Source organism: Pygocentrus nattereri, chromosome 21, assembly GCF_015220715.1.
Source record: "Pygocentrus nattereri isolate fPygNat1 chromosome 21, fPygNat1.pri, whole genome shotgun sequence".
NCBI classification, from domain to species: domain Eukaryota; kingdom Metazoa; phylum Chordata; class Actinopteri; order Characiformes; family Serrasalmidae; genus Pygocentrus; species Pygocentrus nattereri.
The window spans coordinates 21,230,062-21,374,240 of NC_051231.1; the positions used below are offsets into that span (position 1 = coordinate 21,230,062).

At 40.2% G+C, this 144,179-nt stretch overlaps 2 protein-coding genes across 8 annotated transcripts; both read left to right on the forward strand.

Annotated features, from left to right (window-relative positions):
- Positions 1–5,572: 5,572 nt before the first annotated feature.
- On the forward strand, positions 5,573–104,225 carry atp2b4 (ATPase plasma membrane Ca2+ transporting 4). Of its 6 annotated transcripts, XM_037532320.1 has the most exons (22): positions 5,573–6,469; positions 36,222–36,698; positions 52,365–52,562; positions 54,200–54,457; positions 56,159–56,284; positions 56,911–57,036; positions 58,715–58,750; positions 62,959–63,135; positions 64,165–64,379; positions 67,159–67,401; positions 68,079–68,323; positions 68,569–68,800; positions 72,030–72,209; positions 72,537–72,624; positions 75,997–76,103; positions 77,453–77,644; positions 78,082–78,295; positions 81,603–81,814; positions 82,424–82,531; positions 85,180–85,362; positions 89,006–89,122; positions 100,267–104,225. In XM_037532320.1, the coding sequence occupies exons 2-22, from the start codon at positions 36,503–36,505 to the stop codon at positions 100,537–100,539; spliced, it is 3,726 nt and encodes a 1,241-aa protein (XP_037388217.1). In that variant the 5' UTR covers positions 5,573–6,469; positions 36,222–36,502; the 3' UTR covers positions 100,540–104,225. The 6 variants fall into 6 exon arrangements, with proteins under 6 accessions (XP_037388217.1, XP_017550203.1, XP_017550204.1 ...); XM_017694714.2 differs by lacking the exon at positions 89,006–89,122 and having other exon boundaries at positions 5,574–6,469; positions 100,267–100,539; XM_037532319.1 differs by lacking the exon at positions 58,715–58,750 and having other exon boundaries at positions 5,575–6,469; positions 89,006–89,207; positions 100,267–100,405.
- A 3,464-nt stretch (positions 104,226–107,689) lies between these two features.
- mdm4 (MDM4 regulator of p53) lies at positions 107,690–119,735 on the forward strand. 2 transcript variants are annotated; one of them, XM_017694717.2, is made up of 11 exons: positions 107,690–107,850; positions 109,066–109,150; positions 109,256–109,330; positions 109,708–109,841; positions 109,957–110,006; positions 113,172–113,236; positions 114,624–114,729; positions 116,228–116,388; positions 116,606–116,794; positions 116,904–116,981; positions 117,331–119,735. In XM_017694717.2, the coding sequence occupies exons 2-11, from the start codon at positions 109,076–109,078 to the stop codon at positions 117,892–117,894; spliced, it is 1,497 nt and encodes a 498-aa protein (XP_017550206.1). In that variant the 5' UTR covers positions 107,690–107,850; positions 109,066–109,075; the 3' UTR covers positions 117,895–119,735. The 2 variants fall into 2 exon arrangements, with proteins under 2 accessions (XP_017550206.1, XP_017550207.1); XM_017694718.2 differs by having other exon boundaries at positions 107,691–107,850; positions 116,621–116,794.
- Positions 119,736–144,179: the final 24,444 nt, after the last annotated feature.

Genomic DNA, 144,179 nt, shown 5'->3' on the forward strand with positions numbered 1-144,179 from the left:
ATTTGAAAATAAAGGGTTCTAAATGTTTCTTGGCTTGAGATGCAGTTGTAGAAACACCTTTAATTTGTATAGAACTTTTAAGAAGTTCTTCATACGTGCACACCTCATTTACCCAAATAGTTTTCTAAAGAATCACCCACTATAAGGTTCTTTAGGGACCCAAATGTGGTTCTTCTATGGCTTTGCTCCAAAGAACCATTTTTGGCCCCTGAAAAAAATCAACCACAAAGGTGTAGTTTTAGGCATAAAGGCATCATATCTGGGTCTTTGGGGAGTCATCCAGATGATGTTTTTACTTTGCTGCATTAAAATTTGAAGGAAAAACTGTCTTTCCCCGGCAGGACCATGTGCCTCCTTATCCCCCAGACCCGCCTGCTGTTCTGGGACCCCCACAAGTTGCTGGGATTGTAATAAACATAAACTGAGACTTCTGCATCCATATTTACAACATTTAGCTTGCTGCTCTGCAGCTCTTTTTTATCCATTTATGGTTCTTTTCTTCTTTGAAAATGAGCCATTAGAGTGTTGTAGAGCCGAGAGCAGAAGTTCAAGCATGCTGTTTATTTGGTGGATCTTGTTTATGAGTCTGGAATATGAAAATAAAGATCATTAACATTTGTTTTGATGTTTACTTAAGTGTCCCATGAGTGTTTGTTTAAAGATAAATAGATGATGCATTCAATGAGTTATTTTCCCCTCTCTAAAAAGTAAAATTAACTGTCAAACTTAAATATAAATCTTATATTAGGTATAAATATACACCTAGAGAATTACAATATTTTAAACCAAGTTTGGTTAAAGATACATAGCAAATGCATTTAATGAGGTAGTCTCCCCCTGGAAAATACTACAATAAAATTGCCAACATACAATTACCTCTCAAAATCTGGAGAATATGAGTGTAGAAGACCTAGAGAATGATCATATCACTATAATGCAACACACAACAAATTTAACTTCTTCAGGAATTCATTCGCCCATGGTAACTTTACTAACCAAGGCTGAAATGTAGTTCCTAAGCCATGTATTTAGCGGTGACCGTAAATCTTAAGGACATTGGTCACTGTCCTACTCAGCTTTCATGAACGTCACGTATGCACTATGCCTTTAGCGTAACACAAATCTTTGTCCTCCTCCAAAATACGAGAGGTTGAGGGTAGGAGAAAGAACAGTGTGTCTTCTTGGCTGCTGGCAACATTCTCTAAGCTACTGCCTGCTAGTGCTGCCACAACACTACTTGTATCAAATGTAAATACACCATTCCATTTTCCGATCCCTGAGTGATAGGAGACCTGCAGGAGGCTAAGAATACATTCTACCTCTCCTTTGGGACATGCCTCCCCAGGCTTCAAACAGGGATTTTACTCTCTTGTGAGACTACATGGGGTCTTCTTTTTTTAACCTCTCTCTGTTTATATAATCAGGAGGTTATGGCAGACAATCAAATTTAGAAAATCTAGTGAAAAGATCCACTATCCAATAAACAGTCTTGCAATGTTAGACTGCCTCCAGACTGAACCTCAAACTTTGTACACAGCTCAGATGGTACCTTGATAAACTCTTTAGTGTGCCAAACTCTCGGGAGGCACATCCCAAGGAACATTATATTTCCAAACTCTGAAATATCATCAAGGTATAAAAACCATTTATATTTTGCAATACAGCTTTTCAGGGCTGCACTGTAATGAGAACACTCAGCCATAGCCAGCAACTAGACTTCAGGAGAAATGAACGTCTTAATAGGCCTGCTTTAGTGAGTCTGAGAACAACCAAAACAATTGGTTCTGATGTCGTCGATGATGTGCACATTGTTCTGGCTCTAGAGGTCAGTTTTGGGCTATGACTAAATGCTACATCAGATTTGGGGTCATGCTCTTTTGTGGACTGGATGCTTGCATTAGCCATTTGCTGTTTCTCACATAGCCTTACAGTGATGAATCCCACTTTTCTTTGTGCTACAACAAACCAGTACACGAATGCCTGTTCTGTTCAACTTAAGCAAGGGGCCACTGCATAGTTGGTCTTCTTCTTCTTTCGGCTGCTCCCTTTAGGGGTCGCCACAGCGGATCATCTGCCTCCATCTTGCCCTATCCATCGCCTCCTTTACTTAAACCTTCTCTGAGGTCTACCTCTTCTCCTTCTGCCCGGCAGCTCCATCTCCAACATTCTTTGACCAATATATCCACTATTCCTCATCAACACATGTGACACCCTGGCACCCGTCTCCACCCACTCCATCCTGCCTGCACCCTCTTCTTCACCTCTTTTCTACACTGTCCATTGCTCTGGATGGTTGACCCAAGATATTTGAAGTCATCCACCTTTACGACCTCTACTCCTTGCATCTTCACCTTTCCACCTGCCTCTCATTCACACACATGTATTCCGTCTTGTCTATACTGACCTTCATTCCTCTCCTCTCCAGTGCAAACCTCCACCTCTCCAGATTCTCTTCCACCTGCTCTCTACTCTCACCACAGTTTACAATGTCATCTGCAAACATCATGGTTCATGGAGCCTCCTGCCTGACCTCATCTGTCAACCTTTCCATCACCATTGCAAAAAGGAAGGGGCTAAAAGCTGATCCCTGATGTAACCCTACCTTCACCTTGAAACCATTTGTCACTCCAACTGCACACCTCACCACTGTCTCACTATCCTCATACATGTCCTGCACCACCCTAACATACTTTTCAGCTACACCTGACTTCCTCATACAGTACCACAGTTCCTCTCTTGGCACCCTATCATATGTCTTCTCTAGATCCACAAAGACACAATGTAGCTCCTTCTGACCTTCTGTGTACTTCTCTACCAACACTCTCAATGCAAAAATTGCATCTGTGGTACTCTTTCTGGGCATGAAACCAAACTGCCTTAGCCTTGCTTCAACAATTCTTTCCCATACCTTCATGGTGTGGCTCATCAACTTTATACCTCTGTAGTTACTGCAGCTCTGCACATCACCCTTGTTCTTAAAAATGGGGACCAGTACACTGCTTCTCCACTCATCAGGCATCCTCTCACTCTCCAGGATTTTGTTAAAGAACCTGGTTAAAAAGTCCACTGCCTTCTCTCCTAAACATCTCCATACCTCCACAGGTATGTCATCTGGACCAACTGCCTTTCCATTCTTCATCCTCTTTAAAGCTGCCCTCACTTCCACCTTACTAATTCTCTGCACTTCCTGATCCACTATCTCTCCCCCCGTTGTCCTCCTCTCTCTCTCATTTTCCTCATTCATTAGTTCTTCAAAGTACTCCTTCCATCTACTCAACACTCTCTGTTCACTCACCAATACATTTCCCTCTCTATCCTTTATCAGCCTAACCTGCTGTACATCCTTTCCAGCTCTATCTCTCTGTTTAGCCAAACGATACAAGTCCTTTACTCCTTCTTTACTGTCCAGCCTCTCATACAGCTCATCATAGGCCTGAGCCTTTGCCACCATTCTTTTCGCTATGCGACTAGCCTCACAGTAATCCTGCCTACTTCCTTCATCTCTCTGGTTATCCTACTTTTTCTTAGCTGCCTTCTTCTTCTGAATACTCTCCTGGACTTCCTCATTCCACCACCAACATTCGTTGTCTTCTTTCCTCTGACCAGACGAAACACCCAAGACATTTTTGCCAGTTTCTCTCACCACCGTAGCTGTAGTTTCCCAGTCCTCAGGTAGCTCCTCACTGCCCCCAAGGGCCTGTTGCAATTTTTCCCTGAACTGCAATCATCCTCCTCCTTCAGCTTCCACCATCTAATATTTGGCTCTGTCTTCACTCTCTTCCTCTTCTTTGTTTCTAATCTCATTCTACAGACAACCACCCTATGCTGCCTTGCTACACTTTCCACTGGTACCACTTTACAATCTCCAATCTCCTTTAGGTGACATCTCCTGCTAAGGATATAATCCACCTGTGTGCACCTCCCTCCCCTATGTCGCCCTGTGTTCTTCCCTCTTCTGAAAATACGTGTTCACCACAGCCATTTCCATTCTCTTTGCAAAATCTACAACCATCTGACCTTCTGCATTTCTTTCTTTCATACCATACATACCCAGCACCTCTTCATCCCCTCTGTTCCCTTCACCAACATGTCCATTGAAGTCTGGACCAATCACTAATCTCTCCTCTCTAGGGACACCATCTACCACTTCATCCATCTTACTCCAAAATTCCTCTTTCTCCTCTAACTGACAACGAACCTGTGGTGCATATGAACTGACCACATTCAAAATTACACCATCAACCTCCAACTTCAGGCTCATGATCCTGTCTGACACTCTCTTTACATCCAGAACACTTTTCACAAGCTGTTCCTTTAGGATTATCCCTACTCCATTTCTCTTCCTCTCTACACCATGATAGAACAGTTTGAATCCACCTCCAATGTTCCTGGCCTTGCTTCCTTTCCATCTGGTCTCCTGGACACACAGAATATCTACCTTCCTTCTCTCCATCATGTCTGCAAGCTCTCTGCCTTTACCAGTCATTGTCCCTATGAGTCCCTACTCTAACCTCCACACTCCTGCCTTTCCTTCTCTCTCGCTGCCTTCTAATCCAACCTTCCTCCTCTCCTCTTTGATGGTCTTCGACCTACAGTAGTCCAATTTCCACAGGCACCCTGCTGGTCAACAGCACCGGAGGCGGTCGTTGTTAACTCGGGCCTTGACCGATCCGGTATGGCAATCATATTTGTGATCCGCATGATAGTTTTGGCACAAGTTTTACGCCGGATGCCCTTCCTGACGCAACCCTCACCATTTATCCAGGCTTGGGACCGGCACCAGAAGTACACAAAGTACACGCCTAATGACTAGGTTTTCCACTGCATAGTTGGTGATTCTTAAAAAAACTATGCTTACTAAGGAAACAGGTCTGGGCAAACCTGCTTGAGGTCTGAATCAATAATGTTGGACACACCGTCTAGTGTTTGAGCATTTCTTCCAGGCATGGCGTCTCAGTACTGTAACTAAGATCATTCTTAGACTGTCTCTAGAACTACATACTACACCTACTCTATGTACCAGCATGTGACACAGGATTTAAGAGTACATGCTTTTGGGCGCAGTCTTAATTCTGTAGCCTATTATTCACCACTAAAGACAGTCTACAGACAAACCCTCTTCACTGAGGAGGAGTGGCCCACTTATTGCTTCGTGCATCAGATTTAGTCCACTTTTTTTATCAGCGGTATGGTGTCGCCTGATCGAGGGCAGTCTGAACAACAGAAACTAGAGCAGGACGCGCCTAGTCTTTCTAATTCTACTTTGTTTAATGCGGCGTGAATCTGGGCGCGCATTTGCACATCAGGCTGATGAGCAGCCCTCCTGTTGCTCTCATAACTCGAGTTTCCCTTATGGTTCACCTACAACGAGGAGAGCCAGCCGCGGGTGGGGTAGATCATATCGCCCTCAGAGCAGAAACGCTGACTCTGGATCAGCTTCTCCCAGCTCCCGATCAGCATTAGCAGGCTTAGCGCCCTGATCTTCGACCAGCCCACTGCTCAGTTTCCACCCCAAGGCCCGGGCGAAGTCCCTCCCTCTCCGCGGTAAACTCCCACCCTGCCCTCGCTCGCTTCCCTGCCGCTTGTCATCTCCCCTCTTTCGATTTCCAGGCACGGCGCGGTGTCGTTTTGTTTTTTCCCCCAGTGGCGTAGCGTGGCGAGGCGAGGCGAGGCGGCTGCGTTTTCCTTCCCGCACGACTTTTTCTTTTTTCGTTAGGGAGGAGAAAAGAAGGAGCCCACCCACCACAAAAAACAACCCCAGAGTACACTCAGCCGTACCTTCGAACCGAAACGGAGCCATACTCTCCATCTATCGTTATCTCTCCCGCGGTTTGGTCTCCTCTTCGCCTGAGAAGAGAGAGAGAGAGAGGGAGAGAAAGGAAGGAAGGAAAAGAGAGGCTGGATTTGTTTCGAAGAGGCGCCTCCTATAGCCACTTACTTACTTCTCTTCTCGCGCGCGCTGCCCTTATATAAGACATTTTCCCTTTCGCGTCCTGCCTCGTGGACTCCGAGCTTGAGCTTATGAGGCTAAAAACGCCCAGTTGGGTGCAGTTTGGCGGCGGACTGGCGCTAACCGAACTTACTTTCCCCAGGGCTAACTGACCGAGCGCCATTCTGTCAGCGGTCTCCATAAGAAAAAGTGTGTGTCTGTTAAACCGTGTGGCCAGAAACGTCCGTATCGAGCTGTTGTGAGTTTTGTTTCTGGAGTTGAGGTGTTTGTTTTCTCTTCTGAGAAAAAAGATCGACTTGTTTATTCTCCTCACGCCACCGTGTCGAAGGAGGGACGTTCCTTGGTTTAGACACTCGAAGGAAAGGACCGTTTTTTTCCACACTGAAGACTCAGGAGACTGGACGTACTTTCATGCAGTGAAGAAGGAGGAGGAGGAGAAGAAGGAAGGTCCCGGGAGTTGCACGTTTCTCTGCGGTTCTCAATGCCCCCTTCTCCCTGACAGGAAGGCCATCAGAAAAGGTTAGTTCATTTTTTTTGTTTTCTTGCCTCGTCCACGCGGCTGCCTCATTTCCACAGGTGTGTGCGTTGCTAGACCGTTTTCTGTAAAACAGTTTACTGGTTTCCAAAATACAGGCTGCTAGAATGTATTACAAACACTTGTTAGTCCACATTTTAAGCCGTTAAGCCTGTTTCGAACACATTTTGTTGCCTTTTTAACGAGCTACATTCACGAGTCCAGTGAAGATAATTTGTGTGTATGCGGAAGTACCAGGGAAGCCTTCTGCTTCCACAGTATCGCAAATTTGCTCTTAATGGACACCCAGCGATCCTCACGCTTTTCCACCACGCTTAAAAATACTACATCGCCTCAGGCATGCTGCATTCATGCGTGGAGGACGGTATCAAGCGGCAGCACTCTAACGTGAACTGAAGGCTTTATTAACTGGTGTTTATTAATGGGAACGTTAAATATATGAAATCACTGCCAGTTTCCACATCGCTTTTGATGAACTCCGTGTTTCAGAATGACTGAGCAGATCCAGAAAATGGAACTGTTCGGTTGTATTTTTCACACCTATGCTAACGCGCTCCTCTGTCTGAATAAAGAGGCTGCGCTTTATTCATAAGGTGAGCATGTGACGTCACTCGTGGGTAATCATCTCTCCTGCATGGACTGCACTGAAGGGGGGGAAACCCTGCAATTTGTTGCTTTCTGAGATGAATTCCCAGGACTTCTGATGAGGGTTACACCTGCAGTGTCCCAGTTTTGGAAGAGAGGTCTAACATGAACTCCGCGAACACTGCGAATCTGGTGATCTTGCAAAAAATCCTAACTTAAAAATGCCTTCATTGTACCAAAGCGTCTGATTTTGCGATGCACCTTTTCAACACTGTGCTGCGACGAGGACACTTCACTATAACCAGCATTCCAAAACAACTAGAATGTAAGGCAAAGGAAAATCTTAATAGACTTTGTGTACTAAACACCCTGGGTGGGTGGGGGGTTGTTGTTGGGGCTCCCAAAGATAGTGTTCTTCAGAATTGTGGGAAGTGACGGTGATGGAAAAAACCTATAATAATAATAAATCTCTCTAATAACCCACAAAATGTTTTTAGATTGCCCAAACTTTGCAAATGCTTTGATGTAGTCACCTTTTAGTTTCTTAGAATTTAAGACATTGTTATTACAATTGTCATTTGTAATCGTCAATTACAGTTGTACTATGCATAAGCTTTGTAGGTTCTTGGGACTGGATGCTTTTATGGTATTTGCTGTCCTTCATATAAGGTTATGTTGGATCATATTATTTGTAATTAAGAGTTTTTTTTTGTTGAATCTGTGTATGCATGCATGTTGTTTTGAGTCTCCTGTTTGTAAGCTGTTGGCTCGGCACAGTTTGAACACAGGTCACGTTACATTTGCTTTACAGACCCAAACACATCACCTTAGTACAAGGCCAGAGTTGTGGAGGCGGTGCAGGGATGAATTGCAGGATTTGTTTTCTGCATGTCCTGGCAGTTAGTTTGTTTATCATTAGGCACTCACAAAGCCTGCTTGTTTGCGACCCTATTTGCCTACTTTTAAAAAACATTTTAATTTGTTGTCTTGCATGTAGAGGAGTTGGAAATAATGTACTTATTTTAAGTTGACACATTTGTTGAATTATGTGTGCACAAACGGCACCAAAGGTTCATATTTTTCATGTTGCTGCTTGTCCCAGACACCAGTTACAGTGTCTTGGTCTGTACTGAGCAATTAACAGAAGCAGCAAGTCTTTTTACATGGTCTAGTGGAAGAGAGCAGGAAGCAAGCTATATTTGTACCACAAAATGAATGCATATAGCTTGACGGAATTAACAACACACATCTTATTCCAATGCATTGTGTTTGTAGGGTTTTTATCACTTTATGGGTTCTCCTTCTCGGTTATCCATTACAGGTAGTAAGTCCAGCTCCAGTGATGGTTAAGACCTGTAAACCATTGCATGTTTTTAAGCTGCTGATTTAGAAATTCATTTTCTCATTATCCTGCGACCCTGAGGGAGAAGCGGCTTGGAGAATGAATGAATGAATTTTCTCATTGGAACAATCACATTCAAGAAAAGTACCAAGACTCCTGCCTTCTATTACACATGCCCTTGTATGTTGTAAGCATTTATGTTCAGTGGGACACATGTTGCTAAACTGGGAGCGTGGATCTTTTGAAACTTAAATAATTGGGAACTTTTTACACCACTCTGTGCGTGTGCAAGCTTGCCTATTTCACTTCCTTTGTAGGAAAAAAAAATGCTGTTGCAGTAAATTACTCCATTCGGGCCCAGTCATCGGAAAGATGGATGGAAAGACTTGCAGCATGCCAACTGTGACATAAATAGTAAATACTGATTTTGTTTTTCAGTGAGAAATATTAAAAGTAATGAGTTATTTGGCTACTACTACTACCTTTATTATACATGCAATTCTACTCATAAAATTACTTTTGTACTATAAGCGCAAACAAATATTAATTTAGTGTTCTGATGTTATTTTCTGTAAATATTGTGTGTCATGTGTCTACATTTGACATTCATTTAGATGGTTTTCAGTCAAACAGGATTAGTAAATTTGCAGCAAAAGTACACTTATTTCTCTCTTGAGTGTGATTTGCTTGAAGTGTAATGATTACAAGACAGCCTATGTGTGTTGAATGCTCTCACCATGGTTTGATGAAAGTTATCATTTGAGTTGATCCTTAACATCCATTAATTATTATAGAACTGAAACCAGTTTGGTGATTTAAAGCAAATGTCTAGTTCTGCTTATTTTGCATTATGTAGGAGTGCATTGTCACTACTCCATCCATCCATCCATTTTCTAAGCCGCTTCTCCGTCAGGGTCACGGGGTTGCTGGAGCCTATCCCAGCAGTCTTCGGGCGGAAGGCAGGATACACCCTGGACAGGTCGCCAGTCCATCGCAGGGCAGACAGACAGACACTCACACATTCACACATTCACACCCAGGGGTAATGTAGCATGTCCAATTGGCCTGACTGCATGTCTTTGGACTGTGGGAGGAAACCGGAGAACCCGGAGGAAACCCACGCAGACACGGGGAGAACATGCAAACTCCACACAGAGAGGACCCAGGTCACCCGGCCGGGAAATCGAACCCAGGCCCTCCTTGCTGTGAGGCGACAGCGCTACCCACCACGCCACCGTGCCGCCCGCATTGTAACTACTGAAACAGTTAAATAAGTGGACAACTACAATGACCTTATCAAAAATACTCCTCCATAACTGTATTTATCATGCTTTAGACACCATTTGTCATTTGTTCAGTCTGCAGTGAACTGTATCTTCATTATAAGTCTTATTATTTTGAAAAGTTTGTACATTTTTATTAATGTAAATTGGTTTGATGGTGCTCAACCCTGATCAAACACATGTGATCCAGGTAACGAAAGCTTACGAGGCCGTCAGGTTATTAGGCAGGTGTGTTGCATCTAAGCTTACCAGGGTGGTAGCACCAGGATTGGGCGCCCATGATGTAGAAAAGATATTTCAAAATGTCTCAATTATTTTCCTACTGTGAAATTACTCAAAATGGCCCAAAGTAGGGTTTACCTTTGTATCATAAAACAAGGAATTGGTGTGTGTAATGTTACAGATCAGCCAAAGCTTGCTGATAGTGTAGCTGCCTATGTTACAGGGGTAAATGATTTGGTGAGTTGAAAAAAAACCCCACTATGAATTAATATATATATATATATATATATATATATATATATATATATATATATATATATATATATATATATATATATATATATATATATATAATGTTTGTGTGTGTATTTACACACACACACATACAAAGTACTAGGGGGTTGTGCATAGTACATCAAGAAATTATTGGTCAGTGCTGCAAACTCCAGCAGACTGACGCAGTTTATTGTTAAGCTATCAAGCCATGTTTACTTGGCTAGCATCTGTTAGCTCTAATTAAGAGAGAGGGTTAGGCTGGCTTGTGTTTCCTCCCCACAAAAAAGAGATAGGGCCGGGGCAACACTAGCCTTGAGCTCTCTCCCTGTGTCCATAAATGAGGAGAGTTCTGTCTCTATAATCAGACTGTTGCACTCAATATGATCAGATGCTTATTGAGGCTAGATCAGCAAGAGTGGGTATTTCGTGCACTATGCAGTGAGGTGACACTGTTTAATAGAGCAGGTCTGAGACCTGTTTAGATGTCAGATAAGGAAAAGTGAAAAAAATAAGTTGGAATATTTACATTCATTCTGTTACTTGTATGTCTAGCCTGTGAAGGGAGAGTCTTGGTTCCTCTCTTGTTTTATCCTCATGCTTATGAATATTAAAAAATAAATTTATGTCTGGATTAATTTCTGAATATATATTGCTTAAATTTAGACTCTATCCAGTGCAACACTCTATACATAAAGGATGCAATTCACTGAACTAATAACATATCTATATGTGAAATGTCATGCGCCAGTCCTTTGCTGTGCCACCAGATGTATTGCTCATATTTTGTCACCTCTGCCCTTTTGTGCCCTCCAGTTTGCCATTAGTGAGAATATTAACACCTCTAAAGAGACCAACAGTTGTTCCCAAGTCAAGAAAAGCTGTGTAATGATTAATGAGTTCAGGTGATTCTCGGCCTGTGTTCCTGTCTGTTCTCTAACAGCGCAGTTTGTGTGCTTATGCTAATTGAGCTAGTGTGTTGCTGTGCCTGCCAGTCCACACATCATGATGGGCTGGGAGTGACCTGCCCTGGGGTTTAGCTAAAGGCAAACAGTGTATTTGTAAATAAATATGGAAATTAGCCACTTTCTGTTAGAGCTGGTCTGTCGTGGCATGTGTTTGAATGGTCGGGGGAGCCTGGGGATTGAGGGGGTATCTGCTCCACTGTTAAGAACAGAAGAGACAGTAGGCTGCTGACTGAGATGAAGAGGAGGGCCTGCCTGTAACAGATGCTTCCACTCGCTGGGCTGGAAAAGCAAACATGCTTTATGTTTGACCCTTGCTGTCACAGTGATCTTCAGCACTTGCGTAGTTTTAGGTGGGGGCAAGATGTGTGGCCTTTTCATACTATAGTCTTTCATTTAAGCATGGTGTGAGCAAGTGCCCAATGAAGCTTGCTCTATGCTCTCCCTTGAACTCATTCTCCTCCCTCACACTTTCATTTTGGACAGTACAGGCAGTCAGTAAAAGCAGGGCTTTGCATGAATTTAGAATTTTAGAATGCAGTGGAATTGTATGTGTGTCCCCGTGTGAATATACATATGTGAGAGCATTAGTGGGTGTATATGTGGGTTTCTTTGGAGGACAAGCTTTGACTATGAATGTAATCTGAGCACACCACATTGGCTTTCATAGAGGGGGTACAAAGGATGGGGGTGTGGAGAGAGACATTGCATGGTGCTGAACAGTACAAACCAGCCAGGGAGTCTGTAGGGAAGGACCCAGAAAGCTGACATGGTTAAAACAAATGCTCATGCACTTGCTCATTATCTTTATAAACTGGGTTTTCCTACTGTTCTGGGACAAGCTTTGCAGCCCTTCTTCCAGTGGTCAAGACACAGACCTAAGCAAGTGAAGCTGGTGGTAGACCAGCACAGAAGGGCATCCTCTTGCCAGAGCTGTTCCTGAGCTTTGTTTGAGTGATTGTGCCGCTCGTCAGGCCCACGCAGTGAAGGCGGTTACATAACAATCACTGATGTCTCCCAGCGCTCCTGCAAGAGTCAATCGACAGGTCTAACAGGCTGCCTCCAGTACTGGCCTTGTCCTATGGGGGCTTCAGTGGGCGGAGGTGTCAATAATCTGTGGGGAGGTGGAAAAGAAGGAGATGGAAAAATACAAGGCTTTGTAGATTAAATCCTCAATGGGGAGGCTGAACGGTTTTGCTTGTCATATTGAATAGAACCACTTTCCCTCACATATCAATTTGTGGATCATTCTTGAGGATGAGAGCCAAGAGAGATACGGATGGAGGCAAGGAATATAGCACAAAGAGCCCTTCAGCTCTCTACGGAAAGCGCTTACTGGACGCTTACTTGGAGATGGCTTAGTCTCCACTGGATCCATCGTCTTACCATCATACAGTGGTCAGGCAGGCTTAAGAGCATGACCAGTCAAGCGCTGACTCAGGTTGAGAAGACAGGGCGGGGTGAGTAGGAGCAAGTGGTTGGGGAACTTAAAGTGTAGAAATGACTTTGACAAGTGCTGGCGCCCTCTCAGTGTCCTGCACCAGTTTTCAGCACAACTGTATTAGCCATCGAGGATAACTGGAGTTAATTGGGGGGGGCGGGGGGTGGATGACACCTCACACGCACCCACAAATCTAATCTGAAGTGTGGTGGAAGGGAGGTGAAAGAGCTTAGTTTTGGAAACAGTTCAAACTTTTCCAGCTACTAAATGGAAAGCTGTCTGATGCCGCATTGAAAGTAAAAAAAATGCTTTTACTGAAGGAGTGCATTTGTTATTGAAAAAAATGAGAAGGCTCCTAGCTGTGACAGGTGGCCATTGTTGTCTGAGACAATGGCCATCTGAGGCCACCAGCCATGTGAAGCCCCTGGAATGTAACTGCAAATCGATTTACTTGGTGTATCCATAGTAATGAGAATTTCAAACAGGATGGCAGCAATGCATCTGAAAAAAATTAATGAAGTGGCCACAAAAATATCAATGCCGTCTTGTATAGTCTCAGACCATGTGTCTGGATGCAGGAAAGAATCTGTGTGTTTTTACTGCTGCTTGTCATCCCACACCATTAATGTGTTGTTAAGCTGTGTCTGCTGGCACCATGCAGGAGTCAGAAATTGCTTCATGGTGTCCGTCAGTCATAGATATTGGTGTTGGTGCAACACTACAATAATCTATTTTACAGTAATTGTACAATTGTTTGTAAATGGGGCCAAAATTTCTATTGAAAAGTTAAATAATAAAAATCCCTCAAATATACCCAGAATTGTGTTGCCCTGTTGTGGTGGCTGTAGTGCAATCTATACACAGTCTAATGGCCTAATCAAGCCACCTGAGCCTCTTCTTACATCCACACTATTTATCTTTCTTTCTTTGTCTCTCTTTCTCTCTCCCCCCCTCATTCTCTCCCTCTCACACATGGATCAGCCTGCTACATATTCATCTCTCTTGAGAGGATCAGACCCACAGACAGCGTGCCGCTTGATTTAGCTGGAGTCAGCAGACTGTGATAAGCAGCAGTTCAAAAGCTACGCAAGTTCTTCAAGGGCAATAGAAACTTCACCACCAGTGCAATCCTGTCTAACATCGTGGTGGCTGGTATTAGGGACACACAATTACAATGAAGCAGAAGAAGCCTTTGGTCGGTTAATTATAGCCAAGATTTCAACCAGGCAGTTCTTGGAGAGAGGAGCTCTTTCAGTGACAGCTGTGATGTGATCAAAGTAAGCTGACAAATGAGGACTCTAAAGAATCCTTGTTGTTTCAAGAAAAAACTCCTCCAACATGGACTGCATTTGCCTCAGTATAAGATGGAGTTCACTTGCGGTGCCAAAGACTTGTGATGAGCAATTCCTTGAAAATTAGCTCAGCTTCTTCTGCTAACTGGTGATGCATCTGTCTAGGTGTTCTCTGTCCAGAGTTATTCTTTAAGCTGAGGGATAAAAGCTGGCAGGTGCTGGTTTGAGGGGCTGATAAAGAGACAGGACTGATGAGGAAGACAGAGGGTTAGAGTTAAAAGGATTAGTCTCTCTGTGTGAAAGACCCATTAGACTGATACTGTCAGCCTCCTAATTAAAAATCCTATCAAATAGGGTGTTAGCTTTCAATTACAGCTAATTGAGTGCCTTTCGAATAAACAATTTCAAGGTTGGTTACAATACATGACAGTTGCTTTTGACTTGGGGAGTTCTGATGATTTTGAAATGACCTGGCCTTAGCATGTAAATTAAACTGTAGCAATTTTCAGTGATCCCGTCTAGCCGGACTGTGCAGTTAAGCATAAATCACATACTTGTGAATGTACAACTTGAATAAATGTTTTTGTCTTAGCTTAAAATAACAATAGTAAACAACAGCAAATGAACTCAGTCAGCGCTAGCAACATAGGCAAAAATATGCAAGTTATCAGGTATGTTAATAATAAGAGCGCTGTTGCTGGTGCCTTTTGTGTGCTTTTGTAATTACACTGGAAAACCTAACTGTATATATTAATTTAACTTAAAAATTGAAAAGTTAACACAACTGCACATCTTAATGATAGTTGACGCCACTTAAATACTACAGAAGTTGGAGTAACTTAATCTGAAAAAGTCAAATTAACTCAAAAATGAATTGGTAAGATAGTAACTCAGTTATTTTGAGTAAAAGCTTTTTAAGTCATATTTTCAGTTAGGGTAACTTATTTAAATATATTATATTCACTATGTTTATTTAAGTTGACTTGCACACAAATACAAACAGGCCAGGAAATTTGAAAGATTTTTGAAAATATAATGTGGCTGGATTCTTTTTTTAAGGAAGACATTTTTTTAATTTTAAATGAATTGGACTCTTCATGCATCTTGTAAATTTGATTTTAAACGTTCAAATGAGATCTTTGAGTTGAATCAACGTATTGAAATTTAGATTTCTCAGCTTTACTTGATACATTTTTGGTCAGTGCAACCTTCTTGAGTGAAAACCTCATCATTCCTATTGGCTCTTGGTGCCATGTATTTGCGTATTGGGCATGTCTTTCTGTGTACCCTACTGTCTGTGTGTACTCATTCTCTCCAGCCTACCTTCCCTTGGGTGTGTACTTGTTTTGAATGTCATGTTCAACAATATTGATTGAAAATCAGTGTTGAGAGACCAGAGCTACTGAGATCCCGGGATGTGGTTCCGTGGTGGATATGTACTACAGAGACTACATTCAAACTTTGGGCTAAACTGTCAGCTTTTGGCAAGGTGGTCCAGAGTAATATTAAGCCAGATAAGGCTTTGTTAACAGTTTGTACAGTTTACTCAATTTTCTTAAATGCTTAAAGGATTTTTAAGTGTTTGACTCATTTGCCGTAGCAGAGATGTTCTATGGAAATAACTAGCTGTGATCCTGTGGAGTAGACGATATGTCATGACCGTCTTGTGGCTATGCAAAAAATAATATTTGGCACAATATCTGTTTTTTATTCAGTTGAGAGTAATACTGCTAAATTTGATATCCTATGATGGCATATATTGTGTTCTAACTCTTTATCTCCTCATTTCATTGTACAAATAATGGGCAAATCAAAATTTATTAGATTTGTCAAACACAGGATTCAGAAATCATTTCTGACTCTGCTTCACTTCTCATTGTTGTTTATCTTCCACATTATAGTGGATTTTACCAAAAGAACTTGTTCAGCATTGACAATTGAATTTTGGTGGGTGAGAAGGTAAAATGTAGACACAAAAATTAAGTGGTTTAGTGCATTCATGCCCAAGTGTCTGTAGAGCTGAGCTGACATGTAGAAAGTGCAGATGGGGAAGAAATGGAAATCAGAGAGGTGGCTTCATAGTTAATGCTTTAAGTGCATTTTGCTTAACTTTCTGAACTTCTGCTCACAGCTGGTTAACAGTACCTCATGATGCTGGTGACTGACTTAACGTTTTCCATCCATCCATCCATCCATCCATCCATCCATTTTCTAAGCCGCTTCTCCGTCAGGGTCGCGGGTGGATGCTGGAGCCTATCCCAGCAGTCTTCGGGCGGAAGGCAGGATACACCCTGGACAGGTCGCCAGTCCATCGCAGGGCAACTTAACGTTTTCCTCAAGTCAATTTTCTTAATGTTTTCCTATGCCCACCATTGGTTGGCTGTAGTTGTTTGTGTCTCGGATGTGCCTGGCACAGACACAGTGCTAATTTAGCTGCCGGGCAAAGTGCCAAGTGGGGAACTCTTGGGTGCGATGACTCCCCATGAGGCCCTGAGCAGAAGGGTTGGGGTGGGTTCTGTACCCCATGGATGCTCATCAGCTGCTTGTGTCTCTTTCACCTCAGTGGGCCGAGACGCCTGCCTGCATTGTGATTGCCTCCATAAAGCAGTGGCCCAGCTCCTCAACAGATCTAGGGCCTCAACAGATCCGCTAAACGATAAATATGCCTCTAAAATATGGCCGTGCACTCAGATAAATTGGGCTCAGCTCAGTGTTCTCTAGAGTTGTTATGACATCTGATCGAAAACATATGAGCCAGACTTTAGATCGCGCACATCCCATTATTCATGAGCGGTGGAAAGACAGCGAGGCTGGTCTTTTAGCTCTCTGCCAGCGCAATGCATTTTCCTTTCGGCACACAGAGGAGGGAAGGGCTTGTTTGGGTACTGGAGAAGGGTGTGGTGCTTACACATTGTTCCTGAGTGGCAGCCCTCATGGAAGACATTTTCACCACAGTGTTACAAACACTTAGGATGTTATTTTTCCACCTTCCTGCAGCGACTTAAAATTGCTCTGCAGCCAACTTTAGTTGTGTTTCACAGCCAGCACAGACTTTTTCATGATTCAAACATTTGCTCATTATGTCTAAATAGTAAAAAAGGGGAATCAAAGATGTCACATATAAACTTAGTTGTTCATGTCTAATTTATGTGTTGGTCTTGTCGTTTTAACACCAGTATCTTATTGACTCAAGCAGAGGAGCTTGTTTGTTTTGTGTGTTGCAGCCTGCTTTGTAAAAATAACTTGTTGCCTGTTATGATCACATCAAACTTTCCTCACCCTGATTTGGGGAAGTTTCTCAAAGAGCATGTCCTCGTCAGCCATGTTATTTTCAATATCACAACCCTCTAAATACAAGAGGTTGATTAAAGTTTGACAGATGAGGTAAACTTGAACAGGCTGAAAATGTATATTGCACACACTGGCCTCAGTCGCCTGTGCTTTCCCCTTAAGCCATTGCAGACAAGAGCCCCCAGTCAGGCAGAGAGGCTGTAGGCAAGACGGCAACATGTGAGCAAGGCTCAGTGCCAGAACATAGTGCAAGAAGGACTCTTTGTTGGAGCCTCCCTCTCTATTTTTTCCATTGCTGAGTTAGGGCCAGCTGCAAATGTGGTTTTGCATGTGACATAACGCGGCACGGTAGATCAAGCCACGATACGCCTAATGCTGGAGAAGAATAGTGTTGTTGAGTCTTGCGAGTCAACTCAGGGTCTTTACGAGAAATTCCATTAGCCTGGTTAAAAAAGACCCATTATACTTGCCAAATGCTTCACATTCACAGAGCTTGCTTAAGTGGGCAAGCTCATTCTCACCACATCTTCAAGCATCTTGTGACACTCGAAAGGGGAGAAAATATTTCAGCAAGAGTCACCTGAGTCTTTGTCAAATGTTTCCTTTTAGGATTCTCAGCCTTGCCTTCTTTTCCACAAAAGTTTATTCTCACAGTTTATTCTTTTGTAGCGTAATAAAATGTTTCAAAGCTGTACTTGAGTTGAGTTTTCTCTGGGGTGATTGGCTAACATTGGGTGGAGCAGTCTGTAGGAGCAGCTATGAGACAGTTCATTTGCTGTTCCCTCATGAGATCCTTGGACAGATGGAAGCACATGAGCTGGAAAAACAGCTGGTTGTTCACTGGACAAGCCCAAGGTCTTTGGTCACCTCTTGTGACTTACCCTTAGTATTAATGAAACCAGAGAGGCCTTATGGAGGTCAGAAGGGTTTAACTCTTGACCCCATCACAGACGCCACTGCTGTCCATGTGTCCCCAGCTGAGCAGAAGCCTGCTCTTGTCAAACGGAGCCATGACCTGCTGTGACAGATATTGTGAAGCCTTCCATTTGCCAAATTATTTCTTTGCCATTTCCTGTAAAGCTGGAAGATTCTCAATTTTAAATGGATAGTTTGACAAATCTTACAGTAATGTAGATTTTTCAGGTCACAAAATGAAGGAACTACACAATGAGTCATATTAATTTACTGCTTGCTTTACCCTTTACAAGTTGTGTGTGCTCAGTTAATTCCTGGCAATAATCCATAGTTGGCATTCTTAGACAGGATGGAGTGTTAAATGTGCTATATAGGACCTTGTTAATTTGTGTATATTGGTCTCTCCTTCACAAATGTTTGCTAGATGTTTTGCTCCCTGGCAGAGATTTTCTGTCTATGACTTTTGTTGAGAGAGGATCTCACGCCTCCTTTACTGTGCTACTTTGCTGTATACAGCAGAGAGATTAAATAGAGCCCCTCTATTAGACTGGTCTAGTTAGAAGGAATAAAGAATCAATGGATGTGTGTCTTTGTATGCACTCTTGAAAACCACCCAGCTATTCTACTTTTGGTGACATTTTGTTTGAAAAGCCACTATTGCAGACTAATAATCTGTTCTATAAAAGGCAAGTCAGTGCACCAGCTGCCCCTCTGCTAAAGGCAGAAACCTAGAGATGCCTGTATGTTTGGACTGTCTGCTTCCCCCTCCAACCGCTCTCAAGGAGACTCATGATAAGGAAAGATGACATTTATGAAAGTTATCAGGGCACCATCCATTGGTGCTCAGGGTAACAGCAATTCTGATAAGGCAGGCAAAGCAAGACTTAAAAGGGACAGAGAAGCAGATAAATAAGAAATAGAAGACCAGCTGAAGGCATGAGCACGCAAGGCCTGCTTTAGTTTATTGGCAGTATTGTTGATATGAGCTGAGGCTCCGTTGATTCTTCCAAGGAATCCAGGCAGAGTAGCTTTATGTTCATACATGTTGGCGCTCGTGGCCGTATATTCATGGGTTGCAATGTGCCCAGACCTGATGACGAATGGGTGCGTTGTGCAGCGGCAACACGAAAGAAATGGGCCCTCTGTCCTGGTTTGTCTTTGGCGCAAACCCCAATTGCCAAAGTTTCATCATGTCTAACGAGAGAGGAAACTGCTGAGGTGTCACAAATTGAGTGTTTTAGTTTTCGAAAAACCTAGTGGTTGTAGATGATTACTTGAGTGTGTTGGTTCACTACCTCACGTGCAGCTCTTGCATTCTCAGCTTTTTTCTTTAAATATATTTAATTCAGTGTGTTCTCAGAGCCTTTGGAGCCTTGTTTTTAAAATATTAAAAATATGTTGTAGAGCTGAAGGAATACCTTGGATATAATCTGCAAAATTCAAATGGAGCTATAGATGAGAAAATAGATGTTCAAAACTATAACATTTTATTTGTCAGTGGTCACCAAGCTCTTATGACAACCTAAAAGAGTGATTTTAAGAATAACTGCAGATATGCCACAATTGATATACATTTTTCCACTCACAGTCATCTAGTTCTGTTGTCTATATTTTGCATGTCTAATGACTTTTTTATAGTTTATTTCATAGTCTCAGTATTCTTATAAAGTGTTTGCAGCAACTCTTAAACCATTGTGCTTGTCTTGTTGATTTGCTGATACTGTTTAATAGTGAAGTTCATTTGAGAGTCTGTTTTGCATATGTATCACTCTCATTTATGATTGAGGTGTTGCTGCTTCATTTAAAGACATGACTGGATTTCTGGAGCTTATTCATTGTCTCAGCATACACCTTACCTACCTGTGTTACCTTTACAAGAACAAAAGCTCTTATTTTACAGTATGAATGTTTATTGTACCCAGTGCATATTGCACATGAAGAGACTAGTACTGCACATTGCTTTTTCTTTGTTCAAGGTCATTTTCCTTTTCCTGTTGTCAGCTTTCAGATTTTACATGTGTCAATATTGATAGCAGCACTCCAAGACACACAAGCTTGGTTGTGACGAGCAGACTTCCTGGGCATCGCTTCAGAGTGAGGATAAAACTCTGGTCCATATTTTGAGGTCTTTGGTAAACACAGACGACAGTGCAGACGTAGACCACGCCTCATGACCGCACTTTGCCTGCTGTAATCAGAGCACCCAGGTCTCCGCTGCTCGTTAACACACCGTGCTAATTGAAAATGCTGGACGCAGATGCTGCCCGCACATCAAAGTACTCCCATCAAAGCTCTCGGAGGCAGCACACAGGTGAGCAGGGAGCATTACTGGGACGTTTCGTAAAGTGAAAGACACTAAGTGGAACTAGGTCATGCAGTACATTTTTGGCCTGTTTGTCAAAGCATTGGGGTCTGGCAGTGGCTGCTGTGGCGAAAACTTCATGATGGCACCCGTTGGATTTAGCCTTTTTGTTGGAGCAGTGGTTCTCCTGCTTATGTTGTAATAAAGCAGTGGTGGCATTGATTTGCTGGTGTTTGTGCTGATCATACAGCCACCTCTGCGCTCACTGTGTCAAAATGATGGTTTCAATTCTATTCTTGTCACACAGTAAAGATTCGGTCAGATGCCTATTATCTTGGCTGTTTTATGCTCAAGTTGTGTGTCTGTACGTGTGTGTGTGTGTGTGTGTGTGATGGTGGCTTTCTTCAGTGGCATTTCATTTAAAGGCTCAGGTCCCTCTTGACCCCAGTTCGCTGTGAATGTCACTCAGTGTATGTTGATTGGTTTTGTTTAATGACACTGGAGTTCTCCCAGGCAGATTGGCAGTCAATTTCCAGTAACAAGGACGCAACGAGCATGTTCACTCTCCACGTAAAGGTCTTTGGAGTGACGAGTTTAATTTAATAACAGAAAAAAAAACTCTGAAGATGGGAGAACAGATTTGTGTTTTTTCTCCTTCTCAGGGTTAGGTGGTTCCTGAAGAGAAATTAATGGGTCGTGCAAATGTAAAAAAAGCTGAGAGAAGAAAAACACTTAAGAAAAAATGCTAGAAATGGTACATGGATCACCTTATTTCTTCATGGGTTCAAGGGCATAATTAAACATTCACACCTCAGATTACAGGCTTTATAGATCTTGAATTCAATAAAACAGGATTTTCTATAAAATTGAAGGGCAAAGTGTTACATTTCAGTAATCACAAAACAACACTGCTTACAAAGTATCTCAGATGCATATTTAATTTTTATTTATTTATTTTTTTTAATGAATACCTCACTTGTGCTCAAAAATATATGTGACTGTTCCATTAAGTGCTTGCTGGCCCAAAGTATAGAGTTAAAACCAACATTTTTAGGGATAAAACTGGTCTGTTTGTGTTTAGTTTTTCTGTTGTAGATACAGCATTTCTTGCAGGGGAGCTTTTGAGCTGGATAAAAGGATTACATAATACCAGTAATCTAGATGGTAGACATTTTACATCCTTAAGCATATTTACAACTGCCTACTGTAAACTACAGTTCAGATTTCCTTGTGTAATAATTAAGCATGAAGATAACTACACCTTTATCAGACAGGACATTTGCCAGACTTGGATCTGAAAGTCAGTTTAAGTTCATTTTCATGTGATAACTTGGTTTTTATGCTTAGGTCCTCAATTGCATGTCATACTTTAACAAATACTCTACGTTTGTTTGATTATACTGATTAAGATCTTAAAAAGGTTTTTTCAGAGCAGTGTGGCACCTCCAAAGATATCTGTTTTATTTATGGGTAAAAGCCAATACTGAATCTATACCACGATGCTTCTTTATGTTGGGATTATATGGAGTGCTCAGACTGCAATAGTGATAGATCTAGATGTGTTTAGTTCCTCACTAAGCTCTTTCTCTTATCTGCCCATGTGTTCTTATTACTTAAGCTCAAGTGAATCTAGTACAACATGTGTTTTATACATGAAATCCAAAGAAACATACCCAGCACCTGAACAACAAATCCATGTTCTGAGCAGCAACCTGGTAAATGTCTGCTCTTTTAACCCCCTTTTAGTTCTTCTCATTAAGCCAGGAAATTTCTGTTCTTGTCTTTTTGTTTTGGTCTTTCCCTTTTCCTGGAGTCTGTCCTCTCATTTAGTGGCTGTCGTCATGTTGCTAAAAAACTTTCAGCGCACACTGCTTTTTGGGCATGGCTCGATAGAACCAGACACAAAGAGGAACGTTTAATTCTCTCTGCCTGGGGAGGCGCAGGGGGACGAGCCAGTGTCAGTGAGGGAGGAGGGATGGAAATGGGGGAAAAAAGGAACAAGGAACTGAAGACTTAGCCAGAACAAGCCGATCAGGGAGTGGAAAGTTTTCTAGTGCCTTTTTTGCTTCCTTTTTTCCTTCAGTCGGGCCGTACTTTTCCTAACTGTGTCACGACAGCATAAAAGAAAATGGCAGAGTAGTGTACTAGGCACGGAGGTGGGTAATGAATAGTTTTGGAATGGTATTCCTCTCTCTCCGCCTCTCTTTGGCAGTGTTTGAGTGCGAACTGGCACACACAAATGGAATGCTTGGAATTCGGTTCACACGTGACTGCTCAGTGGCTATGCTGGGTGGGACTGTTTTTCTAAACACATGCACACCAGAGTCTCTAGACCTTTTAGACCTGCAGAGTGGCATTACGGTCTATAAGAAGAGCAGCATACCAAAGCAATGTAATGTATAATTATTTAATATCATTAGTCACTTGAAGTGGACCTGTAATGCTGTTATCATGGCCGAAGCATTGTTCTTACTGTGTTCTAGCTGAAAGAAGTCCAGGCAATGTGTCTTTGAGTTGATCCAAAATACAGCAGATTTGGTAACTGACTGTCAGTTTGGAGAGAATTAGTGGACTTGGAACACAGGGATTAAAAGACATGCTGTGCTAGTGGCTCTAAAACCTTAGAAAAAAGTAAACCCGAAGAAGGTGTAGTGCCCATTCAGTTCTGCTGCACCACAAAATTCACCAAAACACACACAAACATGCACACAAATGAAGTCCTTTAATCCTAGACATACTGACAAATATGCCCGCTCAGAGCAGAACAAACAAAAACCCTGGTTTTTACATACATACATAGACCCACAGACAGTATGGTGATAAGTTAACCAAGGGGGCACCACCAGTATGGAGAGGGGGCACCACCGGTAGGGAGAGGGAGTAGTGAGTCATGCTATAATTAACCCGGCACAGTCATTAATGCAGGGATCCCCTCCCAGTACATCCTCCAACACTTTATTAATAGCCCATTGCCGGCCTCTGGACAACCCTCACTTCTCCCTAACTAAACAACAGTCGAGGATTTTGGCTTCCCATTTTGCATTGCTCAGCTTTTAGGTAGAATTTGCTCTCTTCCACCAGTCCAGGTCCTGCTAACCTCTGTTCTCTACCATTATAAAGATAACCACAGTGATGAGCTCAGATCGCAACACCTTCCTTTCCCCGCCTTTTGAGTCTCAAATTGATATAGAATCAACCTTAGATGGCTCTTTTTGTCTGTGGTTGAAATCTAAACCCTCAGTGTTATGGTCTGGAAAAGAGCTAAATTATTATTGACTAGGTGCCTGTTGGACTGCTTGATTTCACAGTTGGGTTGAGAGGTGATTTTTATTTTTATTTTTTTATTCCAAAGCTTGCATTAAGAAAAAGACTGTGAGACCACTATGGGATGTAACAAGTTGCCATATGATTTCACAGTGCAGCACTCACAGTGTGCTTTGTTGAAAACAGACATTCTATTATTCATGCCATCTAATGCACTTACATTACATTGTTTTGAAGTTGTAGATGATCAGCACCAATTAACAACTCACTTCAGCACAGTTCTTGACTTCCAACTTGAATATTGTTAGTAAGTGCAGCAACCTGATTGTAGTCATCATATTTCTTCATGAATATATCGAATTTTGAAAATTCATGGGCTGAGTGTAACCTAAACCTGAACTTTGTGACATTGTTACAGTGAAAACTACTGTATCACATTTTGAAGAGACTTTAAAAAATGGTTTATAACAAAGTGCAGACTCTCATAAGCAGTGCTTAGGAAAGGCTGAGAAATGTCTGTCTGCCTATTGGAGCTTAGTCTGCCTTCACACCCTTTCTCTCTACTTGTCACTACATGTCAGGCCAACAAATGGAACCAACGATGCATTGCACCAGACTTCTATCTGCTTTAGTGGCTGAAATATTTATCACAGTGCATGTGACTGATGCAGATGTGGTGGTGTAGGTACTGTGTCCACTGTTCAGTGGCTTGTTTGATGCAGCTGCAGCCCAAAGCTCAGGGGTAAACACTTGGGTCAGATGGGGGCCCTTGCTAACTCCTCTGTATGTTATGACAATGGAGCTACTTATGTTTGTTATACTATGGCAAGTCTAGTTCCTCCCTAGCCAAGTCAATGTTTGATTAGTGGCTTGTAAACCATGTGCATTTTGGTACACTGTCTTATCAATTAATTGCTGAAAGCTTTTGAGAAGTCCTGTTACTAGGACAAGTAGGAATCCTTGTTAGCTTTGACAATTGACCTGCATTTTCATTTTGACTGATTGATACCAGGTACAATAGTTACAGATTATTCTTTGAGACCCTAGCAATTACTGGAATAACTCTCTCTCTCTCTCGCCAAGATTTCTCTGTTGTTCCTATGATCAGCGATGATGCGACTATCATTATCATCTTCCCTACGGCCCATTGCATTGATTAATTAGCGGGGAGATAAAAATAATTCAAATAGATTTAGATTTAAGTTGATGGTCGATGAGCCAAGCCTAGCTCAAGAGTGAGAGCACGATGCTCTTGTGTAGCCTTGTGCTACAAGGAATGGGAAAAATGCTTTTATACAGGCTCTTCTATTGAGATATTGCCTGAAGGAACAGTTGATGAATCTGTGTTAAAAGGGGATAAAGGGGGATGTGGCTCCCCAACTGGAATGGCTTGGGAGTTAAGAGGGGATGTTGAATAGATTAATTTCCTTTTATTAATTGATATGAACTGAAGTTCGGGGACAGGCAGCCTTCATAAAGAGGATAGTAAGCCTGTGCAATCCAGAGATAAGAAGGGTCCCTCAGTGCTTGACTTGGCTTTTAAATTGTATTTGGCTTTAAATTTGGCCTTGAGGTTTTATATCCTTCCTCCTTAATCTGTATGCATAGGGAAAAGAGGTGTCATATGGGGACTAACTTTAGCATCTAGCTTTTCTTATCAGTGAGACCCATCTCTCCAGTGGTTTGATGGGTCTTTATGTATCAAAGTGATGGTTTCAACTAAACTGTTTTGATAGATGTTGAATGCTAGCTGAAGAGTGTCTGGTCTGGATTTCTGTTACCCTCTGTCACATTCAGTAACTATGCTTTGGGTGACTCAGAAACAATGATCCTGATTCCAGAATGAATGTATTTACAATTGTAGATCATGAGTCCACTCATCATGGTTAGAGATGCTACCATGCTCTCATGGTATCAAGTTCTCTTGATAATGCTACAACATAGCCCAGGATCTCCTTGCTTATACATGCTTATACCTCCTTGGATATCTTGCAATTGCCGCTACACAGTCTGTCCACATTTCTTCACATATCTCCACATTTCTACAAGCCTTGTGCCACAGTCTGTAGGTCCATCTGACTATCACTGCTCTTTCTGTTGAAATGGAGTGCTGACCTTAGTGTGCCTTCTGTCAGACACACAAACATTCTGCAGCTTCCCCAGAGGCCCTGTCCTGTCATTCAGTCCTGTTTGTTCCTTCTGCAGCCTGGAACTCCTGAGAGACCCTGCTGTTCAGTTTCTTTTATGACTATGCTTCCATCAGAAAAATGGTCAAGCAGCATCACGATTGCCATCTTCTTTGTGAGTATTAACCAAACAAGTGCACCACTGTTGTTTCTTAGTCAAAGACTAATTTGTTGGCTCTTGAGATCCTGGCATTAAGAATTGCTTTCTCCTAAGCATGCAAATGACATTGCTTTCTCCTAAGCTCTTTTCTCTCGCTATACAGGACAACTCTTCATCCACAAAGAGGAATAAAGATTCTCAAGGCTCAGTGCTACTAAAACGACATGCACCCCTGTTATGACTAGCTTTATTCTTGTTATACTGTTTTGACCATACTAAGCAGAGGAGGAGAGTCATAGGAGAGAGAACACTAGGTTGCCTGTTAAGTAATGTCAGCTGTCTATAATTATTCCCTCCCTGACACGCTTTCCCCAGCTGGACTCACTCCACACCAATGTGCCTTCCTCTTCCATCTCAAATAAGCTAGCATCGAGCCGCTAGCTTGGAGAACATGCGTGGGATCTGCAGCTGCTGCATGGTTCTTCAATCATTGTGAATCAATTTGGCACAGTAAAGATTTGTATTGCTAAGTTACTGAAAGACGGAGGAGAGATAATCACTTCAACCATTTAACATCTAAGGTGTTCTTAAAGGAATCAGCAAAAACTGTAATTGGCACAATTCTCATTACAGTAGGAATGTTAAATGGCAGAACTTGGCTTTATTAGTTTTGCTATTGGACTATATGGCTGATGTGGCTACCAAATAATGCCATGTATCCATCACATCATCCATAATGACATGTATCCAATCATAATTGAATGATTGAATCATCACAGACTTACCTCAGACTGTGCTGAGTTGTTTAGTAATCACAAATGGATTTGCTAAGGTGGTTTCTGACACTATATGACAGAGGTTGCCAACTACTTGCCCAAGAACTCGTACCAGACTGTAGATTGTTTGTTATTGGGCCACAACAATGTGGCAACGAGCAGATGGGAGTCTACTAGCAGAAGCCCACTATTTTCTTTGAACTATTATTAATATAATTAATGTAATTGGATTTGTTTGTTTTAGGCTTAATTATACATAGCGTCATTGTAAGGCCTTGTGGATGTGTTTAATTTGCAATTGGATGCTTTCATGTTAATGGTTAGTGTAAGTAAAGAAATCAAAAATAAAGACAACATTAAAAAACTTTATTTGGTCTGCAAACCTGGAAAAGACGCATGGAAAACAAAAACCAAGATAAAAAAAATCGAAAATGTGGCAATTCAGATTCATCACTATGGGAGGTACTAATGCGCCAAAACCATTGTGGAGTGAAGCTAGTTAATGAGTCCATGAACTCATCACCATTTAGAAACAAAACATTTTTCAACAATGGCCAAACATAGGATAATCATGTGTGTCATGGCACCATCTACACCCCAGTTGGCCCTGCCTTTCTGTCATAGCCATTTTGTGCTGCAGTGCTATTGGAAGTATTGTGTGCCTCTGCTGCTCTTGACATGCTGTTATCCATAAAAATGGACATACGTACTGACAGATTCAGACCTCCAGATGCTATTTTTAACAATGTTATATATCTTTGAGATTATTTAACTGCTTAGTGTGGTTTGAGGTGAACATGTGATGATTTAAACATACAATTACACATTAGCTACATTAGGATCATAGCTCCGGTGCAAAGCTGTTGGAAATGGAAGCATTGGTTGAAAGTGGAGATGTGCTGGTTGCCATGTTTGCCCTGTGCTTCCTTGGACCAATGCCTTGGGGCTGTTCTTCACCTTTTGATTTAGGTTTTTTCCCCCTTTTGTTACCACAATGTGATGACGTTTGGGTTAGTGGTGGCTCTTTTTTCATCTGCCTTTTTACAAAGTTGTTTAAAGCCTGGTTTAAAGTAGAGGAAGGATCATGTCAAGGCAACAAATTCAGATGTTGTTTTCTATATGAAGAAAAATATAATGGTAATGAAGGTCAGGACACACTTGGCCTTGCTGCTCTTTTTTCTTTTTTGGCTTTGGTTCTTACTCCCACTTGGTGTATTCATTTCTTTTTTTCTCACTAAGCTTGTCAGTCTCTCTTTTTCACCCTCCTGATCCCCCCTCCACACTTCCCTCTGCCAAGGCCATAATATTCATGCTCTCTTTTTTCCTCATCTGCCTCCTTTCCTCTATTATGCCTCAGTTCTTTCCTCTTCCTCTCTTTTTCCATCCCCCTCCTCTTGCCTGCACTAGGGGATTTCCTTTTTCTCTCTGGTCATGTGACTGCAGGGTGTGGTCTTGTGCAGCTCTGAATGATTCAGTAGTCCAGTGGCAGAAGTAGTGAAGAACAGTGCATACTCCTATACACACACAGACATATACACAAATATCCACTGCAGCTAATATCTGATAAAGATAAAGAAGTTCATTGTTCTGGTAACATGATACAAAAATGTAGTAAATTCAACCTATATAGGATGCACAGAGGCATACAGGAGGGTTCCTATTTGGTATGGGTAAACAGCTGTGCTCCAATTGCCCAGTTAAATGTCTTTTCTGTTCAGCATGCAGCTGTTTTCAAAATCAAGTCAATTTAAGTTGCTCATGAGATGTGGTTCACTGTGGTCACTTGTTGTGAGTTTAAACAAATCTAATAACGGAAGCAGTAGGGAAAGCTCTATTTCTCCAGTTCAGCATCCCATCTGTGTGCCCTCACACAGATGAAGTGAGTCCAGCTTCAGCATTCAAATACCTCCTGGCTCACTGCAGTGTGACTTGGCTGAATTAGATATTACACAATTGGTGAGTGCTTCACTATGAAGAAGTTTCTTTAGTGTGTATGTGTATATATGGTGTGTATATATGTGTTCTCGCAGGTGGGTTTGGTGCAGGGAGAGCTGCTGAGTTGAGGGCTCTGCATTCTGCCGATTTAGTATGCAAGGCAGGTGTGGCTGCAGTCAGAGAGAGGCTGGGCGCAGGCCGCTGCCTACACATACTCCACACACACAGTCCCCATCCTGTTACATGCCTCCAGTTTCTATCCCTCTCTCTCTCTCTCTCTCTCTCTCTCTCTCTCTCTCTCTCTCTCTCTCTCTCTTATACTCTCTTTCTTTCTCTCTCTCTTCCCTTTTCTGACCCTCTCTCTGTCACTTTCTTCTCCTGTCTTCCTTTCTCTTCTTTTCTTTGTCTCTTTAATCATAGTATCTCCTCTCTCTTCTTTTAGCTTCCTTAATCTCATGTCTGCCACCCTTCTGCAAAAGCTTCCAGGACTCACCTGCTTTGATCTAAACCAACTACCTTATTCATTCAAATGTTCTCTCTCTCATGCTCCCTTTCTTTGTCTATCACTTTTTTGTTCTTGCACGTTCGTTTTCTCTCTCCCTCTCCCACCTTTTTCTTTCTCCCATCATCATACAGTGTCTCCTCTCGTCCCCTAGCAGCATCGGTTCTTTGCTTTACTTCAGGTCTGCCACCCTTCTGCATCGGCTTCCAGGACTCTTTGATCTACATCCTTCACCTTATTCTTTCAGATTTGTGCACTTTCTGTCTGTTTGACTCTCTCTCTCTCTCTCTCTCTCTCTCTCTCTCTCTCTCTCTCTCTCTCTCTCTCTCTCTCTCTCTCTCTCTCTCTCTCTCTCTCTCGCTCGCTCGCTCGCTCGCTCGCTCGCTCGCTCGCTCGCTCGCTCATCTCTCATATTTTTTAAAGATTTGTGCATGTTTGTCATCCAGCTTGCCTGCTCTCTTGATTCGTTTTCCATCCCCCATCTGACGCCTGAGCAAATGATGAATGAAAGCCAGAGACGAGGTGCCGTGGCCAGCAGAAGCCTGGGTGAGATGGATGGCCTTTAAGGGCTGACTATGAAGGGGCTGGGGACTGCTAGTTAGACGCTATCGACCTGCCTCTTCACTGCTGAGCTCCCCTGCACCACGATCACTGATGTGCAAGCTCCAGAGGCTTAAAAAAATCAAATACATTTATATACTCAGCGTCTGTTGATTTTCTACATTCAAAAGGATCCCTGAAACAAAATTTCCATAGATTTCAGGCCGGCTTTTTGAATGAGAAACAATACAGGGCAGCCAATCAGAACAGAGGTTATTTACATGCATCAATCTCAGAGACACAGTTAAAAACGTCTAATGTTTAACATTCTAAGGGGAAATAAAAAAATGCTCTGCCATCAGTATACCAGAAGGGTTTGTTTGCTTGCTGTTAGTCTTGCCTGCCACAGGGAACAATTACCGGTCTTGTCTATGTTACTTCTAAGGATGTTAAGCTTCGAATACATGGTAAAGCTTAAAAATTCTCTGTGTCTTTCCTGACCTCCATGCCTCGCCTGGCCTGAACCATATTTGACTTGGGCCTTTCAGGACTGATTCAATAACTGTCCCCATCCAGTGCGCCAACATTAATTATTGGAAGTGCATTGGCCTGTTTGATTGTCCACCTGACTCCTTCTCCTTGTCTCTGATGACTTAGCCCAGGCATTTCCCTCTGCAAAAAGGAGAGGTTTTACAGAAAACTCATCACAATCTTCCTACTTGACTCTGAAAGGGGGCAAGCTGGCCGTCTAATTCCATCCCATCACTAATGAAAGAGATAAAAGTTACTTTGTCATTTCAGTCGCTGTATGAAGCTGCTGCTTTTTTCAAGTTTCAGGGGATGCAAACATGCTTGATTTAGAGATTTAGACATCTAGACATCGGGGAAGACAATTGAAAGCAGCATCATAATTGTTGCATGCCGACTTGCCGTCTGCATGGTGTTGACTACACCGGCGGGTATTTAAATATTTTCCCCTTTTTAGCAGCGCACTGTTTCAGGTTGAAACTTTTAAAGTTGCAGAGATGCGATGTAGACAGATGAGTCATCCTTTTAAAAAAAGTAGAGAGAGAGAGAGAGAGAGAGAGAGAGAATGAATAAGAGCGGGCGGGAGCAGAGGGGTCCTGCTTTTGCGCAGCCCTGGTGCTGTGGAGGCGGATACGGAGCCTTAAGGCCCACGCTGGCACTGCCATCGCAGGACTGCAGAGGAAACAGATGGGCTCATGATTTACATCTGCTGCCTACGAGCTCCAGCTCATACTCTTTAATCTAAGAGCAGTGCCTCCTTCTTTCTCTCTCTCTTACTTCTTCCTGCTCCTTCTCTCAATCTCTCTGTCTCCCATCTCTCATTCTACCCCCTCATTTTTGTTGTCTGTCTCTTCTTCTCTGTCTGAATTCTTTGTTTCTTTCTTTCTCTAAAATATTATAATAGAAGAATAAATATTCTGTAATGTTAGAAAGGCTATGTATGGTCTGTTATTGTTCAGTTACAATCAACTCTTAATTGTTTGATCTTTTTAAAAATCTCTGCTTAACTGATTAATAGTCAATGTAAGTGATAGATTAGTCATTTATTAATATTAATATTATCTTTAGCGACAACCTTACCATCATTACAGCAATTTACAAGCAATGTTTTTTGCTTTTACTTAACAAATTAATTTTAGGCCAGGTCTCTTTTGCAACTGGCCCAGCTGACAGTTGAGCACACTTGCTCTTGTGTCCTAATCACTCATTTTACAGTCTGTTGTCAGGTTCTGCCGAGGGTCTGGAGATCTCATGGCAGCATGCATATGTATTAAAAGCAGTACGTGGGCAGCGCAAGCGCAACAACCCCCCCTGCCCTCGATACACCAGCTTCGCTGCCGGCTCAGTTTGATGTCAGCTTCTCTGTGTGGGCTTTCCAGCCTTGCTTAATGCATTATTGGTGCCAAAAGTTCACCAACAAAGGTGCAATTCATCTGCCAGATTTTTCCCTTCTCCCTTCACCACTTTGTTCATGTCGCAATAATTGCCTTGTAAGTGCTTTGTTAATTGACAATGCCAGTGCTAACTAGAAGCACCGATTCAATTTAAAAAAGCAGTGCAGTTTGAGAGAGGCACAAATGACTATGTAAGTGTTCATCTAGACATGTCTAAAAAGTTTGCATAGAACAGTTTTTGAAGATACTTTGGCTCGTTGAACTTTTGTGCACAATTTTTTTTGTCTGAAAAAGTGTGTCTAGGCCTGTGTTGTATTCACTAGTGTCTAGGTGACACTTGTATTCCGGATAATTAAGCTTAATTCTGTTCCATCAGGTTTCATAACAGCCAGATGCTTTGCACATTTTTTGCAGTCAGTAAATGAAAGCAGTCTATGTATACATACATACATACATACATACATACATACATACACACACACATATATATCTGTTGCCTTTTAACTGCAAACATCTGCTCACTAACTCCACATCACAATATTGTATTTTATATATATATATATATATATATATATATATATATATATATATATATATATATATATATATATATATATATATATATATATACACACATGCATTAGACATACAGCCCGGGCTTAAATACTAAGCTAACTAATCAGGAGAAAATCATGAACAGGTGAGTAACACCAATATTTGGGAGAGTGAAAGCGCTGATGGGCTGAGGGTGAAGGGTCAGGAGTCACATGACTCCGCTGAGGAGTCTGGGTAATGGAGTCTGACTCCGGGAACAACAGCGAGGGAAATAGTTCAGCATCGGGATACACACACACACACACACACACAAATGACTGCGGGTGATCCAAAGGACAAGAAGTACACTTCCTAGAATGCTCTGGGACCTTGTGGGCAAAGCTCTGGTTTGGTAGGCTGCTGGTATCGAAATGCTTCCAAAAAGCTCGACAAAACTTTTTATAGTCTTTCATAATCTTTTTTTTTTCTTCTTCTTCTTCAATAATCATTTCTTTATTCATCCAAAAGGAATTGGTACATGTACTTGAGATGGTATCCTTCTTCTTCTTCTTCTCCTTCTTCTGCTTATTATTATTATTATTATTATTATTATTATTATTATTATTAATAATAATAATAATAATAATAATAATAATAATAATAATAATATAGCCTTGTATTATATCATAGAAATGGTTTGGACATTAAGTCACAGCAAGATGCCACTGCAGACTGCCAGGCTGAATCACTCCCCTATTGCACTGTATGATTCTCCTCAATGTATTAAATCCAGTAAATCTAAAACATTCTGTACTCATGAAATAAAAACTGGTGCAAGTTTCCTTCAACATTTCTGCATATGCATGAATTCCTTTATAATCTCTAAATGTGTTTGATCAAAGCCCTTTTTTGTCCTGACTGCACAGAGTTCCTCTCATATAGCAGATTTTCAAGATCATTGCTATTGCTGGTAATTCTCTGCTCTCAGTTTCTTGCAGTGGCATAATCCCTATATATTTGCCCTTTGGTCATTTGGCCCTGGTTTGTCTCTATCCATTAAGCTACCCTAAGAGAATAACATTATATAAATTTGTTCCACAAACCTCATGCTCTGCCATTAAATTTTGCTTTTCAGTAAAAAGAATCTGAAGAATTTAGTAGAAGCATTTCAGGCAGTGTCATAATGAAAACACCTGGCCCATCACTACAGACATTCATAAAAAGGAGTACACAGGTGGTTTCACCAAAACCTTTCTGTGAGTCCCACTAATTTCTGTGTGCTTCAGATGGGCTCTTCCTTTGCCTCTGGCGGCTGGTGACATTTGGTATGGTCGAAGCTGTTTTATTTGAAAACACTGTAAGAGCATGCTCATCTGGCATTTCCGCCCTCCGACATTTACACACATCTGTTACATTAGACTAATGTGCAAGTTAAACTCAATCAGATATCCTCTGGCCTACCCACAATGATGGGATACACACGCGCTGAGGACACATCTTACTGTGGCATGCACCCGCCCCCGGGCCCCGACGGCCATGAGAGCCGGGAAGAAGGTGGAGGATGGCAGGGAGAGAGCCGCGAGTGTGGAGGGGGAGCACAAAGCCCGAGACTCCCCCAACGAATGCGATTCTGAGAGTGACGGCGAGAGGAAGAGGACGCTGGTGCAGGCAACGAGCGAGTCCTGAGCTCTGTCGCCTGGGCCCCGCCCCTGGTTACACAGCAAGGCCGCTTCACTACATCTCACGTTTGACCTGGGCGGCCGAGCTGCAAGCTGGGGGTGGTAACGAGGAGGCGGAGCGACGAGCTCTTGTTCCCTCTGCGTTGCCCTTAATGAGAGCCAGCTGATGCTGATCTGGCTGGAAAGCTCTAGTGAAGGACTGAAAAGTCTAGTTAGTGTAAGCCATTGCAAAGTGGCCAGCTTATCATAGCATTGGTTTTTGTGGTGTAATAGTTGTAGTGAAATAAAGGTGGTTTGTAGTGAAATAAAGTAATGGCTGCTGCAATTCTGAATCCTGCCTCCAGTGTCCTCCTTGAGACCGGGGTAGCACATCCTGTGCTACACTTACCTTTTCTGATGACCCACAATGTTGCTTTTATTGATTATTTTGTTTGATGAAAACCTGTTGAACTTTTACTATGGCTCCTCTCCTGGTCTTGACTTAGAACAGTGGAGTGTACTGATGTATTGACACGTCTGTATCGTCAAAACTGCAGGCTTTTTTTGGTCATAGCACTAAAGGCTGAGCAGGTTACTATGAACACAGGACACCATCATAATTACAATAACAAGCATGATAACATGTTATAACACATGTCAGAAACTTTTTCTGTGAAGAGATCTGATGGAAAAAGTTTTACAAATTTAACAAGCAGGTGAGGGGGTTGTGGTCAAGCATGGTCGCTGGTCTAAATCATCTACCAAGCTAAGAAACTAGGGCAAAAGTTCTAAACAGTGCTCACAGCAAAAAGGTAAATAACAAAGTTATTTTATAAATAACAACCTGTTGCAAAGTGTTAGAAACCTCATAAACAAGTCTGTTTGAGATTACTTAAAACTTGATGTGGTTTGAGAAGTGTTTTGATGATTTAGGCAAGATGTTTGCACATTGCTAATTGGTGATATATGGTAGGTAGTTACATAAGACCCAGAGCAGCAGTGCAAAACAAAAGGAAGCAAACTTGGAGACCTAAAATGTCTTAGCTGATGGGCTTTATGCGGGGCAAGGTAAAAGTTGTGTACTTACTTATTTATATACATTTATTAATTAATTGCTGAACTGTTGCTTTAAGGCATAGTGAGAGGACTGTTTTTCCTACAATTCTGATGTGCTAGGTGTCCATCTCCTACTGCAGGCTTGCTGCGGAAACTGGTATGGAGAATCCGGTCACTATGTGTTGATCAGTAGCCTCCAGCGGGTCAGTCACTTTAGAGTCTAATCAATTGAGTTCTTACAGAGAGAGGACCTTATTATGATGAGAATATAAATGTCCTCATATATTAGCCCAGCGACTGTCAGGAAGCGGTTAAATCAGCGTGATTTACAAGCAAGCCCGGAGTTAGGGCTGCAGTAGCGCAAAGACACGAGCTGCGGTCAGTAATCAAATCTGGGTTAAAACTCACCTCAGGGCTTTGCACCAACAGCCAACACATAGACACACTGTAAATGACTCTGGATGTGTGTGTTGGGGTTTGAAAGAGAGAGCTTGTCTATAGAATGGGAATAGTGCAGTGGAATCCCAACCTAGTATTTCATTTTGGATCAGTGCAAGCATACATCAAAGTGTGACCTCCATTTTGAACGTTTGAAGTGTTTAAGGAAACCCGTTGGAGCTGGACCCCATGACTATCTCACATTAGCACAGAGCACTTATCTCCAATACTGATGGACCTCATAGTGCCAGCTTAATCTGAGACCAGAAACCCCTCTTTGTCTCTTTCTCACACACATTTGCAATATCTCTGTCTCTCTGAATGTCACCATCTCTCCCCCTCTGTCTCCGGCCCGCTCTCTGTCTTAGTCTTGCTTTCATTCTTTCTTTTACTCACACACTCAGAAACATGCACACAAACATGCAGAGAGAACTGGGGTGAATGGCACCGAAACAGCAAAGCAAATGTCTCCCCTCTCTGTGTGCCAAAATTGGGGATTCCACAGGGGTGCATCATTTATGTATGACCAGTACAGAAAAAGAAACTGGGCTTTCTTCCCCCAAGTGAATCCTATGAAATGTGCAAGTGCTTCTCTCTTATGGGTTCTCTAGCATCTATCCCTGTTCTATTGCAGATGGAATATTTATTCCTTTTTATAGAAGGAAGAGACTTGAAGATGTTAAAACATTCTAGGTTTTTATTTCATAATGGATTTCGTCTTTGTATGCGGTTCCCCCAACACAAGATACAGAAAAAATACAGTGGTTACTCACTATGTGTCTAGAAGGTGTCAGCATTTCCTTTTAAATTACTTACATATGTTTCATTACAATGTTTAGTATTAGGCAGTGAGAGTCATGTTGAATTGCTTCACAGTCTAAAGTGTTTTTCCCCAAATATGCTCTCTGTTGCAGTTGCTGTGAGCTGAAGAAAGCCTGGGCTTCAAAGACGTGGTAACATGCTCACCCAACCCAGCTTTTTTCATCAGAGGTCTTTCCCCTAATGGTCCTCTTCAACTTCCTGCAAGAAGACAGCAGAACTCTTCATTCATTTCTGCAGAACCTGAAATCCGTTGAACCTGTTAGAAATCTACTATCCATCAAAAGTATCCCTCTTCTGTGAAGTTAAATTTTGCGACAGGCCCACCCACAAAGTGTCAGAAGGAGTGGACTGAACCACAGCCAGGCATACGAAAATGGCCAACAACACTGCTGACCATCTGCCGGGGAACTCTGTGGCCGAAGGCAACCATGATGGGGACTTTGGCTGCACAGTGATGGATCTTCGGGAGTTGATGGAGCTTAGGAGTGCAGAGGCGGTCGGCAAGATTAGAGACGTCCATGGAGATGTGCAGGGAATCTGCCGCAGGCTGAAAACCTCCCCCATTGAAGGTAAGACTAACAGACAGAAACACACACACCTACACTCATAACTCATTGGATGTAGTGCCTCTACACCAGTGGTTTCCAGTCCCTGTAGTTGACAACATAGATTTGACAATATGCCTGTCATTAGTTTAGGGATGTAATGTCAGTTAGCATGGCTGACACATGCCCCCAAAAACTCCAGTTAAGCATGTAAATGTGTAGAGTGTGGAGAACACATTACATGTGGTAAATTTTTATTTATGGGGATAATGCTGTACATGTCGAAAGTGTAGCAAGTTGTCCCCAAACATTCCTGTTAAGAGAGCAAGTCTGGCCCTGCAAGACTACTGTCTAGGATCTAGGATAGATAGATCTATCTAGGATAGATCTCCAACAGTGTTAGAAGACTGTGGTCAAATGTCATAGTAGCTAAAGATGCTCCTAGAGGTGATACAATAGACAGAAATGTCTTTCACTTCCTCCACTCCAGGGTCCAAAGTCATTCTAGTGATTGAGCTGGCTTTCTTAATCACCACAGTTTTTTGGTGGTTTAGTATGTTTAGTGTTTTTCTTTCTAACATACACAATCCAGTTAATTAGCTAATTAACAAGCTCTTCCTCAATTGAAGTGGGTCAATTAGAGTGAGAACAAGACAATAATCTTGTAAAGGGTACTCCAGGACCAGGGTTGGGAGCCACCACTCTACATATATGCATTTCCTCACATGTCTGAACACATACACCAACATAAATACTTACCCTCACTCCTTGACAAGCTGTGGTAGAGGTCTCCTGTCTCAAGGCTCCAGGCAGATGAAAACCCGAGTAGGGAGTGAACATCAGCTAATGGGCTAAACTGATGGAAAAGTCCAATTATAGAGCTCAGTGACTTATTCTAGTGGCATTTGATGACATGATGATTTTGCATGTAGTGTGGGTTCTAGCTGCTCTTTGCTGGAAATACTTAAGTTCAAGAGGTTGATTACAGACGATGTAGTTTTTCTTGTAATGCAGAAACCTCTAGGCATTTTTTTGTCAGTATCTCCAAAGCCTCCCAAAGCTAAAACATGCCCCCTGTGGCAACATCTGAAGAAGGTGAGCACGCAAACCTTCCATCTGTAACGGATATTCTCCGGAAATGCTAGAATATTTCTGAACTGTTCCAGTATTTAAATTTGAGACCATTACCACTAGCAACAGGATTAATGAATTCCAATGCTCCTTTCAGAATTCTGTACAAATGATTAAAAAAGCTTTGTTGTCAGCTTGAAATTAGTGCCAGCTTTAAGAGCTTCGTTTTAATCTTAAATCAGCAATATCAGTATACTATATTGTTATATGGCAAGGTTTCAGTGACAAACCTTATTTTCAGAAGCACTGTGATTCCATGATTCCCTGAACACTTCCTCGGAATTCAGTACCATCAGTAATTTGCCTTTGCAAATTCATTTATTACTTCAGCTGCAGCATCATTTAGCTCCTGTCTCTGTAACCAGTTGAGCAGGGTATGCTTCGCTTTTAAGGAACTACTTTGTTTTGCAAGGAAAACAGCACTACTTCTCTCTACTTTAACATATGGCCCCACTAGTCCTTTCCAGCATTTAAATTTGTTCCACACCATTCTCCTAATTACTTCATAGATCATTGCTTGGTTCCATTTAGTAATCAAGGGACAGCTGTACTGATGCTCCCCACACAAGAAATTACTCATTTTAATGAAAGGAGCGTAATTATGTTTTCTCTTTCACCCTTAAACAGGGGTGTGGGCGGAAAAAGCAATGTTCAAGCCAAATTAGATAAGCGGTGTTTAGATGCTCAACAGGGTACTGGAGAAACTTGGGATCTTTGGAGGGGTTTGAGCTATTTTGTATGCGAGTGATATTCTGAAACAAATTGGTGAAATGGGCCCACATTTTTTCACAAATTAAAAAAATCACCATAGAGAATTTTTTTGAAACATCATAAATTGTCTGTACCCAAATGACGTTCCCTTTTCCAGTGTTGCACACTGAAATATTGCACTGGGGGAAAAATCATTAGAAATGGTAGTAGCGCTTCATTTGCTTGACTGGTTGCTGTTTCCATTGCAGTCTTGGCTGGTGAAGAACAGTCAATCATTATTAGTCTTGTAGAGTGCAAATTTGTTCTTCTAATCTAAACCACACATTACAACATAATGTAGACCTACAAATATACTTGAATGCATAAAAGTTTGCTATTGAAGAACCATTTGCGCAAGTCTTAATGATTCCCACTTCGATTTGTTATTATTGTTGCTTCTGTCAGACTTTCAGTACAGGATTCATGGTAGCGTTGGGTAGTGTCTAGTAGGTTGTTTGTTGTTGTACGTTTCTAAAAAAAAAAAAAAAGAATGGTTTAGTAACTGAAGCTATTCCTTCAGATCAGCGAATACTAAAGCCAACGCTGGAGCTAGTCAGAGTAGAAATAAATAGAAATAAAAAATCCCAAACTTTTTCATGTTCAGGATTGAAACAAAAACATCACCCTCAAGGTGATCATGCAGTATATGTTTCGCAGCGACTCTCTTAACCTCATAATTCGGACTCATTTACTGCCTCCGCCACCCTCACTACAGTTTCTCTCTTTTGCTTGAGGAAGGATGCTGAAACATTTCCATGATTTTGGTTGGCTGAGACATGTAATAATCATAATTTTGGAATTTGGGGGGGGGGGGGGGGGGGGGATGCTGTCCACTAAATTATACATTTCCAAAATTTCCCAAAGAAATGTAATAAGTTCACTTACCTTGTTCCTACATTTAATGTCCATTTTATAAAGTCCAATCACTATATAGGTGCATTGTGCATTTTGTAATTACAGATTGCAGTTCATCTGGGTTAATTTGTTAGTTCTCCCTTTAACCCTGTTCATTAATGGTCAGGATCCCCACAGGATCGTCACTGAGCAGATAATATTTGGGTGGTGGATCGTTCTCAGTAATGTAGTGACACTGACATGTTAGTGTGAATTATACATAAGTGAGTCACACAGAGCAGTGTTACTGGAGTTTTTAAACAATTCAGAGTAACTGCTGGACTGAGAACAACCCACTGTCCAGAAATATCGGCTGGCCACTGATGAAGGACTACAGAGCATAAACTGTACAGCAACTGTGCAGCACAAAATGTGCAGCTGTCATCTTTTAGTTTGTCTACATGGTGAAGCAACAAGAGTGCTTATTATAGCAGACAGTAAGGGGACAGGGTGTTTAGTGGACAGCAACCATATCTACCAGACACTAACATGCCACTACTGTGCCATTTTCGATTCTGAAAATTATCCACTGCCCAAATTATACTTACTCTGTGAGGGTCTTGTCGAAGGTGTATTGTGTGTTTGGGAGTCCAGGGGACATTAGATTAGTCACGTTCCTGGGGAGAAGTCAAGAAGGATGATTTCATTAATTTGTCTTATTCTGAACTATAGACCAGTATATGAATTGAAAATACAAATGAGCTTAAATGAATGAAGAAAAAAATATGTATATTTAAAAACATTTATAGCCACAACAGTGCTAATTACACACTATTTGCACTCTTGATCACGTTATGCTCTACTTCAGAAGCCGCAGGTGCAGGTTGAATTTTCTCAGTTGCTAACCAGAACAATTGTGTCCATGGACCTGCATTTATTTGCTGTAATAGCTAAGCTTCATAATGTATTCACTTGCAAAATTTGCAAGGATTTATGCTGATGAAAGTGGCCAAATGTTTGGCAATTGATGCACTCATGAGAAGGCCTGAGAAATGCTTCGTGAGTTTTGCATCTAAAACAGGTGGTGCTTAAAAATAGAGATTAGTGGTGATTTATGAGCCGTCATTAAGGCTGCCATGAGTAGCAAAAAGCAATTTGCTTGCAATTGCAAAAGCCATTTTTATTAAGGAGGGGGAAAAGGCCATTTTGAGTCCAATAGAGACAGTTTTGTCCAGTTTATAGTCCTTCCTTGATATCCCATTTACCATTTGCATATGTGTCTAAGTTACTGTGTAATTTAGCAGGGTGTCATTGGAAAAACGTGTGAATGTTGACATTGGCATACCCACAGAAAAGTATAGTTCATTCGTTTTTGTTTGCCTGAAGGAAGTTACTACAGCACCCAAATTGTATCAGTATTTTAGTCTATTTCCTCATGTATAACTTCATAAAGTTTACTAGGCAGTCCATTACCACAGATATTTATTTGGTATCAGGTTGCCTCGTCTAGCAGAAAACAGAAATGGGTTGTGAGAAGCAAGAAGCCATGTTTTGGGCTTTCATTTCATTCCCCTACTCAGCTAGCAGGCCTAATCAAGACGGATTGAGCGCAGATTGAGTGAGGGAGGAAGCAAATGCAGATGGACGGAACTTCTAATGCATTATCCTTCCTTTACTGTAACATGGCCCCCCGGGCCTAGAGAGATGGTGATTGTGGAAGGAAGCAGTGTAGATGGTGTCTCCCTTGGGTCGAGCTGCTCAATAATGTCCTTCAGCTTTAATTACAGTGAGGACAATGTGAGGTGTGGTTAAGCTGGAGTGAATGGACATCAGGCCGTACAAGTGACTGTGCAGAATTTTGCTCTTTAACCACTGCTGAAAAAATATCTGACACCAATTAGATACGCATTGAAAACAACTTTTCCCTGAACTTTACTTTAAAAAAGGAAGGTTCGAAATTGATCTAAAATTATGTAGTATGAAAAGATCCATACTATTTTGTTTTAGCAGAGGCTTCACCAGGGCAGTTTTAAAAGTATCTGGAAAAGCACCTGTTGAAATAGAACTGTTTGCAATAGTTAAAACATCATTTTGAACAAGATGAAAAACAGGGTCATGATCACATTTGGAGAAACTTAATTTGTTTATAGCAGTTGTAAGCTTCTGATAACAAAGAAACATATCATTACAGATGTAATCGCTTATCAGGTGTTGCCAAATACATCAAAGGAAACCTGTGTATAATACTGTTTCTGATCGTTTACTTCATGTACATAGTAGTTTGTGGGCCAACTTGTTTTACAGTTTATACAAACTGAAATTTTGATAGATTGTGTCCTTGATTTTAGACTTTCTGGAAAGCAATCAACTAATGATGGTTGATTTTTTTTTTTTGGTCAAAAAATTTTCATCCATAACGTGTGTGTGTGTGTGTGTGTGTGTGTGTGTGTGTGTATGTATATATGAATCAGCAGGTATGTACATGACAATTATTGGATATTTGCATTGGTCCATATAGCAATCAATACCAAGTGAAGGCATTATGGACAGTTTCATTCAGAATTTGCAAAAAATATACTACAAACCCTGCAAACAAAAAAGTAGTGACAGTATCTGAAATAGAAACAGAAAGCAATTATTATGAATATAACCTGTAATTTAATAAAAAAATGATACTAAGACAAGATATTTAATGTTTTCTTACTTTCTTAATGATTTAATCTTATCACCATCATTGTTCTTTGTTCTCATAAGCCCATTCTGAAGTTGATGCATGCAACATGTATCTGAAAAAGTGAAAAAGCAATTTGAGACTAGGACACTGTTAAATGATCAGAAAACGTTTTTGAAGAGGTGATGTAATCATGCATGGCTATAAAAGGAGCATCCAGGAAAGTTTAAGACCTTTATGTGAATGAGTGGGTCACTTACCACTTTACCAAAAATGCATCAGTAAATAGTTTTACTTTTCCACAACGTGCATAAAAAGCAAGGCCAGAAACAACAACAGAATGCTCCTAACTTTCAGTCTTTCAGACAGCACTGCATTAAACACCGGCGTGCTTCTGTGATTGATATCACTGCGGGAGCTCGGAAACCACTGTCAATCAACATGCTGCTTCCACAAATACAAGTTGTGTTTACTATTCATTTATTATTAATATTAATGATGCACACATGATTATAAATTATCTGGCAGTGTGTGATATAAGAACACCTGTAACCACCTCATAATAACTGAATTTTATATTACACCAAGTCACAAAATATCCATGCAGTAAATGGAAAAATTTTTGACCCTAATGCTGTTTGCATGGACCTCTGTGTGTATTGATGATGAAAGCACCAAATTCTGTTTAAACTGAGTAGCTGATGACTTATTTTCTTATCTAGAACTAGGCTGGTCAGCTAGCTAATGGGCTGAAACACAGCATAAATGCTAAACAACTTAATCATTACTATAACAGGCTTGAATTAGTACTTGAAGAAGTACTTCCGATGTGACTATAAAACAACAATATAAAAGTCTTCAGATCTGCCTTATGCAGCATAAAACCCAGTCTAAGTCTCAAATGGCTCTGTGCTTTATAAATACTGTGTTGGGGAAGTTTTGAAATTAGAGCTTCGACAACCAAGTAGTGCACTGTTTGTCAGTGTGGATGTGGCTGAATACCAAATGACCATTTTTAAGCTATTGCATGCATTGTTGGGGTGCAGTAGCCAGTATTTAAAGTCCTATGTAGTACATGATGTAGGGAGCAAAGAGTCATTTGAGATTCAGCCCTAGTGTGGGAAGAGGGGTGCCATTAGCTTAGTGGTATATAAGACTCGCAGTGGTAATTTGGTGACCAAAAATTACTTCTAAACAGTGCTATGTTGTGATATGTGTAATATTTTATGACAAAATGTTAATGAAGCAACTGCAATGTACAGTGATGGGCAACTGTCCTGTAACTGTCTTGTAGTAAGAATATGGCTGAATATCGTCACTGTCCAAAGAAAAACATGCATCTCCATTTTTGTTCATTTTAATTGTTGCATGTATATATATATATATATATATATATATATATATATATATATATATATATATATATATATATATATATATAAAATATACATACATATACACACACACACACAAAACAGATTTCAGGAACAGAAATCTTCCTTGTTTAAGCCCTGTGCACAGCAGAATCCATATATCAACAATGTCCAGAAACGCAGCCTTCTCTGGGCTAAAGTTAATCTAAAATGAAGTAATGCACAATGAAAATGTGTGCTTTGGTCTGATACATCCTCCTTTCAGATTGTTTTTGGAAATAATGGACATTGTGTTCTCTGGGCTAAAGAAGTAAACCCAGATTGTTACCAGCATAAAGTTCAAAAGCCAGTCTCTGTCATGGTATAAGAGGGTATATCATTAATGCTGAGACATGTGCTGCCTTTGTGTAAAAGTGCTGTCTTTTTGCTATACACTAGTTGTTGATGTTTACAGACTAATTGATCTAAGTCTGTCTTTTATGATACATGAAGTTGAATAGGGTTATACAAAAACTGACATCAGCCATGATATATCCCAAAAGTGTGTAGTGTTGTAATTTGTTGCAGTATCAAAACATATTGTCATGTTTGCCACTCATAACCAGTAATGAAAGCCACTTCATGGCGTGTATTATGGCTGTGGTCTGTGTGTGTGTGTGACCTGGTGAAGGTTAAGATGAACATTAATCCCTTAAGATGGTTTTAAGCAGATTGCTTTATGGAGCCTCTGTAGGGGGTCCAGAAAGGTCAAGACATACCAAGCTTGAAGATGTCATGAGGATCAGTACTCCTGTGGTATCTGTGTGGGGTGTGTTTGTGTGTGGGTGTTTCATAATCAGATCTCAGTATTACGTAAAAATCTTCTGTTACCTGAACTTATTTCGCCAGGTCACTTAGATTTCTGATTGTAGGTGTCTTTTTTTAGCTAATGACCCACATTTGGCTAGAAATACTTTTCTTTTTGTTTACCTGCATTTTCCCCCTGTGGTTTGTCCTTGTAGCTTAACAGGCAGTTACCACCTGAGATAAAACGTTAGCTAACATATTCCTATAAAAAGCACACCTTCAGCTGTTTCTATTCTAAGACATTGTAGCATACAGAGTGGTCCATATCCTTTTTTCATCTCATCATTGCTCAGGCAGGGCAGCCATATTTAGAAAGCTCAAATATTATTAACAGCCATTAGGAGCTTTAATGCTGGGCGTTTCTGTAGTCATTGTGAGCTGAATGGAAAAATACAGTGATCATACTTGTAGCATTGTGGTGTAGCACTGAAGATAATGAAATGTTTAAGCCGAATGAATATTTTATATTATTTTTATATTTGCATTGCTATTGTTTAGTTTAAGTGAATAAAAGTGGAAATTTCCATTTTCAACATGTTATTTGTTCTGAAATCACAAAACACTGTTATCCATCACTAAGTCTGTCTTTTGTAAACACTTAAAACATGAACAACAAATCACATATTACATGTATTTAATTAAAACATGAGCACACATGGCACTTTTTAATTAAAATCAAGCCAGTACTGCTTTGCTGATTATATATGCAGTTTAATAAACTGGAAATTAGCGGCATTCTGAGTGAAGTAGCGGAGTGTTTTTTTTTCATCCGAACAGTGATTCCTTTTGGTGTGTCATGTTGACAAATGGACACTCATTGAGTATGAAATTGTTTGTGATGGCAAGTGCCCCCCCGTTCATGTGTGCTTGCATGCTCACATCATTTCAGTGACAAGTCAGTCATATAATAATATGAATGACTAATTAGAGCGAAACACAGGGCATGCAGAGACATGCACATTGTAACCTGCTTCAAGGGAGTTAGTTCCATCACATGAACACTATTGGTGAACCAGGAGCTCTGTTTGTACATTACAGATTGGTTAGTAAAGATATTTGGGATTCATTGTGCTCAGAATTAATTTGCTGACATCATGGTTTAGAGGAAGTGCAGAGATGTGCACATGTATCTGAACAACACAACCTTTTGTCAAGACTATGTCTCATTCCCGTAACCTAAGTTGCACCAAATATACTCATTGTAGGTGTACAAAATAACAGGTTGTTTGATGAAATTACTTTTCAGGAAGAGTGATGATGTGATGGTAAGATGCATACGCTGTGTGGAGGCGCACACATTCTCACACTCATAAACATGTACACACATGCGCATTCACAAACACACATTCGCTTGGAGAGAGAGTGCACTGGCTGCATGCCAAAAAGCCACAGCCCTTATGCTGTCCATGTGTTCAAGAACTCTCATTGCTCTAAATGATAGAAGTTGGTCCTTCAGTGAGAAATGGGGCTTATATGAAGTAGAGTAGAAGCCCTGACTATTCCACACAATGGTTAGAGCCATTAACTATGAACATAGTTATTTGCTGGTGTGGTAAAATTGTTAGCATAACAGCAAAGCTGTTATTGATGCAGGTGGGTGCCACTGTGGAGAAGCTTCACACCCTTCAGAAGTACTGAATCCAATGTAGCACTCATCCTCGATTCTGACTCATGCATGTCGCAGGACAAAGAACGTGTGAAAGTGAGCTTGGGTATACTGCAGTCTTCTCTCCTCCCCTTGTCTCTCTCTCTCCTTTTTGAATTATTTCTGTCCCACGTCTTAAATGCAGCCTGTTGTGTTTGGCCGCCATCCCAGCCTCTGTGACCGCTGCAGCCCCTATTAACAGTCCTCCTCCATCGCCATCACAGCCGTCTCCCTTCAGAAAAATACACACACACAAACACATACAGCCTTCGCCATCGGTCACCTTGACACCATCCCCCTTCACAGCCGCGCCCCTCAACTGAGAGGTGACTGAAATGGTCAGATTTCATTAGTGTTAGGAGTACAAACACTTTAATAATATTTTGGTTTGGTTACACTATTTGATTTTCAGTTGTTATCAGTCATATTCTAAAAAAGATGGTTAATCAAATAATATGTAAGCCTTATTTGGCTAATTTTCCGATTTAGCCACATAGCGGTGTTGAATAGTTTTCTACAGTGTCTGCTGATGATTGTATTAATCTGGAAAGTCTTATCTATTAAATGCTGCAGCTATCAAATTATTATCAAGTTATTAGTTCGTTTTGATAAATGAGGGAGTGGCCATGTTTTCAATTGTAAATGAGCCTCTATGCTAGCTGAAGCATATTTTTAAGCTGCTCAAAAAAGAACACATTCTAAAGTCAGACATAATGCAGAGGCTGAGTATTCTGCTATCAAGCTTACAAACCAGAGCAGTTGGAAACTTACTTGAGTTGCACCTGGAGTTAAGACAGATATTGTCACTTCAAATTAGAGCGATGAAACAGAATAGTCTCTTCATATCCCTATATGTCTGACTATCACTGAGTCTGGTGTGTTTCACTGACATGCAAAAATGTTAACCACAGATTCCTCTTTTTTATTTTTTTTTTGGTTCAAAATATTGAAAATCCAGTGTACTATTTTGAGTCCTTGGTATCTAGCTAGCATGTAGTTTGGTGGAAAAAAAGAAAGTTGGTTACACGTTGTACTTGCAATAGTGGAGAAAATGGTGCAGGGAAGCGAATGATTTCACAAAACAGATTAAACTAATTTTATTTGAATGGCTTAAGACTTTTCCAATATTTTAAAATGAATATTGTTGAATAAATGCAGAAGTAAACGTTGATCATGACTGTTCACATGACAGCGATAATATCATCAAATAACCCAATCCTACGGAGATATATCATGTGGTTTAGTATGGGACTGCAGTTTCCACTTGCTGCTCTGCTGCTTTATCTGCCTTCTCTGCATGTCTGCTTTCCACCCCTCCTTGTTACATGTACCTCGAAATAGGAGCTAGAGCAAGATGCAGAATATCTGATTTATGTGACTGGCATTTCTCCTCCATATGGCTTTGGCTGTGTTTGACAAGGAAGGATGGAGTGCCTGCTGAATGTTGAAGCATGGCATGCCTCAGTCATTTTTACTGGAAGAAATCTGGTGGCTTCTATGATGCTGACCAGGAGCCCGCTAGGAATGCAGCGCTGTGGCTCGTTCTTTCAGATGGAGAGTGCTCTGGTGACGGAGCCTTCAAAAACAACGCCTGGGCTCAGATGAAGAGCTCGAGGAGGAGCTGCAGGGCTCCTTTGTCATTGAAATGCTGCTTTCGACTCTGCTATTCCTCCGGGAGGCCGTGGATGTTTTCGTCTTAATTCCCAATCTCGTAAAAGTGCCTGCACACATACAAATCACTCTGCTGCAGCTAGTCACCACTGCCCAGACTACTAATGGTAAAAGAGGGAGAGTGAGATACTTCTGACCTTTTGCCCCTCTAGATAGCTTAGAGAAGCTTGGAAAAATAAAGGTTGCTCGCTTACTGGGGACCTGTATGGTGTTACTGAAGAGAGCTGCCACGGGAAACCTCTGGTCAAACTGTTTGCCAGCTTCAAAAGTCTTGGTTTAGCATTAGTGATGGATAAACAAGCTGAACTCAACACTGAATTCACCTGGAACCCTGATGCGTCTCCATATCGAGCCCTGAATTAATGAAGTGAGAACGATCGACATGAAGAGAGGCAAGAAGGGAGAGAAGGTGATGGAGAATGAGGCAAGGGCATTGTTTATCCTGGGAGGAATAATTTGAGTAAGCCCATTTTTGCTGCCTTAAGAATATAAAATCCCATACCACTCCTTACTTCTTTTTTTTACCTTCATGTTTTGTCTCTGCACTGTCAGTTCCTTCCGAGGGGCATTAATTGTAACTTCCTTTCCCTGCATTGACACACATAGTTACATATACATTTACAAATACATTAAATGGTTTGGATATCTGCATGAAAATGTGGTCTTATCTTGGCGTTAGACATAATAATACGTAAAGATTTTTTTAAAGATGACTCATCTAAATGGGATTAAGCTCTCTGTTGTGGTTGTTGTTTATTACTTGTGTGTTTCTGGATCATTTAGATGTGACCCAGCCTGTTTTGTGAAAAAAAAAAAAAATAAAATACGGAATTTAGCGCCTTAATTATGGGTAGTTTTCCAAGCACCAAAGCAGCTCAACACCATTATAGACTCCGCCACCATCGTGCTTCACTGCTAGAATGAGGCTTTGGAGTTGCTGTGGTTTGTGTTCTCAAACTTTTGCCTTGCATGTCCCCAGAATGTCGTTTCTGTGTTGGTGTGGAACATTTCAGGTGTTTTTTTGCAATGTTTTCAGAGAGCAGTGTTTACCTCTGTAAAAATACCACACGAGTACTACTCTTGTTCAGTACTTTTCTTTTGATAGACTCATGAACACAGATGTTACCAAGTGTAAGAGATGCCTTCAGATCTGTCACCCTCAGGTTCTTTGTCACTTGTTTGAAAATTCTACATCATAACTTTGCATTGAGGGCGGCACGGTGGTGTGGTGGGTAGCGCTGTCGCCTCACAGCGAGGAGGGCCTGGGTTTGATTCCCTGGCCGGGTGACCGGGGTCCTCTCTGTGTGGGGTTTGCATGTTCTCCCCATGTCTGCGTGGGTTTCCTCCCACAGTCCAAAGACATGCAGTCAGGCCAATTGGACATGCTACATTGCCCCTAGGTGTGACTGACTGTCTGTGTCTGTCTGTCTGCCCTGCGATGGACTGGCGACCTGTCCAGGGTGTATCCTGCCTTCCGGCCGAAGACTGCTGGGATAGGCTCCAGCACCCCCCCCGCAACCCTGAGGGAGAAGCTGCTTAGAAAATGGATGGAACTTTGCATTGATGTTTTTCGGATGCCTTAGGGAGATGTGATGCCAAATTTCTTCCGTTTGTAAACTTTCTACCTGACCATGGATTCATGGAGACCCCAATTTAAATTTTGTTACTGTTTCTAATCTTAAGAGCTTCAGCAACATTTTTTGGTGGTATTTAAATCTCATCAATGTCTCATTAAGATTGATGTTGAGATTGTTGTAATAATGCTGTAAGATTCCTTTTTTTAACTTCATAACTTTTATGTAGTAAAGTGCCTTATTCCATTTGCACATAATTTTACTTCTTTCAAGAAATAATGCAGAAAATTTGTTTAAATTGGTCAAATCCACAACTGAACTGCAATTGATTGTTATTTTCTTCTTTTGAAAAGAATCCTAGAGGCCCCCATACTTTCTCTACCGCTGATTTTGTGTCAGTGGTTATGGCAGTGTGAAATGTGTGTTGTTAAGTAAGACGGCCTTTATTTAATATTATGACTTTAAAAGAAGTTCACATCACATTTTGTTGACGATACAGAAATTCATATAATTTCAGAAGCTTCAAATTTTGCTCATGAATTGTCTTATGTCCCACGTCTGACCCCATTTTCTTTGCAAGGAGAGAAAAAATTATTGACCCATATGACTTTCATTAATAAGATATTACTGTTATTTATTTTATAGAAGCTTTATCCCTAAACGCTCTTTCAACAATAGGAATGAAAGGAGGGCCAGTAAGAACTTGGCAGCTGCACCTTTTTACTTTTTAGCCTTACCATTTTCTTTCACTTGCATTTCACACCATATGAGAGAGAGATTGTGAAGAGAGACCTTGAGGATTGGTGGCAGGATCACAGAGTTTTAACACAATCCCAGCCAGCAGAGGTCATAGTTAATTATTATGGGGGCTATGAAAGGAAGCATTTGGGATGTTATAAGCATATACATAAATAGTGTCTCTCTCTCTCTCTCTCTCTCTCTCTCTCTCTCTCTCTCTCTCTCTCTCTCTCTCTCTCTCTCTCTCTCTCTCTCTCACACTCACACACACACACACACACACACACACACACACACACACACACTTCTTTGTGTCCAGCTGGCACATTTATGGAGTGGAATTGATATGGCGATTTTTGCGGAGAGCATCTGTGCGAAAAGCCTAGTCTTCTCACACATGTACGTGTACAGCTCTGTGCACACACTAACGCACACATCCATTACGCATCATTCAGAGTCTGCCATGCATCAAAAGGAAATAATATGTCTAAACAGATCAACAAAGCTTTGTGTCACTACAATTCCCATTGCTTTCAGGGTTCATACAGTCATGGGAATCCTGGAAAAGTCATGAAATATAGAAATGAGTTTTTCCAGGACTGGAAGTGCTGGAAAATCATGGATATTTGTGGACTTTTCCCCTATGTCAGTAATCATCACATTTGAAGCACTGAAGAGTTTAGATTGCAAAAAGCACCAAGACCTGAGAATAATGTATGTTCACATGGATTAGTTTTACTAACATGTTGATGCTCAGCTTGCGAAGGTGTAACATTCAGGATGTGTGTGCTTTGGTAGATCTTTTGACATTCGAACACCGGAGAAGATGAAGCAACAAACCAGATATAAGAGGAAAAACATGCCACCGCTTCTCATTTGAGCTAAATGTAATGAAACGGAGAACGATATCCACTGAGTGATGATGTGCGTACATGCACAATGCACAACTCTTTACAGTTGAAACCGATGGATGTGTTTGTGCTAAATCATAGTATTTTCAAACTTATCACACTGTGTCCTGCTTTTAGGTGATATTAAAGTATAACATTCAAAAATTAACTCATGCTTCCTGAGTTAAATGGTCCTTGTCTGTCAAATATATTGCTACAAATATCTCTAAAACAGGAAATGGTATATCAGTACCACAGTATACGTGTATAAATAATATATCACCCAGCATTATACTAAATGTCTGACATTGAATTTTCATTTTATGTCATGTATAAGTCCTGGAATTCTACATTAAAAATAAATTTTTAAAAAAGTTCTACACCACCTTTAAACTCTCTAAGCCCAATCACTGTTCTTTTGCCAGTTTAAGTTGGGAGTATATTACAACCTAAAAGAGGTTTCAAGACAAAACAATATCTTTTTGGCAAAAATGAAGAGGTAATTTGAGCTTGTACAGAGTGGTGCACTGCATAGGTCATTCTGAGACCTTTTTGGACTGCAATTTTTCCCCAACATGAAGATGTATGCTGTAGTCTTAACAGCATGATTGGTGGTAGTTTGATTTTGTATAGTTCTTTTGGTTGTTTGAAGTAAAGTGCCCGTTTAAAATGTCACTCAGTATGCTAAGGCTTATGTGCTTCAAATGCTGCTCACTCCTGCTATTGATTAATTGCATTGGAGCTCTCAAACCATACAGGCAGTGACCAGTATAATCCACCTTAACTGTGGAACTATTTCACAGTTTCTTATTACTAAATGTGTGTTATGATTAAATGGACAAAGCCCTAGTGATTTGTCCCAAATCTGTCCAACTACCTCGACGTCTTCTATCAGCAAAGGCTGTCAGGCTGTCTGATTATGAAACGAAATACAGCTTGAGCTACCGATAAGGATACACCCAAGTCGTGGACTGTCTCATTGTTATATGTGCCCTGTGGAACAGGTTGTGAAAGGGTTGGGCTCAACTTGAGGAAATTGCAAATTGAGGCTAGAATATTCTAAACACAAGGGACTGGGCTGTTGTTTAAACACTGCGTTTCCTTTAAGATAGTATTGAATGATTTTCCATTTGTGCAAAATGGTTCACTCGCTGGGCCGGGCTTAGGTTCCAAGATTGAGATACATGGTTTTCAATGGAGAATCCTCATTAAATTCATTTTCAGATACTTGCAGAAAAATACGTTTACATATAAAACATAAGCAAGTTTATTACCTATTTTTTATAATTTTTAAAATGATCTCATAATTTTGGATTTCTTTAAATAGCCCCATTGCTTTAATAGCATATTCACAAATGTGATGTTTGAGCAAACCACCTGACAATCCTTCTCAGATGTGTGACTGACTGAAGTCTTGTTTACGCAAAACTTAAGACTTTTTTGAGAGAAAATGATTCTGTTGTTGGTCTTGGCCAAGTGTTTCATTCTTTATCAAGGCTTTTATGGTTATGGGTTATATTTAGAATTGTTTTGCACTCACAGCATTCTGTTTACTGTGAAACTCTAGGGCTGTCTGGAAATCCGGCAGACTTGGAAAAGCGCCACACAGCATTCGGGAAGAACTTCATTCCTCCTAAGAAGCCCAAGACCTTCCTGCAGCTGGTGTGGGAGGCGCTGCAGGATGTCACCCTCATCATCTTGGAGATAGCAGCCATCATCTCACTGGGCCTGTCTTTCTACCACCCACAAGGAAATGACAGTAATGGTGAGGCAACCCAGAACCTTCTGGGCATGTTTTACATGTGCTAATGGTTAGTTTTAAAGTTCTACAATTATTATTATTTTTTTTTCCAAAAGTAGTGGTTTGTAGAGTTGGGCGATGTCTATGTAACTGCTATATAATGTTGTCTACAGCAAAACATCACAGTGGACGATGACATGGGCAGGGGGTGTTAACGTTAGTCTTACAAAGGTACTATTAATACTCAACACTCTTTAAAATACATATTCATCTGTTTAGATCTTTGGGTAAGTAATAAATAATAAATATAGTTTTGTACATTATAGCAGAGACACTGGAATTATGCCATTTTCAATTATGAATGACATTTTTTTCAACACAAACCTGTGAATGCGGCATTAAAGCAGGCAGAACATGTGAGTGCTGTGGAGTGAGAAAAGTATCTTTTCAGAAAGTCGGCGTGTCAGTGTTGTCTCTCACTCTGAAATGGCTATAGTATCACTCCATCCCGTGAATCAGTCAGTCCTTTTTTCCCACACTGACTACCTCTGTGTGACATGAGTGATGCAGCAGTGATGCTACAGCTCACACACAATGCCTATTCATACATAGTGTCTGTGCTGTGGAGTTGTTCAACAGATCTACATACTGGAAATTCTCACCAATCACAACAAAGTTTTCACAATATTACAAAGAGTCATGGGGGGGTCATCATGATGCCAGTCAATGGACGGCCCCAACCCCCTATGGTGTGCATCCTTGGGTTTGTGAATGGCTATATACAAATTTAACTTATTATTATTCTGTGTAAAAGTCACCTATGCAAATTGTTATTGTTATAAATTGTAAATGTCTTTTTGTTTGTAAAAACACTAAATAACATCACAAGATCACATTGGAAGAACACAAGTTTGGTTCTTGACTTCGCCTCGCCATAATGCCAGAGGAAATCACAGAAAAAAGATTGACTAGACAAACAAGATACTAAGTAACTATAAATCATGTCTGGCTGCCATCAGAAGTTTGAAAATGGTTAAACAGATATAGCATACATAACATCATTACTTTTGTATGAGTGTTTGTGTATGTATTCTAATATTAATGCTTAAGACTTTTGCATATTACTGTATTTGCATCAATGAAAACGTTCCCTGAAAAAGTCACAGACTGTGAGAGTCTGTAGAACTGGAAATGCCAGTAGTCTTATTCATATATTTTTTTTTGTTTTTTGTAACAAAAAAATATTTGTCTCAACAATGATTTGGAATCTCTTCAGTTGTGTTGATAACTGTCATTTAGGAAACGTATCCTCTTATGCTGACTGCTCAGAATATGTAAGAGCCTGTGTTGGCAGCTGCTGTGAACTTGTGAGTTTCCCCATATGGCTCAGAGTGCATGAGTGACCTTAAAGTCATCTAACTCTCAGGAGAGAAAATTAGGTTGGTGACGTGGAATCCAGCATTGGTCCTGGCGGTCAGGAAGGTTTTTGGGAGGATGAATACGTATGTTGTTATGTATGACTGTGCATATGTAGACAATGTGGCATAAATTGCCATGAAGGGAGTTGTAATGGTTTTTAAGGGTGACCTTTCATAAAAGTCAACTAAGTTAGGATGATTTCACCAGAATATGGTCTCTGCTCTATGTGTGTTTATTTTCAGCATGTGGCCAGGTTGTTGGTGGTGTGGAGGATGAAGGTGAGGCTCAGGCTGGCTGGATTGAGGGCGCTGCCATCCTGTTCTCAGTGATCATTGTGGTGCTGGTGACCGCCTTCAACGACTGGAGCAAAGAGAAGCAGTTCCGTGGGCTGCAGAGCCGCATTGAGCAGGAACAAAAGTTCACCGTCATCCGCAAGGGCCAGGTCATCCAGATACCCGTGGCTGAGATTGTCGTTGGAGACATTGCTCAGATCAAATATGGTGAGATTTCCCCTGTGAAGTGAATAAATTTTAAATTTGCCCATAATGATAAACAGTTAAACAGATGAACAGCTGTAAGAGATTCTAAAACTACTGAAAAATTTTTATAACATCAAGAATTACGTTTTAGTAAAATTAACTTCCAGAATGCCTTGTATTTGCCACATAAGTGCTGATCAAATCTGGAGACAGATAATGTGTAGAAGAATATAGATACATAATCACAGAGTTATTCATCAGTTTGTAACTTCTTGCTGTTTCCCAAAAAACTTTTAAAATATTATGTTAAGCACCTTGACATACACTATGGTGCCTAGTTTAGATTTTTCAATTTACATTATATAACTCAATTTACATTATTTTAAATTTTCAATATACATTATATAACATTTTTAAATAAAATATTAATTAAGGGGAACCCTCATGTAAAATGTCATCTATTATGTGTAATGACATTCTGACTATTGACTTTTTAAAAAACTACTTAAGCATCTAAATATTAAAATCATCTCTTCGTCTTGCATTCTCTGTAACTAAACTATATTCTGCACTCACTAGACTAGAGGCCAACAGGTACCTAAAAGGCTAACAGGCTGGTTTAAAAATATTGAAACAATCTCCAGACCTTTTGCCAGAAGAGTCACAGTAAAACTAAGTATAGAACAGAATGTGTTACTTGTATGCCTGTTACAAGCTCCACATTCCTTTGTATAAACTAGAATTGGCATCTAATGTAATTACACAACAGTGCTAGCTTGGTGCTAGCAACACTACAAATATCCATAGGGATGCTGACATACAACTGCAACTAATGACATACAACTAGCAGACCTTCATGACTGTACAACTCTACCTGGTTCACAGCATAAACAAAGCTACAAAAAGTTCATGAATAATAAACATTACTTTATACATGTCGCACCGTACATTCCTATGTCTGTTGAAAATTCAGATGTCACATGTCATTCAAGTGTTTACAACTGGAATACATCTTTAATATGAAAAGCGATTCCAAACTTTTGAATGGTAGTATATGTTTGTCATTGTTGCATCACTACCTCCACAGCCCTAAACCCTGGCTATGGAGCAACAAGAGAGTATATTTCAGATCTGTAGGATCTAATAAAGAACCTACCAAAATTTATTAACTTAGGCTGTATGTTATCCTGTGATTCTAGCGTTCTCTTTGTACATGTCTGTGAAGCACTAGACTTCCTTGAAGGGTCTGACATTTCTAAAGCCCAGTTAGTTTGCTGTCTGAGTCATATACATTGCCAGCGAGCTTCATGAACTGGTTTCTCAGTGTCTCAGAAGCATGCTTTAGAGTGCTGAATGCTGGTAGTAACAGATCATATATGGCTGGCGGTCAGAAGCTCCTGTTTCAGCCCCAGCAAAGCTATGACTCATGCAAACAGGCTTATGTGAGTCACAGTGCTGGTGCCTGGGCTGGTTGAGACGTGGGCGACACGCGGGGCTCCGAGAGCCACATGAGAGCGCTGTCTCCATGGTGGTCGAAAGCAGCCTTCCTCCTCTCACTGCATCAGTCAGTCTAATATTCTCTTAATATTTTCTTTCACTCTATCCTGTTCTTTTTTTCTTCTATATTTTGTGTGATTCTGTCTTTTCACATTTCCCACTGTCTCTTCTCTTAATCAGTCTCTCTTCCTTTTTAACATCTTTCCCTTCTTCTTATGCACTCAGGTGACCTCCTTCCTGCTGACGGTATTCTGATCCAGGGCAATGACCTGAAGATTGATGAAAGCTCACTCACTGGAGAGTCTGACCAGGTCAGGAAGTCCCTGGACAAAGACCCCATGCTGCTGTCTGGTGAGCACCTGTTGTTTTGTTGTGCACTGGTCAAATATTGCCTTGTATTACTATTGCAATGTGCAGGGAAGCCAGTTTGTAAATAGGAGTTTTCATTTCTCCGCATTTGGCATTTCATTTGGAATTTGGTTATTAAAAGATTTCTTGTTTGGTTTATTGTGTTTTTTCACCTCACATGCAACTAAAACAGTGTTCTTAAATGGCTTTTGGCTTTAGTCTTTAGTTCTTAAGGAGAAATCTTTAATTGACAGAACTTTTACATTGTTGTTGATGTTGTTCAAACTTTAAAGTAGTTATTCAGTCACACTTTTATGCTTTTGTTTACAGAAATGGTTCTTGTAATAACTATAGATTTAAAGACTCTTTAGAGGCCAAAAGTGTATTTCTATGGTGAAATTATCTGTAAACGGTCAATGTGGTTGCCAGTTTCATTCCAGCAAAACAGAGATACTCATGATCAGTTGTTTTAAATTAAGAACAACTGATCCAACAAGTGGAATCAGGTGTGCTCCTGTTTGTTTACACTGAAGATCTGAAGCCACACCGGCCTTTTGCGGAGGAAATTGGCAGCCCTGTTCCATGGTTTCTATGGAGTGTGGTAACATGATCTCTTTCCCATTGGTCAGGAACACATGTAATGGAAGGTTCTGGGAGGATGGTGGTAACTGCTGTGGGCCTGAATTCCCAGACTGGAATCATTTTCACCCTTCTTGGAGCTGGTGGTGAAGAGGAGGAGAAGAAGGTGAAGAAGGGTGAGTCTGTTCATAAATCGATTTAGAACCATACCAATAAAACCATCTACAGTCCAAAACAATCAACCTACCTCACCTAATACCCATATGGGCAGTTTCTATGTCAACTTCCCTTGTCAGAGGTAAGAGCTATTTGAGTGATATCCCATTCAGTCTGTAGTTTTGCCCATCAGAGTTCAAGAAAGCCGAGGAGTGAAGTGTCACTAATGCTAGAGCGAAAGGTCAAGATGAAGAATTCATGGACTCTTGTCAGTGGAGATCAGTCAGTACCAGTGGTTGCAATTCTCTCCACCTTATTTATTTCATGTGTTATATTTACTTTATATATTTCATATAGTGCTAATGCCTTAAATTTTAGTTTGTTTTTTTCTTTTGATTTACTTTCCTGTTTCCCTCCGTCAAATTTACATCCCTAAGGCATTCATCCTTGCTGGGCGGAACGTGTCATTTCTGAGGAAAGACAGTTGGGAAGCCTGTATTTTGAAAATGAAACAAAAAAAGTCTATTGAATGCTACACACTTGTCACTGCCACACGAGATTTGTAAGACAGCTGTAGAAGCACTGTCACTTTGCTTTGAAAGTCAACTGTCCCCTCAACTCAACATTCAGCTACTCCCCTTTGTGGTATTTTTGACTGCAGCTGGCCTTCCTGGTCCTTTAGGCACACCTTAGACTTAACAAAAAGTGTCACAAGCACACTCGATGTCCACACACAAGCACCTGCCGTCATCAATCCGCGTCCTATATATTTGATGTCCATGTGTATGGGACCCTCTCTGATTCTCTACTAAGAACAGAAGAGGTCTGGCAGTCAGTGTCAAAACAGCTCTCAAATCGCCTCCTGACTTCATGAGCCAATTATCGCGCTACCACGATGATGCGGTTTGCCAACACACTTTCGCCATGAAAGTGTTCCGAAATGCGGTTCACTGCAGACACAATGAATGTTTTGGCAGCCTTTTCAACTTTTATAATTAGCTCTCATTTGCTTTTTTTTACCCATCCTGCTCCTGGTGTTGTCACATATTTTAGAGTTTCACTTAAAATAATGACATGAAATTGCAGGCTGATTTTGTACTGTTTTGACTGTTAGCAAGGAAGCCAACTTCGTTTATGTAAAAGTTGCTCTTCAAATTTATGAACAACAGAGTCAGAAAGCACTAGAAAAACATCCTTAAAGGAATACTACTGTAAGGATTTTTCGACCTTATCTCAATCTGCAGCATCTGTATCAGACATTGACTTGCCATGGACAATAATTTGTCAGCATTTTCCTGTGCTTGGCAGAAAAAAATTGCCTGATTTGGAATGAACTTGAAAGTGAAACCTGTAAGTTGTTCAGTGCTTGAAAGACCCCGGACATACTGCAGATTAGGTTGAAATCTGCTGGAGTATTCTTTTAAATTTGTTTCTGAAATTTCTCAAGGATTCTTGTCAATACAGTATGATTTCCTGAAGAGTATCGAAGATGTCATTGTACCGTGACAGAAGAATTGGCTTTATTTTTTTTCTCAAGATGACACATTTTAGCCCACATTCACACATGTGAAGTGGCATTGATTTGATTTTTTTGTATCTGGTTTTTTGAACCTTTTGTTTCTTTTGATTTGTGTCTGGTTCATTTAATTTAAACCATGTTATATCAGCCCTCCGCCCTCTCTCTCTTGTTCTGAACAGGTAAAAAACAAGGAGCCAACGAAAATCGCAACAAAGGTAACCCCTCCCCCCTCCCTTTCCATTCAGCGACAAGTCTTGGAGTCTCGTGTCAATCTCACTCACTCTTTCACCCAACTCTTGTTCTTTTTCTCTATTTCTCTTTCTCTACCTCTCTTTCTCTTTCTTTCTCTCCTCTCTCTCTCTTTCTGTTGCTTTGACTCTTTCCTGCTAAGCCCGTGGGAGCTTCTTCCCGCCTCGCTTTACCTGTGAAAGAGTGCAACTCTCACCTGCTGAAACAGAGCTGAGCACTTTTACTGTCACTTTTACTTAGACACACACACACACACACACACACACACACACACACACACACACAGACACAGAGCCAGAGGGGACATAAAACTAAAGGGCTTTAGCTGTAGAAAAATACATATAGTAATAAGCACTGCAGTTATGCACTTACTCAGTTTTGCTTAGTTTAGATTTTGGTAATATCTCATAAGATAGCAGAGTACGGCTAAAAGTTGAATTGGGTGTTTAGGAGCAGGGTTAATACTAAAATGTGCCGGTACTCCAGATTCAGGTGCTGTGGAACTGCTTTTCTCAGTGCTGAAAGAGGACAGTACTGTGCAAAAGTCAGAGACCATGCATCATTTACACTTGTTTTTCTAGTAAAAACGACTATTAAGTACAAATTTTCTGAGGAGATTGAACATAAGATGCTTGACCTTTCTGAGGAAAAGGAATGTCAAAGAAAAATACACTTAAGACATTTTCTGTTTTGTTGAATGAGGCAGCACAAATTGTAGGGTTCAGTAATATTCTGAGGCAACTGATGAAGAATCAGAATCAAGCTTTATTGGCCAGGTATGCATACAAGTAATTTTTAGTTACAGGAGCTCACAATGCACACTATCAGACATTTACATGTAGTGAATAAAATAAATATAAAATATAACAAAATAAAATAAAACATGCATTCCTACCATCAATTACACACGCACACACACACACACACACACACACACACACACACACACACACACACACACACACAGTACACCTGTAATGAAAACCTGGGAAACAAGAGTTTTCAAAACTTGAGTTTTAATAGATAAAAGATAGAAAAAATGTAACTCGATTGAAATTGACCATTTGATGAACAGTATTTAAGGCTTTCATCGTTTAGAGATAGGAGAGAATCAAGCGCCACTCGTGCTTCAATCTGAATAAAAACTGTTTGTTTCTGTTCATCCTTTTACTGTGAGAAGACAGCTCACCGAGTCTGAAAGGTTAAGCTGTGAGGAACCATTACTAAGAAAAGGAAATAGACAGAAAAGAGAACTTGTGCAAATCAAACAAAATCAGACCTCAGTTTCACTGAATGTGTTATTATAATGTGAATGGATTATTTGATCGCAAGAAGCAGAAAATGCATAAAGCTTCTCAGACTGAACTTCTAAGACTGTCTATTTCTTTGAAAAACAAAAAGCAAGTCAAATGTATCCTCACAACGAAAAATTGGTAACTTGTATGTAATAGCAGTTTTGATTGTAAATTATAATAATGAAGGGTGTTTTCTCACTTTTGCCCAGTGCTGTATATCACTAGAATGCTTATCTTATCATTAGTGACTATTAGAGATGAACATTTTAATCACGCTCTGTGAAATTTTAAATATTTTTATTTTTAGAAGATTAGTTTGAATATCACAAAAATTGTATTGTTATAAACCAGAAAAGAAAACAGAAGATTTAGCTTTCATTTATTGTTAGTATAAGAGGTTATCCATACCTAATGGTTGATTCAGTAATTCGTCTTTGTATTTAGTGCACGTCATATATTGTTCAGAGCTTTTATTGTACAAATTTTTAAATTTTATTTACTTGAAAAATGCTTTCATCTACAGCTCTGCATAGTTGTTGCCATTCTGATTGATTGTTTTGCCATTTTATAAGGACAAGTGAATGAGCTCGGTATCTGACTGATACCCAATGCCAGTGTCAGCATCTATGCATCTGAACTCAAGATAATAATAATACTACATGTATTACATTTTATATTCTAAATGACATGCCTTATTTTAATAGCCGAATATGTAAACAAGTGCTGGATTTGGGTATCCATATAATTTAAATAACCAGACTCATCCCTAATCTTTAGTGTATATATGGGGGTGTGCCTGATATTTGAAGGGGTTAAAAAGCGATGTGTGTTTGTTTGGCTCAGGCATATAAGTGTTCAGTATTACAGGGTGCATCTTCCACCCTGCACAGATTCTTCCCTCCTCCCCTCCATGCTCAGGGACATAGCATCTGCTCCAGACAGCAGCACTCACATAGATCGCACTGCTCTGTCTGCCCTTGGACTAACACACACACACACACACACACACACACACACACACACACCCTGACAGGCAAGATACACACACAAGCGCTGAGTTATTGCTCTTGCGTTTCTTATACATGAATATAGTATTTGTATTATTCCACATTTGCATTGCCTTTCATTTATTATCAACCTTTTTGTGTGGTTTCCTACATCATTATTAGGGGGCTGGTTCAGCTAGAGGAGAAGATGCTGAGCATGTGAAGAAAAGCTCTGGGGGCTGCTGAGTGGGAGTTGCACCCTTGCCAAATCAATGGGCTGTGAATTGTTGTTGTATTTCTTAGTTCCTTATTGTCTCTCACTGTTGCCTCCTTCTAGGGTGTGCTCAGGAAACTCATGCTGTCTTGTACACTGTTCCCACAGTCACTGTGTGATTACTCCTCCTCTTTCTCTTTCTCTCTCCCCTCCTCTGCATCGTGCTCTCCTATTTAAAAAATCCAGTTTTCAGCCTCTTCTTTCTCTTGGCCTTCCTTGTTTACTTTTGTGGTGATCATATTTCTTTTTGTATCAATCCTTGGTTATTATTATTATTATTATTAGTTTGTTTATTTAGTTCTTTATCGAGTTTTGAGTTTGTTGAGTCTGTAACACACTCGCTCCCCCACCCTTCGTCGTGCGTGCGTCTGTGCGTGCTGTCAATCCGTCGGTCAGTCCATGCATCTGGTCTGTCAGTCCTGCAGTCCATGTGTGGCCGCTCGGTCAGCCCTGTTACACTCTAATGGGCTCTCACACATGCAGTTCAGCGAACGGATTCCCTCCTCTCCCCTCTTTCAGTGCCTTGTTTCAGCTCGGTATCTCATATATTTTCATCATGCTACCAGAACAGTATTGGAAAAGATGTTCCAGGCTAATTTTACACTGCTTTATGATGCCCAGGGCTATACAGTGCCCCTTATGGCAGAGATGGACAGGAAATTGGGGGCGGGATCAATGTTTAACCATAGCAAAAAGCCTGAATTGGATCTTAGATTCCATTATGTTTCTATTTTAGCCAGAGACCCCGTAATGCAATATGTCTGTCTGTGGAATAATTGAATTACAGCAATCATAGTCTGAGATATCGTGATAAGGGTTCCTAACAAAGAGTTTTTAACCTGATCCTATCTTTCTTGTTTAATATGTAATCCCCAATATCTGTCTTATGAATGAATAATTCTGTTAAATTGAATGAGGCAGCACAGAGTCAGATGAGTATAGGGTTAGTTTTCCTGAACTATAGTAGGGCATATTCTGTGGCAAATGATAAGGCTTCAAACACAACATGATATGAGGAGATGCTCATGTAAAGACGCTGTGGGATTAAACTAATTTTAAATGAGTGTAATCATTTAAAATGATCTCCCAGCTCTAAGCCAAGATAAGACATTTGTTGGTCCTAGACTTAGAATATTTAAGAATCCTGGAACATGTTAAATTTGAATTTGAGATGCTACATTCTATGTTTAGTAGCAGTTGTTGTTAAAAAACTCTGTCAAATTCTAATGCAATTGTGTATATGTTATGTTTGGTCTGTAAAAAGAAAAAAGTCCAAAGATATGTCAGATATGTCAGAAAGGTCATAGATATACAGAAAAATAAATTTTTAGAACTTTTTCAGTGATGACCTTCACTTTCTTTAATATCCAGTAACTCACTCTGAAAACAGCTTGTTGTAAATGAGATTTTATTCATACCATAAATACTCATTAATATAGAAAATGATACAAGTTTTGCTCTGTTTTTGATTGTTATGAATCTACTCTCTTTGACTTCCAGCGGTCACTGAACTGCCCACTCTTTCCTCCCCTCTGCCTTTCATCCCTTGTCCCTTCCTCTTCATCCATCCTCCTTTTTGGCATGTGTTTCCCTTGTTCACCAACCCCCCCCTCCCCCAGCTAAGACCCAGGATGGCATTGCCCTGGAGATTCAACCGCTGAAGAGCGAAGAGGGGGCTGAGTCAGAGGAGAAAGAGGAGAAGGAGAAGGAGATCAAGAAGGTCAACGTTACCAAGAAGGAGAAGTCAGTGCTGCAGGGCAAACTGACCAGGCTGGCTGTGCAGATTGGGAAAGCAGGTGGGGGCAGACGAACTGAGCTGCTTATAAAACCTAATGCATTTGCATTAGTCTGACTCATTGCCACACCCTTTCTGAAGAAGTTAATTTACTGTTTGTGTGAATAAATGTGGATGTTCATTGGACAGATATTACATTTTCCATTGTAATCACTTCCCAAGCTGACATGAGCTAGCAGAGAATAATCAGTCCTGCTCTTTTGTACCAAGAGAAATATTTATATTAATTACCCACTGGGAGGTTAAATGTGCAGTGACTGCTTGTTTGCATTATCCTGAACAAACACAGCCAGCATATGGGCTTCTTCAGACACCTCTTTTTGTAAATGAGTTCATTTGTCATACTCTGTCCTGGTTCAGTGGGTTTATTTTACTTACTTTGTGAAGAAACAGAGTCACCCAGTAACAAAACAGGGCCTGTCCCTTTGGGCTGTACTCCACATAATTATCCCACTTCCAACAGCACGTCTACTGCAATCAAAGCAGATTCGGATGGCGCACAGAAGATGACAGCTGTTGCTATTGAGGCTAAAGGAATTTGGTGAACCCCTTCTCAGTCTTCTTCTCTGAGCTGTGACGGCCTATCATGGAAAACTCAATTTTCCTCACTGTTTTTAAATAAGAAGCTTTGATGTAGTATGCCGTTTCCGTCTCCTGTCCACACAGTCTGTATATAGAAACTAAGCTGTAAAAAACGTCCCTTTTTGAATGAACTATTTTCATGATGTCCAGTGCATTTACATATGTCTATTCTGCCCACAGCAGTTTAAGTCCACCCATTCATGTTAAAGTTACTAGGATTGTTTTAGCTCAGACTGCTTTTTAAATGGCACCTATTGCAGGGAAATCAGAACAGAGGTCGCTTACAAATGTCAGTCTTAAAGGCACAAAAGCAGCCTGTTTAATTCTAAGGGATTAAGAGAGGTTGGGAAGTGGTCATGTTATGGATTTTTTTGTACAAAAACCACAAAAAACATCAACATTGTAAGTGGGGAAAGATAACATTCTTCTGCTCTTTCTATTTCCACAGGTCTAATCATGTCTGCCGTGACGGTCATCATCCTCATCTTGTACTTTGTCATCTATACATTTGGAGTGAACAAGCAAGAATGGAAGGCAGAGTGCACACCCATTTATATCCAGTACTTTGTCAAGTTCTTCATCATTGGTGTAACAGTGCTGGTGGTGGCTGTTCCTGAGGGGCTACCCCTTGCTGTGACCATTTCTCTGGCCTATTCTGTCAAGGTGAGGGCCTGGAGTGAGTGACCCTGTGGTCATAAAATTAGAAAAAGACATCTTACTTTTCTATAATTCAACTTTTTATATAAAAGCTCACATCAAATTAAGTCTGGCTTCTAATTAAGTAATCTATGTATGGGCAGTAGAAGTGTATTAGCTTGGAAAAGCACCAGCATAAATACATGTTAACATTAATGCAGTAAATTGTGATTTTATGTCAATCAGTGCGTTAGCTTGATCATTTCCAAATCTCTCCTCGTGCCCAGTATTTTTATGTGTGTGTGTGTGTGTGTGTGTGTGTGTGTGTGTGTGTGTGTGTGTGTGTGTGTGTATGTGTGTATATATATATATATCGGTAACACCGGTAACAGACTGTGGGGCTAGTTGTAACGGTTGCTAAAAAGTCTAATAAATCAGTGCAAAGACAGTTAAATCAATACAGTTCTAAGTTAGAACATTCAACCAAAATAGATAAAATATATAGAAATTGCAATACATATAATTCAAGAAAAGGCTGTATCAAAGGTGAAATTTATTTTTGACCACAGAGCATGTGTTTAATTAATTTGTGTATTAAAAATTTCCCATTGATTGACTGTATTGAAGTTATGTGAGAGGACATTGACTTTTCTCGTTGGGCCTCACTCACCAACTTTTCACAAGAAGTAATTTCTCCTTAAAACCCACTTACGTAGTTTTCCTGAAGATTCTGATATTCACCAATGCTTTTGTATTTGTGGTATGTCCCAAAGGTGTGAACAATTTGTAGGTTTATGAACATGGCATGAATTTGTTTTCTCTCAAAAACAAATTTAAGTAAGAACTTTTTATTAGTACGTTTTATTTTATTATAAATATATAAGATATTGGTAAATGAGGCTCATTCTTTACCTTAGCATTCTTAGTTATAGCACTGCATTGCAACTAACATAGCTGTGAAGAAACTGTTTAGCCTGGCTGGCTCTGACTATGAATTGTCTGCATGCTGTAAAATAGTGTATTATAGTGGGTGATTTGGGATTTTATGACTTACGCACACAATTCAGCAATTGAAAAAAAACTTCAATAAAATTACTTGTAGAGTCAATGTTGAGAAATTTCTGATTTCAACGATGAGGTTGCTATGAGAAATGAGAATTCAAAAACATTACTACATGTTCTATTTGAGCTTGTTTATCTGCATACATTTATTTTAGTTATATTTATTTAAATTATATTAAATTATTATTTGAATTATATTGGTTTAAGTTGTATTTTACTAGGGACGGGTATTGAGACTGATATTACATACGGGTATTAAATTGGTACTGGTTCCAGACTAATCAGTACCAAAATATCAATAAGGTCCTGGACAACGGTGCTGCTATCAGTACATATTAACATGTTGACAATTAATTCTATATTCTCAGCTTGCGTTTTCAAATGGTCGGTGCTAGATTCGATCAGTGGGAGGGGCACTCAGCTCCGTGTTACAAAAGTGTTCACATGCCACATTACTACCCTAACTATTTCAAATGCCATGCCTCACTCTGTGCTCTGGTCATGGCTTATAGGTTGACATTCAAATATGTGGGCTCACTTTACCAAATGTAATGATGAGGCAGTTAAATGCAATAAATATAAAGTGGTATTTGCACGTAAAGGTGGTAAGCCTCATGTATTTATCATTCTGTACATCTGCAGCAGTGCTGTGTGTTTGCTTTAGCAGAGCAGCTGCTGCACGAAATGTCTTACCATAGTGCATGTTTATAAGTAAATCCTTACATAAAACTCTTGGTAGGATCTTTGGGTAGCTTAAATCATCAAAAAATGCTGTTAGATCTACTAAGCTGAAATTGGCTTCTTACTTGCCACATTTTTCCTGTTCCAGGTGGTGCATTGGTTACATACCTGCCTCAGGTGTTGTAATAGTAATTGCTGCACCCTTTAACATGAATTGTAAACATTAAAAAAAGGTGGAGAATAGGAAGACAACTTCGGATTTGTGTTAAAACTACAGGTGGGATAGTTTGATAGTATACATGTCCAAGCATTAAAAGAATAATTAAGATGTCATCAGCTTATCAGGGGCAAAGCAGTTATATTAAGTCTGTACTGAATGAGTATGTACTGAAATAAACTTGTCAGACAATAGCTAGCATAGCATAAATCACTAACTGCTGGGTAGCCTTAGTTTGTGAGCTGTCTTGACAACCAAGGTTAACTACTTGGTTATGGCTGTTAATATTTTTTTAGCTGTAGGGATAGGACCACATTCTTTTCACATCTTTTCATTTTGAATCTTTTGAATCTTCACATCTTTTCATGCCATGTCTTTATTTTTTGCACCTAATTGTGGAGAGTAGTATCAGTAAGAATATTAAGTAATGGTATGGATATTGGTGTCAATAAAATCCTAAAAATACTCATCCCTATATTTTAACCTGTGTTAGTTTGTGCCTTGCTCTTAACTATTGTGTAGATAAATGCTTTGAAACTAAATTCCTTGCTGGACAGACACTTTTACACAGTACTGTACATTTAAGTGTACATTTTTATGGCTTTTTGCCTCAGATGTTACGTAGTCTATGATAATGCAGTAAGCTGCATACATACAACTCTACTCTAATGAGCTCACTGCCATTGATCTTAACCCCATCCAGTGTACTTCTTGAATTCCTTGTTGATGCATGAGGGATTTATGGGTAAAAAGACCCAGCTGACTGTTTCACTAATGGTGAAATTAACCTGCTGCCCTGGGCCATTGCTCTACTAAACTAGGTCGAGCTCTGTTTTTCCTCAACAGAAAATGATGAAAGACAACAACCTGGTTAGGCACCTGGATGCCTGTGAGACTATGGGCAATGCTACTGCCATCTGTTCTGACAAGACTGGCACGCTCACCATGAACCGCATGACCGTGGTGCAGGCCTACATAGGTGACACACACTACAAGACTGTACCGGAGCCTGAAGCCATCAACCCTGAGATTTTGGAGCTCATGGTGAACAGCATCTCCATCAACTCCGCATATACCACCAAGATTCTGGTGAGCTGACTTTGGAATATTCTTAACTGTTTTATTTCAAGGACAAGGAATTGGGTGCTTTAGATATTCTTCCATCTATATTCCTGAACATCCAAAGCTTTTAGATTCCCTTACTTCTCAATTTTTTTTTCTTTTATGCATATATTTTTCAGTGATATTTTTCAGTCACGTAATGTACACTTGCTCTTGTCCTCTGGCTAGAGAGCTGTAAAAATTCAGTATGTGGTTTATGGTTAACCTTTGAAAGGCTCAGGTGGTGAAGTTTGAAGCGATTATCAATAGTTCACCTTTTAACATCCTAATGGGCACTATGCCCTTGAGAAAGACACTTGAGTAAATGCCTCATTTAAATCCCTCTATGCTTCCACTCCTCATTTCTAAGCTTTTTAATGTCTTAGTGCAAGTGCAGTGATGATCCATGTATCTAAGTGACTTCTTCAACTCGTCAATACCATCAGAGACAAGACCCCATGCCCTTGACTCCTAGCCAAACTCAGAATAGAGTTTGTGTGCACAACAGGACTCAATCATAGCTGTTTATCTTGGCATGATATTGATGTGAATGTTGTTACCTTAATTGATTGGTGTCTTTTTAAATGTTTTCATTATTTTTGAGGCTTTTATTGTACTTTGACAATTCAGTTCGTAACTGACCTATGCACCTGGATTCTGTTCAGTCCCCTGAAAAGGAAGGTGGTCTACCAAGGCACGTGGGTAACAAGACAGAATGTGCCCTTCTTGGGCTGGTGCTGGACCTGAAGAGAGACTACCAACCCATTAGAGATGAGGTTCCTGAGGAGAAACTCTACAAGGTCTACACCTTCAACTCCTCACGAAAGAGCATGAGCACAGTTCTTAAAAATGCAGACGGCTCGGGATTCCGCATGTACAGCAAGGGCGCCTCTGAGATCATCCTTCGAAAGTATGACAATTGCTCTTTTCTCCTCCTCTACTTCCAGATTGTTTCTCTCTTTCTTTTCAGTGTGCACTATTTTTTCTCCACTACTAATTGACCCCTGCGGTATTGATTTTGTATCCTCTGCTATCCACATCTTCTTTGATTGTTTCTAAGTATAGTCCTGGATAGCCACCACTATTTGTTTTGAGCGCTGATTCTGAGCACTTAATGGGGTGTAATATTAAACCTCTTCTTTGCTCCTTTGTCAGGTGTTCCCATATTTTGGATGCTGCAGGCCAGCCCCGCGTCTTCAAGCCCAAGGACCGGGATGAGATGGTGCGTAAAGTAATCGAGCCCATGGCCTGTGATGGCCTGAGGACCATCTGTGTAGCTAAGAGGGATTTCATAGGTGATGAACCTAACTGGGACAATGAGGCAGACATCCTTACTGACCTGACCTGCATCTGTGTGGTGGGCATTGAAGACCCTGTCCGTCCCGAGGTAAGAACATCATTGACTTTGTGTGCTGCTGCTTGTATTAGACTGTGTGCCATGATGCCCTTTGCATTCCTGTAGGTTTGATAACGTGTTGTGTGATAGGGCCTGAAAATTTTGTTACCAGTATATTTTAACCCTTTAGTTCTAAGATAAGAAATGTTGGCCTAGTCATATCTTTATTTTTAACCATTCAGCTGTGATTATAGTGCATTGTGCACTACTCTGTTCAGTCTGTTTTTAAATCACCTGAATCACAAATATTAAATATGAAAATTGAAGGCAAAAAATACACCAAACTCAAAAAACTACTAAAACATACAGAAATAAATAATTTGAACGAATAAACTGAACAGTCAGCCACTTAAAAAAATTTGTGAGTCACTTGAAGTCTCTACTTCTCTCAGAAGTTGCACTGGAACATGCTCCCACTATGTCAGCAGTCATGTTGTGAATTGCTGTGTGGCAGGGTCTCTAAAGCTAAATCTCTGCTTTCAACAAATACTACTGTATATGGCATATTGTTGGAAAACCCCACTTCTCAAGTTGAGTTTGAGGTTTGTTGATATCTCAAGCAGTTGTAAAGTTATTTAACTTTACAACATGACATGACTGTTGCTGGCACAATGTTTGTCCCTAATGAGTTGAGGCTAAAAATCTGCTAACTGATAATAAGGCAAACATAATTTTTATAAACAAAAACAGAACAATATGTTTAGTTAAAGACTGCTTTACTGACTGACAGTTTTCAACATGAATTGTCAAATATATTGTCAGTTCTTGCCTTGTCAATGTAGATAAATCCCTTTGACCTCAATGTAAGCTGATATTATTGAGTAATTGACACATCAGTCTTGACCTTTTGTTGTCTACACCAGTGTTTCATAACGCCAGTTCAGATGACCCTGCACTGTGCACTGCCGTTTTACATTTTGCTGACAGTTAGCTCAAGAGAAGAACTTTTTTAATTACTTAATGATATGACTCAGATGCAGGTAAAACGAGGAACTATGGTATAGATGGGCCTATACGAGGGGAAAGGGAATTTTCAGAATTGATATGAGCTTTCTGTGAATTTTCATGACAGAGTTTCGAGGACAGGACTTGACCTTCCGTTGACTTCTTGGTGTTCATTTAACTTAAGTGAATGGCTTCACCGGCAAACCACTGAAGCATCTCTAAAAGAAATCCCAGTTGAGCTTGCTCTTCAAAACAGCATCTTCACCATCATTACACTAGTCCTGCTCCACTGAGCACAGCTTTTGTTAGTCACTAACTGCCTATAATGGAGGTGTAATTGTGGACTGATGGGCTTGGCGGTGGTCCTGAGAGAGAGAAGATTCTGTCTGCTTCAATCACCCTGTCCTTTACCAGACTTAACTGGCATCAGTTAGAGCTGCCAGTCAGACCATCCCAAAACAATAAACCACCACTGTGTCTTATCACTTTACATGTAGCAATGTCCATTGATGAGCTGCTAGCTGTGATCATGCAATGACCGTGTGGATAGTCATTTAGTTTCACAATGTCAAGCAGAACATGGAAAGGATAACTTGAATAGTTTCTTTGCCAGAGGGAAATCAATTCCCATGGAGGTCTTAAACTGCTTACATTTAAAGGTGGCTTTCATAAGGCTATTTCAGATGCATATGCTAATCAGAATGGAAATTTATGTGTCAGCTCCTCTCAGGTTTTTTGACGTGTAACTGTACAATGGCAGGTGTGACTGATAATGAGGCTGGAGCATTGTATGCTCCCGCTAGTAATGACAATATCTTCTTACCTTCAGAACAAACAGAAGTGAACTGTTGGTAGTCATATAGACAGATGGATATGAGATGAAATATAATGCTGTGATTAAAGGACCCATATCATGAAAAAACATCTTGTGCTCATTTTATTCAAATATGAGATTGATGTAACATGTAAACTGCTAAAGTTTTAGAATGTGCCATTTACTGTTGTGAGCTTGATAATAAAGGAAATCTTGTTTTGATGGGGCTTAAGCTGCAAAAACATTTTCAAACACAGTTCATTGCTTATGTGATGTCACAAAAAACGCCTTTACATTTATCCACCTTTTTAGCCTTCGGCCATTTATCCCCATCCATTCACGTTGAAGGTATAAATAGTGTTTCAGCTTGGATTTTTTGTGAGGCATAATACAGTACAGCTTGTCAGAACAGAGATCATTTAAGCCCTAAGCCTCAAGTCTTAAAAGCACAATAGCCTGTTTAACTTTCAGGGATAAAGAGAGCTTGGAAATGGAGATGTAAAAATGAATTGTGACCAGATTTAATTCATTTTTTGTCCTAAAGGACAAAAAAGGCCTCAGGAAAAAATATGGTTTATAAAAAATGTAGGACATGGCCCCTTTAAACAGAGAAATATATCGTCTAGCCATTGGTTCCAGCCCTTCTGGTCTAATACAATGTAGCCAGTCCTTCTTTGACATTGATCACTTTAGGAGGCCACGTGTGACATCAGTGAGACATCTCTGTCTGTGCGAATGCTGGGAGCTTTTTAATCATCTATAAATAAATGAGCTTATTGGTTCTAATGAGGGGTATGGTGTGATTCATCACAAGAGTGTGGATAATTACACAGGACTGCAGCCTCCACACACACAAACACTAACGCATACACACACCACCCTTTGGCCTCTCCATGTGTGGAGTGGCGTCGGCAGCCCTATGGCTGAATGAATAGCACAGACTGGCATGGCATCATGTGGAGAGAGACTAAAATACACTGGGCACCTGCTGCTCTGAGACCTGCTCTGGTATTCAGGAAGTCACCCTGAGCTACAGTAGCAGGATAACACACTGGTCTGAGACCAGTCAACTCCTTTGGAATCACACTGCTCCTCAGCATAGGTTAATAACTCTGCTCAACCATTATATCAGCCTACAGTGAAAAGATGAGATGATTAAAAGTTGAAACCGACTTCCTAAGTTTACAGCCATCCATTTAGAAGTCTGAAGACTGATGTAGAGGCAAATCTCTTTCTAACTGCTGTTTCTTGCTTCAGTGTGCCTGGACTCATCGTTGCTATGATACTCAGCTTGTGGAAATGTATCCTCACACCATTTATTTTTAATCCATCACAGTTCAGTCTGTGCATCAACTGTGGTGCTAAAAGTTTAACGACTCATTTGTACTTTTCTCACACTGCATTGTGGTGCAATAAATGTGTCTTGATTTGATCGTACAGAGGTTCCCTCTTCCTTGCTAGGTTCCTGAGGCCATCGCTAAGTGTCAGAGAGCAGGTATCACTGTGCGCATGGTTACCGGTGACAATATTAACACTGCGCGAGCCATTGCTACCAAGTGTGGCATCCTGTTGCCTGGAGAAGACTTTCTCTGCCTGGAGGGCAAAGAGTTCAACCAACAAATCCGCAACGACAAAGGAGAGGTGAGGAAGCTTAGTAATGATCTACCACAAAGCAGGGAACAGTGAAAGACAGCAGTGATTGCTGAAGGTCAGCTGATTCTTTGGAAGATAATCCAGATAACCATATCCAGATGACCAGTGTTGTAAACACTGATGTGTGTAAAACTCCATTTTTAGTTTTATTTACTGTTTTTGTTATACTGTTAAGGGTGGCTCCTGTTTTTGAACTATTAGGTTTGTTTAGGACAGTTCTTAATGAAAACATTTAGTGCTAATTAGACCTTTGTGATTGTGAAGTGACTAGAACAGACCAGAATTTGTGTTTTTACATGTCCTCCTGACATCCAGGTGGAGCAAGAGCGTCTTGATAAGGTTTGGCCCAAACTGCGTGTCCTGGCCCGTTCTTCTCCAACAGACAAGCACACTCTGGTAAAAGGTAAAAAAAACTCTCGTCATTGTCTTGTGGTCAACAAGTCACATAAAACTAACTCTGGGTCAGAGCTAGGGATGGGCGATAAAATAATAATTATTGCAATATAACCTTTCCTCAATAGAACTACAAGAAACATCTGATAAATTTTGGATATAATACACTATTCTTCTGAGTTTTTCAGCATGATTAAAGAGGGAGGGGGCAAGGACTAAAAGAGTCGCCAATTATACTTTAGCAACATCTGAAACATGGATATTCCCCGTTTGATTGGAGTGACCTGTTCCACTGCGACCAAGTATGAGTGAGGAGATCAGTGGCGCAACTGTACTGGCTTAGAATTAACTCACTTCTGTTTTAACATCTTAACAAGCTTAAGCAGCGTTTAATCATGTCTGCTCCTCACAACTCCAGCACTGTTACAGTGCTCTCCCAGTCATATTTTAGTATTAGTTTATTCACAAGCAACAAAAGTGAAAGAAAGAAAGAAAGAAAGAAAGAAAGAATGAAAGAAGTGGGTTCATGCTAGGTACAGTCCTGATTTAAACAAAAATAAAACTGGGCAATCTGTGAGGTATTGGAAAGCAAGAGAATGCTATCTTTCCAAACTCCTTAATCACACGGACAACGCGGTGAATTGATGTTACTGTAGGTCAAACAAGACAAAATGCACTGATTTTGGTTTAAACGTAGTTAAAATGGGGGTGTTGTTTGTCTGGTGTTAGAGAATCACACTGCAGTTAATGCTTTTACACAGCGGGCTTCAAACTATGACGATAGAGTAGAGAAACCTAGGCATCTGCTAGCTGGTGTTTGAATACTGTGATATGCTCTGACATGGTTGTGGTAGGAGTAATGGCAGTAAGACAGTGTGAGCAATCACTGACCTACCGAGCCACCTAAAGTTTGCTGTTCGTTCTACGTAAGTTGACGTTGTTGAGAAACTAAACAGTTTAACAGTTTAACTGTTGTTGGCCACATGTTTAGCATTTGCAATGGGACAGACTAGCACTCGTCACCAGACAGCTAAAAATAATCTGTTTTCTTTCTTAAATTATGAGTACTAAAAAAATTGCAGCCCTGCTTTTCCAGTTGGTAAAAACAGCCCACCAGAAGCTTTCTCCCATTGTCCCAAGACAGATTTGTGAAATGTTCCACTGTTTAGCAAGAGTTTGTCATGTTCTGGCCATTTTTGGCCATATCGCCTATTTCTAGTCAGAGCAAGATCAGAGCAACCCTGTGGAGTGCAAAGTGGCTTTTCAGAAAGTCAGAGCGTCAGTGTTCTTTCTCGCTCCAAAAACCATTCCTGTCTACCTGTCTACTGACTACCTCTGCATGGCATGAGTGATGCAGCAGTGACTGCTACAGCTCACACATGATGCTTATTCACACACAGTGTTTGTGCTGTGGACTTGTGGAGCAGATCTACACACTGGAAATTCACAGATCACAACATTCTACAGACATTACACAGAATTAATCTCTTGTCATTCATTTTGTTGCCTGAATGATGATGAAGATGGTGTTAAAAGCATGTGTATTTGTTACCCTCAGCAGTTTTCTAGCTTGTGACTTGGGCCAACGCTTCAAGCCTGTACATTGTGACAAAAGTCTGTCTAGCGCAGAATGTTTTAACTAGTTTTTCTTTTAACAATGGCCATATATAATAGAATTGTGACATGAAGTGTGTAGTGCCTTGTCCTTAATGTCCTTAATGCCATAAAATAAGTATCATAAGAATGAATTGTATGGGGTGTAGGTAAACCTAACGTAAAAGGTACTTTCCTTTAAGCTGGTGGGATCATACTCCACCCCTCCCCAGAATAAGTTTGGGTGAAAGAAATTACTGAAGGGACACAACTACCTTCATTTAGTGAACGTTTGGCAGTTAAAGTTTTTCCATGACAGCAGTCTTCCTTCTTGCGTTACAATTAAGTCAACACTGTAGGCTGTCAAATAGACTAATAATACACTATTATTAAACTGCTAAACACTAGTATGTCAACTGCTGAACAATATTATTACATAGCCTACTACCAAATATTAAATTCAAAATATTTACTATATTCAGTAGTAGCGTACTGCTACTAACAACACTTACTAAATATGAAGGCAGTATTGTATTGGATGGTATTTTGAGGAATGGAAAGCAAATTAACCTGTAGATAGAAATGCACTCTGTGTGCTTCACCTAGCTTACCAAGTCTCAGGAGCATGCTTTGCCACAGACTACAAAGTAATGAACTTGTACACACAAAGATTACTCTATTTTTATATTATGATGTCCAAGATGTCATTATAAATTGAGCTGTACTGGCAAGCTTTCAACAGAAAATGAGCCAAACTATAACCACTAGCCTGTAGATATATCTGGGGTCATATTGGGCAGTATCATCTGAAAAATCTAAATGACTCAGCTAGGAAGTTCACGTCATGCCCATAAATACAGTTTGAAGCCCACTATACCAACGATCAGTTTCTAAGCACAAAAAAACTCTTGGCTGAATATTTCTGAGCAGTGAATCACTCTCAGACTTGCAGTAACAGTGATGCAAGTAAGAGCTCCAGCAACCCTGCTATGCTTAACCCACAGCCACTACCATGTCACTAGTGTATCATGTGAAGAATGGCCTACCACCCAAATTTTATCTCTTCAGCGATGGCCCTGTGGTCAAAATCAGACCAATAATGAATGGGGGGTCTACAGTCTAGTATGGTACATCTGTAAATACAGGGAGATTCACTTGAAAGAGGCCCTGAATATTCTGTAATAACTCTCTTTACGATGAATCAATCTGAACGAAACAACATGTATTCAGTATATGGAGCTTGCCCCGCATCAGAGTGGTGAGGTAGGTGCAGCACAGCCGTCACAATGTTTAACCTCCGTTTGTGACTTCCGTTTGCGACCCCCGTACCCCTTCATCTGTCTGGCAGAAAACAGATCACTTCCAGAATTGCATGTAATGCAATTGTTTGTACATACATCAAGGTATGTAGATTGCTTCATCCTAACAGGAGTTACAGAAGGAGTTGGGCCTCTTTTGAGTGAATCTCCTTGCACAATGTAGGTGTTTCTGTTTATGTGGATGGTGAGTGTAGTCCATCAGTAATAATTTATGCTTGAAACTTCTTTAGGTTGTTACAAAGTGCTAATGACTGATAAAGCTGCGGTGATTGTATGTCAACCTACTACAACTTTAAAACACTCCCACGTATAAACTCAGTACTCCTAGTGACCTCAGAGGATTGCTAAGTGCTTTGTTTTTGTGTCCTTGAACACATAATCTGCTCATCCATGTGTTGCATCCATTTAGGTTCAAATTTTGTAGCCCATTTAGTGCACCCTAGGGCTGTGACTGGGCTGTTGTCTTTCAGGCATCATTGACAGCACCGTAGGAGAGACCAGACAGGTGGTGGCAGTGACGGGAGATGGAACCAACGATGGCCCTGCTCTCAAAAAGGCTGATGTTGGCTTTGCTATGGTAATTTCTGTCATCGTCTCACCTCTTGTAACAGTTTAAAATCTGGGTATTTAGGAATTTTCTTTTTATTAAAGCAAATTGCATATTTGCTCATGTCAGCCCAAAGCTCTGTTTTCTCTGAATTATGTGATGTGATTTGAGTTCATTCAGAATGCTTATTCTGTAATTAAACAATCAATCAATAGCTACTTTGTTGTAGTAAATCTATTTATCACAGCTGACAGTTCCTATATTGGAGCCACTGCGCAGCTTATTTGATGAGAGTCAGGTTTGGCAGAGGATGTTGGTCGGTCTTGATGATTGGCCAGCACTGCGTGACTTCAGTTTTAATCCTCACCCAATATCGACACTGCAGCGCTGAGCCAGAACACACCGGGTCTTTTCAGAACCATGTGGTGTGGACTCATTCGCTGAGCTGTGGGCAATGCACCGCTCCCCAAGCCCCTGCTCAGCACAGAGACGACCCCGCAGCTTTGAAGACGCTACCAGAATAAATTACTATCCATATAAATGCATTCATCATGGATGAAGTTAATGATATTGGCATTTCTCAGCAAGATGTTTGCCATCTGATTTGAAAACAACCATATGCGGGGAGGGGCTATATCAATTACATGCTCCTCTGCAATTATGATAACGGTAGATAAAAGGGCTTGAGGTTAGATGGAGAAAGGCGACAGTTGTCTGACCTTGTTGATGCATTCCTTTTATCGAAAGAATTCTCATTATGTGCAATAAATTGTTAAAGAAGAAGAAAGGATGTGGCCAAGAACACAATTAAGCCTTTGTTTTTAAATAAAAAGGGAGCCTTTTTGCCCAAACATTTTTCTGCCATTATAATGTGTTGTTGCAGTGTTTGTTGTGTCCTAAACCAAAAGAAACATAATTATAAATGAAGCCTAGTTTTGCCTTTCATGGGATTTCTGTTAAGACCCTCTTAGGGTCTCTTAGTATTAAGAGAACACTTCAACCTCAAGTAGTCATGTTATAGATTAACCTAAGCTTACCAAGATCCATTGTGTCAGTTTGCAATATGGTAAAATTATACCAAGGGGGACTTTACATAGTCCTGTAAAGATTAACCTGATAAATAACATACATTGCAGTTACATTGTTGTGACCTGTCAAAAAATCTAAAAAGCAGTGCAATGTGACACCACTGCCAGTATGCTGGTATAGATAATATATCAGTCACTGCTACTACAAGACAAGTCAAAGGAAGCCTCTGACTTCAGTCACAAATTTCAGCAGCAGAGAATAGCTGAAGTTTAATGAGATCCATTTGATAATTTTGCAGTGTAGACAGTGATGTAATAATATCCAATTTTTGCTTCCTTTTCGTCCCACAGGGCATTGCTGGGACAGATGTGGCTAAGGAAGCCTCTGATATCATCCTGACTGACGACAACTTCACCAGCATTGTGAAAGCTGTGATGTGGGGCCGTAATGTGTATGACAGCATTTCCAAGTTTCTGCAGTTTCAGCTTACTGTCAACGTGGTGGCCGTTATCGTTGCTTTCACTGGGGCCTGCATCACACAGGTACAAAAGGCATTCCACTGGCTCAAGCATGACTCAAACTGTGGCTGTGTCAGATGAGTCATTGTTATGGGCTGTAATTAACCCTTGTGAGCTAATGAGAAGACAAAATGAATATATGGCTCAGTATCCGTACCAGAGAGGAGATGAGACAAGCCAAAAAAGAAGCCCAGGATCATTCATGATTCTTCAGGTTTTTATCCAAAACACTCAGTGTCCCCATAGTCTTGATACCAATCTGCTGCTAATAAATTTCTGAGGTATTGTGTCCCTACTTAGCGTAACCTAGTTAAATTAATGATGGCAGTGGAGTAATGGAATTGGCTAACAGTCAGACTGTCTGGCTTCTCTAGCCCATGGCCTCCTGAACCCTCTGTTTTGTTGAGTCTAGCTTGGTAATTAGTGGACCATGAAACTCCATTTTCTTGTCTGTTTTGTAGGACTCTCCACTAAAAGCAGTGCAGATGCTCTGGGTGAATCTGATTATGGACACGCTGGCCTCCCTGGCTCTGGCTACTGAGCCACCCACCGAGGCTTTGCTCTTGCGTAAACCCTATGGCCGAGACAAGCCTCTAATTTCCAGAACCATGATGAAGAACATTCTGGGCCATGCTGTCTACCAGCTAGTGGTCACGTTTACATTGCTGTTTGCTGGTAAGGCTTCATGAAGAAGTTGAAATGGAAAGGATTATTTTATTGAGTTTGTGGCACTCCTAGTGAGCTGGAGCACTGGGTGGTGTGGGTGTAATGCTCTTCTGATTTAGCTCATTAGTTAATTACAAAGCTTTTCACAAATTCAGGCTTCTTGGAGCTGGGACAGAATTAAGAGTAGTTCAGCAAAAATACTGATTTAAATCATTTTCACCTTACCCCAAATGTAGCTGTTTGGTGTCTGAAGTTTGCTTCCCTAGTTTTGCAGTGGACCTACGAGGCTGATGTAGGTTACAAATAATGGAAGCTTATAGGTTACTAATTAGCATAATTGCAACCTGCATACCCAAATCATCTCACAGGTGCCTCAAACCCCATCAAGTTGTTAAATATACTCAATTGCTCAATTGCCTGTTTGGTTTTGGACACTGTACAATGTATCTGTAAGCCACAGTGGACTGAAAAATGGACCAAATAGACATGAGAGAAAGTATATCGCACAGCTGAAAACAGTAATAGCAGCCTTTGTAAAGCTTTAAATCTGTTCATGTTTTTGTCCTGTGTTTAGAGAATTGTGTGCCATAGAGCATCGGAAATTAAGGTAGTTTGAGGTTGTTAGCTTCATTAGCCTTACAACTCCAGTGCAAAAGTAAAGATGTAAACTTCAGACACTAAAAATATCTTGCCTGATTGACTACATTTGGAGTGAAAGGAAGATTATGTGAATTAGATTTTTTGCCATACTAGTTATTAGAAATACATTTCTATGGCTTTTATTGAGGCACAGTGATGACTTCATTACCATTGGAGAGGTTACCTTTGTGTGCATGTGTGTGCGCATGTGTGCGTGTGTGTGCGTGCGTGCCTATAGTGACATTTGTTCCTTTTGAGGAAACCTTGCTTTCACCCTAGCAATAGATTGTCCTTCGCCTGTTGTAATTAGTAAATGAACACTCAGCATAGCTGTGAATTCCTCTCAGACTAGTTTGTTGACATTGCTGACCTCACAGAGCGATACGATACCACGTTCCTCTCAAAGTGCTGGGCCATTGCTATTAGCAGAGCTCTTGAGAGAGACTGCTGCCAATGTTCCCACACTGTTTATCCTGCTGCCAGCTCATTGAATAGGTCTAAGAGTATCTCATGCTTAGATTTTGTAAGCTCAGTGAGCTGCTGATAGTGCCAGCTTGCTTTAAGAGGAGTAGTATGCCAGGGGATTAAGGAGTTGCCATGCAGGTTGTACCTGTGTCTTACAGCTCTTGTATATATTTGTCACATTAGAGATTACTGTGTTCTCTTTTTCTCTTTAAACTGTACTTTTATATTGCAAGCCATTGTAGCCAGTAATGGAATACATTTTTAAAAGATCTTTTGGTGAATGTCATTCCTTTAGATAAAGACAGTCTAAATGTTTGTGAAAGTTGGATATTCTGGTTAGAAATGTTTATGTCCATGATATATTACACTATCAGAACTCCTATATATAACCATGTTTCCCAAAAAGTTGGGATGCTGTGCAAAATGTAAATACTTTTAACAGAATGCAATAATGTGCAAATCATTTAAACACTATATGTATTTAAAGTAGTACAAAGACAACATATCAGTTGTTGCAACTGAGAAATTTTATTGTTTTTTGAAAGCTAAATGACCATTTTGAATTTGATGCCAGCAGTATGTCTCAAAAACAGGGGCATGTTTACCACTGTGTTGCATCAATTGTTTTAAGAACACTCTGTTTGGGAAGTGAAGTTTTCCCATTCTTGCTTTGTATAGGATTAGCTGTGCAACAGTTCAGGGTTTCTTTTGTTGTATTTTTTTATTTCATAAAGGGACAAATGTTTTCACTGAGTGTGCTTTGGATTACAAGCAGGTCAGTTTGTCACCTGGACATTTTACTACAGATCCATGCTTTTGTAACAGGGGCAGAATGTGGTTTGGCATTGTCTTGCTGAAATAAGCAAGGCTTTCGCTAAAAAGAATGTCGTTTGGATGGCTGCATATGTTGCTCAAAAGCTGTGGCATTAGTGATGCCTTCACAGATGTGCAAGCCACCCATACCCTGTGTATTAACGGCATTTGGCTGATGCTCTTATCCAGAGTGACTTACAATTTGATCATTTTACACAATTGGCCTGACTGCATGTCTTTTGGACTGTGGGAGGAAACCGGAGAACCTGGAGGAAACCCACGCAGACACGGGGAGAACATGCAAACTCCACACAGAGAGGACCCCAGTCGCCCGGCCGGGGAATCGAACCCAGGCCCTCATTGCTGTGAGGCGACAGCGCTACCCACCACGCCACCGTGCCGCCCTGTGTGCTTATTTATGTCAATACCATCATGGATGCTGGCTTTTGAGCTGTGTGCTGATAACAAGCCAGATGGCTCCTCTCCTTTTTAGCCCGGAGGACGCAGCAGATTTCCAAAAAGAATTTAAAATTTTGATTTGTTGGACCACAGGCCAGTTTTCCACTTCATCTCCATCTTAAATCAGCTTGGGCCCTGAAGAAGCAGTGACATTTCTGGATCCTGTTTATATATTATTTCTTTTTTGCATGTTAGAGTTTTAACTTGTGTTTGTGGATGCAGTGACGAACTGTGTTCACAGACACTGGTTTTTGGAAGTGTTTCTGAGCCCATGAAGAGATTTCCACTACTGTTTTTGAGGGCGCGAAGATTGACATTGAATATTGGCTTTCAGAAACCCTTGTGTACAGAATTGTCTCCAGATTCTCTGATTCTTTTAATGATATTATGTACTGCAAAGGATGAAATCCTTAAGTTTTTTGCTATTTAACATTGAGAAATGTATTTGCCTGACCAGTCCAGTGGTGAACCCCTTCCCCTTTTTAATTCTGAAAGACACAGCCTCACTGGGAGACTCAGTTACGTTACTGACCTGTTGCCTTTACTAATTAACCAAATTATTTGGAAGATGTTCCCCCAGGTAGTTTTTTAACATAACACAACTTTACTTATTTTTTTGTTGCCCTATCCCAGCTTTTTTCAAATGTGTTGCATCAAATTTAGAATGGGCACCTTCAATTTTTAAAAGACAATAACATTTTCTCAGTTATAACATTTGATGTGTTGTTTTATTTGCACACCGTTTTATTGACATTTTGTGCAGCATACAAATGTTTTTGGAAATAAGAAATAATTATCATATATATATATATATATATATATATATATATATATATATGTGTGTGTGTGTGTGTGTGTGTGTGTGTGTGTGTGTGTGTGTGTGTATGTATATATCTCAAATTGCATTTTTTTAACGTTTAACGCCACTTCTTCTCTGTAGGGGAAAAGTTCTTCAACATTGACAGTGGGCGTAACTCTCCTCTCCATTCTCCCCCATCTGAACACTACACCATCATCTTCAACGTCTTCGTCATGATGCAGCTCTTCAATGAGATCAATGCCCGCAAAATTCATGGGGAGAGAAATGTCTTTGATGGCATCTACCGTAACCCCATCTTCTGCAGCGTTGTCCTAGGAACCTTTGCCCTGCAGGCAAGGCACATTTTTAGGATCTTACAGCCTAGCTGTCAAGTCATTTTGAAACATTGATAGAGAATATACATGAAATCTCAATTACAAAATTTTATTATGCTTAAAACTATAATGAAGTATATATATATATATATATATATATATATATATATATATATATATATATATATATATAAAACTATAATAAAACTATAATGAAGTACATGTTAATATTAGAGTTCAATTATGTTTTCATAGTATGTAGCTGTAACCCCTATAATGAGCAAAATGGGTTTTGATGGGTCAGATTTTTATTTCACAATATAGGTAAAATAAGCCATTTACTGCAGGGGTATCCAATCTATTTTGCAGATGGCAAGTAAGATTAGACATCTCTGATTCTAAATGTAATAGGATTCTTCAAGTGACAGATGATTTTTGCATTCAGAGCTTTGTCTGCGGGTGATAAGACAGTCAAATGCATCTTTAGCGCTTTAGAAAAATCAGTGCCAGGGCTGTCACTTTGTTCTTTTTGAAGTTGTCACTTTAATGACTGTGGTAGAATTGCAGGGTAGGAGAAGCTCATCTACAGAGCTGGACTCTGTATTTGTTATTATGTTCTCTTTTCAGATCATCATCGTGCAGTTTGGAGGGAAGCCTTTCTCTTGCACAGCTCTAACCCTGGATCAGTGGTTGTGGTGCATTTTCATTGGTGTTGGGGAACTGCTTTGGGGCCAGGTACGGCAAAAGGCTCACATTGTGCGCCGTGCGCTTTAATAAGCAGGAATGCTTTTGTTTGCACAGCGTGCTCTTTCATCTTTCCCACTGAACAGAATTCTAAAAGCCCCGCTAGTTGGAATAAAGCTGCAAGCAACGCCTAGACACGTAGGTGTTTTTTGCGTTGAAAGATCCCATCTGCGGATGACAAAGTGTGAAAGAATAGTGAGAGAAAGATGGAAAAGAGAGAAAAAGAGAGAGAGCACCGCACTGCTCCGTATGTGACGGTATAATGAAAACATCATGGCATAACGGGTAGACGTGGGTGATGTTCAACATCTCCTGACACCCAATGGCGAGGGTGTAGGTGGGGGGTGAAACTGTGTGTGAATTCAAATCTGTGGGAGGGAGCGAAGGAGGAAAGGGTGGAGGGAGGAGGCAGATAGTGAAGGTCGCTGAGCAGTGAGCACTGCCTGGGAACGGTTGCCACCACCAAGAGCTTGCATCCACAGAGAAGACAGTGCATGGCGGCATAATGAGACATGAAAGGTCCATAGCCCACAATTACCCAACCTCTTGGGGGAATTTGAAACTCAGCACGCTACTCCCGCTTCACCTTCGCTGTGTCTTAGACAAGGGTGTAACAATACCTTATGACACAATACATTGCAATGCGAAAATGTGGCCACATGCATTTTGGAGTGATGTCAGCTGTGTTCTATTTCATGCAGTGTATACAGTCAAATGCTCTTGATTTGTCCATTCTCTGTCCACTGATGCATTCTTTTATAGTAACCACTGTTAGTTTAGACAAGCTCTAAAAAACATTTCCAAAATTCTATTCCATCCAGTATTGTCCTGCAGGTTTTTGTCAGAATGGGGAAATGCAGGTTTTTGCCAAAACAGGGAGATATAGAGATCCTTATTATTTTCAAATGGTAATTGTTTTGTTTGTGGTCATGGAAGGGCACTGTGAAGATTGATTTTTTTGTCACATAATCAAGTTATAGTTAGTGCAATATCAAATTTCTTGTTTGCAATGTTGCAAAATTCACTTAGTCCAGCTCTGCATAGCATTTTAAAGTAGATCATAACATTTTCCTTCTCTATTGTGATGTTTCCTGAGTGAAACATATTATTAAGGAGGATCTCTGAGCTGTTGTATTTGTTCCATGATAGGTGGGATTAGTGAGAAAAAATGAATTAAAAGTCAGAAGACATTTTAGAGGCTGGCAAATGCCATTCAGGCTCCTTTGTTGTACAGCCATTTCAATTGCTCATTATGACCAGGGAAATGACCCAACCAAAAAAAAACCTTAACATCATGTAGTGAATTTACTTTAACCTAGATTCATTAGGCTGAATGGGATTCTTTTGATTCTGTAAATCTTGTCCAACTTTCACAGCAGTTGCTATGAAAAAAATTGATTTGTCGTGCAACAAATTTTCATTATTTGAGCACAAGAAGTCACAATAACCCCACACCAGCATGTATAGAGTCATGAACTGAGACATTGAGACATTCAAAGTTCAGCAAGGATATAAAGACTAAAGGTTGGAGCGTGCCAGCTGCACACTCAGTATAATGAAGTTGCATCATGCACACTTCACTTCCCTTCCGGTTTCTTGTATGTGTGCATGTGTGCATAAATGTGTTGCCTCCTGGTCACACCACTATGCATTTTAACATGTATCCTAAGGTGAACAACAGTACATTTCAGAGGCTACATGAAAGGTTGGTTCTGACTTGTCAAGCTGCCACTGGCATCAACAGCAATGACACCCACAGAAGCTCTCCAGAAATATTCAGTTATTTCAGTGTCATCACACAGCCTGCAGAAAGCTGCCAGATTTGCTTGTTATTTTTAAGTCCCTGCCATTCTGTTGACTGTTGAATTCTCGATTTGTTGGATGCTCTGTTCGTTTGTTCGTTCGAACAGTATCTGATAAGGTCAAAGTAATCTGATTTTTCAAAATCCAGTTTATTCAACCTTGGAATATTTACTTGGGTCAAATTGTCTTGCACATAAACAGCCTTTCATCCTTTCTGCAAAGGAACACTGCAAATTAATTGAAATTGCGCACTTGAACCATATCCCAGTATTGCACAAAAGTAGTGTTTAAAACAATGTTTGACTAGATTCTTTGCATAAAAAGGATCTTTTCATCCAAATCAAAAGACTTTTATTTAAGTATATGTTTCACAGTTGCAAAAATGGACATGCCAGCGCGAAATGGATCAAAACAATCAGCATAAAATTGAGTGATAATTTCACATAGTTTGTAGTTGGTTAACTGTAAGTGCTATTATTGTGAAGTGGAAGCGTCTAGCTCAGGCATAAAGTGGTAGACCATGCAGTGCAGAGTTTGTGTGCTGAAGGAAAAATGTATGTGCTCTGTTGCGTCACTCACTGCATTGTTCAAACTGTCTCTGGAACCAACATTAGCACAAGAACTGTGCATCGGGAGCTTTATGATATGGGTCCTGGTGGGCGAGCAGCTGTACACAAGCCTAAGCCTTGTCTAGCAAGCTCATACAAGTGTAACGGTCAGATGTCCATAAAGTGTACATCCCTCTTTTTCAACAACCACTGTCTGTCCTACAAAGATACATTACAAATACAAGTACATGTACATATGTCACCATTTTGTACTACTCTTACTTTCAGTTCATCTCAGCCATCCCCACGCACCGCCTCAAGTTCCTGAAGGAGGCAGGTCATGGTATCACAAAGGAAGAGATCCAGCAAGAGGAGCAGACAGAGGACGTGGATGAGATTGACCATGCTGAAATGGAGCTGCGTCGGGGCCAGATTCTGTGGTTCCGAGGCCTCAACCGCATCCAGACTCAGGTAGGGTGCTCATCCCTGGGAAATCCCTGCGGGCCTCTCTTTGAAGTCTCTGCTGCAATTCTCTCTTCCAGCGCAAGCCTTTGGGAGTGGAGGCTAGCACTGCTGAAAAAAAAAACACAGGAAGAAGTTGATGGTGCTGATTATTTTTTTTCCCTTCAAATCTACATGTAGGTCTTACTCCTCAGGTGCAGACATTGCAGATTTGACCAGGATACTTTTTGATGAATGAACATGAATGTTTTGTTTTTTATGTATAATTCAATGGCTGATGCTAGTTGTGTAGTAGTAGTTACCATTATGCTGTTTAATGTTTAATCAATGTTTTCAATTGTGCTGGGACGAATGCCATACCATACAATTTGACAGCTTGTGATGTCAGATCTTATAAGTACTCAACCATCTTAGAGAGATGTCTTGGAGAAGACGAGCTGTCCCCAAGCAGGGTACATTTGCTGGGTTAATGCAGGACACTTCGTTCTGTACACGGGTATAGAAAGTAAGTAACATTGCTGTTTACCTGGAGGACCATAAGCCTGTTTTCTCCAGCGACCCCATTCATGGAAACTTGCAGACTCCCTTAAGACTGAGCACTGCTGAGCAGTGGCCTGTTGCCTGTCCCAGCGCTCCAGAGAAAGCAACTGGACGCCCTGGGAGGTGACGCACATTGTGTCCTCCATGGGGATGAATTCAACTCTGCGCCTTAATTGGATTCCAGAGCGTCCAAAGCTCAGGAGACCCAAAAAGGAAGCCAAAGCCTGTTGAGACTCTTTCACTAGGTGGCAGAGGTTGCACCTGCTCTATTTACTTTCTCTGAAATACCTCAATTGCAAAATTCAGTACTGTATAGAGATATTAGGGGTGTTGTGATGCGCTTTGTCCAGAAAATACATGCTGAGAGTCAAATACTGCTTTATTTAATGCCATAAAAAAAGTAGTTGTCATGTCAGAAATACTGCCATAAATTGGAATGATGGCCACTGCTTTATTAAAAAACATTAAAAATGTGATGATATTCCTAAAAGACACAAATAGCCACATAAAGTAGAATAAAATATTGCACCACAACCCAAACTGTAAACAAAAAGTACTTTATCAATCTATGTCTGGTAGTTATTATTATAAATGCATGTCTATTAGTTATAATTATTAGTCTATTAGTTATGTTTTCATCTCCTGGTCTTTGTTTTTACTTATTCTGTGGCACAATACATAGTTCACATCATATGGTGGTGTTTGGGTATCATTATGTTTTTTCTTTGAAAGGATTTTTGTAGCAGGATCTCCTTTCTGTCTCCATTTCCGTCACACTGCCAAAAAGAGAAGGAATTCCCAAAACTGAGTTGGTTATTAAGTTCATGCACTTTATTTGTCTGTATTCTCCAGGATTGTGCTTTTTTATCTGTATGTGTTGTGGGTGTGGTTTGGAAGAAAACGTACTGGGCTCTTTTGGAAGATTCTTTATGGAGCTCAGTGGTAGGGGCATCATACCGCCTACTGTGCGTGGAGTGTTCAATGTGAATGTCTACAGGCAACATGTTTCTCCCTTTGGGCTTCATTAGCTTTTCTCTTCGCCACTGAAAACAGAGAGCTTTATCAGAGTTTAACGCTGATCTATTTCTGAAGAGATGCTGTGTTTTGGCTGCAGAATTGTAATTACACCTACGGTAGAGAATCAGGTCATGAGGAGTTCATGCGTTCAAGAACTATGTCTGTCTGTCTGCTTCTCTCTCTCTTTCTCTCTCTTCTCAGTTAAGTTCAAGGTTGTTTTGTTATAGGGATGTGCTTGGGTATCCGAGTACTCTGTTAACTGTTTAAAGTGCCAGTATTTGAGCATTGGTATTTCTATCTGGTTTTTCGTGTTTTATTACAGGAAGACAGAGAGAATATACAGACCAACATTTTATGTTTTAACAGTACTGGAAAATGTAGTTTGCTCATATTTGCAATTAAGTATGTATATCATGTTATACTTCGCTGTATATTGCCAATGGTGCATTGTTAAAGACATGACTGAAGAGGCAGCAGTAGCGTGGCTTTATAGCTAATGTGTAAATAAGATACACTAGCTGATGCTAGCTAGGTCCAGAAACAGTGAAAATACATTTCCCTGATAAACTAATATTTTTTTATAAGAAGATGATGAGTCCTCGTTAGCAATGCTGTGCCGGTTTGCTATTTATTAGCTCAGGGCTCATTCATCAGTGTTGGAATCTACTGATTTCCCATAGCTGCTTTTGAATAATAAAACGTTTTCAAATGTAATCTGTTCTGCTAATTGTTCGTGTTAAAATAGTAACATAGCTCTACGTTAATTCCAAATCAAAAGTCCATTTTTCCTTTCCCTGCAGTTAACTGACTTCATTAACTCTTACAAGTACTTGAATATCAGAATTAGTCAAAATGCACATTGCTACTGTGATATGAGTGTATAATACTGCCAAAACAAAGTGTATTGACAAAATAACAGATAATGACATTAACAGTAATAGTAATGATAATTACGATAATGGTTAGCAAACCAACAAGTCTGTCTGCCTTTTTTTTTTCGCCTGTTAAATTTGGGAACAATAGATCATTTGGATGTCATTTACATGCACTTGCTCAAAGACATTCATTGTGTGTGAAGCAGTTCTTTCTAAAATTGCTACTAAAACTCAAATATGCATATGACTCTTGCAAAATGAATGAAATTTATATTGACTGTATTTTTTTGTAGAAAAACTGTGCTTTGCCTTTTTATAGAGATCAAAATTTCTAATCTAGGGTTTCACTAATTCAGTTCTCTTGCTAGTCAGTGTCTATATGTGACAAGTGAATAGTCACACTTATTTGCTGTTGAAGAATGTACTCTTTATGAATCTGTGTTGTTCGTGACTGTGGTGACTGACTTGTTTGGACTGAGTAATTGGAGCAGGCAGTGATGTCAGGAGAGGATTGATAGTTTTTGTAATGTGTGTCATCTGCCCTGGATTTGGTTCTGTCTCCATACTGTTCCAGATCCAGTTCCCTGTCCCTGATCCCCTCCCTAACAGTCCCCTCTTCCCCTTTGAGTCCTGATTGAGGAAAGGATGGAGATTTTTTTTCTCTCTCTTTCTCTCTCTCTCTCTCTCTCTCTCTCTCTCTCTCTCTCACACTCCACTCTCTCCCCCCTTCCTGTTGACCGCAAAATGCTGCTCCACTAATTAGCTCTTTATCTCCCCCTCCCTTTCCTGTCCCACCACCCCACTTTTTAATCCTCTTGGATTTCTATTTTTTTATCGGCCATGCATGGTTAGCTGTATACAATGGAGGAATTAATTGGCACAAGCGTGATTCGCACCACTCATCAGTGTCTTGTAGAACCTCTTTTTTTGTTTTCTCTTTGTGGCCCTCATTTCTTTTTCTCCAGAAGCGCCTTCAGCCTTTCCTTTGCCCTAAAATAAAAAATTGTTCCATCAAAAAACTTTCCTTCCCTTTCATCCTTCTATTCTACTCCTCCTCCTGTATGGCTGGGCTCAAAACTAATTTTTAAAGGGATTTCATTTTTCTTTCTGTAATAACAAATGTGTCTGCTCTAACCAGTTGATTCTTCCACCTCTTTGCTGTCTCTTATCTGTCTCTCTTTCTCTCCTTTGTCCTGGCCTTTTCCCTCTCTCCTTTGCAGATGGACGTGGTTTATACATTCCAGTCGGGCCAAACGGCGGTCCCTGGTGCCCTGCGCCGCCAGCCCTCCGTGGTCAGCCAGCACAACGACGCAAAAACTGTTTCTAGCCCCACCCATGTAGGGATTTCCTCTTCCTCGCTGTCCGCCAATTCTGCCGCAGCCAGCGGGCCGTCTGCCCCTGCTTCCTCCTCTACTGCAGGCAGTGAGTGCCACATAACACCTGGCAAGCTAACAGCAACACTGCTGCTGTGCATGCTGCTAATTCCACTGCATGAGAACTGCAGCAGTTTTCTGCCAAAGCAATATAACCATCTTCTTTCTCACGTTTCTCTCACTGTTTCACACTGTCTCTGTCTCTCTGTCATGGAAGATTACCAAAAATGCTCCCTCCTTTTTTGTTTATTGTTGAAATTGGGCTTATATATGGAATAAGGTTTTGTCCTTTAATTGTTGACTTTTGAAAGTGCATGTTTGGGCAGGGAGATTTTGCAGCATCCTGCTATTTCATGTGGTGAATGGGTAGACAACTGCTTTCTTTTAGACCAGTTGATCTGCAGTTGAACTTCCTCTCATTAACACAGGGAAGATGTTTTCTGAGATACTGTAATGCTTTTTAAGCTTTTTTCCTTACAATAAAAATTCCAACATCTTAATCCCGGTATCTACCCATACCAGTGTATAAGAATGATATAAGCAATCTTTTAAGGCACTCATGTTTTGTAGTAGCAATGTACATGAAGAATATTATCATTAAAAACAAGATAGAATTGTTCTAGAATGCTTATAAAATTGCACTGTATAGCGTTATAACAACCATGAATAAGAAACAGTATTAAATGTAGGGTGGTTACGTCTACCTGATTTAGACATTTAATCAAAAATGAATGACTAGCCACTTTGGAAGACTTTGATATATGTTGAGGAACAAGTAGCTGTGTTAAGTTTTCTCAAGCTCACTGAAGCCATGCCAAGAGATGCAATCATAATATTCATTTCACCAGGCCTGAAACCTGACTGAAAACTAATTCAGGTGTTTAGAAAGAGGAGAAAGCTTAGAAATCTAGGCCTAGAACTTCACTAAGGAAATACAGAATGCTTCTGTAATTCTGTCACTTGTACATGATTTGGTTATGACACACAGCACACACAGAGCCAGTAGGGAACACATTTGATGGACAATAGATAAATGTGTTTAACATTAGCCCTTATGAGAGTCATACAGATGAAACTTCCCAAAGTCTGCACTTTAAAAGAGTCAGAAATTCTTTGGAATTTGAATGCTTGAACTACATCCTTTGGCTCTTTTTCTTTCTCCTCTTTCTCCCCACTTTTTTGACTGAAAAAGGTAGAAGCAGATTAGCGTCCGTTCCCTGGGGTGATCAGAGTTACTCTAAGCATTATCTAATTAAGGGGTCTCACAAGGGTTAATAGCTGAGGTTTAAATCCATTTTTTTCTTCTTCTTCTTCTTTATAACAGTGAATCCCTGCCCATTTACAGACTGCTTACATATCTACAGACTGGGTGTGCTCTTGTGTGTGTGTGCACCTGAGCATATATACTGTATGTCTTCACGTGTGTTCTTTTATATCCTTTTTAATTGGTCCCCAGTGCTTACAGTTTCCTTACTTGCTTTCTGCAAGGAAACCTAGAGCTATGGCTGCACAATATGGACAAAATACAATATTATGATTTTATTTGTATTGTACATATTGCATTATTTTTTTTTTTATTATTATACAACTCATTTTTATGCATTTTTATGCGAGCGCTTGACCTGGAATGGACTCCACAAGTTTGTGTAAAAGCCTCTGATGAGTGGATAAAATCCACAAAAATCATCTGAAATCAGTCATTTGTGAAAGGAAGAAGAAAAAATATCTGACCTTTTTGTACAAAAGAGATTTTGCATGCCCTCAAAATGCATCCTGAGCATTTATTCTTATCTTATTTTATTATCTATCTTATTCAACAATTTTTTTTTTTACAGTTATGAAGAAATATTCTAGGTCAAAATATAAAATTTAAGCATATTTGTGCCAAATACAAAGAAATACTAAAAGTCTTTTAAATATTTTAAAGATTTTTTCTTCTTTCTTTTTTATGCTGATATCATGTGAAATAAAAAAAACAACAACAACTTTGTGTTAAAATAGATTTTAGAAAGAGAAGAATTCAAGTAGTGGTCTCATTTGGTTGAACATCTTCTGCAGCACTTGTTCAACCACACACTGTTTGCTATGAAAGCACACATTTGTGGGCAGAGCAAGGATAGGGCAAGAACCATGAGAATTATACTTTTTTATTGTAATAGCAAATTAAAAAATGATGTATTGTGCAGCCCTAGTTGCACTAAAAGGAATAACCAAGATGTCTTAAACTGGCAGAGTAATGGTCAGTGTGGTTAGAATCCCACACATGCTTAAAGGAAGCGATAAAAGGCCCTCACTACCCTGAACCAGGTTGTGCTGAGCTCGACAGCGCAATAATTGGCCCCGTTCCTCTCTAGCAATTGCTGACCTTTCCCTGTCCCAAGAGGTCGAGGCGTCTCCAAGGTGACGAAGCGTTGCCTTTCTCCCTTGACCTGCACCGCATCACTGTCTGCCCAGCAACAGAGTCTAGAGAGAAGGAGAGATTGAGGAAAAAGAGAGAGATGCCCACCCTCCCAGTGCTCCATCTCTCCTCTCACTTTCTCTCCACTGCTGAGAGAGCAGACGCTACATCTCACACATTTCCTCATTCCCTTGCTCTCTCTTTCTCTCTCTCTCTGTCTTCCTCTCTGACTTTCTCTTCTAAACCAGCAGGGTCTCTGACTCTCGTGGGCACTCTTTCTTTCTGTCTTGCACACCTCTCTTACACCATTTTGTATCATCCATCTTTCAGACTCTTTCCCAGCCCCTTCTTTCTCTCTCTCTTTTTTCTTCTGCTTCTCTCATAAGCACGTCTCTGCATCATACTCCTTATTTAGTATTTGGAGACGACACACTCTATGTTTTGCCTGTCCCTGCTGCTCTGTATTGCAGGAGGAGAAATGAGTCATGACTCTTCTGCTTTCTTTATCTTGGTTACCTTGGCAGGAACGTTTTCATGGCATCCCTTTATCTTTCAGTAGAATGACATGCCTTTGTGTGTGTGTTTGGTTGGTGTTTTTTTTGTTGTTTTTTTTTTTTGCATGTAATCTTTTATTAATGCTTGAAAAAACAGAACGCAGGGTGGCCAATCACACACACATATCAATACATACTGTGATGTGAACAGGCCCATAATTGTCATGGATAAGAATTTTAAAATTCTCAGGAGTCCAGAATCCTGACCGTGGCAAATAACTGCAAAATATTCCTTCGAAAGGCAGCTGGTGTGCTTCAGAACATTATCATTTGAGCAATTTCTCTGCAGATTTGTGCATGTTTGTCCCATACCTTTGTGCACCTCTAATGGATAATAATTACCATTAATACTAGACTGTCTCAGGCAGAGGTTTGGAAATAGTTAAATTAATTTACATACTTAAAATCTTTGCATAGTGTATTAATGTTATTTGTTTGTGTTCTAACATTAGAGTTTACACTTACTGCCCAATAAAATAGCTTTTAAATATAATTCTTTCAGGTGCCTACAAATTTGCACGGTACTTTGTATATTGACCACATCATTTATTACACTTTTTTTCTATGAAATTTTATCAGCTCCACTCACTGTATATAGGTGCCCTTTGTAGTCCTACAAATACTGTAGACCATGTTTCTCTGCATGCTTTGTTAGCCCCTTTTCACCACCACAGAACAGGTGTTATTTGAGTGTTGGATCATTGTCAGCACTGCGGTAACACTAACAGAGTAGTGACATGTTAAAGTGTGTTGCGCTGGTATGAGTGGATCAGACCCAGCAGTTTTAGAACACTGTGTCCTCTCACTGTCCACTCTGTTAGACACACCTACCTTGTTGGTTCACCTTGTAGATGTAACGGCAGAGATAGTAGGTCATCTGTCGTTGCACAGTTTGTATTATTCATTCTCTGGTCCTTCACAGGATGCTGCCCACAGGACACTGTTGGCTGGATATTTTCGCTTGGTGGGCTGTTTTCAGCCTATAGTGTAGAAAGCAGAGGTGTTACCCACTACACTATCCCAACCACAAGTAGATACACTTATTAAAGTCGATTGTTGGTGCACATTCAGTGCTGTGCAAAATACGCTGAAGCAAATTGTTTAAAATAATTTATCTGGGACTTAAGTCTGTTTTTCCTTGTAATAACACCATGTAACAGTCAGTGTGTCAGTGTGGATTGTTTAGATTTTCTCATGATTAAAAAAACGGACCTGCAGTCTATTCACATTCATCTTATAGATAGATGGATAGATACTTTTTTAATCCCAAAGGAAATTTAGCAGCCAGTAGCACACACACAACACTGTACAGTAATAGTAATAAGGGTGTAGACAATATAACAGGAAGAATAAATATAAAAGATCCTATCTACAGGCATATATATATATATATATATATATATATGTGTGTGTGTGTGTGTGTGTGTGTGTGTGTGTGTGTATATGTATATAATATTATATATCGCTGCTGCTGGAAGAAAAGCTTGTATCTCCAAAATAGTAAAAAAAAAAACATAAGGAAAAAACATACTTTCAATGTAAGTCAGTGGAACCAGAATTTTTCCCATGTCATTTTGGGTAATTTCTTTTAGGCCATTCATCATAAAATTTAAAAACAATATAAAGAGTAACAGATACTTTCAAATTATGTCAAAAACTAAAAAATGCCAAAAAAGGTTTTCTTACAACAGCAACGAGATATATATATATATATATATATATATATATATATATATATATATATATATATATATATATACACACTGCTCAAAAAAATAAAGGGAACACTCAAATAACACATCCTAGATCTGAATGAATGATATATTCTCATTGAATACTTTGTTCTGTACAAAGTTGAATGTGCTGACAACAAAATCACACAAAAATCATCAATGGAAATCATTGGAAATGTATTAACCAATGGAGGCCTGGATTTGGAGTCACACACAAAATTAAAGTGGAAAAACACTACAGGCTGATCCAACTTTGATGTAATGTCCTTAAAACAAGTCAAAATGATACAAATGTATTGTGTGTGGCCTCCATGTGCCTGTATGACCTCCCTACAACGCCTGGGCATGCTCCTGATGAGGTGGCGGATGGTCTCCTGAGGGATCTCCTCCCAGACCTGGACTAAAGCATCGGCCAACTCCTGGACAGTCTGTGGTGCAACGTGGAGTTGGTGGATGGAGCGAGAGATGATGTCCCAGATGTGCTCAATCGGATTCAGGTCTGGGGAATGGGCGGGCCAGTCCATAGCTTCAATGCCTTCATCTTGCAGGAACTGCTGACACACTCCAGCCACATGAGGTCTAGCACTGTCCTGCATTAGGAGGAACCCAGGGCCAACCGCACCAGCATATGGTCTCACAAGGGGTCTGAGGATCTCATCTCGGTTCCTAATGGCAGTCAGGCTACCTCTGGTGAGCACATGGAGGGCTGTGCGGCCCTCCAAACCACCCCACACCATTACTGACCCACTGGATGTTGCAGGCAGCAGATCGCTCTCCACGGCGTCTCCAGACTCTGTCATGTCTGTCACATGTGCTCAGTGTGAACCTGCTTTCATCTGTGAAGAGCACAGGGCACCAGTGGCTAATTTGCCAATCCTGGTGTTCTCTGGCAAATGCCAAGTGTCCTGCACGGTGTTGGGCTGTGAGCACAACCCCCCATTTGTGATCATCGGGCCCTCATACCATTCTCATGGAGTCGGATTCTAACCGTTTGTGCAGACACATGCACATTTGTGGCCTGCTGGAGGTCATTTTGCAGGGCTCTGGCAGTGCTCCTCCTGTTCCTCCTTGCACAAAGGCAGAGGTAGCGGTCCTGCTGCTGGGTTGTTGCCCTCCTACGGCCTCCTTCATGTCTCTTGGTGTACTGGCCTGTCTCCTGGTAGCGCCTCTAGCCTCTGGACACTACACTGACAGACACAGCAAACCTTCTTGCCATAGCTCGCATTAATGTGCCATCCTGGATGAGCTGCACTACCTGAGACACTTGTGTGGGTTGCAGAGTCCGTCTCATACTACCACGAGTGTGAAAGCACCACCAACATTCAAAAGTGACCAAAACATCAGCCAGAAAGCATAGGTACTGAGAAGTGGTCTGTGGTCCCCACCTGCAGAACCACTCCTTTATTGAGTGTGTCTTGCTAATTGCCAACAATTTCCACCTGTTGTCTATTCCATTTGAACAACAGCTGTGAAATTGATTGTCAATCAGTGTTGCTTCCTAAGTGGACAGTTTTTGAGCAGTGTGTATATATATATATATATATATATGGTATGGGACAAACATGCACAAATCTGCAGAGAAATTGCTCAAATGATAATGTTCTGAAGCACACCAGCTGCCTTTCGAAGGAATATTTTGCAGTTATTTGCCACGGTCAGGATTCTGGACTCCTGAGAATTTTAAAATTCTTATCCATGACAATTATGGGCCTGTTCACATCACAGTATGTATTGATATGTGTGTGTGATTGGCCACCCTGCGTTCTGTTTTTTCAATATATATATATAAATTATTTATTAATGATTTATAAATGACAGTTATTGTCAGAATAGATCTAAGAGAAGGTCTGCCTCCTTTTATGGTCAGTCAGATAGTTCATTTTAAAACCAACTTAGCACCCATCTTCAGAAATGCTTTTGTCTTGTATTTTCTGTTCTGCTGTTTTACTCCCTCTGCTTTCTCTGCCCTTTCTTTCCAAGCTCTCTTGCTCCCTTCTCTCAGGGCCACCCTCGCTTCATTTCTGCGGGGTTAAACTTTAATGAGCACATTAAACTGGAGGGGCCACAGGACCTGTTAAGATTAAAGGCCAGTTTTCTCTAGATCTGAGGCAGAACAGCCTATGGTCTTCACAGGGAGCTTACTGGATGACCAGAATGCAAAGAGACATCGAGGTCATGCAGCAAAGAGCTCCCAGCTTCACTTGAAATTGCAGTTTTTAGCATCGTTTGTTTGTATTTTTAGGATATTGATAAAGACATCAGTAGTTGATAACCATTAGTTGGTTATTATTGTTTTTTCAGTCCTTGTTTTCAAGTAGGTGCACATGCCTGTTAAAAGGCTGCTGTGAGATAGGTATGTGTGGAGCAGGGAAAGCATGGAGCAGTTTACAGTGCAGGGATACTGAAGAACTGTGTGTCAATGTGCATGTTTAAAATCAGCAGTATGTCTGCTTGTTCCTCACTGGCTGTGAAGAGGAAATATCTTTCCTTGTACATCAGTCTGTCCAAACACATTCAGCTGCATCAGACAGAAATGCATACTGGAGGAAAAGCACCGGTAGAGTGTCTTAAACTGTAATGATACAGTAGTTATTTTGATCAAAATAACAAAGTTAATGAACTCATGCTTCTACTCTATGCCATAGGAAATTCTGAACTGAAATGATGTTAACTCTAGATATCAATTAATACAGCCAAAGCTAGAAATCAATATTGTTGTATGACACACGTTCTGCTTTACACTGTCCAGTAGTGCTGTGTAAAATATTATTTCTATTCTGCTCTACTTTACCCTGTGCACTATTATGTAGTGTAAAGTAGAACAGTATAGACACCATATGGCTCAGCGCTACTATATAGTGTAAAGTAGGACATCTTTTTGGTTTGGCCCAATGACCATTGTAAAAGATTAGGGTAATTTGGTGCAGTCATTCTACAGGACTGGCAATGACAGCCTTTTAATTTCTAGTCTAAATGACTGTTAAATATGACATACTAATTTCTCAGAATCAGAAAAGAAGCAGAAAACATTTAACAGAAAAGATACCTCAAAAAATAACTATAGTTTTTTGCTATTTAAATGTGTTTTCCTTTTCCTTTATTACTTTCATTAATGTTTTCAGTTTTTCAACAAAGTCTCCATAGCCATGTTTGATATTCAATATCAATATTTGATATTCAACTCACAGTTTTTCCTCTTTTTGCCTCTTTCATTAGTAGTAGTTTATTGACAGCTACACAGCCTTTTAGATCTATAGTGTTGAGATGTCATCTCACAGTGGAAGGATGGACTGAAACACTTGGAGTGTTTCAGCTCTGAAGCAAGAGTGGAGCTTGATTTTCTTTTCTTTTATATATATATATATATATATATATATATATATATATATATATATATATATATATATATATATAATTTATTTGATGGTCACAGGTTTGGGTGGTCTACCAGATCTTGCATAGTTGTCTCATTTGCTTCCATTTATCTTAAATATTATTTCCAGAAATATCTCCTTTAGCCATTTTAGATGCACAAGATGATGTGTTTAAGATGTGTTTAGCTAGTCGCTTGTGTGAATGTAAGTGTCTGTCTGAAGGGAAACAGTTTCAATGGCACCTTTTGGAACCTTTTGCTAGGAAGATGCAGCTGTAACCAAAGTCCTTATAGGAAACCGTACACTTAGTGACTGTTTTGGCGATGCACCCGAACAGTTATTTCCACTCATACCAGCTCTTGTGTTTTTGAAAGGGAAGACACTGATGAACTTGAAACTGAAAGCCACATTTACCTTTTAAAGATCAACTGATTTCACTACTAAAGTCTGACAAGAATTACATAAATGGTGTGTGGCTTTTTACTCAAATAATGCGGAAAAACGTGTTTTTTACATGTCATTGCATAATGAAGAAGACCTTCCTCCACTTGTGGCTGTATCAGCAAGCTGACTGGCTCTTTTTATTGACTTTCCCTGTAAGATTATGACATGTTAAGCATTGTGTTATACCAGTGATTTTTCAACAGGTGAACTGTGTCTTTCTTTATAATGCCTCTGCTGTAATGTGTTGATTTTAAGGTTGAGATGATGGAAAAGTAAAATGGCCTTAGAGTGCACAAAAATTAGTCGACAAATTAGTTAGATTTCATATAACATTTAGTGCTGGTGACTTTGAATACTTTTCTGTTAAATATGTATTTCCTACTTTTTCTGATGCTGAAAAATGAATCACTGAATGGCCTTTTTTGACTGAATTGAATTACCGGAAATCTCTGACTTGCACTCAGTATTATCTTGATAGAAATAGCTTATCTCCAGTGCTTTCTTCCCTTTCATCTAAACTAAGACACTAAAAGTGATCTTTACCATCTCATTACAGACATGGTAATGTGTAGACATCAACTTCAGACATGTTCATTAAGAGTGTAATGCATCTTCCTCTTTGCTTTTGTTTCTTCAAAAGGTTGACTGTAAGCGCTGATGCTGCACAAGCACTGGGCTAACACTTAACATGTTGGATGAGGAGAATTCTGGCAACAAAAGCTGTTATTCAGCTCTTTGATGCCAAGGGAGGAGTCTTCCCCTCCCTCTACCTTCAGCTGTTAAATATACAAGAATGAGCCCATCACTCCTCCCCGTCCTGCTCTCACTTTACTTTAGCACCAGCCTGACAGAACTATTCTGCTCATTTTCTCACCCCTGGCATGTGATGTCTTCAGCGTAGAGACTGCCACCCTGTAGGATCCTTATGCAACAGTTCTAAGAAAAATCTAATGTTCCGTATTTTCCTCTTAATCCAAAAATGCTCGATCAGCCAAGACATGTCAGGTGTCTGAAGTTTGCTTCTTTAGATTCGCTCTGGAAATATGAGGCTAGTGTAGCTAACAAGTTGTCACACCCTTGCCTCAAACCCTTTCCTCAAACTATTTAAGGGAGCTTTCACACCTACTTTTAATTTTTCATCATTTTAGTTCATTTTGATAGGTGTGATACTAGGACCATACTCAGGTCTGCACTAGAACCATGGTCCGCCAAACATTGAGGTTCTTGTTGCTTTTTCAAGTGAATCATGGTTCATTTTGCCGCTGGTGTGTTATGATTGCCTGCATCAAACAAAGAATTTCAACATCATAGCAACTTCTTCTAGAAGCATGCAAGTGTCAGCATGTTAATAATACACGCTGGTGTAAAAACAGCGTAAGTCTTTTTGAGATTGCTGAACTTTAGTTTTTTTTTAGTTTAAAGTGGTTTAGTTTAGTTTTTTTAGTTTAAAGTGGTTTGACGAAAGTCTCTAATGCTTTAGAAATACACTATTCATGATTCAGATTGGTGCAGTAAAACCTTTTATTACATGCAAGCTACATTAGCTTCATAATGCCAGAGGCCTACTAAAGACGCAAACTTCAAAAAGAAAACATGTTCAGACTGGCTGATTATTTGGGGTAAGGTGATGTGCACCATTTTGAAAAGCTCAGGGAAGAACTCATTGGTAAACAGTTGTAGTCGTGAGCAGTGTTGAAAGCAAGGGTTAGTACATACGCATGGTTCCAGGTTTACCATGTCTCTTTCTTGTTTCCTCCTTTTTAACATTCTTCTCATCTTTGCCATGCATTTCTTCTCTGTTACATGCTTAACACCTCCAACCTTATTCTCATTCCTATTCCAAATCATAGAACACAGTATCTTGTCCTGTACATTGTGCACGTGTGGTGGGCTAATGCCTGTTAATGTAAATGTGGTAGGCATGTTTGCTGTTTGTGATGTGTTGGTGCCTGTGAAGTTGTGTAGTGATATGTCCTGCTTGACATGGGCTGGCGGTTAGGGAACCGGCCCTGTGACCAGAAGGTTGCCGGTTCGGTCCCCAGTGCCGACAGTACGTGACTGAGGTGCCCTTGAGCAAGGCACCTAACTCCCAACTGCTCCCCGGGCAGTGCTTATAGGGCTGCCCACCGCTCCAGGCAAGTGTGATCACTGCCCCCTAGTGTGTGTGCGCTCACTAGTGCATATGTGGTGTTTCACTTCATGGAGGAGTTAAATATGGAGGTGAAATTTCCCTGTTGTGGGACTAATAAGGGTCACTTAATCTTATTTGTGTCTCTTCTTGTTTATTTAAGCATTGTTGTTTTGCTTGTTTTTCTTTTTCACTTTTCTCGTTGTGACATTGATTCATTTGACTATTTTATTTACTGTTTATGTTGGTTTGAAGTGCTTGTGCTTAGTGTAATTTTGTATGCAGAGCTTTTTTGTTTTTTCTCACCAGTGACCATTTTTGTTTTGTCCCTCCACAGCTCCAATGCATCAGTCGCTTTCTGCCTATTCCATGCATATCCCAACCCACAAAGATGCATGCACACAATGATGACACTCTAGTGCAATCACGCTAATTCTTTTAATCTCCTTTTTCTCTTTGTGCACCTTCCCTCTGCAGATTAAGGTGGTCAACGCTTTCCGTAGCTCCCTGTACGAGGGCCTAGAGAAGCCAGAGTCTAGAAGCTCCATCCATAACTTCATGTCCCACCCTGAGTTCACACCCCTGTCTGAGGAGGAAGTGCGGGTGCCCATGATCGAGGAGAGCAGTGTGGAGATCGAGACACTTCCCTCTTCTTCCTCATCCTCCTCCGCCTCTCCCAGTAAGGGCGGGGGAGGCCAGCCCCCAGGCAACCCCACCTCCCTTCTCCGCAGCCATGAGTCCTCTGTCTGACCAGGGTCAGTCCACGTCTTCTTCAACCTGGTCTGCTCTTGCAAGCACCCACCCACTCCAACCCAACCCACCCCACCTCACCTACCAACCCCACCTGCCTTCCCAGTGCCCTATTACCCTATCTACCGGACGTCAGGGTCTGCCTACTTACACCATAAAGGCAGAGACCCAGGACGGGCAACGGGTCAAAGTGACCCCCTCTCCTCTCCTGGCCCCCTGCATCCCCCCTTTTTTCCTCCTCATTGCACTGTGGTGTGTGGGCGCTTTGAAAGAAGCACACATGCCGTCGCCCCAGGCCCGTGCCACATGCACGGCCTAAACTCACCTATAAGAGGGCGGCTATTCTTCTCTCAGCCTGTCATTGACATTGTATTTCTTTTGCAGGTTTGTTTGTTTCTTTTTTGACATTTTTATGCTATCTCCATGACTTGTGTCCCAGGACATTTTCATAATGTTCTTTTTTTTTTTTTTTTTAAACTCTCAGACATACAACTTGAAGCATACAGTACATATGCAGTTATGCTGTTCATACATGGTTTTATTTCACTGACATCTTCTGGAGGTTTGAAACACACGGGCGATGTACATCACTATTTAGTAATGTCTTTATAACTTTTGCCCCGTATTATTATTATTATTATTATTATTATTATTATTATTGTTATTTTTAAACTGCTACTTACATGGAATGTCTTAAGTGATTCGAACACACTACATTCTTGTCATTTTTCAAATACATTCAGTCATGTGTGATGTTCTTGAGTGTAGCTCATCCTTGGTTTGTCTCTTTTTAGTTTATTATTTTGGGTTTGCATGTGTAGACCTACAGCTGCTGCAGTGAAAGCAGAGTGAAAGAGTTACCCCAAAAACATATTTGATTTCAGCTGGTTAGGAAGAGCGCCCCCCTGTTTGGTGCAGAGAGGCGAGGTGGGCCAACCATCATCATCTCATCCCATCACATCCACTGGGTCTCTAGCCTCTTGTAGTAAAAAAAACAAAAACAGCAGCTCATCCAACTGCCTCAAAAACAAAAGTTGTAATCTAATGCCCCTTATTAATTCAAGATACAGCACGTCACCATAGAAATGCATGTAACTTTCTGTAGTTTCACCTTTGTCTGACTTTATGAGAAATGGGGGTGTATCTTTCGGGTATAGTTCTTTTATTTTTTATTGGTTCACAAACAAATTGCGTGTGGGGGTGGGTGTGCCTGCATGTGTGTGTATGCTTGTGAGTGTGTTTGTGTACCATTTCAAATTCTGCCATTTGAGTCTTTCTTTTTTCTAGCTTTCAAATCCTTTAGTGTTCAGCTTTAGACTGTACCCGATGCTCTGCCTAAGGCATGATCAGTTGCAAAGTCGACAACATGGGGATCCATGCTTGGCTCCACAGCCAGTCCTAATACTCCTCCTGTAAGTGTTGGGCTGCAGCACATATTCCAGATGCTTTTTATGGTTTCAAAAAAGAGAAAATAAAAACCAAACAAAAAAATGCATAATTAACCAATGAGTATTATGCAACCCAAAGCCTCAGTCGAGCCCTGTGAATGGCCTGTTAGCAGAGCAGAAAGCCTGGATTACAAAGCATAGCTGCCAGCTTTCAAAAGAGCGTGGCATGCATGACATGTGCTTTTAATTACCAGAATCGTAGTACTGCCATATTCCAGTCCTATCTTCATACCGATCTAGGTTAAACAGAATCCTCGATATACTCCTTTTTCTACTTGCTCAGAGCCATATTTTATAGGTTGTTCTTTTATATCCCATCCCCCCCCCCTCTACTTTATTTTCTGTTTTTCTTTGCTTTATATTGTCAGACAAAATCAAAGACACCAAGAGTCACTGCCTAAGAAATAAATAAATAAATAACTAAAATATATAAATAAATAAAAAGAAGACGACGGACCACTTCTCTGTTTACAGAACAAAGGCTGCAGCGTTTAGATGAAGCCGCACTTCCCCCTACTGGCAATTTATGGTGTGTGGGTTTTTTTTTCTTTTGCTTTGTTTTTTTTTTCACCCTTTCTATTTCACTTTTAGTAAAAACATGAGGTATTACTGTGGGGAAGCATGTATGAATTTCATATAAAGCTCAATGTTCTGTTCTTTTTTTACAATTGTTGTGTATTTTTATATTAAGTAACTTTTTAATATTTTGGAAATATATAAATTATAGGTGTATAGGCTTGGAAAGTCTGGTGACGTAACAAATTTAGTCTAGTAAGCCGTAGAGTACTTCTTTTTCTGGTTTTGTTTGTTTTTGGCAGTTATGCTAACACTTATGCCACGTTCAAAACCAGGCTATGGCCGTGGATATGAGAAAGAGAACCTGACTTATTGTTTACTGTAAAGCCATGGGATGGGTCAGGCACTAAGCTGAGACCGTTTTAAATGTCTTCTTGCCTGACCACGTTCAGTGAACGTGTTGGCCTGGGGAAAAAAGGTATATGTGCATTGGCAAAATAAAAGCCTTTTAGAATGTAGGCTTGTTATATCTCCACCAAACTGGATACTTTATAAATGTTACAGAGACAATTGCATTGCTATGCCTAGTTCTAATTAAGGATTTTGTATGTTGTTTCAAGTGGAAAGGAAATGATTAGAAGGCATATTTTCATCAAGTATGTACATTTACACTGTTCGTTGAATCACAACATAATTTATTTTTATTTAGATTTTTTTTCCCAAGTATCATGTTCCATTAGATGATTTGAAACCTACTCTGTTGCAATTATTAGATGCTGATGTGTTTGTGTGTGTGTGTGTGTGTAATATATATGCACATACACACATACATACAACATACATATTCACAAATATGTGTGTGTACATTTTTTTTTAAGTTTACTTCACGCATGTACCATGTGCTACATTCAGTGTAGTTTCAAAGAGCAGTCAGTGGTTACCAAGCGAAGCTTTAAGAAAGTTCTGCCAAAGTGTTGTTTTTGTACAAACATTAATTTGTCATTTTAATATTGTTCTTTCTCCAAGTTCAGTTCCCTTCATAAAAATGTTGGTGATAAAACACTACTTTGCTCCCACACCTCATAGTCCTATTCAGAGTTCTTGGTCAGTCCCTAAAGATGTTCAGGAGTACTTGTGAAAGGAACTCTTAAGCTCTTTTTTTTTTTCTCCCCTCTACATCTTTTGGATGTTCAGCAGCTGTACACTGATGTGAATCAACCATTTGAATTTAAAATGTTAGTCCAGTTTAGCTTTGCAGGACAATTTGGTATTGCACAAGCCTGTCATGTTGCGTAGTGTAAAAAATTAAGAAGGTTATGGATGGTGTGCAATAGCTTGAATTTGACCGCATTGCTACCCTATTGAAATTTGCTCATAGCTCTTGTATGGTTGGGAGTTCAGGAGTTGATCCATCACAATTGTAAATAAAAAATTGCATTTTGAAACTGGAATATTAGTCACAACCACCTATTTTGCATATTTACATAAGCGAAATCATGCAAACGTTGTATTTATGAGGAGGACAAAAAAGAAACAGAAAAACTCTGTACTTCATATGAATACAGTAATAAGCACTGGTGTTATTTTTGTATAAACATAATATCATCTATGTGGCATGCATGACTTATAAACAAATTGGTGGTTCAAAGCAATATGTACAACCTGGTGTGAGTGGTATTTCTAGTGTCCTGTGTTGCTTAAAAGAAAAATCCTTTAACTGTTCTATATATGTGTTCAATGTTCTGCATGATTAAGTATGGAATGAGACATCCTCGAATCTTTCCTTGTTCTTGGAACGAAAGTCGGCCCATGGCACGCACGCACACACGCACTTCCTCTCACGTTCAATCACTGGACTTTGTCTGAAGAAACACACACCGATAAGATGCTGTTTTTTTTTTGTTGTTGTTTTTTCTTGGGTGTTTCGCTGATGGCAGGTGAACAACGTCTCATTTGGTTTCCTTTTATTTGTTGTCAACAGATCACAAGAACAGTTACTTAGTGGTCATACGTCAACATTACTGGTAGTGGTGGCCAAAGAATGTATTTCATATATAAATATACACATATCTATATACATATCTATATATCTATCTATATATATCTGTGTATATGTGTGTGTGTATATATTGTGTGTACGTGTATATATATATATATATATATATATATATATATATATATATATATATATATATATATATATTCCACTTAAAGTAATACTCCAGCATTTTTCTGCTTGATGTGTAACTGCTAGCCTTTTCTTTGTTTTCCTCCTTCAAATCCATCTCTGGAAGCAGTATGGCAAAGTTTTCTTTAAAAAGCTTCATAAAAAAGCTTTCTTACAATAATAACTTTCTTTTATATTTTACACCTCATTGACTGTAATGTCATTTCTTTTTTTGAGAAAAGTTGTCACTGTCAGAAAAGTGATTTTGAAATACTAAGTTATTATTTGAAGATATTAAGTACATTTTTGAGAATACAAGTCATCATTTGGAGATCGTAAGTCAGTATTCAGGTCAACAAAGTCAAAAATCTCCAAATCTCCAATCTATAGCATATGGGTGATTAATGTAAAACATCATTTTGGCATGTTTATGTGTACTAATACAGATGCAGCACATACAGGTTAGTTTGAGAAATGCTGGTGATTTACTTTAATTAACCTTGATGTGTCCATTTTGTTACCTTTCCGTTAGCCACCATCTCCTTTAAATCTTGTTCCTTCTTTAACTTGTGCATGAGCTATCAAAGATGAAAGAAGGCATGAAACAAAAGTAACCAGGCAGGCTGATTCTTGCATGCGTGGCGCAGGTATGGAAAGTTTGATTTTCTTTACCATGCCATAAAAAGAGAGAAATTCATTAAAACAGTAGGAACCAGTCATTCATACACAACTACCCATTTCTTCTTCTGAATATGCAGTTTTTCACAAGCACCTCTTGCTCCATTGGTTTGATACACAACATCAAAAGATTGTCGATCTGTACTTTATTTCGGTTGTTTTGTGATTATTTCACAGATATATGAAAGTACCTGCAAAAAATATTAATATATTGATACTGTTTTTTTTAGTAACCGGCAGTTACTGTGACTGGCTTTGGTCACTTGAATGTTTGTTTTAGTGATACATGCCTTTCTGTAAATGGCCATTTTCAGTCTGAGGCAAATTCATGTAGTTCTGAACTTATAACTTTGCTCTTTCTTCTTACAAAGTGCAAACATTTCTGAATTAGAATGAGAGGAAAAAATTTTGAAAAAGCTGAAAAGCGTGAAGTACAAAGGAAATGAAATATCTGAGGACATCCAATAGGCAGGAGTTTTCACAAGCCTGTTTTAAAGTTATGGCACAGAAAGAAGTGATGTGTTGAATTTGCTTGATTCAAAGGTCTTAATCATTTCCCTGTCAACACAGTTATGGCCAACATTAGGCAAATGTGATGCTGATTTATGTTGTTCATGCACACATTTGAATCACTTAAACTGAATACATCACTTTTTTGAGTGAGGACGTCTTCACCAGATGGTAAATTGTGGCTAGTCTGTGTGGAAGTTAGAGTGGATGAGTTTGCAGCCTTGGTTTACATCCTCTTTTTCCGTACCAGTTGAGATTGCATGTCACAGAGGTCACCGTACTTTTGAGCCTGAGGTCATCTGTTTACATTTGCCACGGTGGTGGTACGTTTAATGTGAAACAGTAATGTAATGTCTTATGCTTTTAAATTCTCCTGTGTGCTGTTCTCCCAATCACTGAAGTGCCATTCAACGGCATGGAGCAAAACATACCACTGTGTCAGTTGCCTGAGAAATTGAAGATTTGCTTGGTTGAGTAGCCAAGATTGAACTAATGGAGTTAATTTTAGTTGTTTTTTGTTTTTGAGAGTGGGCAGCTGCATTTGCCTTAAATGCTGCTGTAACAAAAAGCATTCATAGTTAAAAAGCTGGGTCATTTCAGACTAAAGTGCTTTCTGATTGTTTCGTGTGGCCAGTTATGTGCTCAATGGGCAACTTCTCTGATGCTTTTTGCCCCAGTCTCTCTGTTTACAGTCCAGCTACATCTGCCCAGTCTTGTCCAGATGACAGAGAATCTGTAATACAAACCTTAAGGGCTACAAGGTGACACTGTCACCAAATGTGTTTGAATCTGTTAATAAATGATAAAGTCTGATCCATGGAGCATGATGGAGCTAAGCCTTTTTATGATGGAAACTGGAGAAAATCTCTTAATTTGTTTAGGTTTGACTCCAGTGAAATTATCATTTAACATTTTTTGTAAATCATTGTCAATTCAGGAGAGAGGCCTCTGCTAGAGACACAGAGAGAGAGAGAGAGAGAGAGAGAGAGAGTGTGTGTGTGTGTGTGTGTGTACGTGTACATACAGCCTATTGACAGTCATAAACAGCATCTTTTGTCGGTGTGTGTTTCAGCTGCCAAAATATAACATTTGTTAAACTCTCCCCCTAGCACCTCCCTTTTTGTAAATATAAACCATTATCATGCCAAATTGTCAGTCCTGTTTGCTTCCAACTATGCAACAGATTTATTGATTTTGAATAGAATTATTTTATAAAATTATTTATTATCTCCTAATGACTTCTGTCAAGTCTTTCTATCTCGACCTCTCCCGATCTCACCCTACCACCCACCTGCTCCTTTTTTTCCCCTGTCTGTGCTTTTTCTCTTCTGTCTCGGTGGACACAGCCATGCCCATTTTTCATCACTTTATACTAACAAAAACGCAAGTGTATTATGTATGTATGTATGTATGTATGTATGTATGTATGCGTGTGATGTGCACACATTCAAATTTTTCTTTACTCTTTTGTAATATATGATCATGTGGAATGCCTTGTTCTTTATGTCCTGTCGTTTGAAGTTAACAGAACAAAGGAAAAAATGATAATCAAGCAATTGAGGTCAAAGTTATATAAACTATATATAAAATATATATATATATATATAATATATTATATATAAATAAATAAATAAAGCCATTAGGATTTGAAATATATTGAGAGTGATTTGTTCCTTTTTTCCCCTCTGATTGTTGCATCTACAGATGAAATATATTTTTCTATTTGGACGCTTTTATTTTGAAGAGAAGAAAGTGCCAAGTCTTTTTTATTTATTTATAAGACACTTCTGATCTATGGAATTGTGAATCGATTCTTTGCGAATCGATTCTTTTGCAACCGCCTACGTTCCTGCGCAGCACCACGTCAATGATAGTAGGCGGCTAAATGCGCATAGGCTGGCAAGAAACATAACCTACAATACAGAAGCCGCTTTCATTATCCGTGGGACTCCTTCAAGCGTGCCAACAATGTAACCCTTCACTAATTCTAAGGTGAGTTGTTTTTCTTAATTTGCTTTGCTGGTATCGTTGAAAGGCTGCACTTCGTCCGCTTTTTGTTTTAGCTAAATAGCTAGCTAGCGTGTAAACAAACTAGCAGTTTTTATGCTCCTAGGTTAGGCAGCGAGGTTATCTAGCTAGCGCCAACGTCAGTTGGCTAACTAGGCTATTAGCTATCCAAGGTAAAACTTAGTTAAACTTTAAAGATTTAACGTGGGCAGCAGGCGCCATTAACTAGCTTTTTTTCATTTCATATTACTTGCGTGACCGCGGATAACTAACATTTAAGTTAGAAAGTTCGGGAAGCTTTCAAGTCAGAATGTAAGCTAACCTGGCTAAGTAGCTCGCTACATTAGCCAGCTGTGGGGTGACAGGTGGTAAATGCGATTCAGTAGCTAACGCTAACTAGGTTAACCAGCTGTTTAGCACGTATCAAGGGCCCATTTCTAACGTTAACGTTAGCTGTTGATATCTGCTGTAGATGAGTTAGTTAGCGGTTATAACGGCCTAATGTAACGGCGTCTGTTTCAGAGTAGCGGCGCCTGCTAACTTTCCTCTTCATTCTGAAAGGATGATCCGTAGCCACAGACGTTGCAGTTCTCCAGTAAAGCCCTCTGAGTAATTTCAATGAATACTTTTGTTATTCATAATGTTAAAATTGTGGTTATTTTTCTCATGATTTATAATCGGGAGATTTAAGTGTGGAGAACGAAATGTGGAGAACGCGCTAACTGACTGCTGTCTCGCTTCTGTCTCCCTGGACGTAGGAACCAAGCCCTTTTTCTCCAATGAAAAGTGGTTTTCTGATTAGATCCGATGTATCGACAGTGGAAGTAGTGTCAGTTTGCTGAACACGTCTCTATTAAATGAGCGAAGGATGCTTTTTATACTTAAAATGTTCTGAAATAGACAATATAGGTTCATCTCTAAATGACCGTATTGATAGCTAATGGTGTCAATAGTAGGTGCCACGTTTGTGGATATTAAGCAATGTGCTGCAAAGAATGAAAGTGGGAGCCTCAAAGTCCTTAAGTTAGCTCTCTGGCATATCTAGGTCAGTGGGCTGATGACAGTAGAACGTGGGTGGCCAACATTATAAGCTAGCTGAGGTAGGACCGATTGCCATTTTATGCCTTTCCAGGGCAAGATAACATGGCCGGTAAGATTATTATGGTTTAAAGTCAAAACGTGACACTTTTTCTTTCACAGTTAGCCAGCTATGACCTCCATGTCATCATCCCTGCACCCAGGGTTAAACTCAACATGCAGAGCCCTTCCGGGGGAGGGAAGTCAGGTAAGCTTGTTTTGTATTTTAAGTTTTTGCAGAAAAAGGACTGATATAATGCGTGAAATTAAAAAAAAAAAATTTAAAAATCAATCAGACTTCTTGGTGATGCAGGTTCAGCCCAAGGCCCCCCTCCTGCAGATTCTTCGGGTAGCAGGAGCTCAGGAGGAGGTGTTTACTCTGAAGGAGGTTAGTATTAGTCTATGCACCAGTCTAGTGGTTCTTAAACTGGTTTCAGCACACAAGGAGAGAGCAAAAGGATATGGGCCATCTGGGGGTCTCTGAGAACAGCATTTAACCCCACCCCCAACTCTATGTATGACGTTTGTGTGGGTTGATTTACCAGTCTTGATTCATTTTTACATGACCATTTTTCAATCCCTCAGAGAGAGAGAGGGAGAGAGAGCGATAGATGGATGGAGGGAGGGATGTAGTGTTTTTTGTGGCTGTTGTATTTCTTAATAACATTTTCTGTGATTTGGGCCCTTTGAAGTTTGGGATTTTATAGTGTGGTGTGAGCGTAACCTGAGCTGCATAGTGATCCAGTATCCCATTGGTTTTCACAGGTCATGCACTACCTTGGCCAATACATCATAGTGAAGGAATTGTACGATAAACAAAGACAGCATATAGTGCATTGTCAAGATGACCCACTTGGAGAGCTGTTGGAGGTGGAGAGTTTTTCTGTTAAAAACCCGAGGTGAGTTTATACCTGCTGTGAGGTGAAAACTGTACAATTTAAAGGAAAGAGCAGTTAAATATGCAATGTTCCTAAACTGATTTCACAAGTTAATAGGCTACTGTCTGTTTCACAGCCCTGTGTATGAGATGCTGAAGAGGAATTTGTTTATTTTGGATTGTTCGGGTAAGTCGACTGAATGTGTTAGTCAGTGCGTTAATTATGTGTATATGTTTATCTTAATTGACTCAAAAGATTGTGTAAATCAGAATTTGGACTGTATGCTTGTGTCCTGGTGAAATTGAACTGTGCTGACCTGCTCATGTTTTCTGAGCCAAGGCATCATTTTATTCTGTTGAGTTCTCCCCAACAATGACCTCCTTGCCAGTTTTTCATTTATTTATTTATTTTATTTATTTATTTATTTTTCCTTTCTTTATTTGCTTATTTATTTTTAAGTTTTGTGTGAGCGTGTGTGTTTGGGCCATATGATTGTAGTTTTAAACCTTGTCTATACCTTTTCTTGCTATGTTACTATTATATTAATGAGTTTACGGAATTGTATTCAGTGTTTCCCCTAGATGTTTTTCAGGCTAAGTAGAGTCGTCAGAAGTATCATCATACAGAATTGTTAAAATACTATGGCTACACTCCACCTTAAGTGTATATTTTGTGAATTGATTATTATCAATAATAATAAATTTAATGTCTACATTGTTATACATTCTCTACACATTTTCTAGAAGTGCAATTATTATTGATTAGGAGCTTGTTTATCGTAAGTTAATGGATATCTGAAGAATGCAGTTTTTTCCTGGCGAACAATTAATTTGCATGTTGCTATAGAAACCTATAAGAATAGCCTTAAAAGCACCTACAACCAACACTAAGTACTACTTGTATTGTTAAGTTTGGTAGTGGGTGGTGTACTGATTGAAGAATATGAATTTTCTTATTAATTTCAATGGTCAGGGGCCCCCCCACACTGCTGGTATCATTTGTGTGGTGAATCATTTTCAGCACTGCATTCACACTGACACGGTGTTTAACACCAGCAGGACTGCTGGGTCTGATATAGTTGTACCAGCAACATGCCACTACCACGTCCATTTCACTGCAGTGCTAAAAATGGTCCACCCCCACATAATACTTGGAGAGAGACAGATGTACTACAGTCTGTAAATGTAGAACTACAAGGTGCACCTATATGGTGAGTGGAGCTGATAAATTGGCCAAAGGTACACTATATTGCCAAAAGTGTGCACTCAAGCACTTAGGCATGCAGACTGCTTCTACAAACTTTTGTGAAACAATGAGTCGCTCTCAGGAGCTCAGTGAATTCCAGTGTGGGACTGTGATAGGATGCTACCTGTGCAACAAGTCTAGTCTTGAAATTTCCACGCTACTAAATATTCCAGTCAACTGACTGTGGTATTATAATAAAGTGGAAGCGATGGCCACAAAGTCAGCGGATGCTGAGGCGAGTAGTGCGCAGAAGTCGCCAACTTTCTGCAGGGTCGATCACTACAGACCTCCAAACTTCATGTGTCCTTCTAGCTCAGGAACAGAGCTTCACAGAATGGGTTTCCATGGCTGAGCAGCTGCATCCAAGCCCAATCACCAAGCGCAATCCGCTGCGTTGAATGCAGTGGTGTAAAGCGCCACCACTGGACTCTATAGCAATGGAGACATGTTCTCTGGAGTGATGGATCACACTTCTCTGTCTGGCAGTATGATGGACAAGTCCAGGTTTGCCAGTTGCCACGAGAATTGTACTGACTGCATTATGCCAAGTGTAAAGTTTGGTGGAGGGGGGATTATGGTGTGAGGTTGTTTTGCAGGAGTTGGCCTGGGCCATTTCGTTCCAGTGAAAGGAGCTCTTAATGCTTCAGCAGAACAAGAGATTTTGAAGATTTTTCATGCTCCCAACTTTGTGGGAACAGTTTGGGGAGGCTTCTTTCTGTTACAACATGACTGCACCAATGCACAAAGCAAGGTCCATAAAGTCATGGATGAGCGAGTTTGGTGTGGAAGAGCTTGACTGGCTTGCACAGAGTCCTGACCTCAACCCGATAGAACACCTTTGGGATGATTTAGAGCAGAGACTGCAAGCTAGGCCTTCTCGTCCAACGTTAGTGTATGACCTCACAAATGCGCTTCTGGAAGAATGGTAACAAACACACTCCTAAACCTTGTGGAAATCCTTGGATTAAGAATGCGTGTGAAGGCTGACAAGCGAATATTTTTGGAAATAAAGTGTAGGTGTACTTAGTGGCTAGGTTAGTGTATGTATACCATGTTATTTATTGAAGTCATCAGAAATTATATCATGATATACATATTTGGTCATACAGACCATAGCTACACTCTATGTCCAAAAGTTTTTGACACCTGCTCATCCAGCGTTTCTTCTGAATTCAAGGGTGTTCAAGGGACTTCGTTCTCACTTTGCTGCAATAACAGCTTCTACTCTTTTGGGAAGGCTTTACTGTAGATTTTGAAACATTAGCATTTTGAGACAAGCATTTGTGAGGTCAGCTATTGATGTTGGGTGAATAGTTCTGGATTACAGAAGTCACTCCAGCTCAAAGGTATTGGATGGTGCTCCATCACTCCAGAGAATGCAGTTCCACTACTCAGTGTCCCTGTGCTTTATACCTCTCGACGAATTGCACTGGGTGACCTCAGGTTCATGCATGACTGCTCCAGAATGTCCCATGCTCTTGGTAGTGCTTTTCTATGAAGGTTACACAAGTTCTTCGAGTGCCATTGAACACTGAACAATGGGAGCACTTGAATTCACTAATTACAAGAGGTGCATGGATACTTTTGGACATATAGTGTAGCTGTAATAAATCGATTGCTTATATCTGCTAATATAGCTGTTTTCCACTTTGAGTTTGTCTTTTATTCTTACCTGTTGAGGTGTGTGTGACACCATATTTCAGTAAAACTAACCCAAACTGTATTTTCAGTTAGCAGAAAAAAAAAACTAACCTCTGCTGCACACTGAAGTATCAATGATCTAGGGCCTACACAGAGCTTGGAATCTGAAATACGTGCATTTGAAAATAGATTGAGAATTGTATTTCTGGCAATAAATTAGCATATACCACTCAAAAAACAAATGCTAGTTTCCCAGTTAAGTTGGCTTATTTAATGATAGGAAACATTGGTATTTAACAAGGTCTACTCTTCTGCATTTTATTTATTTTTTTCGCCCCTACAGATCTGACTAATGGCATGAAGTGTCTCTCAAACATATGAATGAATGCTGTGTGTTTGGTTAACAAAGGGCAGTTTTTTTTGTTTTTTCTTTTTGTTTGTTATTATGTCTCATTTGAAATGCAGACGCTGCAAAGAATCTTTCAGTCGGCAAGGATTCTAATGAGTCTCCCTGTGAAGATCCTGGTCAGGTAAAGCGACAGCATGGTGCACAGGAGAAACGCTGCTCAACGGCCCCTTTCATGGCAAACAGGTGTTATAGCAGAGAGATCATAAATACCCCTAATGATAATTCATCTTGACTGTCTGTTTGACTGATGGGCTGACAGAAGTGTCAATACATTTGTGGAGGTATTTGGATGAGGTTTAGTTGTATTTGGAAAGCACTGGGAAGGAGCAAAATAAATTGAGATGTTGGATGTAGATGTGCTATGTAAAATTTTACTTGTAATGATTTTGACACTTGTTTCAGCCTGTTAATGGAAAGCATTTTTGCCGTAATCCTCAATATGATAATAATTTTATCTTGATCAGTTGCCTAAGAAAGCGTCTTACCAAATGTAATTTGCCAAGATGAAGTTTGAAGTTCTAGATCCTCATTGTCTTGGGCCATTTCAGGCAGTGCTTGGTGTTGTATTTCTGTTTGGTAGCTAGTGAGCCAAGTTGAAGTTTGCCATGAGAGGCGGTGGAAGAGCAGCTGCCTCCATCAGACGTGTCTGTACAGAGTGGCACCGTCTCTGTACATCCCCATGGCCAGCTTTGCCTGGTGGTCTTGGGGAGGGGAAAGAGCCACCAGCGTAAGTTTGGCCAATGGGGAAACAGAGTCCCTGTCTCTGTTTGTCATTCAGAGTTTCCTTCTCTGCTCGGTCAATTCTTCTGGCAGGACAGCAGCTCTTTTTTTTTTTTCCACTCACTGGCCTTCTCCACCCTCTCCCCCCTCTATCCTACACTGTTCCATCCATTAACACATATTAGGCAAATTGCCATGGCCAGGGATTCACTCAGGAGTGCCATGGTGAAGATTAGAATCTGGGATGGGTGATGAAAGAGCGAGTCTGGTGTTAAAAGCCTAGCAGTTATCGTTTCATTGATGCTTACAGTGGCTACACCTTTTAGGAAGGGATGGGTAGTGCAGTGTTTAGAATGTAAGAACACTTGGAAAAACCGTAAACATTTGCATGTTATGCACTTCTGTTGAAAGGTGTGGCCACTTTTGAGTTGCATATTTCACTTAATGTGGTGCATTGATTTAGTATTAACAATATATAGTTTTTAACATCTCTTGAATGCTGATAGGCAATCAGATTGATGTGTGTGCTTTAAATTACTGCCTTCTTCTGCCATTAGCAGCAATGTTTTGAGAAGTAAAGCTGTATGGTATTTTTGATCCTCTGAGGGTTTGTTTGCCATTTAAAACCTACAACACAGGTCCCTTTCTCCCATTTCCCTCTGTCCCCTCTGTGTGTTTGTGGCATTCTGTAGCCACAAAGCAAGGCCTCTGCAGTGGAGGAGCTGCCGTTCTGCCTGTTACCACGCTTCTGCAGTAGGCACTGATTCAGCCTCTCCTTCATTGTGTAGGTGTCTAGCAGGATGTGTAGCTCTAGCCAGCTCTTTAGTGTCGGCGGTGCCAGTGCTTGCACCACACAGAACTCCTCACAGCGCAGACCGCGGGATGCGGATGATGGTATGTACATACACCCTCACATACGTGCAGCATTTAACGTATTTGTACATTTCTTAATTATTTCAGTTAAAAGACATTTTTTAGTGTCATTCAAGCATTATGACACTTGGGACCTTTTCCACAAAGCATTATTTATTCCATATCCAGCTAGCATTAAACTTACTTTGATCTTACTTTATTTAGTTCTTTTTGTCTCATGACGGTGGATATCTTTTTACCAGACAGCAAGTTTGGCTGTAGGCCAGGGGTATCCAACCTTATCCCCAGAGGGCCAGTGTGACTGTGGGTTTTTATTTTAAACAAGCAGGAAGACACATGATTCCATTTGTGTAATCAGTTGGTGTGAATCCCTTACATCATGTCCTTTTGCTTTGCTGAAATGATTGAACTGCTGTAGGCTTTATCTGCTCCATGGTAGGGTTGGGCATTTCAGTTAAATTTCATATTCAAATTGGTACTGCATTATTCGAGTGAAAAAGTATAGGAAGCTTAAAGCTTCAGTCCTCCACATGCTGGCCAAATGAGGTGGAAACACACAATCCCTCGCTGTTACTATACTATATTAAACCCAGAGCCAGACCACAAATCTATAGTAGATGACATGTGATTTGATATTGGCACTGAGAAAGGTGACCATCTAAAGTCTTTAAGATAGACAAATGTTAAGCACCTAAATGTAAGACAGTGGTTCTACGCTGCTGTCTGGTGGAGATAAAGTTCAGACAGCTCATGGTTCTGAGCTGAGAACATGTACCATTATGCAAGAGCTAATCCAAATTTTTATTTTTTTATTTAACTTTCATGACTATTCTTGTATTAAAAATTCTGGTCAATGTCAAGTGAAAAATATTGCTGTTTAGTGGAGGAACAAGGCATCTCATCAAATGTCAGATGTGAAGAATATAAAAGCCCTGCATTCTTAACACCATTGCTGCACTGACGGTGTTGCTTTTTTACCATTACAGTTGTTTTACCCTCTTTAACATAGTATGAGTTCTGCATGTTTAGCTTTTTTGCTTTCATGTATAAGCACAGGAAGCTTAATCATAGCTTGAGTATCTAAACCTGGATTAATGGAAAAAGTTGTTAACTGCAGTTGCATTTTTAGGCTTTGTGAAGCTGAAACTAAGTAAGCAACTCTGACTTCTACTGGTAGGATGGCATCTCTCCACTCACTGGTTGCCTTTTTCCTCTCCCCCTCTATTAAAAACCCCATCATCCACCGTAGCTGTTTAACACCGTAGGTGTTTACTCAGGAATACCTTGGAGTAGTTAAGGATGGCATGATGTGTTTAGAGCCAGGTAGCTGTTTTTTGTTCATGCTTGCTGTGATTGCATGTGTGGAGGCGATGGATGGAGTATTGTACTCTGGCTAAATGGAACGTTTTGTAAAAGGTATCATTGTATTTTAAAAAAAAATTTGAGCTACTGACTGGATAATTGACTTTACATGGATTTTGTGTCAAATTTTTCCCCCATCTGTTGAAATTGCCCACAGACTCTTTAGATGGGTTGCCAAGATCAGCCTGCAAGCGGCCAAAGCTGGACGTGAGCCTTGATGAGTGGGACCTGTCTGGTTTACCTTGGTGGTTTCTGGGTAATCTGCGCAGTAACTACACACGCAGGAGCAATGGCTCGACAGACATCCACACGAATCAAGTAAGAAGGACAAGCTAACACACTATGAATGTATGGATTTTTCTATGTATCAAATCAAGCTACAGAAAAAAACTAAGAAAACATTCTGCTTGTTTCTCATTGTAACATTAGTATAAGGCCTCGGTAATAAATTAGATTTTGCTCACTTATGTGTAGTTTTAGTGCAAAGCTGTGAAAGCACTGTAATTTGCTTCATGCAACTGGATTGAGAAAGCAGGTGTCTCCCGGGCAGGAGGAGGACACAGCCATTGTTTCAGACACCACGGATGATCTGTGGTTTCTGAACGAAGCTGAAAGTGAGCAGGTGAGCGTGGAGATGAAGGAGGCAGCGCTGGAGCAGGGCAGCGACGCAGAGTCCCCACAGGAGGAGGAAGAGCAAGGGAGGAATAGCAAGGAGGACAAAGAGGTAAAGGGTGCCACTTCACAAGCACGCCAATTTTTATTGACATGTCTGTGTACGATAAGATGGCATTCACTTGTGTTATCTGCTGCTTATGTCCCTTTAATGTTTGCAGTGTTCTCAGATGCAGGAGGAGTTAGATGATGACTCCCAGTGTCTGAGTGATGATACGGACACGGAGATCTCCACACAGGTATGTGTTTTTATGTGAGGTATTTAATCTATCGTGTGTGTGTGTGTGTGTGTGTGTGTGTGTGTGTGTGTGTGTGTGTGTGTGTGTGTGTGTGTGTGGGGTGTTTTTTTTTTTTTTAATTTTTTTTTTTATTTATTTATTTATTTTTTTTAAAAACACTACCCTCTTCCAAAATGGTTGGGATGGTGTGGAAAAATGTAAGTAAAAACAGAAAGCTGTCATGGTACAAAGACCACATTTTCACTTTTACACTTTTTACTTTTAAATAATAGGATTCTGTTACCAGCATAGGCCTAATTCTAACTTTCACACTGCGTGGCTTTAAACCAAGCATCTCTTCTTGCTGCAGGACGCATGGCAGTGCACTGAATGCCGCAAATTCAACTCTCCCCTGCAGCGCTACTGCATGCGCTGCTGGGCCCTGCGCAAGGACTGGTACAAAGACTGCCCCCGCTTGGTCCATTCCATCTCAGTCCCTGACATCCCTGTCTGCAGCTCCCACCCCCAGAGCCATGAAGATGAAGACGAGGATGATGGCATCGATGTGCCTGATTGCTTGAGGACCGTGTCTGACCCCGTCATTCTACCCTCGTATCAGGTCGCCCGCATCCTGCCTACTTCTTCCACCTCAGCCAAGGGGAAGGCCCCCTGCCGCCCACTGCAGAGCTCCCAGGAGAGCTCGGAAGGGGACAGCCAAGACATGTTGGACGGAGAGACCAAGTGTCAACAGGAGGCCATGCTGGAGCCATGCAGGCTATGCCGCATCCGGCCTCGTAATGGCAACATCATTCATGGCCGCACTGCTCACTTGATCACCTGTTTCCCCTGCGCGCGCAAGCTGCACAAATTCCACGCTCCATGTCCTGGCTGTGGCCAGATCATCCAGAAAGTCATAAAGACTTTCGTTGCCTGATGGAGGCAGGGGGCTGAGCAGTGGTTTGTGTATTAAACACACACATTTGCAAAATGTGTATAGAGCTCTTATACTGTAAATATTAAAGAGGGCGTTAAACCCTGGGCCAAAAATGCATGAGTAATGCAGCATAACTGAATATCTAAATATTAAGTATAATTAATGGAATTGTCAGGTCTTACGTGAACTTTGCATCAAGCTGAAGTTTTGCTCTAATATTTGCAAGCATGTGTAACAGAGATGCATGGTTTTTTTGTTTTGTTTTTTTTCCCCCCTTCTCCTGCAGAATTACTTTTCAGGAGATGTGAGGTTTTGTTCCAAAAGCGACAGTAATTCACATGGTGGAGGGAGTTTAAACTGGTAGTTGCTAACTATTTTTTTATTTATTTATTTATTTATTAACGTAGTTAACCAGTTCAGGTTCAGTTCAGTTTGCTGTCTAGATTGACTAGGTCAGCACATTGATTGTGAGACACAACCACAGTCATTTTTGGGTATTTTACAGAGTACTCAATAGTTCTCATTTGTTAATGATTATCCACTGAGAAAGACTGGTGCTTTCTGGGGTTACAGGAAGTATCACTTTTTACAGTTCATCCTTTAATATCTGAATGTCTGTGGTCTTGCAAAAACCAATGGTATTATAAATGTGTGCTAAAAAAAACCTATTTGCTGCAGCCTACACTAAAAGGTGCCGAAATACTTGGCTTGCAGGTCTTGTGATGCTTCTGCACTTTCAGATTGAATAGACTTAAAGCTGTCAGGTGGTTGATGACTTTGCCTCCTTGTTTCAGTGCTTGGTTACTGTGCAGTTTCTTTTCATCACCTTTAGTTTCAGTCCTAGCTTTGCCTGAGCACCAGTGAGCCGTGACTGCCGAGCACAGGTCCTATCAGACCGCATTTGGGCCAACCCTGCCTTTCCTTCGCTCTTGTTTGGTGCCTTCTTTTCTTACCCAGTCTCTCTTTTAGGCTCTACCTGTACAGGAAAAAGATGACTACACATGCTAACTTTGGAAGGACCTCGAGACTTCAGTTTTGTAGGCACTGATTGTCTTCAACTTGCCCTCTGTGTACAATTTCTTTCATTTTCCTGCTTTTGAAAATGTTTTGTTTGAAGTTGTAACCAGTGCTGCTGTTGTATTGTTTGTGCTTCAGTTGGCTATAATTAGAGTTTAGGCAAGGTTAAGGGATTAAAAGAATACTGTTTTTTTGGGGTGGGGTAGTACAATTATTTATTTATTTTTTTTCCCTCCCCTTTTATTTCTCTCTCCCATCTGGTCCTGTTCACAGATGTGCAGCTGTTTTACGTTCCTAAACGGAGTGCTCAACTGCTTCTGTTTATCCTTTTATTGCTCAACTTGTTCTCTGTTTGCATTTTAATGTGAACTGTGTAATTTGTGTGCTTTGCCTCTTGAGAAGTCTTCATTTGATTGCTCAACACAAGTGGCATCCATGGCAGAAGCATAGTTGTACTGACTCTCACCACCAGGGGGAGATATAAGGTTAGAATCATTTTCTATACCTGTATAAACACAGCTCCACTGCTTTTCACCTTGCTAGTTGATGTGGAAGTGTATGCAGAAATGTCATTTAGAGTTAAGGACTCATGTAAAGTATATATTGGGGATGTGAGAGCTATATTAGCTGTATTTTAGCCTCATTATGCCACATGGTATTAAACCTAAGAGGATATATATGTGCTAAAGTCACTGCCATAATTATTGAAGTTTGTACATTTTGTTTGTTTTTCTCAGACATGGGTTCTGCTTCAGAACATAGTTCCTGCTTCTGAGCAGCATTTCTGTGTTTTTAGTTCAATAAATAGTGCAACGTGAAGTCTCTTCTTTTTGCATCAAGGTGCTGTCTTTAACCAGCCGTATCCTGCTTTTTTTTTTTTCCTTGTACTTTAGCATTTTTTCCCTTGAGGTAGCCATAGGACATTTGTGGTGTATTGTCACCCAAAACAGTTCATTTTAATATTTAATTTAATTTAGTATAGGGTAACTTCCCTGCCCCCATTTCCTTTTCTGATGGTGAGCCAAATCTAATTGTGAAATTTACATTTTTCAAATTTTCATTGGATGCCTATTATCTAATATTACCACTTTTAATGATGCAAGTTGTTGGGAGAGGGCTTTACATGTGCTAACAGTATTTTTACAAAATCTTTTTTTTTTTTTGTTTTTTTTCTTGAATTGAAAATGTACAGCTGGACATCTAGGGTAAGGAGTTCCCCTAATATACCCTCCCTCAAGCCTTCTAAGAAATGGGCCAAAGCTCCCTTTTAGCATATTAATACAAATATACTATTATGATTTTCATCATATGGAAATAAAGTTGCTAAATGCTGTATTTAATATTGTAATCATTAGCTAGAGTTAGGCAACATTTACAGCTGTCTTGCTGGAGATGAGTTTGTATGGTGAGCTCTGTAGCTCAGAGTTACATCCACACATTTTGTCATGTCTATAAATAATTTGCACACTGATCAAGCGTAACATGAACATTATCCTTGTTTCTGTGCTCATTGACCATTTTATCAGCTCAACTTACTATACAGGTGCACTTTGTTATTCTGAAATTACAGACTAGTCCATCTGTTTCTCTACATGCTTTGTTACCCCCTTTTACCCTGTTCTTCAGAGGTCGGGACCCTCACAGAGTAGGCACTATTTGGGTGGTAGATCAATCTCAGCACTGCAGTAACACCGATGTGGTGGTGTGTTAGTGTGTGTTTTGCTGATTTGGGTGGATCAGACACAGCAGTGCTCTATTAGATACTCTATTAGACACTCCTACCTTGTCAGTCCACCTTGTTGATGTAAAAGGAGAGACGATGGCTCATCTGCTGCTGCATAGTTTGTGTTGATCATCCTCTAGCTCTTCATCAGTGGTCACAGGACAGTGCCTACAGGATGCTGTTGACTGGGTATTATTTTTGGTTGGTGAACTACTCTCAGTTCAGCAGTGACATACATGCTAATACATTGGTAATACAGTCGCAATAACTACTTAATGACACTTCTACTAAATAACAACTTTGTTTTAATGTTACTTGTCAGTTATAAACAGTTTATAAAAATAAGTGGAATCAATAAGATAAAAGCTTGAATTTAATTTAAAAACATTTTTAGTCTTGTGTTTTGATTCATAACACTGAGTATTCAAAGACTAGAAATAATTTAACGTGCATTCTGTGACACCGAGACAACAAATTAAGGCAATATTCATCAGGGTGAATCTTCCTAACCCTAGCCCAGAAATGCCTCCTATTGAAAATGTGTGAGAACTTGTATAACAGCAGAAGGACAAAACACTTTCAAAACTGGATCAGTTTGTGTCTGCAGCCCTTAAATGATTATTAAGTGTTGTACGAAAGGAAAGGTGATGGAACACAGTTGAACATTAAGGAAAATAAGAGGAAAAAAGTGGGAGATTCCAAAAGATCATTAAAAGACGGGACTTCTGTCAACCAGGCAAGACCATGCAATGATGGACCAATACGCTACTGTTTGAGGGAAAAAATATAGCATATTTATTTTTAAAGGCTTTTGTGTATGTGTAAATGTTTTCTCTACTTGCTGCTTCTGACAAATGAATAACTTGTACTTAATGACGGTTTTGAGTGGAAATTAAATAAATGAAGGTTGGTCTCTGACTTTTGCACAGAACTGTAAGCACTGTAACTGTAAAGCTGAACCATATATGTACAAGAGTGTAATATGTACAGGTTGATGATGTACAAGTACAGTTAGTGTAAATAAACTGGAACTGCGGGCGGCTTAGTCCTGCAGCAAGGCCAGTCTAGCACCTGCACTCTGGTTACGCAGCCATGCTGTTGTAACACGTTTAATTTTTTTGCCTCAACATGTTGTTCAGCAAATAAAAAATAAGCATTAAAATATACAGAAGTGTGTTCTCTGCATAGAGCATGTACATACATTCATAAACTGCTCCCGAATTCAACAATTACTTATGTTTTTTATAACTATATGTTGCTTGTTCCAGTGGCAGTTTGGTTTAATTAGCCACATGGACACAGCTGCTTTGTTCCAGTATAAAATCTGTTTCTCTGCTGTAAAAATGTCTACATTTTCTGATTTATCTTTACCAAATGATTGTCCATCTGTGTCTGATACTGTCTCGCTTCTCATCACTGCTGTAGAATGTAATTTGCCTCTGGTTCACAAGAGGGCAGTAAAGGTCTGTGTAATACTGGGTGCAGTACTGAGTCCAGGTGTCATGCCAGTAACTTTCATGAACGTGCAGGTGAAAGTAAATCGAGACGTTATTCCCGCTCGGTCTCAGAACCTGCTAGAGCTGAACTGACTGCAGTAACTACACAGCAGCAGTCAGTGGAGCAGCAGCTTTGGTTATGGATGTTACTTATTTAATGGACGAATTGAATTCTGCTTTGCTGTGCATTTTTCTGACAAGCAAATAATACAAAAGCTTGGCACCCCTGGTCGAAAGCTATGCTTTTTTGAGTTCCTACATGAACATAAGTACCTGTCAGCAGCGGCAGGTCTCAAACTTGGGGATGTAGCCCCTGGGGGCGGAGCAAGGTCTTAGTTTAGGAAGCTTTTTGTCAGTTTATTAAATCTGATTTGGCCATATCTAAAGAGGTGGCGCATGGTTAAGAATGAATGGTAGATGTTATTAAATGTCAATAAAATGAATTACATTCCTGTAAGTCACAGTTCACAGCCATGTCGGACTCGCATAATAAATTATGTGTTATAGAACAAGGCCATGTGGTGGTCAGCGATAGCTTTATGGAAAGCTAGAAAATGGACAAAGTTCTGGTAAAACATAATCTTCGTTCATTAAGTGAAAGCATTGACTAAGACTTTTATTATATACTTTATTATATTATATACTTTTATTGCCCTGCGATGGACTGGCGACCTGTTCAGGGTGTATCCTGCCTTCCGCCCGAAGACTGCTGGGATAGGCTCCAGCAACCCCGTGACCCTGACGGAGAAGCGGCTTAGAAAATGGATGGATGGATGGATGGATGGATGGACTGTTATTGTATACTTTATTATATACTTAAAGGTGGCATTAGACTAAAACAAGTTACTGTTTATTTGCTGAATTGAACCTTAAGGGGTTTATGTAAGGCATTATAAAGGCGTTTTAATACATTTAAATACATTTACATTTGGTCCCTATAGAAGACCTTATACTTTCACTTAGAAAATCAGCACAACATGTAATTGGATTAGGGATATTCAGACCTTTACATACTGGGCTGATTGATTTAGGCAGAAGTAGTACGGAGCGCTTGCTGGTGTAATTGTTTCAGTGCTAGGCATGTTGAAGGATAGATGGAAGGATACACAGTAAAATTGGATTCACAGGGCAGCGTCTCCCTGCGCCCTCTTAGAAGGATAATTGCAGTTCTTCAATTTGCTTATCTCCCATTTAAGGTCATTGCTTTAATCACATTCCTTTGATCAGGTTAATGGCCTGGCCATGACGTTACACTAGCTAAAACTGACGAGGCATAATCAGTGGGAAATCGGTGATCGAATATTCATCATGGCACACGCACATACGCACCTTACCAACATGACCTTGGCTTGAAAGCAGTGAGATGGGTCTGCCTTGAAAAGTCTCAGGTCACAGGCACATTCTGAATGCAGTCATGGGTTGTTTGTGTGCTGCTCTGCCATTATAGCTTCTCATGACTGTATTCACCCTCCGGCCTTTGTTGTTTGTACATTTGTGTCCCTTGTTTATTCATCCCGTTCTTCTTTGCGTGCTCAGGCAGCTTCTATCACTCTGGCAGTTTTATTCCACTGTAGTATTTATGTTGGCATTTGGATGAAGTGTTTATGAGTTTCCTTTTCTTTCTCTGGAGCTGCTTATGGGCCTTTGCTGCTGGAGAAATAGCTGCGTTCGCTCAATTAAGGTGTTGGCATTTTCTTTGCCAATTTATCAGGTATGTTCTCTATAGCAAGTAGTAACTTCTCTCTGCAGGGTACAAGGTGGTTATGGGCTCAGTGACATTGTACTTGGCCAAAGGACAATGTGCTGTATTTGGTCATGATGATGAGTACACACTACTTTTTGTTTTAAAGGGCCCATGTCCTGCATTTTCGCTTCTTTCTTTCTTTTTTTCTTTGAGATCCAGTTATGACATATGGAAAGCACCCTACTGTAGGGGAGTGTTCATAAGGCTGCATGATATCGACAGTCATACGTAAACGTCTGTACACTTTAATGCAAATACTGTGTATTAGCTGAATTTAACATTTGGGGGGAAGTAAGTTAACAAACAATGTGACCTGAACATATTTGTATGTTCTATTGTGTATGTTAATTCACCATTACATTGGAAATGGCAAAAATATTTAAGCTTTTTCCTACATTATAAGATATGCTAACTAACTTCTACTTAAAAAATAAAAAATTGACTTAAACCTACATAAACATTTATAAAGGTTTATTCCACTAACGGTCGACTGTCATAACAGCTGCTATTTTACATCAAGATGGCATAAAAACGGTCAGATGACAGATTTTTTGTCACAAGGCTTGTTTTGGTGAAATAACAGCATGTAATAACAAGTGACTTTATAGCTCAATGTGTCACAGTGACATAATGCTGACCTAGCTTACATCTTCTAAATGATGAAATGAAACTTGATTTAAAGGCCTCACAAAAGGTTCTCTTTTGTTCAACCATCTCATCTCAGCATTATTTCTGTGTGAGATACACTGAGCATAAAAGTGTGTCTCACTGCACCCCAGAAAGTGTCTTAAAAACCTAATATCAGATGAAAGTAAGTGTCACCAGACATAGATGTTACGACAGCTTGATACACAACCTTATTACAAATGACGCCTGTTGGAATAAGCCTTTATTAATGTTTATGTAGGCTTATGTTAGTTGTCATAAAGAACTTGTATAGATGTTATGTAGCATTAAGAACAGTAAAGTGTCACAATTATTTGTGAGTTTGGATTTATGTACAAAACAATCTTAGTTCATTTTTACATGACCTCTCTTTGTCCCTTTAGAATCGAAAAGCTGATTTTCATGAAAAATTAAAACATTGTTTTGTAATTATGCATTAATTTTCTTGAAATTTTGTAGTCGGTTCAGTCACTGCAGTGCTCCATCTTGTTCAACTGTGCCATAGGTTTGGATGACTTAGTTCAGTATTACAATATGAATTCATCAAAACAAGAAAGTCAGTCAAGTAGTGTAGCAGCGCACTGACACCCATCTGTCACCGCCTTGAATGAATCAAAATGCAAAGTTTGACAATCGACTACAAGAACTTAGTCATGAGTTCACCAAATCATAACTTTACTACCAGGTTTACTGTGTGAATAACTGCTATAGCAAATCACACGCCTGCCATTTTTAATCTTTGCAGAGTAGAATTGGGGGTGGAGTTATCTGAAACTATAGGGGATGGCGGTGTGATTACTCTTTAAACAGTCTGTCTTTGTTACCGTCCCTTTAAGATGGTTGTATTCAGTCAGAGACCACCCTTCATTTATTTAATTTCCAGTCAAATCAACCAATAAGTAATAATACAGATTTCGAAAGAGACTAGAAATAAGCTCATCCACTTGTGTAAGAGTTTCCAAAACTATGGTTCAAAAATCTATTAAAAGAAAAACAGAAAATGGGACTCCTAACAACCATGCAAGACCTGGTAGACCACAACTGTCACCACCAAATAAACAATACAAAAGATGAATGTTTTGACTGGAAATTAAGGGAGGTCTCAGACTTTTGCACAGGACTGCATGCAAACTCTGTGTATCTTTCAAGTAGCAGCCCGTTCTGAAACAGTTCTCATACGTTTATTGAGAATGGCTGGGGCTAAACTGCTGTAGGCAGGAATATGTAAATGCATTTGTTTCTACTACATCACACAATCAATTCATAGTGGGCTGTTTTGCAGCACATCTGCTTAAGAGCGAGTGACATTTTGACCAATGTTTGTGTGCTTCATCAAGCAATTCAGAAAAGTGAGGGAAATGTTCCTGATATATGATAATAAGAATATTATTTCAGCAAATGCTTCTTTATTGCCAAAGAAAAAAAAGAAATAAGAAAAGTTACATCTTTGTCTAATGGCTTCAGTGCCCTTTTGATAAATACTGGTATAAACCCTTAAATAGCATGATGCATTGAGGGATAATGGCACGTGGCTCAGCAGTGCCATTAATCATCGGTCGCAACGTAGCTCATGCGTGCGCGCTGTGGAGCAACAGGAGCTCATACGCATGCAGCTAGACTGGAGCACTGGCATGACTGGAGCGTTCTATCAGCTGTGTTATTGTTGTGGCCAAACAAATTGAAATAATTAAAATGCTCAGTGATGTCTGACTAAGAACCCCGCTGGGCCATTTTGGTCTCCTCTCTGTGACCACCCACCCCCCCTCCTCCCCTTGTGTGCTTTTGCTGTTGTTGTCGCTGTAATGCTCTCTGCTCCCTCATTTCCGACGTTAGCATGAGGTCCACCGTCTCTTCCACAACTTCATCCACTGGCACAATCAACTCTCACTAACAAGAAGCGAGGAAACACTAGCACAGGGTTGCTGAAAGCAATGTGTGGTCCAGTTCTGCCGCAGGGCTTTGTGTTTATGAGCCTCCATGCTGCTGACCTCAGTGCAGACTCCAGCAGACTGGCCTTCTGTGATTTTGTGTTGTGCTGTGTTAAGCAATTACTGATTTTCTAATGTGTGTAGGTGTTTGTTGTTTCTTTCCTCTGGGTTAGACATACCAAAAGTTACATTCCTGTGCCAACAAAGGATTCCGAGGAACAATTCGGAAGAACCGCTTTTCCAAAAAATGCTTGTTTAGGAAACCTCTTTTATAAATGACGTATGCGAGTGTAAAGAACCTAAAGTTTAAAGAACCTCCACATGTACCAGTTAAAGGCCCATATCCTACATTATCCTTGCCTTTTTATATCTTTTTATCCACTTATGAAATGTATGTGGTTTTATGAAGCAAACAGTCCTAAATAATGTTTATATCACCTTTTTCCACTCTTTTTCATGCCTTTCTAGATAGCAAAATTATTCTGGCCCAGATCTGGCCCCCATCCCCCATTTTCATCTGGCCCACTTGGGCAGACTGCACCTAGTTGCTACATGTGGGCCATATCCGTGCCAGATTAGGGCCACAAATCAGCCAAAAGTGAACCACACAACTGGACCTAATCTAGGCCAGATGCTGACCACGGGATGTGGGCCATGTCTGAAACAGATCTGCATCAGACTCCTTTCAGATGACAAAATTGTTCTGGCCCAGATCTGGCCCATACCCCCATTTTCATTCTGCCCACTTGCCACATGGATTGACGGCATTTGGGCAGACTGCTTCCGGTTGCTAGATGTGGATCACATCCATACCAGACTAGGGCCACAAGTCAGCCAAAAATTAAACACAACTGTGCCTGATCTGGACCAGAAGCTGACCAAAAGATGGAAAATGTATTTAGAACAAATCTGCACCAGACTTATTTCAGAGGGCAAAATTGATCTGGCTCAGGTTTGGCCCACAGACTAATTTTGTTACTGTGCTTTAAGAAAGATATATGTAAATAATCTCTGTTCTGATTGGTTTCCCTTTTCGTGTTGTGTTTTGGTTTAGCACACGTGTTCTTTGTTTTGGTTTTGTAGTCCTGCCCCCTTGTTTAGTGACTCCACCCCTGATTGTTCCCACCTGTGTTTCCACCTGTGTCTTGTGATCCCTTGTTGGCCCTGTTGTATTTAAGCCCTGTATTTGCCCTTTTGTCTTTGCTGGTCTTTGTACTATTGTTTGTACTGTTCTGCTTGCTTGATTCTGGTCTGTCATGTCTGTCCCCCGATCAGTCCGTGTTGGATCTATGACCCTGGACCGTTTAAACGATGACCCTGGATTTGCCCATAATAAACTTTGCTTATCTCCGCATATGCGTCCACCTCCTCGCTCCCCGTTACACCTCCATTGTGTCTCATTCAGAAAGCAGTCCAGGCAGAAACACTTATCACTTAAGCATGAATGGTCATAGTTGTATAGTGCCGGACATGATCTTGTACCAATATTGTAATGTTTGCAGACAACCATGAGAAATTTTGGGCTCAGTGTGGGTGAGAACGTACACTTATTTGGGTGGTAACATGCTGAGTGTGACATTTCTAAGCCATCCAAATGTCTTGTGAGGGTGGAGCTCAGAGCAGGCAGCAATGGTGTGATCGTCAACTTTGTCCAAAGAAGAGCAAAGCTGTCATAAGCACAGGGATGCAAGTTTACATGGCTATAAAGTCTCCCCAAAATAAGCACACAGATGTGGGTCATGTGTTTTGAACATTTCCCCTTGCATGGGAAGATCAATTTAGTTCGTTAACGGTAGCATTTTGCTTGCTAGCTTGTTTTGCTGGTGTTGTCCTTGGTTAAAAGAGCATAGACTAGAGGAATTCAGGTGGGTTTTAGAGGATTTTTTTAAAAAGTTTTTTTCTTTCTCATCAGTGAAATATCTAATAACATACATTAAGACATTACTTACACTGTATCTGCCAGATTTCCTAACATTTAGCTAGCAGTTATGTTGCTAGTGCTTTTGACATTGTAACCAGTTTCAACTTTAAACCATTCTGTATGTATATGTGACAGCAGATGTCCATTTATCTTAAAATGTAACTTTTAAGACATTAATTGACAATTAAGACATTAAGTGTTTCATTGCCCCCAAAGCAGTGCCTATAGTCCATTATTAAACAGTACCTATATACCAGCTACACAGGAACCACTACACTAGACAGTTCCTGTGCAAAAGATACACTTGTGTAATTACATAGGCTGTACTTCTGTAATCCACCTGTAACATGGGCTATATTATCAGTGCTTACAGTGTTGTTGAATGTGGTATTCATGTGTAACTACACAGTTATTAGACACACTTAATATAAAATGGGGCCGTGGATTTTGCTGCAGTCCAGAACCAAAAGTTTAGTAAGTTGTCTGCAGATGTGTATTCTCATTTGGCCCTGCAAGACTGAAAATGCAGTGGTCAAACTGCTGTAGACTGAGTGGGTGGATGTATGCTAAAGCAGTGGATTTTATAACATCAATAAAACAATGAAATGAATGCTGTTTTTGCAGCTTACTTACCATATATGTACTGTATAGACTGAGGGCTAAATTAAGTGTTTTCTGAATTGGAGTGTTTACATATTACATGAAACTATTTTATTTAAAATTAAAGTATAGGAAGTCTGGTTTTGCACCATAGTTGTATGTCAAATTTTGAATGCTCCTGGTCAGATTGCTTTGTTGTAGTTAACATATTATCTACAGGTGACATACTGAGAATTTTAGTGCATAATTTCTTTTTTGTTTGCTGACTTTAACATATTGGGAAAATATATACATTATAAAATGGGCAATACCTTTTGCACAGATCACATTTTATGTTTGATCCTGCAAATAAAGAGTAATTGTGCATAAAATTATGCAAGGCTGTGTTCGCTGAGGTGGAGTGTGTTCATTTTCACTTCGTCAGAACATGTAATTTGACCAAGAGTGCTAAATCTTTTGTAAACAACTGTACATGGGTACCCTTCCTGGATCGGGGCCTCATGGCAGAAGGGCTTGTGTGGTCTAAGGATCTTCAGAGCTAATTCATTGGGAGCAATATGCTCCTGGTAGGGTCTCCCAGGGCGAACAGGTCTGGAGTGAAGACCCAGACTAACACGATCCAAAAAACCCACCATAAAAAATGGGCACAGAACAATGCGTACCCTGCCCGGGATAGTGTCCTCCAGCAAGCACCTGGTGACCGGGCAGCCCACATAACCTGGCCGGGCTCAGCCCGAAGAGGCAACGTGGGGAGACCATGTGGGCCCACCACCTGCAAGGTCCAGCATGGGGGAGCGGTGCAGTGCTGAACAGGCAGCGGGAGATTGCAGGGGGGCACTTGGCAGCCTAGGCACTTGCGGCAGAAACTGGCTTTTGGCATGTGGAATGTAACCTCATGGGGGGGGGGGGGGAGCCGGAGCTTGTGCGGGAGGTTGAGAGGCACCAACTAGATATAGTTGGGCTCATAGTGGGCTCACCTCCACCCACAGTGTCAGCTCTGGAACCAAACTCCTTGTGAGGGAGGCATGTCTCCCGGATTAAGGAATTCTTCAAAGTGCTCCTTTCATTAACCCACAATATCCTTATTTGCAGTCAGAGTTTCTCCACCCTTGCCGAATACAGCTTGGGCGCAGCCACTCCTGAGTCACTGGACAGTTGTCCAGAACCTCCTTGAAGCCAACTGGAAGTCTTTTTCCATGGCTTTCTACAAACTCCTCCCATTTTGTTTCTGCCACCACCAGGGGGTTCTTGGGTTACCGCCACAACAAGCAGCCACAAGCTTTTGGCCACAGCTATGCCTAGCAGCTTCCACCATGGAGGTTTTGAACAGGGTCCATTCAGACTACATGTCCTCTACCTCCCCCAGGACATGGGAAAAGCTCTCCTGGAGGTGAGAGTTGAAATCATTCCAAACAGGAGCCTCCGACAGTCGTTCCCAGCACACCCTCACTATTTGCTTGGGCCTACTGGGTCTGACCATCAGTTTTCCTTGCAATCTGATCCAACTCACCACCAGATGGAGATCAGTTGACAGCTCAGCATGATGAAACGACAACAAAGTCAATCATTGGCCTCTGACCCAAGGAGCTCTGGTACCATGTACACTTATGAACATCCTTGTGTTCGAACTTGGTGTTTGTTATGGACAATCCATGCCTGGCACAGAAATCCAATAACCATTCGGGTTTAGATTGGGCAGGCCGTTCTTCCCAATCATGCTTCTCCAGGTCTCCCAGTCATTGCCAAAATGATCATTGACGTCCCCCAGTAAGACTATGGATTCTGTAGCCGGGACCCTTTCCAGAACCCTGCCCACTCGCTTCAAGAAGGCCGAATACTCTAACCTGTTGTTTGGTGCATAAGCACACACAACAGTCAGTTTTCCTCTCTGTGATTTTAATTCACATTGAGGCAACCCTCTTGTCCACCGGGAAAAACTCCAACTTCACGGCCACCAGCTGGAGACTCGTGAGCATCCCCACTCCCACCCGCCGTCTCTCACCCTGTGCAACCCCTGTGTAGGAGAGGGACCAACCCCTATCAAGGAGTCAGGGCCAGAGGCCTCTGGCGTGTCAAGTTCCATTTCTCTGGTAGAGGCACCAGGGGTGTATGAGATTCATCCAGAGATGCTTAAGGCTCTGGATATTGTGGGGCTGTGCAATATTGCATGGACTTCAGGAACAGTACCCTTGGACTGGCAGACCGGGGTGGTGGTCCCCATTTTTGGAAAAGGGGACTGGAGCCTTCCTGGGAAAGTCTATGCAAAGGTGCTGGAAAGGAGACTGGACTGATAGTTGAACCTCAGATTGAGGAGGAACAATGCAGTTCCATCCCGGCCGTGGAACAAATACTCAGCATTAAGTCGGACCCTTTCAGTATAGCATTGGGCTCCGGCAGGTCAGGAGGGCATTATGTGTGGAGGCCGGAGGGTGGCGTCTCTCCTGTTTGCAGATGATGTTGTTCTTTTGGCTGAATCACATGGTTGCCTCCAGCACTCAGTGGAGTGGTTTGCAGCTGAGTGTGAAGCGGTTGGTATGGTGATGGTAGAAGGGATCGTGAGATCGGCCGCAGGCTGGGACAGGCTGCAGCAGTAATGCGATCACTGAACCGGATTGTAGTGGTGAAGAGGGAGCTGAGCCATAAGGTAAAGCTCTCTGTTTACCGGTCTACAACCCCCACCTATGGTGATGAGCTGTGGGTAATGACCAAAAGAATGAGGTCGTGAATACAAGTAGCGGAAGTAGGGGTCGTCCTAGGACCTGCTGGAGGGATTACATCTCCAAGTTGGCCTGGGAGCAGCTTGGGGTCCCTGGGAATGAGCTGGAGGAAGTTGTAGGGGACATCTGGGATTCTCTGCTCTCCCAACTGCTACCGCAACCCTATCTGGATTAAGCCAGTCAATGATGATGATGATAATGATGATGTATATGGGTAAATGTTTTTGTTTTATGAGTGTTGGATTGTGTCTGTTTCTGGTCCTATTTGCAAACAGTTTAGTCTGAGACTGTGAGAGGAAACGGGGAATCTATCCAGGGTTCATGGTAAGGTTAGCAGGGATATTCCTCTATATTGACAGGGTAAAGTGCACAGCTTGACTGTGGGGTCATGGTGTACACACTGAGCCCCATCTCTCCCAGTCCCCCCCCCCACACACATTTTCACCTCACCTACAGCAGCCCAGTTCTACTCCATTAACCAACGTCACTTCCCATTTCTGTGCTCTCTTTACCCCATTCCATATTCCATTATCTTACACACCCGGCCAACCTTCCTTCTCCTTATGGGGAAATCAATAGCCACACTAAGTAGATTTCACAATCAATTTTTCTATCATCACCTCTACAGCTGCTTCCCAGGTTTGAAAATACTCATGGTTTAAAGGTAAAAGCAAAACAAATGGTAAACATTGCTGGGATGTAAAGGTTAATGAAATCTGTTTCATTGTTATGGTTGGATTGGTCTAATGTGTATATGTTTCGTCAGCTCTTATTGGGAATGCAGTTTAATTTGTGATGATATGAAAGGCTGAGTTTGATCCAGTAGTAGATCATGGCTCTTAAATTTTTCTTTTTGGTGAAAACAAGGTAAAAAAAGAATGTTTAAAGAGATTTTGATCTACTCACATGTCATTCAGAGTGGTTTGAGGTAAAACGTGCCATTTTTGAGAAATGTGAGAATTGTTCCCACTGTTGGTGATGGAAACCAGACGTCTGAAGCATTTAATGCCTCTAAAAGGTCCCTCATAGGGATTTATTACACAAAATGTTTATGAATACTGCCTGGTGAGACATTGTGTTATGGTAGGTTTGAGAGAAAGTTTTGGCCTAAAACATAATTTAGGGGTGCTGTAATGCAAAATAGATTAAGATTAAGTGACCCATATTAGTCCCACAATAGGGAAATTTCACCTCTGCGTTTAACCCAGCCGTGCAGTGAAACACCACATACACACTAGTGAATGCATACACACTAGTGGGCAGTGAGCACGCTTGCCCGGAGCAGTGGGCAGCCCTACCCGCAGCATCCAGGGAGCAGTTCGGGGTTTGCTCAAGGGCACTTCAGCCTCGTACTGTCAGCGCAAGGGGTCAATCTAGGGCTGGTTCCCTAACAACTAAAACATATTGTTTTAGATGTATTCTGTCATTTTACCACTATTAACATTAGATGTGAAAACTAATAACTAAAAAAGTAAAAATGACTGACTAATAATGCTATATGTCAATATTTAAAAGTTATTCTGAATAATAATAATCATGATTTAGAATGTAATGAAGTTAATCATCAAGTGTTTTTTGTTTGTTTGTTTCATGTCATCTGACTAAGCTCTTTCTAACTTTTGACAACTTTGCATTACATCAGGCCTTCACTGACCCCCAGTTTCTCAGCATATACTGCTACAAAATGTATTCAGCGTTAATGGTGCTACAGATGTGTAAGTTACCCACTAATACCCCCCACACCTTAACAGACCATGGCTTTTGAACTTCAGGCTGGAAATAATCTGGATGGTCATTTTCATCTCTGGCCTAGAGACCACAGTGTTCATTATTTCCATTACCAACATTAAACTTTGATTCATCAGATCATATACCATGTAAAAACTCAAAAGGTGTGTTTACTGGTCATGTTGAATAGTAAATAAAATGATTCTGTTTGCATCATAGATATCACAACCCCTGGTTATTATCACCACCATTTTAAATAAATGTGAGGGCCTGATATACTAAAACTTTTGTGCCAGTTTCAAGCAAAATGTGTTTTGTATTAAACTGGCTTATAAGCCTAAACTTGCGGTTTATGGCTTGTGTGTATTAAAACTCAAAATGGACTTCTCTTCCTTATTGGAGGGAAGGGCCAGTCAAAATGTGGGAGGATTGTTGGAATGTCCTTTGGTTAAAAAAGTCTGGAAATATGGAAATTCTGTGTTGTCAGATTTACAGGAAATTGAATATTAAGACCCATGTTTATCTTGAATGACAACTTCAATTTGTGGTAAAAGGGTTGGATTTACTGCTGCTGAATGATTTTGGGCTGTTAATTTACTTAACATAGCAAAACTTTAATGTACTGCTGTGTGACTTAACCACGCTAACCCCATGACTGTTGACCATGGCAGATTTTTATATGACTTATTTTGGATTTCCTGCAAGCATTGAACATGGACACTTCCTCCTTTATTTAATTTTGTGATGATGTTTGTACCTAAGATCACTTTTACTCTCCATGTGTCTTACTTTATTTTGGTTTTGGCTGTCTGTTGCTTCCTATCCCCTTGTTGTTTATTATCTTGTGAAAGAATAAAAACTGGTCATGACAAAAAAAAATGTGGGAGGATCGCATAAATACTAAGTGGAGATATTACACATGGGGCTAGACATTCCACTTGATTCACTAGCATTTGAGAAAAGTCACGCTGGCCACTTTTGCGTCAGTTTTCCATCTTTCAAAACAAAGTGAAAATTTGTGTTAGGGTCTTGAAATAGGTGTTGTTTACCTTTAACAACAGCAGTAGACACAGCAGCTAGACAGTGGCATGAGCTCAAACAAGTGTTGAAAGAATGTCTACCATCAGACTAACACTGCATGTGTCTTGATGTGGCCGCATTGTGCAAGCACAGTACATGGTATCACTCATATTATGGTTTAGCTCTTACAAACTAACGCCATTTCACCACTTCTTTACTAAGGTCACCTGTGGCTCACTTGAGTTCATAGCTCATGGCGTGTGCGTGCATGGGGGAAACGGTGAGTTTAGTGTCCTTGTAGTTTTAAACTGAATTGGTTTGCTGGAAAAGATAGGTTTATGAATCCTTTTCAAGCTAAAACTGGGTGCTACATTTGTTTTAATTCCCCTGTCCTGTGAGGGGTTTCCTCCAGGTATTCCAGTTTCCCCCCACAGTCCAAAGACATGCAGTCAGGCCAATTGGACAGAAATTGCCCCTAGGTGTGCGTGTGCGTGTGTGAGTGAATGTGTCTGTCTGTCTGCCCTGCGATGGACCAGCGACCTGTCTAGGGTGTATCCTGCCTTCTGCCCGATGACCACTGGGATAGACTCCACCACCCCTCCATGACCCAGAAGGAGAAGCGGCTTAGAATGTGTGTGTGTGTGTGTGTGTGTGTCATGTGAGGCTGGTGCACCTGCAGGGAAAAGGAAAAATATTCTGCCTCAAAGGTTGTGGTTGCCCTCTGCCCTCAAGGCATTTGAAATTTGAGTTTGGTAAGCAAGCACTATACACTATATGCACTATTATGATTACAGCACTGATACTCTGTGTGTTTTTTTTAAGCATAATGAGATGTTTCATGCTATTTTGCTAACTAGTGTAAGTGGGAGGCCAGGAAAGGGCTTGGATGACCAGTGCTGTTCTCAATTTAAACACCTGTTCTCAGATCTCCAACCAGAGTTTAGTAAAATAAGCTGTTTTAATACATTTAGGTGCTGTTAATTTTTGTTTTCTTTATTTAAAATAAAGATTGTATTTTATATTGGTTTAAGCTGTAAATTGTAGCTTCTGGGTGCCCATAATAGGTTTTATGTGACAATTGCTGTGTCTGATTCTATTGGAGTGGCTTAAGGGCTGGTTTCTTTAGTTTATTTTTATTTGGTTAGTTATTTCATTTATTTTTCTTTGTAATGTGATGTTTATTTTAGAATTTCCATGATGGTTTCATTGTGCTCCTGGCATGGTATCCAGTTGGTAAATAGCTGCTGCTGTTATAGAGGCAGTTAAACTACACAGGTATGAGATGTACTGTAGTGTCATAGGCAGTCATAGTCTGAATGGAGGTTCTAAAAGTTCTTATAAATATGTTTAAGCCTTATTGATGGAAACTGGTTGCAATTAAGCTTTTATTTGTTTAGTTTTTTTTATTGAATAGTTTAATAAAGTGTTATTTTATTGTACACCTGCCATCTGGTGTTCATTTATTTGAACAAACCTTGTGGGCAAAACAATAAATGGTGTTAGTGTTTCAGTCCATTCTTTATATCATTTTTACCTCATTGGTTGCTCTCATACCTTAATTGAGAGAGGTATAGTCAGATATTTTGATCTTATAAGGGGACTAGCACCGCTGCTCATGCCCACAATAGACTCTAAAGAATTGTACATTCTGTTTTATATGGAGTTTGTTGATATTATTATTATTATTATTATTATTATTATTATGACTCTTTTAAACCCTGTGCCTCAAGAATGAACAGTTAGCACATCAGGCACCAGGGCATATTTTGCAATGAATGTTATTGACATAGTCAAAAACTTCTCACATAATAAACTATTAAATGTTTGACACTGAAAAAAAGTTGTTAATGGTACATTCACAAATGCACAGATGTGAAGTTACTCACTAATACTGCCTGCATACCTTGAGAAACCCTGGCTTTTGAACTTTGGGCTGGTAACAATCTGGATGATCTTTTTCTTCTTTGGTCCAGATACCACAATGTTCATTGTTTCCATAAACAGTCTAAAAGGTTGACCCGTCAGACTACAATACATGTTTTCACTGTGTATCAGTCAATTCAGATGAGCATTACTCCAGAGAAATCAGTAGTTATATGACTTACACTGTGTACATTTGCTTGAATGTGTGAATGCAGCAAAGGACAATGCATGACAGCAGCTTGTCAACGTATTCCTGAGCTCATGCAGCGATAACCATCATAGAAGCATGCTGGTTTTTTACTGTAGTAACATCTGAGGGATCAAAAAATCTATAGGTAATCAGTTGTAGTTTTCAGCCAGATTCCCAGAAAGTTTTGATGTCCTTATGCACTTTAGACGGTTAAGTACCTAAAATCCTTACAATGGCTTATTGAGGAATTTTGCTCTTAAACTACTGGCGTTTTTTCTGATGCATTTTTTTGTCAAGCCTTGATCCATCCTCGCTCATAAGGGATGAAGCCTTTCCTGGATGCTCAATGTTTTGCCTAAGCATGATTACATCAACTATTTTTAAATGATTTCACACTGTTGCTAGTCTTACATTACCCCTGTCCTAACTTATTTTGGAATGTGTTTGTGTCAGGCATCAATTTCAGAATATTCATAAAAAAGTTAAGATAAAACATTAAATATCTTGTTTTTGCTCAAATACAAGTCAAAGTTGATTTTCTATTTTTATTTGCATTTTACTTGGCATCACAGCTTTTTGGGATTTAAGTGTGTAAATCTGTGGTCATTGTATCTGTAATATTGTGGTTTGTAACTGTACTGATACAAATCCTGTTTTTTTTTTTTTTCAAAACTGAAAATTACTGTGTTCATTTTTACAGAACATCTGAAGTTATTGCCAGTGAAACAAATATCACTGGCAGCTGGATCTGGGAGTTTAATGTGGCTTGCTTGGTTTACCCTAGAAAAATTGGCCTCTTGATAATTCTGTAAAGAAGAACATGCAATTTTCAGTTTTGTAAAAACAGGATCCATAATAACAGACATGAATTGCTGTGTGTGGTTGCCAGCCGTAATATTACAGATACAAATTGCACTGCGGCTACACAAATGTATCTATTCTCAGTATGAATGTGATGTACAACTGCAGGTACAGTTACAAAAAAAGTATGCACAAGAGAGAAAAAGGCCTAGTGCACTTTCAACAAGAGCTGTTAGTTGGTCAAATAGAGTGTACTGTGGTAGATCTTTTTTGTTTATGCTTCACATCTCACTACTTCATGTATATTTTTTTTCTTTACATCATTTTTCTAAAGAAAACGACTTTTGACTAGGTTTGGCTTTTTTAACTGGCTCTTCTGAATATATCATTCATCCACATTACTAGATTTGTACACAGTGACAAGCTGAAAGATTGTTTGTTTTTTCCTAATTTTAAGCCTCTGCAAAATCAACACCAGCAGTCAAAAGTTTGGAATTCGGTGCCATTTTAATAATTGCGGTTATTTTATTCAATAATGATTTATAGGTTTACACTGAAATATTGTAGGATAGACCCCATGAGGTATTCTGAAACATTCAATATTTCGACTGGGAACAGCAAACTGTTATGTAATGATAAATTGTAAATAATATATTGTAGTCATTTATTTATACTAATTTGTTTATTCATTATCTGTCTTGAGATTTGACCACTACTTTTCAAATTCAAGGCATTCTGGATGTTACTTTTATTGTAACTTCATTCCCACATCATTCATTTTGGACACGTCTAACACTCTGAACTCTCAGGGCCTTCTAGACATTCAGAGAAGGCCTAATAATTTCTGTGAAATAAAAAATTCATGTCAGTCATTTTTAGGTCATTTTTATTTAATAGAATCATCATGCTTGTTCTATTTAAAGAGTGCAAGTATTGTAGTAATACTCTTATTTCTTAGTTATGTTTGAATGGGAAACACCTAATGGGAAATTGTCTGATCAGTTTTTTTCTTTGTGGTATTCTAGATTGACACAGCCAAGTGGACTCTTCCATGATCCAGGAGCTGAACTGAAGGCCCTATAAATTAAATGAATCACCAGCATAATAGGAACATAGCAGTGGAGTCAATCAGTTATGTATTGATTCACAATGGGTGGAGCCAATTTTGCGAGAGAGATCATTTTTCTAGGCTTTCTGGAATTTACTGCTGAAATGAAGGCCATGCAGTGAAGGTTCCTTCTTCCTTCTAATTAGTTGAAGCCTGTCAGGTGGTGGAGTACTAGCATCATAATATAATCATTTTATACGTCTTTTCAGCATATTAAAAACAATTCAGAACTTTTGAATATTATTTTTGCATTTAGGGAAATGCAAAAATGACCTTCCTTAGGCAAAGGAAGGTTAACACTAGATTGCAAACATGTTTTTTTTTTTGGGTTGTTTTTTGTTCTTTCATCTTTTTTTTTTATTAAATATTTTGTGAGTGTTCTTTGTACCCTTGCTAAGGATAAGCAAAACAAGAAATAGATTTTTTTTGTGAGTATCTCAGGTTGAACTGAAAATGAGAGAAAATCTATGGAAAATCACAGAACAACTTAATTCTTATGAACAACATTTATTTGACCTATATATTCATATATATATATATATATATATATATATATATATATATATATATATATATATATATATATATACTGTTGAAAAAAATAAAGGGAACACAATATAACTCCAAATAAATCAAACTTCTGTGAAATCAAACTGTCCACTTAGGAAGCAACACTGATTGACAATCAATTTCACAGCTGTTGTGCAAATGGAACAGACAACAGGTGGAAATTATTGGCGATTAGCAAGACACACTCAATAAAGGAGTGGTTCTGCAGGTGGGGACCACAGACCACTTCTCAGTACCTTTCTGCTTTCTGGCTGATGTTTTGGTCACTTTTGAATGTTGGTGGTGCTTTCACACTCGTGGTAGCATGAGACGGACTCTATAACCCACAAAAGTGGCTTAGGTAGTGCAGCTCATTCGGGATGGCACATCAATGCGAGCTGTGGAAAGAAGGTTTGCTGTGTCTGTCAGCGTAGTGTCCAGAGGCTGGAGGCACTACCAGGATACAGGCCAGTACACCAGGAGATGTGGAGGAGGCCGTAGGAGGGCAACAACCCAGCAGTAGGACCGCTACCTCTGTCTTTGTGCAAGGAGGGACAGGAGGAGCACTGCCAGAGCCCTGCAAAATGACCTCCAGCAGGCCACAAATGTGCATGTGTCTGCACAAACGGTTAGAATCTGACTCCATGAGGATGGTATGAGGGTCCGACGTCCACAGATGGGGGTTGTGCTCATAGCCCAACACCGTGCAGGACGCTTGGCATTTGCCAGAGAACACCAGGATTGGCAAATTCGCCACTGGCGCCTTGTGCTCTTCACAGATGAAAGCATGTTCACACTGAGCACATGTGACAGACATGACAGAGTCTGGAGACGCCGTGGAGAGCGATCTGCTGCCTGCAACATCCTTCAGCATGACCGATTTGGCAGTGGGTCAGTAATGGTGTGGGGTGGCATTTCTTTGGAGGGCCGCACAGCCCTCCATGTGTTCGCCAGAGGTAGCCTGACTGCAATTAGGTACTGAGATGAGATCCTCAGACCCCTTGTGAGACCATATGCTGGTACAGTTGGCCCTGGGTTCCTCCTAATGCAGGACAATGCTAGACCTTATGTGACTGGAGTGTGTCAGCATTTCCTGCAAGATGAAGGCATTGAAGCTATGGACTGGCCCGCCCGTTCCCCAGATCTGAATCCGATTGAGCACATCTGGGACATCATGTCTCGCTCCATCCACCAACGCCACGTTGCACCACAGACTGTCCAGGAGTTGGCGGATGCTTTAGTCCAGGTCTGGGAGGAGATCCCTCAGGAGACCATCCGCCACCTCATCAGGAGCATGCCAGGCGTTGTAGGGAGGTCATACAGGCACATGGAGGCCACACACAATACTGAGCCTCATTTTGACTTGTTTTAAGGACATTACATCAAAGTTGGATCAGCCTGTTGTGTGTTTTTCCACTTTAATTTTGTGTGTGGGGGGGGGGTTCACAGAACAGTTCAGTGGGAGCAATAAGGCTATTTGATGATTGGTTCTATGCTTACGCTGACATTGTGCCACCATATCCAGTTACATTATTTCAAACCTGAAATTAAATAAGATCAATGTGCTTACATTGACAACAGATAAACACTTTTAAATCCACTACTCAAACATTAAAGCTTTAATCTAACACAAGTGTTTCAAGTGTTCTATGTTCTTCAACAGTGTTGCTAACTAAAAGACTAGCTGGTCAGTATTAGCTTCGCTAACACGCTACCAGCTCTGCTCACCACAGAACCTAACTGATTAACAACATCTTTACTGACACAAATTTTAGATGATAATGACTCAAATCTGAAAGCAAAGTTGAACAGCTGGTGCTGGAGGGACAGAAAGAATAAATGAAACCTGTGGTGTTTGGACCTGCAGCCATCTAGCTAAGCTAATGCTAGCGAGCACCTCTCTCCTAGCTAACTTAGCTTAGCTAATGAGATCCAAACATCTCAGTATGGGTTTGATTAAATTAACTGGTGATCTACTATCACAAGGATTGATGATAAAAACTTACAACTGTGAGAGAAGTTGACTTATTGGTGTTAGTGACAAAGCTGAAATATCAAAGTAGTATTTTGTTGAAGCAAAAGAAAGATGAAAAATAGACTTGTTCTGTTGTTCTTTGAGCTGTGCCTTGCTGGTGATGATAATGCTACCATAAGTAGCCTGATGTGAAATACACAGCAGTACAGGCTCAGTTTCAGTAGCTGATGCTCAAACAAATACTGTTTAGAGCACAAAGAATCTGAGAGCTTGCTAAGTGACTGTTGCTGCAGAGATAGTTGGAATCAAATGTGTGGTGTGGTTGTTATATTGTAGTGGTTAACACCTTTTGCCTTTTATGCTGTAGACTGGGGTTCAGTTCTCCACCTGGACAAGTACCCTATGCTGTACCAATAAGAGTCCCTGGGCAAGACTCCTAACACTACATTTGACTCCCTGTGTAAAATGATCAAATTGTAAGTTGACCATATGCCAAATGCTGTAAATATGTGGTGGGTGCTGAGTGTGTAGCTATTAGCCTGTTAGTAGTTTGCTAATCTTTTGTGTAATTGAATTTTTCTATTTCGGTGACTATGATTTAGTGGTGCAACAGATGGAAAAAGAAAGTGTAATCAGTATTAAGAATTCCGAACAGCACAATGCAACACTAGAACCATTTGACTTGACAGTGTAAAATTGGCCTTCACCAATATGGAAAAGATCAGAGAATATGCAAATGGAATCAGACAGAAGACTGTTGGCCTAAAAGAAAAAAAGTTTAAGCATGGATAATACTTACCTCCACTATTAGGGTGATGATTAAGAGGTTTCACACAACAAGAGCTGTGATAAACCTGCTAGTAAAGGATATAATTTCTCATTCATGTGCCGTGAGGAGGATAGTTTGAGAGGCTAATTTTTTTTGTAAGCATCACAGTTGTGCAGTTACAGGACTAGCACCGGATCTACAAAGCTATAAGTAGATGTCACCACCATACCAGGAAATTATTGTTGCCAGAAGAAACACCCCTCCTGCCATCAAACCACAAACTTAAGCACTTGAAGTTCACTACATATCATTGAATCTTTCATTGGAATGGGACTGTAGCTTTTAGACAACACATAGCTTTAAGGCAACAAACACAAGAAGCTTTAGAATACAAAAAAGGAAATGACCTAATTGCCAGTGTGAAATATAGTGCTAGATTTGCAATGTTTTGAGTCTATTTTTCTTTCTGGGAATCTTGTTAGAATGCACGGCATCATGGACTTGTATCAAATTTGAGATTTAGATCAGCAGTGAGGCTAAGTATGGGTTGTGACCAGGTCTTCTGGGTAATGATGCAAATTGTGCCATGCAAAAATGGTTCACTCACCATTCTGAAGCATGTGGAGAGATTTTGCAATTGTGCAGTGGTCCCACATCTCTCATCCAGCATAATAACAGAAGATCCATTGCTTTAATCTGGGCAAAGTGCAAAATTTGAGCTTTCCAATATTTTCTTTTTAAATGGATTTTTTATTTAAAACTTTTTTTGAGAAAGGTTAGACTTCAGTCATATTTTCAGCATGAAGTCAAGATGATGAACCAAGAGTATCCAGCTTTCCTGAATGCCATTCTGAGAATATAAGTCAGGATGGAAGGACATCCATGCCCAAATATCAAAATGTAGGCAATTGGGAAAAAAGATATAGCTGTTTTACACTGGTTCTAAAGCATGTAAGTTGACCAAAATGGTGTTGAATACACTTCAAATCCAACCTACAGCCTATAAAGCAAATAGATTGTCCTGGTACAACATGGTCCGCCCACCCAGGCTCCATGATAATGCTTTCTGCAGTGGACTGTTGATGTGAAAGGTTAAAAACATCTAAGAAGCTCCAAAATATGTGTTAAAATTAGTTGTTCAATTTCTAGTTTCTTTATGATACCAAACCTTTATGATATCATTTGAATATTTAACCTACTCTGTAATTTATGTATTTTGAAGATTCATATATTTATAAAATTTTAGTAAGTAAGATAATTTCACTGTGACTGGTAGGGGAAGTAATGTATGATACCAAGCTAAATACCTACTAATATCATCCATTCAGTACATGTTGTATATCCCTCTCCTAAAAAAAGTTGCAGAAGTTACAAAAACAATGGAATGCAATGATATGCAAATCATGCAAACCCTATATTTAACTGAAAATAATACAAGCAACAAGTTCCAAAAAAATTGGGACAGAAGCATGTTTGCCACTGTGTTGCATCACTTCTCCTTTCAACAACACTAAATGTTTGGGAACTGAGGATACCTGTATCCTTGCTGTAGTTTTGAAAGTGAAAAGTTTTCCCGTTCTTGCTTGATATTGGATTTCAGCTGCTCAAGACTTCAGGATCTCCTTTATCATATTTTAATATATTTCTTCTCAAAACTCAAATGTTTTCAGTGGTGACAGATCTGGGCTACAGGCAGGTGAGTTCAGCTCTAGACTTTTTTTCTATAGAACCATGCCACATTCAGAATGTGGTTTGACATTGTCTTGCTGGAATATGCAAAGCCTTTCCTGAAAAGATATTGCTTGGATGGCAGACATGTTGCCAAAACCTGTAAATTTGCCTGTTTGCCTTTAATATCATCATTAATGATGCCTTCACAGGTGTGCAAGTCACCCATGCCATGTGCACTAATACACCCTCATCACCTCATGAATGCTGGCTTATAGCTGTGCACTGATGACAAGCCGGGTGATCTTTAGCCTGAAGGACGCAGCATGCATAATTTCAAAAATAATTTAAAATTTTGATTTAGTGGACCACATGACACTCTTCCTCTTTACCTCAGTCCATCTTAAATAAGCTCGGGCCAAGAGAAAGTGGTGGTGTTTCTGTTCCTATTTATAAGTATATCTGGTTTCAATTCAATCTGATTTTCTATATCTGGGTTTCTTCTTTGCATGGTAGAGCTTTAACTTACTTTTGTGGATGCAGCGATGAATTGTGTTCACAGACAGTGATTTTTGGAAGTGTTTCTGAGCCCATGCAGAGATTTCCACTACAGAATCATTTCTGTTTTTAATGCAGTGCCATCTGAGATACACAGCTAGCCAATATTAGTTTTTGTTCCTTGGGTAGAGATTTCTCTGAGTCTTTTAACAATATTATGTAGCTTAGATGATTAGACCTTTTT

Coding starts and splice junctions, on each gene's coding strand:
- atp2b4 (XM_037532320.1), top strand. CDS start 36,503: ATGGCCAACAACACTGCTGACCATCTGCCGGGGAACTCTGTGGCCGAA. Junction 82,532..85,179: donor GGGAACTGCTTTGGGGCCAG/GTACGGCAAAAG, acceptor TCTTACTTTCAG/TTCATCTCAGCCATCCCCAC. Junction 89,123..100,266: donor CTGTTTCTAGCCCCACCCAT/GTAGGGATTTCC, acceptor TTCCCTCTGCAG/ATTAAGGTGGTCAACGCTTT.
- mdm4 (XM_017694717.2), top strand. CDS start 109,076: ATGACCTCCATGTCATCATCCCTGCACCCAGGGTTAAACTCAACATGC. Junction 113,237..114,623: donor CCTGTGAAGATCCTGGTCAG/GTAAAGCGACAG, acceptor TTCATTGTGTAG/GTGTCTAGCAGGATGTGTAG. Junction 114,730..116,227: donor ACCGCGGGATGCGGATGATG/GTATGTACATAC, acceptor AATTGCCCACAG/ACTCTTTAGATGGGTTGCCA.